The 130,985-nt window shown below is 41.9% G+C and overlaps 1 protein-coding gene and 2 long non-coding RNA genes across 7 annotated transcripts; 1 reads left to right on the top strand and 2 right to left on the bottom strand.

Annotated features, from left to right (window-relative positions):
- Nucleotides 1–1,410: 1,410 nt before the first annotated feature.
- LOC148338539 (uncharacterized) lies at nucleotides 1,411–12,823 on the top strand. Its single transcript, XR_015842872.1, has 3 exons — nucleotides 1,411–1,444; nucleotides 4,428–4,483; nucleotides 12,354–12,823. It is a non-coding gene; the product is annotated as an uncharacterized LOC148338539 (long non-coding RNA).
- A 12,368-nt stretch (nucleotides 12,824–25,191) lies between these two features.
- On the bottom strand, nucleotides 25,192–121,411 carry fat4 (FAT atypical cadherin 4). Of its 2 annotated transcripts, XM_088293840.1 has the most exons (17): nucleotides 116,008–121,411; nucleotides 73,362–73,493; nucleotides 66,545–66,806; nucleotides 65,299–65,649; nucleotides 60,487–61,409; nucleotides 58,241–58,415; nucleotides 45,210–45,390; nucleotides 43,476–43,726; nucleotides 38,877–43,226; nucleotides 37,367–37,471; nucleotides 36,926–37,233; nucleotides 33,954–34,039; nucleotides 32,523–32,702; nucleotides 32,079–32,203; nucleotides 30,177–30,394; nucleotides 28,847–29,108; nucleotides 25,192–27,662 (listed from the first exon to the last, which is right to left on the bottom strand). In XM_088293840.1, exons 1-17 carry the CDS (start codon nucleotides 121,087–121,089, stop codon nucleotides 25,756–25,758), a joined length of 14,898 nt encoding a protein of 4,965 aa, XP_088149966.1. In that variant the 5' UTR covers nucleotides 121,090–121,411; the 3' UTR covers nucleotides 25,192–25,755. The 2 variants fall into 2 exon arrangements, with proteins under 2 accessions (XP_088149966.1, XP_088149967.1); XM_088293841.1 differs by lacking the exon at nucleotides 37,367–37,471.
- A 512-nt stretch (nucleotides 121,412–121,923) lies between these two features.
- On the bottom strand, nucleotides 121,924–129,846 carry LOC148338537 (uncharacterized). 4 transcript variants are annotated; one of them, XR_015842765.1, is made up of 7 exons: nucleotides 129,771–129,846; nucleotides 129,262–129,528; nucleotides 129,049–129,140; nucleotides 126,676–126,998; nucleotides 123,310–123,939; nucleotides 122,939–123,039; nucleotides 121,924–122,840 (listed from the first exon to the last, which is right to left on the bottom strand). It is a non-coding gene; the product is annotated as an uncharacterized LOC148338537 (long non-coding RNA). The 4 variants fall into 4 exon arrangements; XR_015842768.1 differs by having other exon boundaries at nucleotides 122,939–123,078; nucleotides 123,755–123,939; XR_015842767.1 differs by having other exon boundaries at nucleotides 123,755–123,939.
- Nucleotides 129,847–130,985: the final 1,139 nt, after the last annotated feature.

Genomic DNA, 130,985 nt, shown 5'->3' with positions numbered 1-130,985 from the left:
AAATTGCACATCTGAAGTGTTTCTTTCTATAGTGTTGGAACGCTTGCATTTCTCTCCAACCTTTCAATTTTCTTTATCAGACTAATTTTTGAGCAACCTTAGCGGTGGACTAAGTACCATAGGGGGAAAAAAAAAAAAAAACAGCGCTTGGAAGCTTGGCAAACGTTAATCAAAAAACGTTATTTCCATAATTTCTCAAGAATTGTGACACTGCTCCTTTGCTTTCATATTTTTATCAGCTTGAAATAGCTGCTTGAATATGACACATCGGAAACAGGATGGGGCCATATTTGTCCTCATTTGAACAGGTGGAAACATTAACCATTGCTGGCAGGTTGTCCTTGATAGGCTGAGAAATGTTCCTTGTGTGTGTGTGTGTGTGTGTTTGGGGGGGGGACGGTGCGCACGCGCGCTGGCCGACTTCACGCTCCCAGAGTGCAAATGCGGCAAATGAATCTCTGTGTACTTGCTAATTGATTCCTTATTTTCACCGACTTCAAACAAAAGCGGCAGTTTTAATCACATTACCATTGGGGGATGATTCCAAATAGATCCGTGGATTTATGAAAAGTTATATTGGTGCCCTGAAGGGGAAGCTGATTAATCTCCTGGTAAAAACACAATGACCGTAAGATAACGACAAAATAGCTTTGATAAAGATTCCAAATATGTTTTCACAGCCTTCTGCGCCATCCCCATTCAACTGTGTAGTACAAGAAAATATGGAAACTGCAATGTGGGTCAAAATAGACAAAAGTCCATTCACAAAAAAACAAAATAACGAAAGTGCATTTTTTTTCTTTTTTTTCTTTTTTTTTTCTTTTTTTTTTACATAAGCTGTAATGACACTAACGTTCCAAAAATGTTTGACTGAAATTCAGTCACCAATAATTTTAGGTAGTGTAATTTAATTAATTAATGTAATTTAATTAATTAATTAAATAATTAATTTCAAAGTCATCCCAGAAAAAAAATCTAATAAAATCTCTTGGTCGGCAGGTATTAATCCAATTTTGTGCGCAGAATTTCCATCCAGAAATTCTTGCCAGCAACTTTTGACGTGTCATTGGCGTAAAATTGCCGTCAATCATGACGCAGTACTCATTAGTTGGATTTCACTCAGTGTGTGACAAGTGGCAACAGTACGTAACATTTTTGGACAGAACTTGCCTTCCACTTATAAATGGTTGCCTTGTCAAACATCTATTTGAACTTTTTTTTGATGAATTAGCTGTGAGCTTTAAAGAGCAAACAGCTGTTTTGCAGAGAATCTTTTTGCACCAGAAAAAAAAAAATCATCTCACTTTTTTAATATCCTACCGCTTTGTTTATTGTCTAATCCTCCTAACTGTAATCCTTGTCTTTTATTTATTTTTTTTAAATCCCAGCAGGCGTCTGGCCTACATGAGTCGACATCCCCGCACTATTTCTGCATTTCGTTAAAGTAAGTTCGCCGCTTCAAGGGCATGATTAATGATTAAGCAGGCAGAACTTTTCATCAAAGCTGCGTGGCATATTGTTAAACTTAGCAGTGCTTCAGGTTAGAAACATCAGACTAGCATTAAATGTAACGTCTGTGCTGTAATATGTTAAGAATGCATTTTATCCGAACATTTTACGCTGTATAAATATCCTGTTGGGCTTTAATGGAGTACAATATTGATTTATTGTCACGACTGTCTACGGTTATATAAGCAATATTTCCAGCATTTTACCGTGTTTACTTTTACTCTGGAATGTAGGTTGGAATCTCTGTGGTACAAGCTAGATTGAAGATGAGATTGTTTTCAACATGCTTATAATGGTCCCCAAGAATCAACGAAGGTTTTATGTTAGATGGAAAAAAAAAAGTAAGAGGACTCAAGCCAAGTAAGTTAAATTTATTATTCTCAATAACAATCAAAATCTTCCCGTTTTGGACTTTTTTTAATTTTTTTATTATTTTTTTTTTTTTTTTATCTGCTCATTATAAGCTCATTCGGTTGGTTATCTTTGATTCCAAGATTCAGTTTAGGGTAAAATGATGGCAGGTTTGAGTTTACATTTTGGTTCATTTAGGGTTCCTGTTCGCTTGTTTAGATCAGTGGTCCCCAACCTTTTTTTTATTTTTATTTTATTTTTTTTTTCCCTGTGGTGGACCTGTTCATACAAGTCCATAGATTTTGCAGACTTTTTTTATTTTTATTTTTTTTTTACAATTCATTTAATATCAGCCTCATGCAATTCTTCCCTGCTGCCAGAAACACTTGCAACATATTTGGTGTGAACCCAGATTAGGATTTGGATGCAATACACAGGTTCTCCCATCATCAACTTGAGTTTGATTAAAACAGACAAAATGCTTGTGTAAAAGCATCTTTTCAAACCAACTTTTTTATGGCTTGTTTGTGGTTTGGTCGTGACAACGTTCATATTCTCCCTATATAAAACATCTGCTTTATGCGTTCACTGTATCCTGCCAAACGCAGCCATGTTTGGGTGAAACTGTCACCCAGCCATCAAGAAGTAGTTTCCAGAAAGAAAAAAAAAACGTCTAATAATAGTCTGACTTGATCACTTCCACTTCTAATGTAAAAAAAAAAAAAAAACATGGCGGCGGTCCCAGTTCTGATCGTATCTTCACGTTTTTTTCCACTACGTGTTGAATCGGTCCCAACGTTGCCGTCCATAGTCCGTCTATGAAATGAACAAAGGACAACCTGTGCAATGACCCCAAACAAATGGGAAGAGCAAAACCTTTGGCAAGTGAACCGCAGCAGCATTTTATGCACGTTTAACAACACTTGTGTTTACGTCCTGTGGGATGCAGTCTCGGATGAATGAACGCCTTGGTCATTTCCTGGCATGTGATTCGAACACACCGCAGCCGAGGTCGTCCAGCGACATGACAACTCAGGTCTTGTTTAGTCTCCGATATTCCGAGTTTCCTAATGAAATAATCCAAATAGGATTAGTGCGAAGCCTTTGAAGTGCCGGGCGCTCTGCTTCTGGCAACGTTGACCCACGGTGATTCGTTTGATCAGCGCAATCAAATTCAACTTTGGTGGAGCGGGTGGGGTGAGGGGGGGGGGGGTCCCGTGGCGTCCGAGCCATTCCAGGAACAGAGACTTCTGGGTCGCTTCAGTTTTTGCAATGAGAGCAGCGGTTCCATCATTTGCCTCAAAACATGTTTCGGAAGGAAAAGTCGCTATGATGTAATTGGAAAGATCAAACTTTTTGGGTCCCGTGAATCTTTTTTTTTTTTTTTAAGGACCCCCTCGTAATCCTAATGCTGACTGATCATCACTACCGTGATGATTGTCAGAATAAAAAGTCATGAGCTTGAATTTTCTCAAGATAAAGTTGCGATAGGGTATGCAAGTCAAAGTTTAAGAATTTCAATAAAATTCTCAAAGTAGGATGACTTTTTTTTTTTTAATTAATATTTTAATTATACCTGAGCTTTTAAACTGTCATGATTCTGTTTTTATTTTGTTTAGGTTGGTTTTGGAATTTCCTCCTGTGGCTTTTTTTTGTCTTTCTCGTTAGGTTTTGTTTCCATCCTGGTCTCTTTGTTTGGATCGTGAATCTGTCACGTTTTTTTTTTTCTCTTTTAATGGTGTGTTTTGTTGTTTCAAGACTTTGTTAGTGCGCTCGATGTGTTTTTTCCAACGTACATCTTGGATCGTTTTTCATAATACATTTTGTTCAGTACACCCTGCTTCTCCTGCCTTGCTTTTGGGTCGTCTACCAACGTAACCTTGACATCAACCACATAATTATTTTGCGGACCGCAGGCTGCAGACCTCCGTTTATGAATCACTGATGTAATCCACTTTTTAATAAGGAGATGCGAGGTCATTTAGTTGAACAGAGCTTATTGAAAATGAAACCTATTCTCCGAGTCTCTTGGCGAGCATCCGACTGTGCATTTCTACGGACATTTGAGCTAATTGCCGTGTTCTTCCGGGCCAAATGTTCATGCGAGAGGGAATTTGGGCTCTCAATCTATACATCAATTCACAAATGTCACCTCCGGGGGCCGCCGTGTGTGTGAGAACCGTGGCTTGAAGCGTGTTTTTGTGTTCCCGATTGGACGTTATTGAGCTGGGATGGCGCTTTGTGTCGCCTTTCATGGCGGCGGGCCGATTGAAGCCAGTGAAAAGCGTCACCATGACAAGCTCAGTCATCTGTGAAAATAAGTGCCGGTATACTTTCGCAATAATTAACTGGCAGCCGCGCGCTGCGATGCTGTAATGCGACGTGATGACGCCTTTACTTTGCCGGTGGGAGTTGTTGATTTTAGGGCAGGAAAATAAAAGTTTGAGTTTGCTTTTTGAATAGCAGCGTTTTATTGACAATGAAGGAACTGTCTTGCTATTGTACAAAAAAAATACGTTAGTCTGAGCATTATTTACTTTTTAATAATGTTTTTTTTTTACTTGCAGCTATGTCAGCGATGTAGAGTGACTGCCAGAACAATGAAATGCTCTTCCATCCGAAGGCAAGTGTCCATACATTGGCACCTTGACTAACGAGCACCTCAACTTAGGATGTTTTCAAATGATGAGCCGTAACTTGATTCTTTGCTTAAATGAAATGTTTTATTCCTTATCCTTTGCCCGATTGAGATCCAAGTGATGCACTTTCAGCTGTTTCATGAATGGGACGAACATTTAAAGACAAAAACAAAATGAAAGCACTCTCAAGTAGCATGCAGCAAATGCTGAGACTGACATCACCCGCTAGGTCGTAGCACACACAGATTTAATTCCTGACATTCTTTTTTCGGTTTTTATTGTTATATTTCATAATAATATGCAATTCTTTATCAGAAACATAAAAAAAAACAAGTCGTTTTAGGCTGTGCAAATTAATTTTGAAGGGGAATATGATTTGATAGACGAATATTTTTATTGAGTACTAAACTTGGTCATGGGACGAGTTCAACTCGAAAGCTACTCCTGTAAGTGAGCCATGTAGCCACGTTTTGTGAGTTGTTTTTGGTGGTGCGCAGTTAGATTTTTTTTTTGTAATGTGAAAAAAAAAAAGTTTGCAAAAGTAAGTTAATTTTCAGCGTTGGCATTCTGTAGTGTGTCAGAATCCCAACAACAACATGAAGGCGGACCACATTGCTTCTAACACTTCTCCGGCTAATTTACTTCACCGCGACTGAGATGATTGCAATACTAACCGACAACTTCTAAGCCGACATGTACGCTGACGCAAGATATTCAAAGTTGACTTTTGGAAAATTCCCTGAGAGTGACAGTATAATATGCATCGAGTTGCGTTAGGGTTGAAGGGTTCGGTTTATTGTTCAACTGCGTTAGGGTTGGCGGCACGGTTCAGAGGTGCAGAATTTGATTCCGGCTGTTGCTGGTTTAGCAGCTTCTTCTTCGTTGGTTCTTTGTGTTTGGAGGCGACTGCGCATTACCTGCAACGCACATCGCCGCAGTTGTTTTTTTTCCCCTTTTGAACATTTTATCCGAGGCATTTTTTTTATCGATATGGATCAGGTGACTATCGCGATACATATTCATAATTGTTGTTTAACTGTCAAAAAGGTTGTATTTGATGTGTTTTATCTGGTCTTATCAGCCCCACTCACCTCTCGTTCTCATATTCAATCAACGGCCTTTTTTTTTTTTTTTCCTTTTTCTCTTCGCCCACCCGTATCTTATTGTTCATCCGTCTGAGCGTGCATTTCTAACACACAGCGGGACGAATTAGCTTCTCACAAGCTGAATAAACAAAAGGTTGTCAAAGCCCATGAAAGCTATTCCGTCGAGTAGCAGTGATTAAAGCAATGACTCTTGAGTGGATCGTCCATCCTCTCAAAACTCAAGTGAGCCGTTTTGTCTTCAATTAGATCCCAAAAGTTTGAATGGTCGCCGCGGTATGGAGCTCATTTAGCATAGCGAGTGCGAACTTTGGAAAGGCTAGAAAATTCTCCCAAGATGTGTGTTTATCCAGATGGACCTGTTTAATGGCTGCGATCTATTCCTTCCACAGTGCCGCGTTCAAACATTTATGAATTAGCCTTTAACACGCAAACAGGTGTACGTGGCCAAAAAAGCGAATGATTACCCAGAGTGAGTCACACCATAATGATAACAATTAGCATTCCAAGCCGCGTGTAGATTTCACACACTCCGTTTGTATCATGCCACAAAATAGGTCCCAAAATAGACAAAAGATAATTTGACCATTTTTGTTTATACGCTTAAAGCAATGCCCAAGCATGCTTCTTAATCAAAAACAGTTTCACTCAATAAAACGACATTCCAGATTGTGTGTGCGCATTGTGTTAAAATTAAACTTCTAAACTGTGCTAGAGTGAAAATCGAAGATTCCTTTTGCCAAAACTACTTTTTTTTTTTTTTTTTAATCCTAAAGCTGCACGACGCTCGACTTTATTAAACTAAAAATGCCAGCTCATTCTATTGGCAATTCCTTCGCTTTGTCATTTATCTTAATCTAGTCAAAGTGGACTTGCACTAAGCAGACGGCTCTCATTTAAAGTACTTCAAAGAGGCCGTCGCGTATTTGCTCACGAAAACCCGTCTGAGTGGTGGATTGGCTTATATTTAACAGATGACGTTAACATGTTACCGTTAGCGACTCATCAACCACTCATGCATGGCCGGCGGTGGCCGTTTCCGTCCTAAATAAAGTCCATCTTTGGTCTTCAAATATAATTACGGATGAGGTCTGCTAGGTTTTGGAACGCTACGCAAACATTGGCTTTGTCCAAAGTCTCCAGTTATTTTAAATGTGCGCAGCAACTGCGGCTATGAGCACCACTCGGACAGCTGCCCCTTTATTTTAGTGTTTGAACGTCCCAATCACCACCCTCGCCGACCTCCCAACGTGGACTTAACTTTCTATTTTTACATCATTGCAAAAATGTGTGCATACGGTGGAACCATAAAGATTGAACTCAGTAATAGTCATCGGTGCAAATAATGAATAAAACACACAAAAAAAATCTTTTCAGTGAACGTGAGTGAGCAGATCACTTCCTCAAGTGATTTGTTCTTTTCCCAGTTGAGTCACGCGCATGTCGAACGACCAATCAGCAGCCTGCGTCAGATGGATGTGAGATTTTTCTGAACGTACTGCCACGCTATTTGTGTTCACGAAGGAATGAGTGAGGTAACTTCACGCTCGCCGATTCAGTGAGTAAACGTGATATCATTTCCCGTTCATGAACGATTCAGTGAGGAAACGTACTGAATGTTTTTTTTGTTTTTTTTTAACGTACTGAACTGTTCTCATTTGTACGTTACAGCTCCAACGTTTAGAAATAATAACAATAATAATGCAACATTGATTTTTTTTTTTTTTCTTTTTCCCACTTCCTCCGTGCGCCTGGGAGGGGCATGTTGGACGGTGGGCATGATTTGGTGAACGAATCTTTTGAACGATTCTTTTTGATGAACTCATTCTAGTGATTCAGTTCACTTAAAAACTGTCATGCCCATCACTTTTTTTTTTTTTTTAATTCAGTGGCGACTAACTTCAATTTATTTTAATTAATAGTAGCCTACTGCACATTCACATGAAAATACATCGGCGCCGTAGGAACATATCATTGGAACTAAGGTGAAGACCTTTGGAACAATTAAATGGTGAAATCAGCCACAGAAAGCCAAAAAAAAAAAGTCTTGCTGGATTTTGTGCAGCTTTCCAGGCTGAATTCTCCTTAAAGTTTTCCTCAAATTCCATTGTATTATTGTTTATTCCACTCAAACGCAAACCTCAGACTGATGTCCAATAGATGCACATCTGCACATCTCGTCCCAAGGGTTAATTCTTATCAAACAACTGCGCTTTTAAAAACATGACCAAGGAAACATCAAAAGCTTTGCGTTTGCGGCCAGCGCAGTTGCGCACGTTCCAAACATAACGCCTGAATCTTTTCTATTGGAAGTCAAAGATAGAGGCGGCCATGTGGCGTATTTATTTTTGACCTTATCTGTCACATCAACGGCTTCCTCCACCTCAGCACAGCTGCTGCACAATGTTTTTATTGCACATTATATCTGCTCAAATATCACTTGTATATTCTAAGGGCAGTTTATATATATTTCACTATTCTGGAACTTTTCTTTTTTTTTTTTTTTTTTTTTTTTTTTTTTAAGATTTTGAAATCAGACTTTTTATTACACCGATTAGACAAAAGAAGAAAGTTCAGATGCAACTCATTTCACCAATTTGAATGTTATAAAAAGAAATTCTAAGTATCATTTATGTCCTGCTGACAGTATAATTACTCTTCTCAGCAGGTAAATTAATATGGTGCTGGAAGTGGGCCGTTTTTTTTTTCTCCATTTGTTTACCTTCTGCTTTTCACAGCTCTCAGTATTTTTCAATCAGTGGAACAAGTTTTGAAATATGAGATTGTTTGGATTTGTTTTGAAAAGAGTCGGTTTTGGTGCTGGCCCTGCATATTCGTGATTGAATACAATATGTTTCAATTCAAATTCATATTTAGGATTTTTATCCTGTATTATTTAAGCTAAACACAAGTTTTGCGCGTCCGTCAATAATTGAGCTGTTTCTGTGTTTGTTCAAACAACATACCCGTCTGCTATTTGCATCTGCGATTGGTTGAATGTCGGAGTCGTAAGTTCACCAAACCTTCGCTGACTGATCAAAGCTAATTTGAATTAAGATTAAATAACTAACACACATACTTTAGCTCGTTCTTTTGACCAAAAGAAAACGTTTTTTGCACTTTTTAAAAGTCCAAAAAAAAAAAAAAAAAATCACAAATGCTATTAATTTGTGATTGGATGGTTTCAGGGCGCAAAAGTGGAATTTCCGCCTCCCAGCAATAACACGACATGCAACAAAGCTAAAAATAGATTAGCATGCTTGGCATCCTGGGTTTTTTTGTCAATTGGAGTTTAAAAAAAAAAAAAATCTATCTAATAATAGGATAAGGAAATAGATGTGTGATTTGCCGCTTAATTTTTAAACTCTAATCCAGCGTTTGCTTGTTTTCATTTCAAACATTTTGTGAGTAGATGAAGCCCGAGGCTCGAGTTGACATTTTTTTGTAGCAAGCTTGTTTTATGCCAGCAGTGATAGACAAGCAAGGTCACTACGAGGTTAATGATCTGAAGACTTTTCCAGAAGTTGTGCCTATTGAACTGTAAAAGCAGAGCTTGCAAAAAGTAAAACTAATGGTGTGAGTTGTGGCATCATCATCATCAGGGCTGTCTTTTATCTTTTGAATTTGTGGTGTTCTACAAAGACGATGACCCAGTTTCCCCCCTCTGAGATAATTAAAGTTGCGTGCATACCGGGAAAAGAATGTTGAATATTCATATATTCCAAGGCGAAAACATTGAGTACACTAACCGAGTCCAATTATTCTTTTTTGGGCATAATCATTTGCTGAGGTGAAAATTTGGATGGTGATGTGTGGAGGGTAAATTTGTCTGGAAGTAGGAGCAACAATAAAGGTTTGGAGTAACAGTTTTGGTTTGAGTTAGGTCAGGCAGCTAAAGCGAGTCATTTAAAAATAAACACAAAATGGAAAATATTACCCATATATATTTTTCACAATGATTTTTTTTTTAAATGCAGGGGTGGTACGTTGTTGTTGGTTATGAAGAAAGGATACAAATTAAAATAATGAAAAAAATAAATTAAAGAAAAAAATGGCCTGGTTAAAGTTATTTTACCTATTAACAAAGACATCACAAATTTTAAAATCCAGTATTTATAATTTTAAAACTAAGACAAAACCAAAAGAAGAAAATAGGACCATAACCCTAGTGTGCAAAGTTGCCTTGTTGTTTTTTTTTTTTTTTAATCAAAATGTTTTAATCTACCTGAATTTGACAAAAAAATAAATAAAAAAGAATACAGGACGCAAGGAAGGAGGGGAGGAACAAAACCATTTGAGTATGGGGAACACGAGAAGGGGGGAAGCAAAGAAAAACAAATTTAAAATGGAAAATAGATTAGGATCGAGTCGGAATGAGGTTAGAGTCAGGAAGTCCAAATTTCGATTCCATGATTCTAAATTTGCTGGAGGTTTGGATGGGAAGGGTCTCCTTCCAAGATTTTTACCTGCTCTTCCCCAGCGAGGGATTCTGGGCCCTTGCCGATGCTGGAGGCTCCGGGTCGGACTTAAATTTTCCCTATCTGATTTTTTTTTTTTTTGGGCCAGCGGGTCCCCACCTCCACAGGACTCAAGGGGTTGCACTGATCATATTTATAGCGGGCTTAGTCACCCTCAAGATCAGGAATGGGCAAACTACGGCCCGGGGGCCACATGCGGCCCAGTAATGTTTTAATCCGGCCCGCCAAACTTTAAAAAAAAATAAATGAATAAACCTTGTTCATGTTTTAGTTTCTAAATACTGTGGTTTTTCAAAGACAGATATTTTATTGTAATGTTTTTGTTCACTTTCATTTAAAATTAAATGTATTTTTTTTTCTCCGATGAGGTGAGGTTACCAAAACAATCTCCTCCTGGTCCGGCCCCTCTGTCAAATTTTAGAACCCATTGTGGCCCGCCAATCAAAAGGTTTGCCCACCCCAATGGACCTTGGTGCTGATATGTTTCATTTTTTTTTTTAATGTCCATTATTCTCGTTCGAAACTTGTCCTTGCTCCTTGCAGAGTTTCGCCACTATTCCAGCTTCCATCTATAGTGCGGCGGCACTTCCTGCCATTGTGTGCCAGGAAAACCCAGGCCTTCTTGGCTGCTCTCTAATAACCCACTTTATGCAGGCCTGAAACTTCACACACTCCAAAAAAAAAAAAAAAAAGAAAGAAATGGAGCAAGCCAACCGCAAACACATTGAGTTTCTGGTGACGTGCCTCAAACCGCTGACCAGGTTGGCAAAACGGCTCTTGATCTGACACAACTCTCTCAAAAAGCTGCTCAACCACCAACTTGACCAAAGCACTAGTCACTTTGGAGTATAATTAAAAGGTTTGCACCTGGGAAACACTCAAGAACTGAATTAAAAAAAAAAAATGGACACTCCACGAAGGAAACATTTCATCACGTCAACGGGTCAATGCTGACTGCGTTCACCTTTTTTTTTTTCACACATGTGACCCATGCGAGCAAATGAGGGCGCAGACTTCCTTCCTTGCCCGCCGCCAATGCTTCGGGATTTGTGGGGAAACCGCCCTTAAATCATCTCGGTGGCGGGGGTGCCGGCCAAGGTATTTTCATGTAGCGGACCGCGTCTTTGCGGACAAGCGTGGTGGTTGACCTCGAACTGTTACATGTCTTTTAACATGTCGGAAGGTGGAGCCTCTCTCAATTTAAAAATTCACTTTCAAACAAGATCTCATGACTTTCTCTCATCGTCCCGAGAACGTGCGACACGCATGACTGGCATTCTTTTCAACACACGAAAGGCTCCCCAAATTGAGGCTTCTCGGATGCTCCAGTGTTGACAATTGAGTCAGGTGTCGCAAGAGACTTGACCACCCTTCATATTTTACTGGACGAGTGTTGTTTACATGTGTACACAAAATGTTCGTACCCTTCAGTTAGAGAATGGAAAAACCCACAGCGGTCACTGAAATAACTTGACAGCGACGAGACAGGAATTTGCCAAAATGCATATTGACGAGCCACAAAGCTTGCGGAAGAATGACCATTTGACAATGCTGGAATTTTTTGTATGTCACATTAACTGTGAGCTTGCACAAAGAACTCCGTACCAACTCGGAAACTGCCGCTTTGACAGTGTGCATAGGCTACAATGAAAACTCAACACTGTCCAGGCATTCTGAAGCCAAACGTGCTGCTCAGTGTCAGACCGATTGGTCTCATGTGTCCTCCAACGATAAAGGCCCAAAAATGCAAAGACGTGGCACGGATGAGTCCGGAGCCAAATCCGTTGAGATGTTGAGCATGATCTGAAACATGCAGTCCAATGCAATTCCACAGTTGAACATTTCCAGAATTTTGCAAAGCTAAATTTCAAGTTTGGATGTAAAGGACGAGTAATTGGCATGTCAGCATTGCCCACGGCGCTCATGAATGATGTCGTTTTTTGCCATTGACAAAAAAACACATCCGGCTTAATTTTATGCGCCCTGGCTCAAAATAATCAACTTGACGGCGAACCTCGAAGCCACCTCTGTTTGCTAAGTCGTAAAAACTAAACGCAGCCTGCGATGGGAGCGTGCACCCGTGTTCAGACGACGTGTTCGTTCGACACTGTTTGGTAAAGACGGGGCGAGAACGTGGCGCTCCTTTGAAGAAAGCTCATAAAAATACTTGAAAGTCATCCAAGATTGACTTGTTGAAGTGGTGGCTACAACAAATGCATTAATAGGTCCCATAATTGCTTCTTTATAGACTCGGCTTTCCTTTTCCTTCACAGCTGCGGAACTTCTTCTTGACGGGACAAAACTTGCTGCCAAATGCCAATAAATCTCTTTTCCAAATGGACTGGAGGTTCACCTCGTCACCTCCCCTCTCAAAAGGCCAGTCGCTCCCCCAAATATCAGAGCGTATTCGAGATCTCGGGAAGGTGAAACCCAAGAAGAGGAAGATGCGGCGTCCAAAGCAAGCAGATTGTGAGGTTGGAATATGAACCAGGTGCAGCGTTTGGAGAGTCTTCACAAGACTTTCCGAGACCACTGGATTTTATCGTGCGGAAATATTCAGGAGAAACCGACGTCTCTGACCTGCGAGCTCTCAGATGTTCTCAGATAACCTCGATAGCACGCGTTGAAGAACCAATAATTGACATTTTGCTTTGGCGCTGCTTGTTTTTCCAAAATTTCCAACATTTTCTGCGGTCAAACTTCAAACTCCTCCTCAGAAATTCTTCTGATCGCCACCAAATTTGAGCCGGCTACAGCGGGTTCTCAATCCCCGGCTCCGGCCTTCCTGTGTGGAGTTCTCCCCGTGCCCGCGTGGGTTTTCTTTGTGTATTCCCACATTCCCAAAACAGAAATCGTAGCTTGATTAAACACTCTAAATTGTCCCTCGGTATGAGTGTGAGCGTGGATGGTCGTTCATCTTTGTGTGCCCTACGATTGGCCAGCAACCAGTTTAGGGTGTACCCCCGCCGACTGCCGGAAAACAGCTGGGATAGGCCCCAGCACCCCCCGTGACCCTAGTGAGGAGAAACGGCTCAGAAAATGGACGGACCGATTTTAGTGAATACGTTCAAATAAGCAACACCCAATTGAAAAAAATCTCAAGACCACCATACGAAAAATTCCCAAAAAGGATATACTGAAATAATGATGATGATCGCAAGTAAATCCGATCTGCTGATATCTGATTTCATTCGGGGTTTTTTTTTTTTTTTTTTACCCCCCCTTTATGCGACCATGACGCATATTCAAAATGAGCCACTCGGGAGCAAAATAATCGATTTCTGAGGTCTACGAGCACCGTGGCCTTCCTCTAAGAATGTCCTTGTCGACTTTTTCCCACACTTGGAGATCCAGGACTCAAGGCGTCTTTTGTTCTGTTGAGGTTTTAAAAACCGATTCATCCCGTTCCAGCGTATTGTTGTCAGTCTCGGGCGAAGGTTACAATAATAAGAACGCCTGTTTTAGTTGGTCACCGTCGATGTCACTCGCTCGCCAACGTGTCCAGAAATGACTTCATTGACATCTCCACCTACGAGTGGACGTCACTGAGGCGTGCATGCGGTGAGACCTCCGAGTTTCAGATGCTTTTGTTGGCAATTCTTTGTGACGAGGTTGTCAATTAACGCCACGGGAAAGTCGTGTGTGTCATTTTGCAAGTGCAGTTCAGGATTTTCTTTTCACCACAACCACGTTCAATTGTGAAAAGCCAGACTTTTTGTGACTGATACATTAAAATACATTTTATGGAATTTTATCCTTTTTTTTTGTTTCTGGAAAAACATGCATTGCACATTGTGAATGCGTTGCCTTACACAAAGGTTCAAGGAACAATCATTTATCTCCAGTGCTGGCGCCAGTTTTGTGAATGTTTTTAATTTAACTTGCTTCCAAAACCTGGAAGAAAAGTCATTTGCGGTGTTTTGTTTTTGTACAAAATCCGTTCCGATTTGGGTGGAAGTAGTAGTTACATGAAGCAGTTGGTCAGTCCTCACATGAAATGTTTTTGCGAATCACTCTAGTGTAAACAGAAAACGAAGCGCTATCAAACGGAAAAAACACTGAATCACATACTCTCACCTCCAGTTTTGAAACATTATGTCAATTGCATTCAACTTTTGGGTTTGTTCTAAAAACGTGAATGAGACTAATAAGAGATTACTAGTTCCTCTTTTACCTGGGTATGTGCATAGTTAAACATTTTTTAAAGAGGAAAATGGCAAAATATATATATATATATATATATATATTTTTTATATTTGATATTTTTATATTTTTGCTCAGCGTCGTGATGAGGTCAGACAGTGCTCCTCACAATAGGAGCGATAGATTCATTCGGGCACATGCAAGGACCTGAATTCCCCAAGAATCTCTCGTGCCTTTATAATGGGATAAACCCCATTTGTTTTTTCTTGCTGCCACTCGTCTCCTGATTCGACATTTTGTTTTAAAGGTGACAAATGCACGTTGCTGAACTGCAACCCTAAGAAGGGCAAAGGCAGTGGGCTACTTGCTGTTCAGTTGCTTAGCAACCCGCAATGAATATGGCAAGCTTGATCTGGCCCGCCATCGTCCTTGCACCCTACCCAGTGAATACCGTTCAAAATAAGAGTGATTTGAAAATGTTGCTTTAAAAAAAAAAAAAACATGGAGGTCCGCGCTTTTTATTGGCCAGCGACTATATTTTGATCCTCTACTGATGTTGAACCTGCGATCTCCTAGTACGTAACTCAAGTCTATACTGTAAGGAAGGCATCAAGCTGTCATCAGGTCATATCTAAAAATGGGTTTGTGAAAATAAAACGTTGAGGTTCCGATTTGAGTTAGGGTTAGATTCCGCAGAGTGTCCAAATTTTATGAGTCAGGGTTCGGGTTGTTTTGGAGAGCAAACGATAAAGATGCATGTTTTTCATTGGACAATGATTATATTTTGATCTGCTGCTAATGTTGAACCCGCAACCCCCCGGTCCGTAACTCAAGTCTTTACTGCATGGAAGGCATCAAACTGTCGTTGTGTAATATCTAAAAAGACGTCAAGGAAGATCTAAAGCTTTTTTATTTTTTGGGGTCCAACAGTCCTCCTTAGACCACTTGATCTTGCTTGTGTCGCAGTGATGGAGTCTGTTTGCAGGCAAGTCAAGGTCATTATCACGCCGAGCACCTTGCTTAAGTCGCACAAAAAACACCAAACAAGGCCTCTCCCTTCACCGCGGCCACGCGGCAACGATGACATGGAAGGAGGCGTGGGGAAAAGCTGAAGCTTCTTTTTCCAAAGCTCCCATCAGCAGCTGACCCTCCGCTGAACTTGGAGAATTCACACTGGCGGCCAACGTAAGCAGATGCCTCGCTGTCAGTCTCTTATTTATGCGCGAGACCATATTGCAAGGCCGCATGTGATACTGAAGAGTCAACACCAAATGGAATTTGCGCTAAACAATCGGGGCTCTCCTCCCCATTGAGGGAAAAAACACCCAGGTTTTTGCGAGGTAGCGTATTAAACCCACACACTTTTTTTGCCGCAGCTTTGGCCCAATTAACGCAGGCCCTCGTGGGTTTCGGGGCGTCCTATCACCAGCTGGGAATGCTCAACAGGCTAAACTCTGAAAGTGGGAAGAGCTTTCAAATGACATCCTCCCCAAATTATTCTCAATAATACAATTTTATAGTTGCCGTCAGAGTCCTCGGGTAAACAACCAACATACTGTACATTGTCAGAACACTAACGTCACTGCTTCATGTTGCTTTAGTAAGAAGTGTTGGGAGTGCTCAGTAAGCCTTGGACAAGGTTGGAGTGGGTTCTGAACTCTTCAAAATAGTTAGTACAAATCCTTCAAGCTTCTGCTTAAAAGCATAAAAAATGTCAGGAAAAGCCTACTAGAACAACTGAACATTATTTGGGGGAAATCAAAGGCATGTTGAATGGTTAAGATGCGTGATGACTTTCGGATTGGTTCCTTCGTAACATAGCCACATCCCCAGTTAAATGAGGGTGTGCACACTTGTGCAACCTCATGATTTCAGTTGCCTGCTTAAAGAAAAATATTTCAATGGAGTGGTACAGGTTAGAGGTCACAGTGACTTACTCTTATTTTGTTATTTCACAGAAACATTTCAACAGGGGTGTGTAGACTTTTTATATCTACCGCCTGTTATATTATTTTAGATTTTAGAAAAGTCTTTGTTTGAGGGCAACACGTTATATAGTTTTTGTACAACTTAATTAGATTTTTTTTTAAGAGAGGGAAAAAATTTTTGTGGTGAGAAAGTCTCACTTTTTAAATTCAATATTTTATTTTTATTGGATTAAAATAGTATCGCTGGAAGAAAAAGTCATAATTCGCAAAAGATTAGAGCATGATTTTTCCCTGGCGGAAAAAAACGTTTTAATGCATTATTGTATGCTGACTATTTTTTTAAGACGAAAAGCACGATTAGCGTTTGACTTTTTCTGAGAATATTGTGAAAATAAAAATGATCAGCATTGTTAGGAGACTTCCGCAGAACTTACTGTTTTTTTAATGGTGAGAAAGTCTCACTTTTTAAATTCATTATTGCATTTTTATTGGATTAAAATTGTATTGTTGGAAGAAAAAGTCATAATTCACAACAAAGTTTTAGTTTTCTAAGTCAAAACATTCTATACAAAAAAAAATACAAGTTTTTTTGATGGGAGAAAAAGTCTTGAATAGCACGAAAACTGTTGGAAAAAAAATTCTGTCAATCACTGTCTTTTCAAACCAACCACTAAGTCTGACTATGTAAGAATTTCATTTTCCCAAAACGTCGATATTGCTCGTGAGGTCAAAGCAGTGTTTTATCGTCACTTTTTATGACGAATAATCCAAAATCAACTGATCTGCAATTTAATTTCAATTCAAACAAAACATACAAAGTCGATCTGAATAAAAGCCGAAATACTGTCAGGTTATTAATGAGGTGGACATGACATCTGCGATGTCTCCGATAAAGATCGGACATGCGTGGGACGAAAAGCAAATATTTACCCTCCTCTTTTTTTGGAGGGGTTGGGGGAGTAGCGTAGCGATTTAGCGCTGAAATGAAGCGTCGGCGTCATTGCTCAGAGGAAGTAAAAATAGCTGCAACGTGGAAGCAATTTCTGCTCATTAGGCTTCTATTTGCGCTCCAATTTGAATTGCTGTTTCAGTATTTTCCGCCAGAAACGATGAAAGCGTCGCCTTGATGTTGATGGCGCGCGGCCGCTGTTGTCTCAGCGCTTGAGGGTTTGAACTGCACACAAGAAAAGCGCAACATTTTCCTGCCCGAAAAACAATGGAAGCACAATGAACACATTTCTGCGGGCAAACTTGTAACTGCTAGTTTGATGTCCATGTTGTCAAAGATGTCAATTTTTGTGCGCTTCACATGCGTCCAAATCAAAATGCGTGATCCAGAAAATGCTGCGAGACGACAAAGGCGCCAAACCAAAAAGAGGATGGCCAAAGAAATCCAAACAACCTGCCACAGTGGTGAACCTCAATTGAACAGACACAACATCAGACAAAAAGTACAAGATTAAGATTTTATTTATTTTTTTTTTTTTTAAGGAAAAAGTCATTATATTATTAGATATTTTTTGGGGGGGATAGAAACATTGAAAATATTTTTTACGCTTCCGTGGCATTTACAATTTCATAAAGATAATATTCCCCTCCATAAGATTATTATTTTTTAAACGCTAATTTTAATCTCATATTTTTCTTTACATTTTTCTTAGCCAAAATCAACATTTTTGTCTCACAAATTTATTTTTTGAAAGAAAAAATTAAATAAAATATTCACATAGCTACATTTTTCCTTTGTTTTTAAGATTTATAAAACAGTCTAACTCTGAAAACAAAATTTTTCCTCAACAAAAATTCATAACGTTCCAAGAGAATTATTTTTTCCCCTCTGAAAAAAATAAGCTACTTCAATCTTGCAATATTGAGAATCTAACTTTTGTCTGATGAGAATTATTGTCTCATATGAATTATTTGTGAAAGCAAACTAGAAAATATTTTTACCACAAAATTGCTTTAAAAAAATGTGAGATTACGCTTCAAAACTAATTCTTATTGTCTAAATCGGTCAGTGTTTGTCTGTCTGTCACGTAATTAAAATCAAAAATTGAAAGAATGATGTCTTAAAAATACTATTGCAATATGATGACATTTTTTTCCTAAAAAGAATTTTTAAAAAATCCTTAAATGACTTTCTTCCCCTAAAGAACTTTTTGTCACAATAGTAAACTCTTTTTGTTTTTGTTTTTTTGTTTTTTTGAGAAAATGCAACTACAAAGCTGGACTGAAGTTGAAGTCCATCATTCATGTTGATGGAGAGGCTCCCAGTTCACATTCTGATTGAAAAGCTTCCTCTTTGATTTCACTTTACTTTGTGCGGCCGTCGCCCGAGGCGTTTACAGTCCCGCTTTGCCCCTCCGTTGAATGCGAATGAGGCCGAGAAGGAAACAAGGTGCATTATGTCGGTGGGAGGTAACCGGGCCATTGAGGGACAATCAGCATGAAGCCCACAGCCTTTTGGAAGAACGCAGTGAAAAGATTAAGACTCGAGAACAGATAGCGGGGCATGGGAAAATCCACCACGCCAGCGGACCAATGAGCAAAATGAAGCACAATGAAGTCACGAAGCTTGTTTTTTTTTTTAAACATATTTGATCTGTTTCATCCTCCGAAAAAAAAGTTTTTTATTCAATGAAATGGAGTGTGTGCGACCCGGCCACTGTGAGGCAGGACAATGCAGTAAGATGAGTTTTTTTTTAATAATGCCTTTATTAGTCCCACAATGGGGAAATTCGAGATTCGCACCCAGGCCTCCTGGGGAGACTGGGTCCTGAACGCGGCGCCTTAGACCACTCAGCCATCCTGGCAGCCACGAGATTCGAACCCAGGCCTCCTGGGGAGACTGCGTCCGGAACGCGGCGCCTTAGACCACTCGGCCATCCTGAAGGGGATAAAGAATATATGCCCGTGGGTGTTGTCATATTGTCGGTCTAATTTGTTGCTGCTCCATTTGTGTTCAATCGTGTGTTGCTTGAAGTGTTACAGCAAAATAGATGCTCATGGCTAGCCCATGCTTATTGTGTTAGCATTAGCATTAAGCGAGTAGACTAAAGGCAACATTTTGTGGATGTTTTAAATACACGTGTAATTCACTTTTCTGTTTAGTTTGGCAGGACATATGAACTGAGAAAAAAGTTTAAAAAATCTATTAAAAAAAAAAAAATCCTAAACTACAAATTTTTGTGAGATGAGTTCACTTCCGCCGTAGAGCGGTCGCATATCATGTTTATAAATAAGACCAGAACATTGCCTTTTCTTCACCGCGTGTGACAAAAGGACAATCGCGACCAACAGAGGGCGCTACCATTGCAAAACGCCGTCCTATTGGTCAACGTCAAGGCACTCTTTTGCAGAGCTCTCAGTGATTTGTGACAATACACGGATGATAGCCGGCAAATCAAACGTACTAAACTTCGCATTTTTGCACTGTAGGGCTTCTTCGTTGATTGTAGACTTGTGGAATTTTTTTTTTTTTTTTTTTTTGGGAGGAGTTTTGTCATGCATATCGGGTCTGATCTGAAAAATAATTCACTATAGCCAATAATGGGGCTAAAACGTGTATTGTGATCCAGGCTTAAGTTGAGCCACTTGTATCGGAAGGACCATTAGATTTTAAGTTACAAGTTGACTCGCATTGTGTGCCCTCGATTTTCCGCTTTCGCCCCCAAATCTTCAAGTGTCGTGTCAATGGCGACACAAGCATGTATTCACCCCTGAAGGAGTCCAAGTGGAAAGGCACTTAATGCTCCGCACATGATCAGCAGCCGCTTTCTTTGATAACATGTGTGTGGAAGCTGTGTCGCTTTGCGTGTGTGCGTGTGTGTTGCGTTATGTGTGTAGTGCGGCCAGCGCGAAGCCTTTCAACACACATGAAAGCGATCTTCCGGAGCTGTCGGAAGAGAGTCGCGTCTCGACCGTCCCGTCTTATTTGGCCTTTCTTCCAATCGTAACTTTCAATCTCTTTGAGAGGCTTGAGATGGCGAGGCCAGAAAGGCGCGAACGTTGCCGTCACGAGCTCGCGCCGCAGACTAGCCGCGCCGCGCCGTGTGTTCGTGATGCCCTGTCACACTTTGCTACTTCAGCGAGATTTTGCGCTCTAATTAGAAGCTGCTGATTTAGTGTTCGCGCCGGTCGGCCCGGCGCGCCCGTTTGCTGCCGAGTCTCATTTTTTGAAAAAGTGCGCCGCTGCCACGGTTTGGCGTCGCTGACGTCGGCAGCGCCGCTTTTAGCCCGCGCCGGACCGCATGTCCGACAAGCAATCAGTCATCATCTGCGGCCGCTCGCTCGCACACCAAAACATTTGTTAATGATGTTCGACAAGTGTGGCGAAAACTGCTGCGCCAGCATGCAATTTAGCGCCCAAACTTAACTCCGTCGCAAAGATGAACTCTTGCTGAATCGCAGTTCATCGTTTGCAGATAGTGAACAATTCTTCTTAAAAAAAAAAAAAAGGCTTTTTATTGCAATTCCCCGGTCAACTTTGACCTTGTAAAACTAAACAGAAAACGTTGCACAGCTAAAACAACCACATCATTTTAGCTTAAAGGCCGTTAGCTTAATGCTAACAAATAATTGGAATCTCCATTGAAAAGCTAACGAATAGCATCTACATGGCGGTGCTTTTCAGAAATGGATATTTGAACAAAAATGGTGCAACAACACATTAGACAGACAATATATCAATATTCTCAGGCAAATTTTCGTTATCTTCTGAGAAATAGAAATTATACTACTGTAGTTGACCTGTTGAAAAAGTTGCGAAAGTCGTCAGAATTCTTTGTTTGTCTTTGTGACTGGCTTGTCCTGCCTCACAGTGGCCAAGTCGCACACACCAACAGTCATAATGAATACATTTTGAGGCACAAATCATTTCATTTTTTCCATGATGATTTTATAAAGAGCAATATTATTGAGAGTATTTAAAAAAAAAATACATGACATTTTTGTCGTTTTTCTTGATCAGTTTTTATGAAGTACAATTTTATGGATTGCCACTTTCCTGGAAACGATATTACCAAACCCAGAAAAGTGAGCCGTAACTTTCGTAATGCGTACCCCGGGGGCACTTTGATGTCAATTTCACTTGACAGTAGAGGGCAGTATCGGACAGAATGGTAGCACCCAGAGACAGAAGAAAACAGATGCTTTAATTCTGCTTAATTCCACAAACGCAATATTTATCAGGGACACAAGATATAGATTATTGCAAAGAATATTTTAATCCCTATGGGAAAAATAAAACTAGCATAACATTTTCTTTTTCTGTTCAGGAATGCAAAGAAGTAGATATAATTTGACGTTTTTTAAAAAAAAAAAAAATCTTTTACTATAAACTGTGTTTTGGACAGCTGTGACAACTAAAAATAAAGGCCTCACATGCTAGTAAATTGTCCACTTTGTCGTCTCAACAGCCATTGTCACGGCGGCCGTCTAGTCTGCAAACAGTCGTATTTCCCCAGTCCGCATGTGTCTACAGGTTGACTTATTAGCGGTGACAAGCAGGCTTGATTTAAAGGCTCACAAGTCAAGCAGTGCATGGGTGGGGTGCAACATTGACACAAGAGTTTGGTTGCAGCAGCTGCTTTTGGAGCTCAGTGCATCCTGAGCGGACGCGAAGCGGGTTTACACCGGCATGCGCCATGTCTCGCGCTGACGTTCAAGGGCGCCGCCTTGATGTCACACAATGAGAATGAGTTATTTTTTTGGATTAGAGATTGTTTGGAGCTGTTCAACACACTCATATAAATCTTCAACCAAGTATGCTCATATTGGTTGGCTAATACCTTCGGTCAATTTTTAAAATTATTTTTATTTTTTTTAAATTCCTTTTTATTTTAAAATTTTTGTGACATTTTTCAAGATGGAAATCTTGAAAAAAATATGTTTTTACAGCATCTTTTCATATGATTTTATTTCTTGGCAGCAATTAATCGGCAACTGATCAATTATCAAATTCATGATGATTATTTGGATAATCGAATAATCGTTTGGACACGAAAACAATTGAATAAAAATTGTTTCGTTTTGTCCGTGTTTCTGTCCTGTCATTTAAAAAGCATGGGATTTTTTATTATTTTTTTAAATTCCAATTCATCGATTAATCGACAAAATAATCTACTGAGCAAGCAGTGTGTGAGAAGTTCAAGGAAGCTAATCTGTGTTGTTGTTTACATGTTGACCCACATAAAAAGAAGTAAGACGCATGAAAGATACATGACCAGCATGAGTAATATTATGCGTCCATTGGGGTGGTGCTGGGCTCCTCCGGGGTCCCAATTAGCAGAGTGTTTCACGGCCGTGACCTAATTTGATTTAGTCCAATAATTCGAACATTAAGCAACCTTCAAGGACGTATTAGTCGTCATCGTTTTGCTATTTCTTTCCACAACTCTTCAGAAAGTGCAAAGCTCGTAGCAGATGTTGCTCATTCGGGTCGCAGTCGCTTGTGATGCGTTCACATGGGAAATGACAATGGCCTTGACGTGATTTCAATGAAATTCAGCATTCCAATTCTGTTATTAAAAATCCAGTGAAAGACTTTTTGTGTGCCTTTTTAAAAATGGTATAATGAGAATTCTTTAAAGTGTAAATTTCGCATTTCCACAAATAATTGGCTCCTCTTTAAAATACACTATGCCCCAATTAATTGCGAGAGTGCTGTTAATTCTTTTGCGATGCTTAATAGTGTTATCTTGTTAATTTGTTGACAGTCTTACCACAATACACAAAATCTGCGGCATCTGTTAAACTGTCGTTTCAAACTTTTCAAGCGGAAGTGTCTTTTAACACAGAATGACAGACTAGTCACAAAATATGCATTAATATGCACAGTTATTGTAATATATAATAGGTATTATGACTTAATAATAACAGTGAATAGTTTTTGTTATTGGTATTATTGTGTTTTTAATATAATATTCTTATATATTTTTAAATACATACTATAAGATACATTAATTAACAATAAATGAGTGAGAGAATAAATAAATAGTTACAAATAATTAATTAAATTAAAAATATTTATACTTACTGTTAAAAATATACTTCCAATTAAATATTGGCAAAACTGGTTGTCAATGTTGATCAGAGTTATCAACATCAGTTGAATATAACTAATAATGTAACTTCAATCTTTGTTGCCTTCAAAATGGAGTAATCAGTAATAAATAAGTTACTTTTTCAAGGGGACAATGTTAATTAGTGGAAATTAATTTAGTAGTTTTTGTTTTTTTCTCACATTCACTGGACAGCTGGAGTATGTCGGCTGCAAATACAGTAGCTATACGTTATATACTGAGCAGGATGAAGCGACTTCCATCCAACACATAAAGCGGACGTTTTTCAGAGCTGCATCCAAGCTTTGATTCCAGACAATTAGATTGTAAATCCGTACAACGGCAGACAAACTCCTGACTGCTTTTGATTTACTCGACATTCCTCTGGAGAGTTGAAGTCAACGTTTGTTTACGCACTTTTATAGTCAAATGCGGCACATTGCTTCTCAGGCACAGCAACATTAAAGGATGGATGAATGAACGCAAACGAAAGGAGGCGCTATGGCTGGAGCTCATGATCATCAATCTTCATGAGCATTTTTCTGGAGAGGGGGAGGTGATGGTGGAACTATTTATTCTGAGGGGCCAATATCAGCAGATCCGTGCCACATCCTTTCATAAATACTCCTAAAGGCAACATGGAAATCATTTGAACGCGGATTAGATGTTTGATGACATTTTGCGGCTTTGTGAGGGAACACCGCACGAGCTCCGTGGGAAGTTGAAGGGTGTCGAGACTCACACCTTCAATCGCAGGTTGACGGCATCGTCAGATTTGGCTGTCGCAAAAGATTTTTGTGCGCAAAAGACAGATCGCATTGCTTTTCGGATCAGACTCAAATTTGGTGTGTTGAGAAATGAGCTGGATAATTCGACATCGGCCAAAAATGGTAGCTCGAACTTGAGTTTTGATCACGTTAGCCAGTTGTGTCGACTCAATGTCATATATAGAACGTTTTGGCATAATATCACTTTTCTAAATTACTTTTTTCCATTTACCATGAGATCATCATACTTTTCTTCAAATAATACAACTTTGTCAAATTGATTGATGACATCAGATTAATTACCACTAATTATTTTTTCTTTTAATGTTGCACTACAAATATGGTCTTGTAACTTTTCTTTTTTTGTTGTTGTGTTGGTTTGTTGTCTTCTCTTAAATTCAGATTTTTGTTTTGTTTTAAATAAAACTGTTTTCTAACTATTTCCACAAAATTAAAACTTAATTGTTCTTATTTTAATAAATAAACTCATTTAATATAATTACCAAAAAATAAGAAATCTTGAAATATTTCAGTGTTGCTAACAAAATTACATTTCCTTGGAATTTTTTTTTTTTCTAATTAAATGAAAAAAAAAACAAAAAAAATGGAAATATTATTTCATTGTCAAATTTGGGAAAAGAAAAATCACTCAAAAACTACTAACAGGAAAACTTTGCAATTGTCATATTGATTTGCAACAAGATTGACAAGCAGCTTTAAATAAATATTTTTTTATTCTGTTATTGGCTTTTTACAAGTACAAAGCATACAGCATGTTATAGTTTTATAAAAAAGTGGAAAATAGTGACGTTACATATGTAACAGATGTAAAAAATAGGTCTTTAACCCTTACTTTCCCCGAAAGTAAGAACATACATTTCGGCTTATGAAAAAATATCCATAAAAACACAGCTTAAGTAAATTTAAGTTAATAAACCGTACAAAAAGGAAGCGACCTTAAAACATAATGTCAACATAATGGACGAAGACACCAATGGCAAATGACTCCACGTGTGAATTGTGTCAACATATACAGTACACTGTCTTTGTTTGAGTCATTTAAGGAAAAAAAACAGATCCATAAGTTGTCATCATGTTGATTGAAAAACAAAATGGCAAAAGCATTTGAAATGCTAACGATACCACCCAAAACCAGAAATACCCCAACCCCCCTTCAAAAACAAAAACACCCCCCCCCCCCCACATGCTGCAATCCTCAAATGTGTGTAAGGCAGGGGACTTGATTCATCGTCACTCTTGGAGCAATTAACCAGCCTTCTGTGAGAAAACAAAACCCGAAGCGGAGACTGAGAGTGATTTACATCAGAGTGCTTACTTTCACGCTGCGTCTGCAGGTGCGGTCTCTTCAAAACGCACATGCTTCCTTTGCCGTGGAATTAAAACTCGACCGGCGACGTAAAAACAGGAGTTTTGTTTCGTTCTACACCTGGGAGTGTTAATTTCGTCTGCCGTCTTATCTTTCGGGCTGCGAGGGAGAGGCATTATCGGTAATAAGGAACAGAAACGTTTGACCGAGATAACACGTATGGAGGTCAATTTAATTCAGACGCGGGCTTCTTCAAAGGGTGCAAACGACGCATGATGGGACAGCTGGACGGAGACTGGTAAAACCTTTCCAAGGTGGATTCAGGTGCCGTTGCTTCTGCCTTACTGCATTGAAAGTCGTCATTATTTTTCGATTAAAAAAACACTCACACAGTCCGACGTTCTTTTGGGAGAACATCACCATAATCTACAACAAGACAATAAATAGTCTCATACATATTGTTCGGCTTCGCCTTCATTTAGAATGGTGACCGAGCCATCCCCACTGTTCATCTCAATGTCCTTTGCAGATGCATTTTCAGGAAGCATTGCTAAGTCCTTGAACACATCAACGTAATGTCCAAAACCGGGGCCCCAGCTCAAAAGATTGTCCCAGTTGAACGCCCCAGCTGGCGGGCCCAGTTTGTGAGGCAGGGTGTTGTGCTGCTCAGTCGGAGGAAACTGGGCCATGCCAGGACCACCTTCCGCCCGGCGGCTCGAGTACCGCCTCTGCTTCAACCTCCCGCCGTAATCCTCGTCGTCCGCGTCGGACTCGTTGACTTGCGAGAGCTTGGGGACCCGGGAGCTGTAAGAAACGGGTTTTTCCCGGTCATACTCCATCTCCGAGCAGGTGAAGGAGTCATGCGAGTCACTCTCCGAAGAGGATTCTGGGGCAGGGATGCCGTCAGCGGGGTTGCGGACTCGTGAGAGAGGCCGACGGCAGTCCTCTTCGGAGCTGGAGCGCCCGTGGTCGGCACTGCATATGCTGGGGTTGCGAGGACGCGGATTGTTCAGACGCTCCACTTCCTCGATGGAGAGCCCCACGGGGGGCCCCGTCTCCAGAGGGATCTGCTCAATGGGCTGCTTGAGGCGACTCCCCGGGCGGGACGTGTGGCCGTGGCTGGCCATGGTCTGCGGACTCTTGCTGCGCCTCCCCAGCCGGGTGGCGTAGTTGAACATGGGCGGTGGCTGGCACATGTCATTGTGCAGGTCCAGGGGGCTGCCCTCGCGGCGAGCAAGGTTAAGCTCCCTGGTAGGGGTGTTTCTGTAAAAGGACGAGGGCTTGGTGAACGGGGCCGGGGATTGTCTGGAAAGATGGTTCGGCGTGGGGCAAGCGGAGTGGGCGTGGCTGAGCGGGGTGGATCGTAGTGCTTGAGTGTACTGAGGTTGGTAGGAGTAACTGGTGGCACCCAGCGGCAAGGGGGACTGCCGTGCAAAGCCCAGCGGGCTGTGCCTCTGGATGGAGAATTTGGGAGTGTGGCTTCGGAATTGCTTGTAGTGCTGGATGATGTCCGCGTCAGACGGTGCAATGCTGCTGGCGTTATCAATGTCGTAGTGCTCGATATCAGCCTCCGGGCCATTACAAGGGGCGCAGGGGGCACTTGGGACAGCCTCATTGTTGTGAGGGATGTCAGATTCATCGTAGATCAGGTAAGGATTTTCCCTCTCGATGATATCTGGTTTAGGATTCCCTTCTGGTTGTTTGCGGACCGTCATATCATCTCCGTACGGCGGGATGTTGTCTGGGTCATCGAATGCCACATTCTCACTCCCCTTCTTCTTCTTTTTCTTCTTTTCCTTGGGTTTCTTCTCCTTGGAATCTTTTGGCACTTTGGTTTTATTGCGGTCCTTGCAATGATTGCACAGGATGAGACTGAGCACAACCAAGGCGAGCACCGTAGCACAGCTGCCGACGATAGCGGGGACTGCCCAAATCGGGAGAACCATGGCTTCCGTTGCGGGATTGGGACTGCAGACAAAACCGCCGTTGTTGCCCGTCTTGCACGTGGTCCCTTGAGGGCACTGAACACCCAGGCAGGCCACTTGGGTCTCGCACGTCTTTCCGGTGTAGAACTCGGAGCAGACACAGGTGAACCCAAAACGGGAATCTGGGACGCATCTTCCGTGGTTCTGACAGGGACTTGAGGCACAGTCGCCAGGTGGGACGCATTGGTAGGTGTACCACTGGTTGATGCACATCAGGCCATCCCAGCATGGGCTGCTCTCGCACAAGTTTGGACCTCTGCAACCAATCTTGACAGATGGACTGGTCTTCGTTAACACAACGAGGCCGTGTTCTCCGGTGAAAGGCAAGTTCTCACCTTTGTATTTCACATAGGCAAGGCAGCCATCAAAACCTGCGGCCGAAAAAATGGGAGAAAACAAAGAGCCATTAGGGTCTAGGAGGACACAACAGTTTCCTGGACAGAGATCAGTGCTGAGTGAGTGATTTTCTTGGGCTTGTGCTTGTTCACTTCCTCTCAAACAAACAGGAACCGGGAGCTCTAATCACAACAAAATGAATACTGTTTGGACAGCTAATTGGTAGAAAACAAATGTATGCTTAACTTGCAGATTTACATAAAGAAAAATGGAAAGCGTTGTATCCAAAACAGAGAGTCTATCGTCGAAGCTGTTGTAGCTTCCAGACATACATCTGTGTTTGATGAGCGTGTCTGTATGTAATTTAATCTCTGGCTTTGTGTATTGTCAAACAACAGTGATGTTAATACAGCTTTTTGTTTTATTCTTAAATTCAGTGCAGTGCGCATTCAGTCCATTTGGCGTTTGATCGTTCACCACTGAAGATTCTTTGCACTGCTGAGGTCAGAGTTGGTTGACAGGGAGTGTGCATGCTCGGAAATGTGCCCTCCCTCAACAAATCAGGATTTTGACCAAATCAGTCTGTGGCATTCGATTTGTTTTCCGTCCCCTGAAAAAGTGAATATTCCGTCTGTCTGGAAACACTCTGTTTCACCTTTTCCTCACGTCCTCAACACAACCTCGAGTATATCTGATCCATGATTTAGGTCAAAAACACACGAAACAAAGACAAAAACACTCAAATGTCTTCGAAGGCAAAGCACTCCAAGGAGAAGTCAGATTAAATCATTATTTGTTCTTTTTTCCAGTCTCTGTGATTGATATTTAATAAAGCAACATTTGTAAAGCAACTACTGTAAATTCAAAGCAGGTAAATCTCAGCAGTGTCAAACTGAAATAAACTTGTTTGAGGGCCACCAAATACGGTCGGCAATCGGAACAACGGATGATTAATTAATTTATTTGGGGTTGACAAAAGTGCTGCCAAACATGCAAGAACTGGATGTTCTTACGTGTACTCAACATAACGGGCTTCAAGTTCCACTGTAGTGCCGCATCAATAATCCAAAAACACCACAATAAGGCGAGATTTACACTGCAGTTCCAAGTGCACAATTTTTTTGGATAGCCCTAATGTAGCATTTTCAGAACATGTTTAACCGCACCCTCACTTTAGTTCACGTCAACAGCAGCAGTCAATCAAACGGTAAAACCTCACCTGCCGCAGTTTTCTGATGTGCAGGACCGGGTGGGATCCCTCCGAGGGAAATGGAGAGGACGCCAAGACCTCCAAAGTCCTGGGTGGGAAGCTGGATTACGCGGGAGTGGCTGTTGTCCACTTGCATTAAGGTGGTGGAGCCATTCTTAACCAGCATGAGGGTGTGCCACAGACCATCAGACAGCACCACGTCCCCTATGGTTCGCTCCACTTTGCCGCCCACGCCCGCGTCCGAGATGTAGTGGATGTTGCCGTTCCTCAGCTGAGGGAGGGAGACAGAATTTTGGTCATGTATTACTTAATCAAGTACTTCCCAAACTCACAGCGCCCTTCAACATCCTGACAGAGTTGACCACCCACACCTCACAAAATGGCGATCCATGTTTTGCCTTGGTTTGACTGGGTATTAACTTATTAACTAGGTCGAGTTGTTTAAACTACTCAGGGTCTTGGTCACGGTGTCAGTTCCTCACAAAACTCCTCGAAGTCTTGGTCTTAACTGCTGTAGTCTTGGTCTTGACTTTGTTATAATTTTTTAAGTCTTGCTTTTGACTTGGTCTGAAAGTCTTGGTCACGGGTTAGGTTTAAGTCCTCAAGTATTGGTCTTGACTTAGCCCTAGGTCTTGGTCTGGTTGTAGTCCAGACCAAGTCTTAGTCTGGTTGTAGTCTTAATTGATGATTTAAGGATAGGTTTTGGTCTAAACTCCTCATAGATACGTTCAAAAATCCTCAAGTCTTACTCTCTTCTCCTCAAAGTCTATTTCACAAAAAACTGGAGTGTCGTTTAGCCCTCAACTCCCCAACTCCCTTTGTCTTGCCGTAGTTTTAACTCCTTAATGCAATGGGCTTAACTTGTTTTTTACCCTGAAAAAAAGTCTGAACATCTCAAAGTATTGGTCTTTATTGAGTCTTCGCACTTCGAGGGGAAGAGTGGCTTTTTTACTTGTCTTTTGACTTCACAATGCAGCTGAAAAACAGCAATCTAGTATTGAATATGTGTATGTTCACATCCTGCTGACTACGCAGTGCTTCTTAATAATAGCTTTTGTTCCCTGACGCTGAGAATTTAAAATCCAGACTTCCTCTGTGATCATTTTCAATACTTCAGGGGCATTAACTTCCCTTGGAAAACATTTGATTCCAGACCTGCTGCGTTTCATTATTTATAAGTCGGATCAATTTGATGCCGTTTAACTGAAGCAACAGCCTGTTTGCTGTTCCCACGGAAGTCATGCGTGGAAATGGCTGCTGATACATTAACAGTACTGCACAATGTGCGAGGAAGGAGGAGAGTTCATCTGCTGAAATGACAAAAGGTTTGCGCTTCTACCTTAACAGTGGTATAGTTGCTGCTCTCCTGCACGTGCAGCAACGTGCCACTCTTGCCACGCGTCCTGAACTTGACCTCCAGACGGCTGGGAACGACGGGGTCGGGGATCCCGCCCTGCAGTGAGCGCCTCAGCAGGACGTCACGCTTGGGGCCCTCCTTCAAGGCGTAGTCCAGGCGACCGGTGCCACCCAGGGACAGTGCGGTGTCAGCCGTGATATCTGCGCAACAGACGACGACAAAGACAATGAATCTTCACCATCGGTTTTAGTCTTCAAAGTTCTCCAGTGGCTTTGAATCGTCGCTCGCTCTGCAGCTGCTGCGCACTTATGTGTCAGTTATTTTCCTTATTCAACAGCCAGAACCGCAAATTGGGCCTTCATTTCACTCTCGTAATTACAGATAGCAAAGCCAAAGTGAAGTATGCAGGCCAATAAGGGGGTCTCATGTGTCAATGAGACGAATATTAGTCGAGCACACTTGTAACCAAAGGGCCTGAAAGTGGTGCATGTCTACAAGTCCAACATGGAATGTTGGAATATTTGGAATTCAAACGCAATTTTAATTCCTCAACGTTGAATCATTTTATAGTCTTAGCAAGTTTTTTTCTTACAAACCAGAACAACAAATTCAACCCTTCATTTCTTCAACTTGTGGGATGTGAAAGCAACGTGTAAGAAATGGCCCTTTCCTAACTACTTCGTACAATATGCTTAAAGCATCAACAAGGCGACAACAACGCGAGAAGTGCAGGAAGTTGGGTTGTGTATGTTTGTCAATGACATCAAAAACAATCCTCAATCGCGCTCTCGTTGGTTGAGGCGAAACGTGCCATCGTTTTCCAACAACAGTCACATCGATCTCCACGAATGTGATAACGCTGTCTACACAGCAATGCCAGGCGGGCGAGCTCCCACCAGCTGTGTCAACACCATCATGCTGTCTCCACCTTCCGAGGTGCTGAGAGATGCACAGCTGCAACACATATTTTCTTCGGGGTATTTTTACGAAGAAGGAAGACAAAGACAAGCAGCTGTCAAACACTTCTCCTTTGTCCTTGAAATTTGGGCAGCCTATCCGTTAAAATGTATTCAGCTCAAGTTTATCAAGAAATGCATTGTCGTAGGCGATCCTGACAGGCATCTTCCAAATGTTTATCCAAGCTACCATGAGAATCATTGATGAGCTGCAGCACATCCTTGCTGACTTTGGGAGCCAGGTGGGCGGCAGCCTGAAATGATAGCCAGCCAATCGCAGCCACAGTTGTTTATTTGATTTCTTTTAAAAATGTCAAAACTTCTTGGTTCAGGTGCAGAAGGTTTATTGGTCGCATAGTGCACTTTGCTCGAGACGACATACATATGGGTTGATAGTTTGTAAGATGCCGGATTATTGGATGGACTATTTTTGGAATCGACAATAAGTTAGTCGCCCACAGTGTTGGCCTTTAAGTGTCCAGAAACAGTCACTGAAAGTTTGAAGAATTGTCTTCAATGATTCTTGCAAGCTAGGACATTTACAAGGAATTAAGTTCTTCTTGCTTTCACATGAAGATATAATCCCTAGCCTCGTTTACTCCATCATCCTGCAAAATAGACTTTTCTTCCATTTGATAGCGTGAAATACAGAAGTACGTTTCCAGTGTGCGATATCACAGCCCAGTCCTGCTACTACAGCCCAAGGCGGAAAATTGCCAGGTTGACACAGAACAGCGACACAGGAAAAAGTCAGCGGCATTACAATTGTAAGTCATCACTCTGGATATTATCATAATTAAAGACACAAAGCTGAGACAGAGGCAGTTGGCGTCACGGCCAACACGATGACTCATACGACGGGGAATCATTAATCTTGAAAGCAAAATTAAGTGCGCTCTGAAGACACCTCAAAGGCGCATTGACTTACATTTCTCACAATATTTGCCAGTGAAGCCGTCCACACACTGGCACTGCTGCCAAGACCAGTGGTCCAAACAGGTGCCCCCGTGTCTGCAGGGGCTGGCGGTGCAAGCTGCCTCCAGTCTTGGGCATCTAAAAAAAAAAGGAAGGACAATCGCATCAGTCAGTTTGACAGGCCGAAAAGAATCTCCAGGAAGAGAGGCAGATGGGCTCGCTCGAAAAGAAATTCTGGATGATTAGCATATTAAAAGATCTGCCTTCGCGTTAACAAAAAAATATCTGCAAACGGTTTCTGGTATCTCTCAGCTTTTGAGAATGTCTGAAAAAGCCGAGCAGATGTCCCACAGCGAGAGGGAAGACGGACAGATGGAAGCGAGCGAGACAAGATGGCGAAAGGATGAAATTAGGACTGAAGGGCATTTGGGTGGTGGGTCTGGCGGGGGTTGTCGACCTGTCAAGGATGCCGTGCGATGCCAGCGCCTGACTGGGCTCCAGCGGGCGGCCATTGACGGCTAACTCCATGATGCAGCCCACAAAGTCATGAGTGGCGACCTGACCGCGTCGGTGGAGGACCGACTCCATTGACCTGACGCCCCCCACTGACAGCCGGTTGGGCTCCACGTCCAGGATCCTGCACACACAAAGGAAACCCTCCGTCAAATGGCGGAACACCAAAATCGGTATCCACCGAACTGCCCTTCAAACATTCAGCGCAGCTCTTCCCCATTTGATTTGTTTTGGAGACGAGCAACGAAGGAAAAGCCGACGACCCGTGCTTTGTTTTAGTAAGCCTGGTGTCGACAACCTTGGATCAATATGAGGTCGTCAGCATTTTAAACACTCATTTTAATAATTAAAATGATGTCCAACGACGCCTCAAAGTTTTAGTCTGAACTCATTTAAATTTTTCTTGATGTAGTCTAACATCTCAAAGTGGTCTGAAAGTGGTCTTTAACCCTGAAGGTCGTCTGAGTGGTCTTGACTGAACCTTAACTCCTCCAGGTCTTTGTCTTCCTCAAAGGGCAAAGTGTGTCTCCTACTTGTTTGCAATTTTATCGTGATACAGCCAATGTGCACGCTACTCAGGTCTAATACAACATTCGTATCAAAAATCTGCATTGAATCACAACTTGTATAAAAAAATATTTAAAAAAGGGGGAAAAAAAGGCATGCGTGATTCTAATCACGAACTTGCCATCACCAAAAAAGTTTCTACCCAAATTTCTCAGGAGTTCGGTTCCTTCAGAATGACAAATGATCTCACTTTCAAGCTGGAACAAACATATCATCAAGAAGAAGAAAAAAAAAACCGTTTTCTTAATTTTACTTGAGGACAACTTGGCCATGGTCAGCCGCAGTGAACTCGGCCAAGCGAGCTTCTACAGTTACCTCACTTGTTCCCGACGTGGCGCTCGGCACGGTGACTAGGAGCTGTTGCAAGACAACAGCCGGGCCAGGATGAAGGAAAACTCATTAACACCAAACAAAAATTAAACTGCAAAGTCTTTCCTTGAGTACTCTGCAATTTTCCCGCCGCTGTTATTGGCGGGAGAATTTTACGCCCCTCTAATAAAGGCCAAAAACGTTTTTGGTTAAACGGTCACGACCGGCAGACACGCAGCTCCTGACAAAACTTTGGCAAATGCTCGGCTAGCATTTGCTGGTGGGAAATGTGCGTTGAATTATTATTTTTTTTAATGCTACACAGCAGAAGAAACATCATAGCAGGTGGAAGCAAACATTTGGATCCCGCCATAATTACTTGTGGAGTTTTCCAGGCCTTAGGAATTGGATGTGTCAACCCAATTTTAGTGTATACAGTTGAACTGAAGAGAGGATGGGAAAAAAAAAATGTTTGCATGTGTGTGCGATTTTGTCTTACCAGTCGGTGTGAACGGCCACATTGCTCACGGCACAGTAGCCTGGTTCCTGGTCATCGCCGCACAGGTCCACCGTCAACGAGGCAGCCTGCGAGACAGAGCATCGACAGTCACATGATGCGGTGGGTGATCCTTCCCAGACAAATCCAATAAACCAAAGTGTCCGCTTTGTACGCATGCCAACAGTCTTGGAAGTTGCAAAGAATCCAAATCGCACAATCTGCCCTTGTGCGCAGCAGTTGTTGCTCCGTCAAAAGTACAAACAGCCTGTCAGCAAGTTTTTCACTGGCGATAATTAGGGTCAGGCGGCGCTTTCGACGCATTCCACATGCAACTCAGTCGAACTTGATTTTGGATCGATGAATATTTATGCAACTCTGGCGTACAAGTTGACTAATGAAGGCGACAATCTTGAGAAGTTCATTTGCTTTGGAGACTTTTGAGGTGGAAATAATTTAGGGACGTCAACTTATGTTTCAAAGTATACACTGAATATAAAGCACAAACTATGATCGAAAAACCCTTCAAGGCCATTCTAAACTTTCTCCATCCTGTACATCCAGTTCAGGGTCACAAGGAGCTGGATGCTTTCCCATCTGATGGTCCAAAGGCAGACTACACCCTGGACTGGTAGCCACTCAATCACAGGATGGAAGACTCTCCATGACTTCCACTAATAACCCAGGCTAAACTTAGCTCCCCCGCGACACGCAAAAATGGGTCAAAATCTATCACTTGAACATTTTTCCTTGACATCAATTGCTACTTTTCCATTTGACGGGTCTTGGGCGTTTTCTTGTGGCATTTTAGAGCATTACAGAGGAAGCACAAAATCCACTATTTCACAGCAAATAGTTGAGGATAGGTTCCATGGGAAAAAAAACACAAAAGGGTGAATTTATAAATTTATATTTCAATTTTCAGTACGGTACAGACGAGTACCTAGTTCCCACGTGCTCAGTCTCTCGCTAAAGGACGTTAAGGTCAGTGACAACCTTTTGGCAGTATGTCAAACTTGTTAACCCCTTCAAAACGGAAAGAAACCAACAAGAAAATAAGTGTGACACTGAAAAAAAGAGTGCAGTGCAATCACAACTTTTTTCAAAGCATTCAAACAAGAGAAAAGCGGAAGCTGTGGAGGAGCAAATATTGAGAGAGCATATAGAACAATGTACACAGAAAAAAAGCATCTTGGGTGGACGTTTTAATTTTGTTAATGGCTAGCCATGCTATGTATGCTACTTGCTAAGTGTATTTACGACTGACACGGAAAAAAATATTACAAATACAAGCCGGTCAACTTAAAAGCAAAATATTCTGATTCTGGCGCCACCTATTGAGGATCAATTTTTTTTACAGAGATGTTAAGTGATTGGCCAGCAAATACATGTAGGAGTGTGCCAGTAAAATGCTATCCATTTACAGTAAACCTTTCTTCGGCTGTCTAAAAGATACGGTTCTGTGCATCAGTGACAAAATCACTTGATGATTGCTAAAAATTGAGCTCCCAAGACTGTGTGAATGTGCGGCAAAAACGGAAAATTGAGAGGGACCGCACGGAGCTCCTGGTGGATCTAGAGTAAACATGGACCACACGCTCCTGGGATCTCAGAACACAAATCATCCATAGCCCCGATGTGTTTCTCTCCCCGTCGCACATGAAGCGCGCATACAACAACATAACCCTTTTGAAGCGCCATAAAAAGTGTCCGAGCCAGATGAACATTTTTACGAACCTCGAGCAATCAAAAGCCGTAAAGCCTTATAAACGCTGCTCACTATCCTGTGTCTTGCTGCGGTGTTTTTTCACTTTCCGCAAAGCCTTTGGAAGATTGTCCTCAGTGCTTTTGTGTGCGGCTGAGGGAACATGAGTAGAGCACCAATGCGGCCCATTGTTTTTGGAAGAACCCGTGGAGTCGGTCTCGACTGTGGCGGAGGTACAGTACGTGCTGGTTCCTATTTGCTTTAACCTGGTTCTAATAGTCCAACCAATCAAGAGTTCAGTGATGAGTTGTTGTTCCTAATCAACCACACTGAGAGCTAATTTGTCAAACTCTATTTTTAAGCTACTTGCTCACTTTTGGGGGGGGGGGGGGGGGGGGGGTGTTGTTGGTACTGATTTATTGGACCATTTTTACCGGCCTTCATTCAACAGTTGCCTGATTTTTGGACCTGTTTGTTATATTGTTCCTTCAAACAGGATTGTGATTGCACTTTCAGTTGTGACTAGAAGAGGAATCGGGAAATGCGAGCCCAAGTAAATCAAACATTGGAGTTCGGCCCTCTGTTCAATTTATGGCAGCTGAACCTTGTGGTGTATTTAAGTCTGGTAGTGGCGTTTGATGGGGCGGAGCCCTGAGCAAGGATATAGAGTGGTACGTTAGCTTCTCATGCTAATCTCCGACTGGCTCACTGCCATACACTTGTCACTTGTGATGTGAAGACGGAAGGATCCATTTCTTTCCGTCCACTTCCACAGCCCCCATATTAATTTACAAGCTATCACTCAGCATTACCTGCAAAACAACAAATTAAATGTTCTACCAGGTCGCCCTGTGAAATTTCCAATTCTCTGTGTGAGAGATTTGAAGTCCATTGCGACGCCTGTTTTATAAAAGCTTTGACAGGGCTTGGATGCATTCTTCTTCCAGTTTCCGTGCCGCCACATATCTGGCAGGGTGAAGCCTTTCATTCAAGAGACACAATTTCAATCTTGTAGGCTGTTTTAGATCCTTGTATGGTAAATCACAAACGAGCAGAAGAATTGTAATTACAAACCGTGGATGCTGTAAGCCGAGCTACCAGTGGTCTGGGAGACTGCAATTATCTGATGGTGCAAACAACAAGCTGGCTGCTGTTTAGCTAGGAAACCTCAGGACATAAACTGTGTTCTATTCTACGTTCCTCTTCCTTTTACGCAATTAAGCTGTTGCTTTAAACCTCAAACATCTCCCATAAAAGCGGCCACTCTTACCATCCCAGCCCGCCTGGCGATGACTGTGTGGAACTGCCCGTCGGACACTTTTATCATGGTCATCAGTTTGTATGTTCCGCTTCCCAAGTTGAAGGAGAAGCGCATCCGTCCCTCGAAGATCTCCAGGGCCAAGAATTCGGCCTTGTCTCCGGTCTGGTTATCGTGGTTGTACATGAGCAAGGCGTTGCTCTTCAGGGTGGCAAACTTCATGTAAATGTAGTTGTTATTAGGGTCCAGAGACGGGAACTCCATATAGGAAAGCTCCTCAAAGCCATAGCTGTTCAATTCGCAGTGTTTACCAAAAACCCCTGAGCACAGAAAAAAGATAATGAGGGATGACTTCAAGTAATGTTGTCAGAACACAATATTTGAGCTGTGAAAAATGATACGAATGGAATGGAGTTTCTATTCTACATGCAAGTTGCCTCCACTGTTACTCACCAAATGGACAATGACAGTAATATCCATCCACTCGGTTCTGACAGGAGCCGCCATTGAAACATGGGTTACACTCACAGTGATTGATGATGGAATCACATGTTTTGCCTGGGTTCACAAGACAACACGCATTAACGTGGATGGAGTGGTGGAAAACAACGCAGGGGAACACATTCCCCACAAGCTGACTTACGCAAAGCTTTCATTGCCTGATTCCGAGTCAAACAAATCTTGCCTTTCTGAAAACTCTCTTTACATACGCAACGTGACAGAAAAGTGAAATCCAATCGGCTCCAGTGTATTTTTTCTCCCTTTAAGTAATTAATTTTAGGTTCAATTTGGTCCCAAGCATCTTGAAATATTCATCGGAGAAAAAGTCCACACAATTGGCAGACTCTTCTCGCCAAACATATCATAAGGCCCAATGTGAGATCAAATTACTCTTGGACAATGTGAATTTGTTGCAGTGCTGAAAGACGCACACCTAATATGAACACAAGTTGCTGAAATGAAACGGGCCGGGAAAGCGAAATGAACATCAAAATATGAGGAATGTGACATTGATAATAAGAATGGGACTCGGAAATGTGACATTTATAATCACTGTAATGGACAAGGCACATGCAGGAATGGTGCATGGCAGACGACAGAAGATCAAGTGTTGCGAGTGCGCTGGCGGCGATAAATCCTGTCGAAAACTTGTTTAATGGAGAGTGACTCGGCTGCCAAAAACCAGCCGGGGAAAACAGGAAGACAAAAGTTCATGGCGCGGGCATGCAAACTACTGTAAGTCAATAGGTGCATTTCCTCATGAGGGTCATTTATCTTGCATGCTCATTTTTTATTGTCATAATAAAAATGGACAGTAATGACTAGACTGGGGGGAAAATTGCCTTGCTTTGAAAATGTCTTTCAGATGTGTCGACTGGAGAATGAGCCCCTATCAAAATGAGTGTCCTAAGTAACGCCAATTAAAATCAGCTCCTAGTTTTAGCCAAGCTAACAAGTCTGAGTGGTCATTAATTTCCCAACATAAAGGCCTGATTGGATCTTTTATAAAGCTGCCAATTTGTCAAGCGCCCGGATCTGTGATTAGTAGATCATACAGTACACAGTTGGATTACAATTGGATAATTGCGTCGGTGTGTGTGTGTGTGTGTGGTCAGCTCTGTGTAGGCACATGATGCAATGTGATACAGCCTCCGCTCTGGAACAGGGTCAGCTACACAGCATCCATTTTATTAAAACAAACATAGCTGCCTTACATTCAGGTGATACTCACACCCCCAATGAGCAATCTAAAAGTGTTTCTGGCAAGTATGACTGCGACACCTCCGACTCAAAACCAAATATTGTCTTTGGAGTTTGTGTTGTCAGCTGATAAAATTGTATGAGAGTGTATCCTATGTCCCGGCTGTCGTTTTATTAGCCTTAGTGACTGAGTGGTCAGACATGAAAGGTGATTGCTGTGCCTGTGGGGGTGTGTGTGCGCGTGTGTGTGTGCATGTAGTACCTGCAAATCCGGATTTGCAGAGGCAGTTGAAGCCGCCGGGGAAGTTCTGGCACAGTGCCCCATTCTTGCAGGGATTGGAATGGCATTCATTTATGTCCCTCTCACACGCCATGCCAGTGAAACCTTCAGGACATGTGCAGGAGAAACCCCCCACCAGATTGTGGCAAGTGCCCCCATTGTGACAAGGTGAAGGCTGGCACTCATCAACGTCAGTCTCGCAGACAGCTCCAGTGTATCCCGGCCTGCAGCTGCAAGCGTAAGGATGCAGGGGGTGGTTGGATACGAGGATCACTGGTACACTTTCCTCTGTTTTCATATCAGGTCCAACAGTGAGACGCCTCTTGCAGCTGCCCCCGTTCTGGCATGGGTTACGCGTGCATGGATCGTGGTCCACTGCATCTATTTGCACACCACTCTGTCTATTCAAAATGTCTTTGATACTCTGGAAGAATGTGGCAACACCACTGGGGTTCACATATTGCCCATGTCCTCGTTTGATAGCTGCCATCACAAAAGTCTGGTTGTTGAGCTCAAACACACCATAAAGCAGGACCCCGGTGCCTAGTCCCGCAAGCTGAGAGTTGGCAATGCGTAAAAAGCTGAGGTAATGGTCAGTGAGGAAATTTCTGACACCGTGAGACTGGAGACGGATCAGAATGCTATTATCTACTGTGGCATTTGTGAAGCCCATGAAAAGGACCCGGGCTGTGTTGCTGACAGGACCGTGAACACCATCACTACTTCGGATGGTTAATTCAAAGTTTCCATCTGTTGAACGTGCTTTTGAGTTCAGGTTGCATGTTCCAGTAGGAATATTAAACAACGCAGAGGAAGGTGGAATGAGGGAGCAGTGGAACCTGTCTTGAATGTCAGGGTCTTGGGGTTTAACATCTCCCAAAGAACCTCCAGGAAATATATTTCCGTAGTAGTGAACAAAGATTTCCATTGACCTCGGCTCTGAAGGGTTGTCATTTTGATCATTTATTTTGACATGTATCGTTCCTGTGGAGGACATTTGAGGCACACCAGAGTCCTTGATCACGATGGAGAGATAGAAGTCGCTAATCTGTTCTCTGTCAATCTCCCGACTTGTGGTGAGCATTCCAGCTGGATTTAGATTGAAATAGCTGTTGGCAGAGCCAGAGCTGAGAAGGCTGTATATGTAAGGTCCTTGATTGGGTGGTAAGTCTGGGTCAGAAGCTGTTAACGTAGTGACCACAGTGCCAGATTTCTGGTTCTCCATTGCTTTAGCGTACGTGGTTGTCAGACTTGGACCATTATCATTGATATCTTCCAGGTTCACAATCAGTGTGGCGCTTCCAGTAGAAGGAGGTGTGCCAGTATCCACAGCAAGAATTGTTAGATTATACACAGGCGTTGTTTCTCTGTCTAGCGCGGCTGAAACAGACACTTGGCCAGTTTTGGGGTTCATAGTGAAAACCTTTTTATCAAACTCTGGTGCAATGGAGTATGAAAATCGGCTCCAGCTTGGGACAGAGTCTGAGTCTTCGGCACTCACAAACATAACCAGACCACCAGACGAGAGACCTTCACTAACATGCACGTCATATAACTCCTGAGAAAAGACTGGCGGATCATTGGCATCGAGTATTGTGATGTTCACAAAAACCTCATCAATATCTGCACCACGAATGGCCCCAGCATTCTTGGCCAACACTCTAAGTGAAACTTTTTCCTCTTTCTCTCGGTCCAGAACACCTGTGACATAAATCTGTCCAGTTCTCTTGTTGATGCCAAAGCCCTTCCTCCTGCTTTTCCCAAAAATGAGGTAGTACACAACTCCGTCGTCACCTTGGTCACGATCACTTGCAAAAACTTCCCCAACGACTGAGCCCTTTGGAGCAGCTTCAGATATTTCAAAGTAGTACTCTTTGGAGACGAAGCGGGGTACATATTCATTGGCTCCCTTTAGCTGAATGTTGACATTGGCAAAGCTGCAGCGCTCCTCGTCTGGGACGTTGAATGCTTTCACTGTCAAATGGTAGACCTGTTTAGCTTCATAATCTAAGAAGCCCTGAGTGGTGATGGTTCCCGTGTTGGGGTCAATAACAAAGAGGTCACTGTCTGATGATTGTATGACATAGGCCATGACCGCGTTCGCTCCTGAATCACGGTCGATGGCATTCATTTTCACCACAGTGGTGCCACTTGGAACATTCTCCTGCACAATGGGGTAGTACTCGTCTGGATCAAATAGCGGAGGATTATCATTGACATCCGTCACGTGAATTGTGACAGTGACATAGCTGGATTTTGCAATCCAACCGCCATCTGTGGCTGAGACTCTCAGCTCGTGTAGTTGGTTTTCTTCGAAATCCAGAGGCTGCGCTAGGGATAACACCCCCGTTTTACTATTAAGTGCAAACAACCCTTTGCTATTGCCTGAGGTAATATTATACTTGATGAGGCCATTCATTTCTTTGTCTTTGTCTCTGGCTGACAAGGTCCTTATTGCTGTTCCCACAACAAGGCTTTCAGGCACTGTAGCTGAGATTTGGCTTTGCGAGAACTCAGGTGTGTGGTGGTTTTCTTCCGTGACAGCGATTCGCACTGTGGTTTGTGTGGACAAAGGCGGATTTCCTCTGTCACTGGCTGTGACGTCCATGAGGAAAAGCTTATTCATGTCAGCTGTGAGGGGTGACCCAACAGTGACCCACCCGCTCATTTTATCTAATTTGAATTTATTGGAGCTGTTGCCTCCTGTAACTAAGTATTCGACTTCAGAGTTGAGGCCAAAGTCTTTTTTGTCATGAGCTGTGATTTTTATTAGTCTAGTACCAACTTTGACACTCTTTGTGACAGGAGTAAAGTAGCTCGGTGAATCCAACTCGGGAGGATTATCGTTACTGTCAACAATGTTCACGATAACTGTCGTCTCACTCATGAGAGGTTTGAGTCCACGATCGGAGGCTGTGACAATGAAACTGTGGCGATTGATATTCATACTGCTGGCGCCTGTCGAATTCAGATATCTCAACTGTTGCTTAACAAATATCTCACCAGAGCTGGCATTAATTCTGAAATACTCAGACTGAGACCGAATGAAGTAAAATATTTTGCCATTGAAGCCTTCATCGGAATCGGTGGCTGACACCTGTGTCACCAAGGAGCCCACCTCAGTCAGTTCGGGGTAGTCAAGATAATATGATGGACGACTAAATCTGGGGGCGTTGTCGTTGATATCGGTTATGAATATGGTGACATCCGTGCTAACCGTCCAGCCAGAGTCGTGGGCAGACACTTTGACAATGTAATGGTCTGTGTCCTCCCTGTTGAGTGGCCTATTAATTGTTATGTCCCCTGTGTTTGGATTTATACTAAATGGAAGGCTGGTGTCTGTGATTGAGTATCGGCTGATAGCGTTAGCTCCGGCATCCTCATCGGTGGTGGTGACTCGAGTGACCGTGTAACCGACGGGCGCGTTCTCGGCCACAGTAGCGCTAAAGATCTTTGAAAACCGTGGGGCGTTGTCATTTACATCCAGTACACTGATTTTCACTTTGACTGCAGAGTTTTTAGGTGGCAACCCTCGGTCCGTGGCTTTGACTTTCAATATGTATTGGGCCACCTTCTCACGGTCAAGTGGCCTGGTGGTCCGTATCTCACCGCTGGCTCGATTGATGCTGAAGCTGTTCTCCTTGTTTCCGTCAGTGATGGCATATTCTAGCTGCCCGTTAGGTCCATTATCCAGATCGACAGCAGAGACTATTAGCACCCGCTGAGGTGACAGATTCTCCAGCATCTCTGCATGGAAGGGGTCCTTATCAAACACCGGGTGATTGTCATTCACATCCAGCACTGTAATATCCACTCTTTCATACGACGAATACGGCGGAAAGCCTTGATCTCTGGCCTCAATCCAGAGAACGTATTTCTGAATGTGTTCATAATCCAACGGATGCCTGATGATTATGTCGCCGGAGAGCTGGTCAATGTGAAAGGCGTTGTCCAGGTTACCACTGGCGATGTAGTACGACAATGGACCGCCCCTTCTGGAAGACCCCGTCACGGTTGTGACGAGGTGATTGGTCGGCTGGCTCTCAGGGAAGGTGAAGGCATGCTCCTTCAGCTTCATGACGGGGAAATTGCCTCCGTTGACGAATCGTACTGTCACGGTGGTCGTGTCAGTTTTGGGGTTGGCTCCGCCATCTTTAACCCGAACTGTGAGGGTAACCTCCGAGGTCCCCGTCAGCTTCTCGTTGGCGGTGATGGCACCTCGGACAGGATCGATCTTGAATTTGTCAGCGTTACGTCCCATTAGAGAGTAGTGCAACTGGCCGTTGGATCCAGAGTCTTCATCGGTGACAGTAACAGCAAAGACCAAGGACCCTGGACACACAGAGCAAGTGCTTATTACAAGATAGGAAATTATGTATTCACTTGAAGTTTGTAAAATTAGGATATTTTGTGGTTAGTATGAATTGGGTCTGGATTGGAGTCCCAGATTCTTTCCTATTAGCATTAACTCTTTAAACAGTTGAATAGTAATTTGTAGCATCAAATACTTTGCCATCATTTTGCGCTCCCTGCAAATCCATAATTACTATATCACAAAACTGAAGCATTCTAAGTATTTACCTGCCGCTGTGGAGGCGGGGATGTGAGTGACGTAAGGGTGGTGGTGGAAATGCGGCGGATTGTCGTTGATGTCGGCCACCGTCACAGACACGGTGGCCGAGCTGGACAGGCCCTGCGGCTGCCCTCCATCTGTCGCCACCACGAGCAGCTGGTAATTGGCTCGCTCCTCTCGGTCCAGCAGGGAGCTGGTGATAATCTGTCCGGTCGCCGGGTTGATGGAGAACTGTCCGTGGCCTCCAGTTAAACTGTAGCTGTTTGGAACGAGTGGAAAAAGGAAGAAATTTACACTGAGCACAAAATAATGAACATGATAAGAGCATGAATAAAAGTGTGTAAAATCCCCGAATTGAAGAAATTATTAAAGGCCCACACTTCTCTACACATGCAGGCATACCTTTTACTGCATTGTGTTTCAGTTGTTGCTGTTCAAAATAAAAATACTTTTTCAAATTAACAGACCAAACTCTAATTTCCATTAAGTGTTTTTGATTTATTAGTATACAAATATATAAATATACTACGCTTTTTTTGTAAACTGGTTCCAAAAGCCCATCCAACTGTTGTCGCATCAAAATTAGTGTGTTTGATTCTTTGACTAAATAAATACATAAATGAATGAAATCATGAATAATTAATTAATACACATGAATAAATTAAAACGACTAAATTAATTATGAATGTTTGATTGAAAATATACATTATAATAACCCCATTTACACACCTCCCTTCCAAATAAACAAATACATGAATAATTAATTTTAAAAAGTAAATTAAACCATAGTTATGTAAAATACACGACCGATCTCTTCCCACAAATATTACCTTTTTTAGTCACTATTTTAAATTTAAATGTAAAAGGGCAAATCTACAGGAAATTTTGATATAAATCAGATGTGTTATGTCTGTTTCACACTGTAAAGTATAAAATATAGTAGTAGAAACACATGCAGATGCATCTTCTTTTTCTAAAAACTCATCAGCAAGTCGGAAAGGCTCAAATAGTTCCGTCTCAAACCCAGACCGGACCCAGACACAAACATAAACCGGCGCATAAATGTACATGACGTCGCATACTCTGAAATGTTTCTTGAGAAAGCAACCCCCGCACTTCTGTCCAAAAAGACTACATGAAAGTATGAAGGCGGCAACACGGAAGCTCAAAGGACCTTTAAAAGTCCCAAACCTTAACTCCATCTTAGGGACTGTGAGAATGGCAACTAATAACTGACGGTAACCGGTTCTGGTCTCCATTAAAGGCCCCTGGAACCCCCTGATGGGTACTCCTCGTACTGTCATAGACAATTAACATCCTCATTACAATGTTTTGGGAAACAGGAGCACACTGCGGTACCCCCCAGCGCGTACCCAATAGGGTTCGCCGAGATAAAGGAGGGGACGGACTTGAGTCAACGTCCGGCTTGAGGGGCAGGGGGGTTGGGGTGTGTCGGGGGGCTGTGAATGTGAAAAAACTGAGAATCAAAAAATACTAACAAGGATTTGGACTGACTAGAAGTCCATGTTGGTGTTTTAGACTCATGAAACACTGGTGTGGAGGAACAAACGCCAGCAAAGCTGAAAAGGCAGCACGTCGATGAAGTGGTTTGCACATCTGGCTTACAGTTCTAAAGTTCTGGGTTAGAAACTCAGCTCAGCTCGCCTTTGTATTGGCTGTCAACCAACGCCTGACGATTTTTCACGCAGCACTTCGATGTCGTTTGAAATCTAGTGAAGTACCTTATGACGCCATTGAGGCCCACGTCTGCGTCGGAACTGTTCACCAGCAGCACGTCGGTCCCAGTGGGGGCGTCCTCCGTGATGGTGGTGTGGAAGGCGGACGAGGAGAAAACCGGCATGTTGTCATTGACGTCGTCCACCAGAACTGTCACCGTCCCCGTTCCGCTCAGCGAAGGCGAACCTGAGGATGGAGGAAGAGAAAGCCATTCGTTTGAGATCAATGTCCCAAAAAAAAAAAGGCTTCAAACTTGAAATTAGATCGTTCAGATGTCTTTTATGTGAAACTGCGTGGCAAGGAGTAAGTCGTCTGTGGAATTTGAGTGGGGGAAAAGGCTACTTTAGGTGAAAAAAAAACATCGTGGGTGACGAAAGCAGTGCCCGTCTGGATTCTGAGAGGACAGATTTTAAATAAAAAGCAGCTGAAAATCAACTTAAAAATGCAGTAACAACTTGGGGAGGGAAAAAAATTCAGACGTCTGCATTGCTTGAACTGTCTAATCCTTCCTGAAATGGAACACTCAGTAGATCTGTTTCAAAAAGCTTTGAAAGGAGCAACGGTTGGGCGCAATAACAGGAGCTTGCGGTAAGGTATCGTGTAAAAGCAAAGACGTGCACCGTTCGCTACAGGCTACACAAAGAAAAAAAAATATGGAGGATCTGGATCAAGATGCTAATACGTTAATTCTTTATTTCAATGGCTTAACTTTGGTGGAGGACTGCATTATGCTGATATATCAGAATCAGAAATCCCTTTATTGTCATTGTACAACGAGATTAGAGAGCATATAATACTTCTAATGGTGCCACGTTGTATTACTCATTTGTCTCCTAAAAAAAAAAAAAAAAGACGAGATCATAAAGCATCATTACAAACTTTAAAGCCGACAATTTTCAAGGTTTTTAAAGGGAATGGGCAATTTCATTATCTTTGCTGCAAGCAATATTCAACGACTGGTGGGTTGGAGTTTAAAAAGTAAAAGGTGGCTTACTGCGGCTTATTTGGCAAGGACGTTGGCAGTTCTCTGGTAAAATAAATCATTCAAAACCATCCGTTGCATTCATTCCCTTTATTTTGATTTTGAAAAAGTGCCAGTTTTTCATTCTCAAACGCTACGCTGATTCTCTTGAGATTATCAACAGAATGACCCAACCTTGCTCTTGCTTCATTGCTTTTCTTGGACACAGCTTTCAAAGCGCACACTCAAGCTATTCATTTAGGTCAGTCTGTATTTCCTCAAATAAAGACCTCCCTCGAGAAAATAACGCAATTCGGCGGTCATTAAACATCATTTACACAAATGAATGACAAATGAAATAGCCAAGCCAGTTGAAGGATTTGCTAACCAAAACAGCAACACCGGAGCACCAAAGCAGATTCTCCGATGACTTATAATGTGTGATATTTTGTATTCAAAAATGACCCTGCGTCATTTGTAGAAGATGCCTAGCGTTCTCTTAGACCAGCGGTTCTCAAATGGGGCTTCTAGTACCCCTTGAGGTACTTGAAGGAACTCCAGGGGATTTGAAATAAAACAATCATGCAAAAATCCTTTAAAAATAATTATTGAATGAATTAAAGTTTCAGGAAAATAACAGTTCAGAAAACAAATTTTATATTCAGTAAGTTATTCAATTTTATTATTTTAAAAACCCAGGTTCTCCCCCATACTAGAATGGTTCGAGCCAATTTATCACATCCCATCTCTCGTTACCTGTCAATCACTTGAAGTCGCAAACAATGCAATCGTGGTTGAAGCGTAAGCCTTCTGAAAAGAAACTCAGGCACGAGTGTAATAGAAGGCCAAACCAGAGTCTGCAAAATTCCAGTTGTATGTTGAAGATTATGTTTTTTCTGGATTTACCCCCACAAGTTGCAGATCTCTTCTATGATTCACAAGAGTACACTTTTTTTTTGTGGACCAATACAAATGGAATTTGAAAGGTTCTAAAGTTTAATACATCAGACACTTGCATGTTTTAAGTCTTATTATTTATTAATTTTTACCCCAAAATGCTTTGCGCTGGTTATGGGGTACTTGGTTGAAAAAAAAAAACATTTCACTGTGGGTATATCACTGAAAAAAGGTTGAGAACAACTTTAGACAATGACACTTGTTTCTTGACACTTCTGCATAGCAGTCGTTTGGATTTTATTGTCACTTGGGTTTGTAACAGTAGCAGTTTGCGATTGAATAACCGCCCCCAGGCACTATTTAGAATTTACGGCTAAAAGGTAAATTAGAAGTTCATTATGTTCAGTATAACACAATTAGCTGACGACTGGCAGTAGGATAACAGATATTGGCTCATAAAACCAAGCAAGCTATCAATAGTTACACGAAGGCTATTCGGTTGCACATGCTCAAGTCTAAAAGCCAATTAAAGTCATCAAATGCAACATTATTGGGCATTACTGGGCTTTGCTTTACTAAAAACATCACGGCACCGCAGGGCTTGAGATCATAAACAGATATTTATCCTTAAATCTACCTGGCTTTTCTGCTCAGAACATGAGTGGTAATTACGATATACAGAACTGAGTCCCGGAGGGGAAAATACGAGGTAACGGTAAACATTTTGATCCGCTTCCTCAAAAAGGCCCTGAAACCATACAAGACATCTTTTATTGACTTGTTACCAAAAAAATGAGTCACGTCGCTCGCAGATCCACTTCAGGATCTTAGTTTCCGACTAAATATGGACAATGTTGACTTTTAGGTGATGGCTTGTTGCCACCTTTACAAATATTTAGAAGAATACGGAAAGACGTGTAATTCCAAAATGATTGCAGATTTATGCAGGGAAGTCCGCTGACAAATGTGGTACGAAAAATTTAAAAAAAAAAAACATTTGGAATGGTCATGACGTTATTCGATGATTGCAGCCCAAACAGTCAATCGGCCCTATTTTGTGTTTTACGTTCAAGTTTTCGTGTGGTTGTCCTGGCAACAGATTAGAGCTGATCCTCTTTAATTGATCTCAGTGTGTGTGTGTATCACTTTAGCGCTGCGACCGGCAGCCAACGTGTTTAGCAGTCAGGCTGTTGTTGATCAAAGATGAGCTGCTTAGTGCTCACGAGGGCTTAGCGGCGAGCAAGACAACAGCAACGTCTACCAAAAGACTCAGAGCGCAGAAATAGTTTTTTTTATTTTATTTTTTTTTTTGGAAAAGGTGAGATCACGTTGGAAAAAGCACTCAGAAAAGATTGCTTTGTACAAAAAAAAACTCAAAAGTTACACAGTTGCCGCATTTTTGCTTTGTGCTACGTGACAAAATTTGAGTCCTAACAATGGCAAAAACGTAAATACAAAATGAAAACACACACAAGGAGCTGCTGTAGGTCACAACTCACACCCTGACGCTCACAGGTATACGAGCCAACTCCAGCTCCTGATGTCACTCATATAGCCACGCCCCTTAAATGCACATGTCCAACTCATAAATTCGACAGTATGCACAGTGAATAAAAGAAGTTTACTTCTTTGCAGTCACCTTTTTTCCATATTTCTAGTCATTAAAATATATTGTGGAAAGGGTAAAATGTTAAAATAAAATGCTCAGATGCACATACCTTTTTTTTGCAATTAATGTAAAACATATGTGGTTTTATATTTAACCATCGGACCACCTATGATCTTGTTTTCAACTACATCTGTACTGTCTATGCAAATGTGATTGATGCAATGTGTTGTAATCTTTTATTATTTTTTTATGCGTGTTTTTATAATAGGTTACTGCACTGTAAAGCTAATGGTAGAAGTGGCCATAGTCAATGTAGATCCTAATAATTGAAATGAAATGACAAATTGCATCATCTAGTTGAAAAGCATTTAATTGTGCTGCCAGTCACTATATGTATGACAGTGCCTTAAAGGGGAAGTCAACCCCAAAAAATTATTTGCAATAATGGGTTCTGTGCACCTTCACTAGTCTAATCATGGCGTTCTGATTAATATCACATTTGTGGAATATGAGTTACGCAGCAAAATCCACCAGTTTTAAGCCATTTCAGGGGGCGGCCATTTTGTCACTTTTGTCGACTGAAAATGAGATCACAGATGCTCAGGGCTCAGGTAACGACCGATCACAGCTCACCTGTTTTCTGAAAGTAACCCAAGATTCGTTAGCTGAGCCCTCAGCAACAGTGATGTCATTTTCTGTCGACAAAAATGGACGCATCATGAGATGGCTGAAAACAGGTGGATTTTTACTGCTTAATTCATATTCCACAAACGCAATATTAATCAGAATAACGTGTTTCGACAAGTGGGGCTGCATAGAACATATTCTTGCAAATCATTTTTAGGGGTTGACTTCCATTTTAAAAATCTACTTTAGTACAGTACCAAAGTGTTTGTATTTTGTTACTTCCCCGCACTGCTCAAACTAAATCTCCTCATGTCCCAAAATTGGATCAGCAATGGGGTACAAAATGGATGAATGGATATGAAATCCTGCAGGTCTCGAAATACCTTTGATAGCATTGTTTCCCTATTTAGATCGGAAACACACACAAGCTGTGTGTGTTTGCGTCCACGCTCAATACTTTCGACTCCCCCGAGAGTAGGATGTGATGTCACAACCTGTTTACCGTCTGGGGAGAACACAGTCAGCCTCTCCGCCAAGCACTTGCATCACCTTTGACCCTCAAATGCCTCGTCCGCCGCAAGCATGGGGACGTCGCTGAAGCTAATCCTCCGTAAGCGCAGCACACACTCGGCCCCCGCATTTAAACACTCCCCCCGAGCGGCCCTGACCCCGCGTCGACCCCGACATTGTCGACAGGCGCGAGGATCAGACGGGAAGCGTTTCTCACATCTCTCTCGGCCGTATCGCTTCTCGTCGCTCGGCCAAAGCCTCGAGACGTGCCGTCTTAGCCCCTCGGAGCCCTCCGATATCACATAACGCCCCTGGCAGCTGTCTCCGCCGGGCCTGCTGGCCAACAAACGAATAGTTCACATCGCTCCTGTTACATGGCGTGGGCCGACAGAATTAGCCGTCTTGGAATTGGATACCTTGGCACGAATGCAAATGCGTGTTAATGGACATTATGATTGTTATGTTCAAGGTGAGACGCTCTAAACATGGTCGGGAAATCAACATCAACACCGCAGCCGCAGTACATGATCCGTTTCCGATTCTATCAATTACTCCCCACCATCAAGCATGTTGAAATACATGGTGGGTGGACACATTTTTGTCTTTCAGGGCCATGTTTGAGTTTTATTAACAGATGGACAACCCTTCACACTCACATTCGCTGCTATGGACAATTTTGCGTCGTCAACGTAACATGCATGATTTTAGGATGTGAGTCAAATATGGCCAGCGCCGTTTTTTTTTTTTTTTTTTAAATCCCACCCACCAAGCATTAACATGATCAAGAGTCTTACAAAACATTATTAATTACTTAATTTAGCCTTTTTTTTCCCTGAATAAAATCACTCAAAAAATTTTTTTTTATTCATTTATCTCATTCAATAATTGGTTGAATCGTTTAATGTACATTTTACATAAATATTTTTTTTAAAAAGTATTTTATTGAAAAATTACTTACTTATGACAACATTAATTCTCATTAACTCATTCACAACCAGCCCAGTAAAAAAAAATGGATTTTGACGTCAATGGTATTGAATGAGTTAATGAATATACAAATGAGAATGAATTATCCGCACACCCATTTTCTAAGGTGTTTGCCCTCAGAAGGGTCACGGCTGTGCCATGTGACTGGTTGTGATGCGATGTGATATGTGCCTTGCGATGAGTTAGCGACCTGTCCGGTGGGGTCTGTTGCCAAGTCAATTCTCCCTGGGCCGTAATAAAGAACGGAGAACGGCATGTGTGTGGCCCGCGAGCCGTACTTTGCCCATCCCTGTTCTTATAAGTGAAACAATCCCGGTTGCTTTTGAAAGCCGCAATCACCTTCTCTTATTCCACAACGGAATGACTGCACAGGAGTGGAATGAGCCAGCGCCACATCCAGTCTTTGCTTGGAATCTGCACAAGACCGTCAGGGTCATTGATCGTTAGACTGCAGTCCATGCAGGTGCCAGTTCGGCGGCAAATGACATCATTTTTTTTTCTGTCACGGAAAGAGCGCTGTTGGAAATTTTGTAGCAGGAATGCCAGCTGTCTCTGTGGTTACAAAACTATTTTTCCGTCGGCAATTCCCCCGCCACCCCACCCCCAAGCCCTTTGTTCTTCTTCTTTGTGCAGTAGTTGTGTTAAATCGACACTTTAATGTGGCCTCTGTGCACTAATTCAAGCCTGTCACTAAGCAAAATCATATTCTGAAAAAAGTTAACGGCATTCCGGACACAAAGCAGGTTATTTTGTCAATTTTATCACCAATTAGGTTCATTTGAAGCGTCTTTGAAAGGACACAATGATTGACATCTTTTGGGTACGTCAACGCTTTGGCTTAGGCACAAGCCAGGCGGATATAGGTTGAGGCGAAGAACATGTTTCACGTTAAAACAGTTATTACTGTTGTGGTCTTGAAATGACACTTTCTCTCGCTGTTTGAAAATGAAAAATGGCGGTTGCGAGCGCCTAACAACAAACAGAAGGGTTTGGACTCATGTCTGGAAACAGGCATCCAGCGTTTGCTCATGTTGCACGATCTGCCCTTTTTATTTCGATCCAACCATCCCTTCAATTCTCTCCTCATTCCTTGGAGCCTCACTAACTATTGACATCATCATCAGAGTATCAAATGACCTCTGAATTGAATCCCGGTATAAAACAAAGCCAGACAAAACATCACAGGATTATATACCGTACGGTCAGAAATGCGTGACAAACTCAAATGTTTCCATTTCCGTCATCCTTCCACTAATTTGTAGATTGCCCATCGGACAAGAGATAAGGCAATCAACACAATACCTCAACTCTCTTGGTCCAAAAGCATAATCTTATTTCAGGGGGGACTCATCAAAGAAAGCAACGCGCCATGACCTGACACTCTTTTGTCCATCATACATCGCACGTTTGAATGGATTTTTACTTGGTTAACGTCCAAAAGGCTCATTCACTTCTGATTTTAAGCATGAAAGTAACCAACAAGTCCAGTTCCTTTAGTTTGAGACACATTTCCATGAGTAGGTTCACTTGCATGTATTGTCAGAGGCAAGGACATCCAAACACCGACCAATTAAACAGTTTGTTTAACATCTGGCGGTCCGTTAATTGCTGAACCATATCCGAGCAGCCTCATACGGAGAAACCCGGAGCACCTCCAAGCACTCGGTGTCTAAAATAACAAGCTTTCAGTGCTATGAGACCAAGCGAGACCATGTGACCATCTGTTGCTTAATTTTTTTTTTTCCCCCCTAAAGACCAACAGACAGTACCCCCCCCCCCCAACTTCAGTCCCCCGTGTAAGCCTCTCAGCTCAAAATGCATTGTCTTGTGTAAACATATGGCAGTCTAAGCACCTTATTAGTGTACATTTCCACTAGAAAAAAATCACATTAGCCACCAGGAAGGTGCCATGGCCATACTTTATTAACAGGAGGGGGTACAAATACATGTGTTAATGGTGATTAAACGATCTGTTTTCTGATGCTGCAGCTGCGAGGGGGGTGGGGAGTTGGCGTTAGGATGGTGTTGATTCGAAAGAAACAGAGGCTCAGCGGCTCCCACCTCCTGGGAAAGGCTGTGAGTTGCCCTGAGTTGGCCAGCGTAATCTGCGCTAAAACTGAGGTTTGGGTGTCTCTGCTGGCACAAGAGATAATCTGTGTATGCGGGCGACTGATGTTTTTGGCGGAAAAAAGTTAAGCCGAGACGCACACAGGAAGTTCAAACAACCGGATTCATTAAACGGACAACGGGCTGACTGAGAAGCGATGGATGCATGTGCAGATTTTCGGAGATGGGCCATCCGTGGATTGACGTTTAAGGCTAAACGGTTAATTACGCTTTATGGACTGCGGCTCGATTGTGCTCTTAAGGGCCGGCGTAAATAAAATGTCTTGAGAGGAGAACATTGGCCTCAGACTAGGCAAAATTGACATTTTTCCGCCAATGAGAACATGTTGCCTTGCGACAAAGCTTCTTTTAATGTGATCCTGTCCACAACAACCCCCGGTGAATGGCCTCAGCTGGGTTCAGGCTGAGAGATGTCCCCAGTGCCAAACACCACAAACGGAGTAAACGCATGCTTTCTCACAAGCTCAGCAAAGGGGAAAAAAAAAAGAAATCTGCAAAGTATGAGAGATAATATTTCTCATACGCAACATCAATCAAATTAAATCTACTAAGTCAGAATTAGACCTGTTATTTAATTATGGAGTTATTTCTTTTGCCTTAACTTCTTCTCCATATGCTCAGAAGATTTTGTGGTTTGGGTGCAAGCAAGGAAATAGTATAAAAGATCCAAAGATTTTAAGGCATGCGGTAAAGTTTAATGAAGTGATTTTACTTTTGTGTTCTTCTGACGTGTTGTTGACTAGAAAGTAGATGTAGTGGCTAATAATGTAGGTTTTTTTTCAGCATTTAATGTACAGTGGCACTACACGATCCCTTACACGAGTGCTAAACTGCTGAAAATTACCATATGACTAAACATGTCTTGTAACTTTTGGATAGCCATCAAAAGTCGTTCGTGGATAGGCGTAAGTACTAGCTGTGATAAAATTAGCATAGCAAGAACGTGATGTGCTGGCCAGGAGAGAAAACATCGTAAAAGGTGCACCAAGCCAAGGCCGATGCACACAAACCACCTTTTAAACCTTTTATTTTGTACACTGCCCAAAGCTATTTCCATAAAAACAACACATACCGACGAGCAACTGATTTGAAAAGACTTGGAAAAGTGCCCATTAGCACTAGCTAGCTTCTTGCTAGCAAACTGTTAGAAAGAGGCAAGAATTGTTTGTGACCCAAAAAAATGGCATTACAATTGAATAAATCAAAACAAGGTTCAATGACTGTTCTAATGCTTATTAGGTTGTTGGATGCGTTTGTGAAAGCTGTAATTCGTGGTTTCCAATTGAGACATTATTGACTAATACTGTCGCCTGTTTATTAAGCATAATAATGGGTGATGAGACAATTTATGCTAGTGTGCATTTGGTTTGCGAGCTAATGAGTTTGCGGTAGTGTGTTTTCTTGTTCTCATTTACCACGGACGTAAAACATGGACTTGTTTCTCAAAAGACAACTGATTAAACAATAAAGATCAAATAAAGTCTTAAAAATGTGCCCTCTGTTTCTGTTTAACGCATCTTTCTTCACTCCAGAGAGATGCCCAAATATTTCAGCCACCACTAAAAAAACGCACTGCATATATACAAACTGAGAATATAAAAACATGGGCTTTGTGTGTGACCATATTCACCATAATGGGCATGGGTTTAAAGATTTACTCCCGCTTCTCTTTAATAAATGTGCCCGAATGCGGTCAGGGCATGTCAGTGTGCCCTGAGGATGTTCTCACCACCACACACAGACTAACAAAAACTCTCTCAATAAACTCAGAAACAAAATCATTTCACGCCTTTCGATACATTTCTTATCCCGCAGTTAATGAATACTGTTATGTTGTTTTGGTAGCAGTAGGATTCAGGTATATATATCGTCAATTTTCTGGTATTTTTGCATTTTGCCTGCAGATGATGCCAGATTTTGGCAATAAAATGTAGTCGTTTGCTTAGGAATGCTGTAAACAGCTTTTCCCATAAACAAAGGCGGTGAAATGTTCCACTTGTGATTTCGCTACAGTCCAGTGGTTCTCAAACTGACGTCCAGTGCTATCCAGGGATCCGTGAGACGTAGCTGAGGGGCTCCACAAAGTAAATCGCTTGAAAAATGTCGCTGGACCCAAAATAATTAAGAACCCCTGTTCACAGGACTCTTGTTAAAATAGCCTGAGTGAAAGCTACTTTTCACAAGCTCAGTGATGACATGACGTGATGCCTCGTTTACGCAGAGATCCTGCAAAATTGGCGCATCCAACAATCAGACAACCTCATTTGTCTAGTGTTAAATTTCACACACCTGCGGATTGCCATCACAGACAGGTGGCGGGAGGCAATTTCCTACAATTGCAGCTCCGATACAACCTCCCTCCAAAAGCAGAATACTGCCGTGACGACTTTGTTTCACCGTACAACAGCACAGAGTACGGAAAAAAGCTACTCTCATTGAGGACCAACAGTCTGGCCATGTGAGAATGAAATCTGATTAGTTGGAGAAACATTTACAAGACAGTAGTACTCATTCAGAAGGCCCTATGGATGTTAGATTAGACTGACTTAGCAATACACAGGCGGAATATATCCGTGATGACTTGAGGTGACACGGAAAAAACGCTGAAACATAAAGCAGGAGACACTATAGCGCAACTCTGGCCTGAAACTGCCATCTAATCGTAGTCTCGTCGCTGATATCTTGTCCGACAAGCTCATTTGTCTTTCCGCCGTATGTCTTTGGGCGCAGATCTGGCACCACGGGGCAAGATAACGATGGCCTTCGAAATGACAGATGCGGTCAGGAACGAGCGGCCCAAGACCGCAGACGCAGAGACATGTCTGCAGAGTCCACCTTTTCAGCCCGGCGCGCCAAATCGTGCCTGGGAGAAGCATTTGCCTCTGTCGTCTCAGGGCCCAGGCCTCAAAAATGTGAGAAAAACACTGCTGGATAATTTAGACTGGTCTCTTGATTATGGGTTTTTTTGAAATTTTGATATTCTAGCCCAAATCCTTTCTCTCTCTCTGTCGCACTCGCTGCCTCTCACCAACATTGTACTGAAAATGTCTTGTCAAAATATTTTGGAAGCGCTGTCAAGGGCTCTAAATATGGACTGCATGTGAACAGTGCAAAAAAAAAAAAAAAATTCGTCCAGCACTAAATTAGTATGTTCACTCGTCGGGCAGCTCTGTCCATGTGGCACAAACTTCTAAACACACACTTTCAAGCGAGGAAACCTTTAAATATAACATGAAGAAGCCATCGGGGCACAGATGTCCACCTAAGTTCGTACAACGGGAGAAAAATCGATTGAACTGTGCGGAAACAATATTAATTATGGATAGATAAAGGTATAAATCACACTGCACCAGGGCGAAGCCCGTCGCACTGCTGCTTTGTTGAGATGTAGTTTTGTTCAGGAATTTCTGTCAATGTCTACAACAGCCACAAAAAAAAGAAAAAACTATCAAATTGCGGGTCACTGAACGGAGATTTGTTTGATAAATTACCAAATATCCTCTGATGTTGTACAATACAAAATTGGACCAAGACGCTTCAGTTCAATAAAGAATTAAATAGTGACTTGCTTTTTTTTTTTTGCATTTTTTTTCGGGGGGGAGGCGGGGAATGAAACCCAGACCGAACAAAAGAAAAAGTTATGTCACACAAGTGTGGTTAATTTACATAATTCGGCCCACCCTACAATTTTCTTTATTCTTAACTTGGAAGCTAGGCGGAGGGAAGATTTGCCTTTTTCATGCACAGAAACAATCAAGTCAAAGCCAAAATATTTAGAAACTCTTATAAGTGACACATGTTTGACAAAGTTGTTGACATTGAAGCAGGAAATAATTATTTGGTGACGTGTCCGCTGCATGAGCAGCATTCAACAATTCGCTACACTAATTGAGAAACTTTACTTCAATGGTAAAAATTGAGTGAAAATGATAAATGCCGCTTTTAGTGGGGGGCTCCATTTTCTCTTCAGACTCTGTTTAACAACAAGTGGCCGCTCGCCAATTTGCATCGCCATAGCGCCTCCCGTGGCCAATCATGGCAACAAACGTCTTACTCATAATTAGTAAATTTAATACTGTGACTCTTCAGCATTTGTGTATTTTGACCTCGAAATGCCAGAGAACTTTTATTCCACCAAGGAACTCTTTCAAAATCTGAAAAAAATGCACAATATTTCTTCTTTCAAGATAACGGAACCATTTTAATGTTTTCACATCTTAATATTAACAGTTGTTACTCTTGTATGGCCATTAATAATCTTCAAATGGGAATTTAAAGCATTGCTTGTACTTTTTATGAGGGTTTTATGATAGTGACAGTTGGACCCTGGAACAGGTTTTTTTGCATTTCCTCCCTTCGACTGATATCGTCTATTTATGGGCTGTCACCAATTTGAAGCAGCGAACGGAGCGAATCAATGTAATAAAACGAGTTTGACAAACAGAAAGACATGATTGAAAACAGCCATTTCGAAGGAGTAAAAATACAATTCCATCTTTTGTTCTTTGAAATTTATGGTGTCATAGAAAGGTCGTTCAAATTTAGACCCCAGGACCTGTCCATCAACAGCCATACCAAAGACTTTGATCACAAGCTAAACACCGAGGACTCCCCTCCAGTCCTTCATTGAACTCTCCGGGGACCATTCAATGCAAATCTTTGAAACAATTCTCACCGACGCCTCTGCACGGTCCAAAATACAGCACATGTGCAGGAATGATGCAGAACCACCCATAGATCATGACAACTATGCCGGAGCGGCTTTTGGGAAGGGGGGGGCGAAACATATACTTAGCCGGGACACCATGTGATTTGGCTGCAACAAGGCAACGCATGTACTCATTTAACAGCACATTAACTGACCTCCGAGCAATAACAAGTTAAGCTTTTATCTGACTAAAACAAGCCCTACCGCCATATCCAAATAAAACCGAGACACTATTCAGTCAAAGCCGCTCAATGAATTTCGAAGGGACCAGATCGTAAAAAAACACCCGCTAGTTTGCAGGCTAAAAACTCTCCAATGTTTAGTTTATCGGGCCACACAAAAACGAGCGCTGCACACACCATGAAATCAAAATATTTGTTGACTGCACACAAGTTCATTATATTCTTTCTTGGGTGATGTGGAAGTATGTTACTCACGGCAACGGTGACCATTTCGATACAGTGCTAACCAGATAAACCCGATCACGCGTAAAAAAAAGTGAAATTGCAGAAAAGAGTAATCTATTCTGGAACTGAAATAAGATCCTGCAAAACCAAAAGAAATACACCCTTGACGCCGGCCCTCGAAGAACCTCGGAATTCCGCCTTACCCGAATCGGTGGCCGTGATCAGCAGCACGTATTTCCCTTGAGCCTCGCGGTCCAGAGTGTGAGTCAGACTCAGTTGACCACTGGACGACAAGCTAAAGGCGCCTCCGTCGTTGCCGCCACTCAGCATGTAGCTGAGCTGACCATTGGCGCCTTGGTCGTCGTCCCTGGCGACAACCTGAAACAAACGGAAAAGGACGTTTCTTCTGCATCTGTATACCTATTTATGCCAGAACAGTTTTTCTCTGCAACCGGGAAGTTTGATAAACACCCAATTTGTTTGTAATGTGGTGAATATTTAATTGGGTTAGGGCCAAGTCAGACAGAACAAGGTTTGAGAAGCAAGAACAGGGCATAGAAATCAGCAGCAGATAACTGCAGCATTATAAAACAGTATTTGGAAACTACAATGTTACATTGCAGTCAGATAGGTGGGAGGAAGTGACGCAATGAGTAGGAAAAAAAAGAAAAAGACGGGGTAGTGAGCCAGGCAGTGGGAGTGGCTAAACCATCCGGAAGGCAGTGTTGTTTTCGTCAACGATGACGAATGTATTTCGTTAACGCCCCCTTTTTTCAGGACGACAACGAGACGATGACGATGTAAACGAGGTGTTTTGATAACGAAAACATGACGTGGCGTGCATGAATTTTTATTGACGAGACGAGACGAAATTGTTAGAGTGTGGTCCGTCAGATGTTAAAAATTTATGACATCCCTCTCTATTGTACGTGCTGGTGCAACCTATCCTTTGTTTGCATGCGCCGCACACGCACTGTCGCGCACACACCGGCACAACAAAACACGTCAGCGGTCATTCGTCTCGGCTCACTCGCTGACACGCTTTCCTTTGACGGAGCACGCCGACAGTGACACTCGGTAGGCTACTTCGTTCTGATAACAGCAAGCTGTTACAAGTAAACAAGACATGTTTGACAGAGTTTAGACTTGTGCTACTGTATTATAGAACAAGTCTACTACAAGTCTATTTTGTTAAAACGTTTTTATTTTGTTAATTAATGTTGTTTTAAAGCCACAACAGTTGCCAAATAAACCGTTTTGGTTATCGGTTTATTTTGTAGCAGTCAGCATTGATTCCACCGTTACCGCTTTTATCTGTTTGTAATGCATAATCCTTAGTAGTCAATCAAAAAGTCTTTGCTTTTGTATGCCTGTTTTAAATTAAAACGGACTAAAACCTTTTTTTGCGTTTCCCTTGACTAAAACTCGACTAAAACCTTTTTGAGTTGTCGTCGACTAAAACTATCACGAATAGGAATGACTAAATGTGACGAAAACTAATCAGCATTTTCGTCCAAATGACTAAGACTAAATCTAAAATGCCTGCCAAAAACAACACTGCTGGAAGGAAATTTGCATTTTCTACAATCAGGGCCACGACTGGAGACTGTACCAGGTTATCAAGGCTCCACTGCTCTGAAAACTGTTTTACCCCCTCAGCATGTTGTGTTTGTTGTGGATGGATGTTCTCCAATATGAGAGATGATTTGTTGAATTTTCCTGTCATCCATTTTCGTTACCACCATACTTCATTCGGTGGTGATGTGATTGTGATGATCTGTATCTGTCACATTGACATGATCGAGTTAGCTGTGAACAACAATGTGTCATGTTGACGACTTGAGAGGAACAATGTTGCACCACAGGTTTAATTTCATCACAGGGGTACCATGAAGATAATTGTTGAGGGCAGGAAGTTCATTACTCATTCAATTCGCTCAATTGGATTTTCTCTGGGAATCAGCAAAGAGGTGGGAAAAAAAACATCCCCTACTGACTCGAGTGAAGGCGGACTCTGGAAATTAGTCGTTTGCCTCCATTTTTATATGCGGCTCATTTAAATCACCATGGTGGTCATGAGCGTAATGACTTCTGTGGCGCTTTTAAGCAAGCCACATATTTCGACAAAATCCCGCAGAGTTTAAATTGCCCGGCACAAATTGTAGTCTTCCATCATTAAATCATCGGTTCACTCATGTTTTTCTCATGACATGTGGTTAGAAGAGACACCACCACGCCAGTGGCAGATATACCACTCACATACCTGCACTTATTGAATTAGGTACAAGAAATCACTTTACGGCGTGATCTCATTTGAGGTCTCAGGACTGTCATTCAAAAATCTGTCATTCAGCAATCTGCTCACTCAGACTGTCTGTGAATGTTATTCGCGTTCTAACATCTTAAAGAAGTCAACCACTTGACAAGAGACTAAAGTAAACCTAATCACCTGCAGGATGTTTTTCGGTAGCTCCTGAAGGTTTTCCTGAAGGTTGACTGAGTAAGGAGAGAGCTCAAACACCGGCGAGCAGTCGTTGACGTCCAGCAACACGATGTTGACAGTCGCGCGGTCGACCCTTGGACTGCTTCCACGGTCAGACGCTTGGACAACCAGCGAGTAGGAAGACTGGACTTCACGGTCCAGCTGCTTGGCCACCGAGACCATCCCTGTGACCGAATCCATTCTGAAGTCTGCGTTGGTATTTCCCCCTGAGATAGAGAAGCGGATTTGCCCGTTTGTGCCTTCGTCTGCGTCGGTGGCAAACACCTGGATGATGTCTGCCCCGGTCAAGGTGTTCTCCTCGATCTCAATGTCGTAGATATTTTGGGAGAAGCTTGGTGTGTTGTCATTGACATCCAGAACTAACATGGTCACATCCATGGTGGAGGACCTCGGCGGCTCGCCTTTATCAGTGGCGACCACTGTCAAAGTGTAGTTAGCAAGCTCCTCTCTGTCCAGTTCTCCAATCAATCTAACATCCCCGTCTATGGTACCAATGCTGAACTTGTTACCGAAGGGTCCCTTGAGAGAATACTCGACGTAGCTGTTGGGCCCGCTGTCGGCATCCGTGGCCTGGGCGCTGAACACTGATGTGTCCACTGGCGTGTTCTCCTGGATGTACGTCATCTTTTGAGAGATAAACGTCGGTGGGCAGTCATTGACGTCCAAGAGGATGATGGACACTTGTGCGGTGCTGGTGAAGCGGGTCATTGGAGGTGGAGCCAGGTCGTTGACCGTGATCACCAAGTTGTAGAAGGACTGCGTCTCCCTGTCCAAGGCCTTATTGGTTCGGAGGACACCATCTTTGGTTATAACAAAGTGCTCCTGTGGATCGCCTGATGCAATTTTGTAAATAAGCTGTGCATTGGGACCTGCAAGACATATCAGGGGTAGATCAATTAGAAAAAAAGATGTGACAAAATATTAATTGCAAGGGTCCAATATCAATCATCGCAGTCCGATTTAAGTACGCACACTTTATCTGCTCGTCTTGACAGGGATACTTTGACGATGCAGCACAGACTAGAAAATTTACTTAGTCTCTCAGTTGCCTGCCCAACCACCAAGTGTGAAATTTGACAACCAAATAAATCTTTTGTTCACTGTCCATTCCCCAAAACGTGAGTCAGCCCTTCTGAATTTGCATTTCTCTACTATTACTTTGATTTACTAGTTGACATAAAACTGCCCTCATACCAGAATTTGTCAGCCATGACTTAACCACTCAGATGGGCAAAGATCCATCTCTTTTTTTCCAAGTGCTGGCTGGACTACGCAGTCTAAAACACATTGGTCATTGGTGATGGTCAATATTGACCACTTGGTGCCGCCTTCATGAGTGAAAATAGAAAATGATTTGTTTATTTCTTCATGGGAGCTTGCGTTTTTTCCAGAATCAGGGATAATTTTAGTAGTTAGCTTGTTCACAATCTTTAGCTTAGCCCACCGTGTTCATTAATGCAATGAAAGACATACTCGGTGTTGGCCAAGAATTGGTGGGGTGGCAGAAGACAGGACGAACAGTAATAATAATAATTACTATAGTAATAAGGTTAAAATTATTCATCCTTGGGTATTTTGATTAAAAGTATGTCACATACATGTAACATGACATAGGGAAAGCATATGAAATTCAAAATGCCAATATGAGTTTGAATGACTGTTTTGGCCGTTATTATCTTTTCAATTGTTTATAGTTAAGTGATTGTTGCATGCCATTCCCCTTTAAGTCCCAGTTTGGTGGTGCACTGTCCCTTTAAGAGTCAGCGCGAGAACAAGCGCTTCCTGCTCACACAAAGTCTGTTATACACGAAGCCAAGTAGCAGTTAGGTTGTGTCTGATGCTTAAGTCCATAAAACGGCATTCCCTGTAAGTGTTTTCCAAATATTTAACCATTGATTGATGCTAATTAGTAGAGTCTGTAAATCGCAAATTAGGATGTGAACTATTTGCATTGCCGAATGTGCCGCCATTTTATTTATTGTTGTGATGTATTTGTTACAGTTTCACACCTGCCATATAAAGAGAAGGTCTAAACCCATCCTGGCGTCAGTGACTGATTGTGTGGAGGTGTTTAACTAACTGGTTAGCAGAAAGGTTCTGTGAGGCCAGTACAATGACAGAAAGCTCAAACTATCATAAACAATTCAATAATGTACATAAAAACAGTCTTGGGGCATTTTTTAGGCAGTTGTGTTGAAATGGCAACTTCCAAATCTTACACAAAGAACATACGTGACAAAAAATAGCTCGTGAGGTTGGAATGGGATGTGGATGTCTGCATCCCGAAAAAATAGAGGAAACCAGGAAACCGCTGATTGTTTTCGGTGTCCAGTCGTGAGACAAGTTTGTTTTGGACATGCTGTTTTTTCCTGTTTGCAAACAAAAAGTTTCACTTTTTCAACAGCGTGTCCAAACAGTTCAAGCTTTTGTCTTTCAGCTGTTTCTTAATGAGCCAAGCTCAGTAATACGACACTTCAGGAAAATATAACTTGTGCCTGTAAAACCACCTGTTGAACTGTAACCACACACGACCTACAGTAAAGTACCGAATGGTACAATGTAAAAGATATGCTACCAAAGAATACCCGACACGGACATGTAACATCTGGTCATAAGTGCTTACTGCCTGTAATGTTTAATCGAGTTTGTACTTAGCTCCCAGGCCTGAATTTGGAGAATTAACTAAACCTGGTTGCTAAATTTCATTTGAAGGAAAGCAAAGTAACTGCAAATAGATTAGATCGTGCATACTTCTTATTTCACATTCAGTTTTAATAGACCAACTCTTTGAGTGAATTTAGAGCTAAAAAAAAATCTATTGGCAGTTGCCATAAACAAAAATAAAACTGCAAGTCGTGCACTAATAAGACCTTGGATTACAAATGAGCTTGATAAATACTTTTTTGCAGGGTTGTTGAAGGTCGAACATTTTCCCCGGCATCCATTGTTCTAGATGACATTGCTAGATATGCTAAACATGCTTAAATGCATTATCTGGCATCCATTTCCACAAATTGTGGGCGCGCAACAGCTGGAAGTCCCCCGTTCTTGTCTTTGCAAAGTGGAAGATGCAATCTTGGGAACATGGTAGGCAGCTATCGAAAGCACAAACATGTCAAAGTGCTTCTGAATGCACTTTACACAATAGACACATTAGTTGAGGCGCACAACTCCTCAATGAATTTGATATAAATACATATTTGTGTTGATTTTTTTTTTTAATAATTGCTTAACAACACATGAGTGGCGCGCCATTTGAAACGACCTTAATAAAGGATTAATTACTCATCCCTATGCAGTACGAAGGTCTAAGGATCCAAACAGTTTGAGAACCCCTGATCTAAACTTAACATTCGGTTCAATCCAAAAGCGTCAGTAGAACTCAAGGGGTTGAAATGATCTGAAATTGAGCATCGATAATTCAACTCAACAGGGTAGTCATGTGGAAAGCATCTGCACCTTCCCACACCCGGGGAGAGCGTATTTACAGTACACAAGTAATCCCTTATCAAAGGCATGAGTGCCACTTCCATCTGAGTTCAGGCTGCGCTGTCCACAGACAAAGGGGGGCCGGGTCAAAGGTCAGGGCTTAGGAAGTGCTAACAATGGCGCTGTTTTATTTGGACAGTGGGAACGAGCAGCTATATGTTTATGAGATTGCGGCGAGGAGGACGGCAGGAGGACTGGACGCCGTATTTCCCTGGGAATGTCGGTCGCAACCAGCACATTACGGCCCGTATGTAGCGGTAATTACAGCGGGCTTGGCAAAAGCCACTACCTGATCTCACTCTTAATCACATAGTGAGCGTGTTGTATTTAAGAAATTATTTGATGCGTGACGTGAGGTGAGACTGCCATGATATATGATGCATTGCTTGAGATGAAATATGAGCTTTCATACGGCCAGAAGATTATGGAGAGAAATCTTAGTTGGTGATCTTATTTGGACACATTCATATTTGTCATTGCAGTCATATTCCCAATTGCCCCTTGGAACATTAGTTGAGAATTCCACGTCTGCCATTACCAAAGAGTGTCTGGATGTGCTGCGGTGTTTGCTTGGGCACCGAGTAGGCATTTAAAAGAAAAAAGGAAAAAATACCGCAAACATTGAAATTCCTGGAACCCGTCATCCCTCCATAAGACGGATGGTCCAAACCGCGGGTCAACTTTGAACAGGCCAGATAAAGAAATTGAGGAAAGCAGGCAAAGCCAAATAGTAACCAGACATTCCAAATGGTAAAAAAAACAACTACTTAAAAAATCCACCACTAAACATGTTACAGTTCATGTTTTTTTTATGTTTATTTATTTTTTCCCATCCACGTATTTTCTATAGCCTTTCTTTAGGGTCGCAGTTTTACGGGTCCATGTCCCAGCTGCCATCCTGGAGGGGTCGCCACATGTACATTCACAACCGTCACCGAGTGGCAATTGAACAAAGTGCGGAGAATGTGCCACGACACCATTAGTGACTTTTATTTTATCATACATTTTTTTAATGATTGTATTTCATGTCGTTATTTTAGATGCTTTTTAATTGTTGCCCATTGGTTGTCAAATATTAAACCCTTTTCAATATAAGGCATTATGCATCAGTATGCAAGCAGTGCTGTTAATCAAGTACAAGAGTAAGTGTACCTAATGTTGTGATCAAAAAGTGTAAAAATGTAAATGTGAAAAAAGTGATTTATTGTGGAAAAATGTCTTAGGTGAGTGCTGAGCTACTTGATTGTTCATTGTCTACCATGTACATACCATCATCTGCATCACTGGCACCGACAACAACGATGCTGGATCCAGGCGGCACGCTCTCCAAAACCGACGTGCTGTACACGGTGGCGTTAAACGTTGGCGCGTTGTCGTTCACGTCCAAGATGTTGAAGTAGACCCTAACTGTGCTGGCCTGCCCGCCGCCGTCCAGCGCCTTGGCAGTCAGAATGTAGTACTGCTGATTCTCGTAGTCCAGAGGCTGCGTCACGTTGAAAACACCGGTGACCGGGTTGAGCAAGAAGGTCTCATCCTCATCGATGTCCTCCAGTGAGTATGTGACCTCGCCGTTCACCCCTGAGTCTGAGTCGCTGGCGAGGATCGCCGCCACAATGGAGCCTGCCAGACATTTGATGACACAAAAAAAAATCCTTCAAGGATTCGCTTTTCACTGCCAATACGATTAAATGAAAACTCAGCGGGGGCTTATCATTGCAAGGTTTTTTTGTTTTTTTTTATGAATACCGATGATTCACTCGTTCAATCATAAATGGACAGTTTTTCAAATTAAAAAAAAAGCCCTAGCAGACTGCCAGTCATTCATGACATTGATAAATACAATGTAGCATTGTACCACCACCGTCTTACTAGGCTGGCTGCTGAATACTTTGATGATTTGAAATGACGTTCACTTTCTGTACACTATTCATTTTCTGTACACTTTGTCATCAAAGGCCAGGATGGCCGAGTGGTCTAAGGCGCCGCGTTCAGGACCCAGTCTCCCCAGGAGGCCTGGGTTCGAATCTCGAATTTCCCCATTGTGGGACTAATAAAGGGAATATTATTATTATTATTATTATTATCACAGTGTCGCATCTGAGATGGAGCCCATCCCAGCCTTACTCCGGAATGGTCGCCAGTCAATTGCAGGGCACATGTAGAAAAACAACCATCCACTAGGAGGAGTCTTCAAAGAATCTAACGTGCATGTTTTTGGGGATATGGGCGGAAGTCAGAGTCCTTAAAGCAAAATATTTTTAGAGCATACATACATCAGTAGTTGACATTCGAACCACTGACCTCAGAACTAAACTTACTGAGTGCTAGGTCACCGTGCTGCTATATCAAGGATACTTGATCAGGGTACTCGAAATCAAGCCTGCTACCTTCAGTTGCGAGACAATGCAAGATCAGGAGCAACTGAGGTTCAATATCTCGCTCAAGAATATTTAGTCTAAAACATAAGAAAGAACAACCCTTCAACCATCAGTTGAGAGACAGAAAAGGTCCCTACCCGACGCCATATCTTCAGGGATGTCGAACGAGTACGTCGGCCGCGAGAACTTGGGCGTGTGGTCGTTGACGTCCTCGACGGTGATGTTCAGCCTCATGTCGGACGACTGCTTCCCGTCGTCAGCTCGCACCAGTAGTGAGTAACTGGAACGCCGTTCCCGGTCCAGCTTCTTTGTAGCGGTCAGGTCACCGGATTCGGGGTCAATCCGGAAACTGTCGTCGGCACCGCTGATGATGGTGTACGTCACCAGAGCATTTGGCCCCTTGAGGTAGAGAGAAAAATAGGTGATGAGTATAGAGTTGTCGATTTTTAGCGATTATGCAGATCACAGTTGCAGGGAACCTATTAATGTTGACGTTATCCGGCAAAGTGAACATTTTGGTGCAGTTTTCCGAATCAGGAGGAAGACCCAAATGAAAAAAAAAATGGTAATCCTGTCTTTCGCGGCATTGGACTTTTTACGTTTAACTGGGTCTCAAAGTGTGACTGCAAAGGCCAACTCGAGGTTAAACATTTCTACTGATTGACTGATTGGAGATGAAAGTCACTCTATCTCACAGGAAATCCGATTATTTTGCCACTCATCTTAGCATGGGGCTGCTCCGGATCAAACTGTGACCGTTGAGTGACTTGTGTCATCTCATAGGAAAAAAAACAGACTGTGAGCAAAATCCAGCCTTTCAAAATGGACTTTCCGTGTTTTACGGTTTGCAGGGTTGCTCTTATAAAGCAGCTAATAGATCCGCTGCTACACGCCGCACAACACGTGACAGTCACTATTGTCGCCATGGCGTGGGGCTTTGGAACCGGAGAGCAAGCCCTGAATGCGATATGATGCATGAAAGAGCCCGATGACAGAGTCCTGACGTTCAGGTTTGTGCTGGCGACAAAAGGAGCTCAGACAACTGTCTCGGCTTGTGGCTTTTTTATTTTACGTGTTAAATTAAAAAAAAAAGCGACATCAAAAAGCGGCTGTCATTCTGCGGGATGAGGCGAGGGGTCTGGTTACGGCTGCTTAAAAGCCGAGCGAGAACAGACTCTTTCAGTTGTAGCTGGGGAGGTTTCGGGCTTCTTTTTGATCCTACCCGAACAATAAGAAGTTTAGATGAACGTATTAGCATATTTACTGGCTGTTGCCTGATGACAATTGTATTCACATGACATGGTGGCCTCCAATGTAGCGAAGCGACCCTGTTCTGTTAGTACGTATACTCGTACTCAGTGCAGTGTAGGAGAGCAAGAGTAGAGGGCGATAAGTGCTTTGAAAATTTAGCACAGGATTAGTTGGCTGTGATACAGAAACTGATTTTATACGAGGAGGTGCTGACGGCAGCAAGAAAACGGAGCGCCAACTAAGTGGCGACTTAATTAGGCTAGCCTTTGACCTCTCAATAAACCGTAAAAGACAACCTAGGCCAAGTTCTAACATGCCAACCAGTCTTCCGAGTAACTACGGTCACAATTTAAGATGAGTTCTTCTTTGGATTTTTTTCTTGAATGCTTGACCTTGTCTCATTGCAATACCAGAGACCCCCTTCTGTAGTCCAGGCGCAATAAAAACAAAAAGTAAGAAGGCAGCCGGCGCGAGGCTGTAGTCATCTAAAAACCCCGCTGTCATCAATCAGTGTCTCTCGCTCTGGCAATCCCATCAGCCACCTAGGCTGCAGGTCGGAACCTAACGCTCGTGCCTTTGCCAATTAATATTCGTGGCGGGTGGGCCACGGCGTTTTGCAAGAAAGACCAGAGAAAAAAAAACGGCATCAATTCTAAGTAATCTTTGTAGCAAAGTATGTGATTAAGATCTTACACACTAACAGCACTCTTATTCTTGACCTTGACTCAAGACTACTTTACAGCCCTCGATAGACACATCATTGGGAAGGGGAGGCGAGAGGGAGTCGGGGGGCTAACCAATTAAACAGCAGCTTTCCAGTAGGAGCAGACGGAAACTAATTTAGCAAACCGAAGGCTTCAGGACAAACTGGGCAATGCAGACGTTTGAAAAACTACGTGCTGACACCCGTCACCTGTTTCTATTTGACGCGGTGGCTATCCAGGAAAAAAGAGGTAGCCGCAGCTTCGACTTGAATTGGTTTCCAGGCCTTTCGTAATCCAGCCAAGCCTGGCAGTGATGTTGACATGTCAGGAAGGTCAAAATGAACCGTGCAGACAGGAAAACTAAGAAGAAGGATACAGTACACGAAACCACTAACCACTCGAAAAATATTCAAAATTCCCGATTTTAATAGTTTCAACCGCAACATACAATGATTCCAAAACACTTCAAGGGCATTTTACAACATTAGCCTTAAAAAGAAATTTCTTACAAAATATTTCATTTTGAAAAGAATGCAATGGAATTGCGCATTTACATGTACATGTGGTGAAAACTCTTCAGAACTTCTTCTAACGTCCCAGGCTACACTTATCTCCTTCCCAACATGCCAAGGTGTTAATCTTTTCATTGTGAGTAGATATAGCAGGCATGGGCAAACTACGGCCCGGGGGCCACATGCGGCCCAGTAATGTTTTAATCCGGCCCGCCAAACTTGAAAAAAATTAAATGAATAAACCTTGTTAATGTTTTATTTTCTAAATACTCTGGTTTTTCAAAGACATATATATTGTTGTAATGCTTTTGTTCATCTTCAGTTAAAATTAAATGTATTTTTTTTTCTACGATGAGGTGAGGTTACCAAAAACTCCATCCAACTGCTCCTGGTCCGGCCCCTCTGTCCAATTTTAGAACCCATTGTGGCCCACCAATCAAAAAGTGAAGTTTTGGGTTCTGGGTATGTTTATAGGAATCCTCCAAATTAAGTGTTAATGTGGACCATAATTGAATGTAAGTGTTTTGTTTTTTTAAGTGAACTCTGTGAAGTTGGGTTACAGTACATCAATTTGGATGGGAATTATGAATTTCAGTGCCCTTAGTCGAAAATCAGATGTTTCCGAGTCTTGGTTTGCGCATAACCGAATCGCTCGACTGCACATCTGCACTGAGCTGGCATTTGCATAATAGTCGTGGCACACTTCCTTGGGCAGGGAGTCAAGGAAAACCTTGAAAAGTATCAATGGACAAACCAGCTGTGGCTCTTTTTAAGGCTTTCACGTCAGTTCAGAGAGGGTTTCATAAGCTCCCAGTTGGTGATGTTCATTTCAACACTCAGATGCCGAAAACCCTCCCGGAGCACCTGCTGTTGCAATTTGTCCTCATTAAAAATGCACATGTGAAATTTTCCACGGGAGTACAGAAATCTAATAAAAAGTGTCAGTCAAATGAGGTGACAAAGGTTTTCAAAAGAGTTTTAACCTGTATTGGTCCAAGAGTTTAAACACTGATTTAAATTCAACCTTTCTGGGGTGAAAACGGGCCCAGCCAGACCACATTTTATGACATTGTTCGGTCTGGGATTTGATGTCTGCATTCAGCCTGTCAGCTGGTCAACAGCTTGGCCTCAAAGGGGAATCTTCCAATCTGTTCCCGGTGTCAGTGCAACTTTGGTTTCCTGTGCAAAGATGTGGGCAACGAACTTGGCTCGACTCTAACTCTTACTTCTTAGCAACCTTTGTTTTTATTTCAATTTTAATTTAATTGTTTTACAAAACATCTCCAGGATATGTCCCATTTTTTTCCCCCTCAATTCAGCTCTTTCGTTAATGGGATTTTTTTTTCACTAATGACGAAAATAGCTCATGGGCCACAACTCAGACTGCCTTCACTTTAAATCCACGTGAGGAATAAGTGAGCATAATTTCAATTCCATATGCGTTTCGAGATGAAAGGCCAAATAATGTCCCTAAAATCCAGCATTCCAACCAAACTCTCAAACCTGCCTTGGGCTCTCAGATTTACAGTTGATACATATGGACTCAAAAAAAAAAAAAAAAAAAAAAAGCCCATAAGTGCCACTTTATGACTTTCCTCACACGACGCGGGGGCGAGGCCAACAGCTGCACGTTCAAAGTTGTGTGGCCTCCTCATTTAAACTCGAGACCATTCTCGGTCTTTGTGATCTCAATGGCCCGGCTTTTGCCCCTGGATTTAATGTTCATATTGTGACAAAGCAGCTAACGACGGGATGGGAAACCTGTCGCTCATTGAAGGGGAAGACCGCTGATGTCATCCAAAACCAATGAATTCAGACTGAAAGGTCAGCTCTGAGGACTTCCCTTCAGGGGAGGCAGGGCATATTGAGAAAAAAATTAAGAATTAATTAATTATGCTACGCTAACATCGAGGCGTCGATTTGCTAATGAAGGTTGTTGAATTATCTTGGTGTAAAAAAAAACACCTCACAATCGCAGTGAATTTTTGTAACTTTGATGGCAAAACTTTGTTGTTTCAGTAGTGCAAGTAGTAAATTTTGCGATTAATGGCTAGTTCGCCCAAAAAAAACAAAAAACGAAAAAAAAAAAACAACAAGGATAGTTTAATTCAGTTTGAGAAATACAGCGAAAAATATTTTAAAAGATGCTAGGACAACTTTGAAGCTTCAACTGAGCTTGCTGACAAAAGCTAAATCATTATTTGGTCTCAGAATCAAATCATCTGATTTATTTGAGTTCAAAGGTCCCTGAAATTTGTGTATTAGTTAAATGTATTAAAAAAAATGTTTCTTTTATTGCATATAAATTAGAGATTAAATACATTTTGCAGAGAGATTGCGACAATTATCGAGATCGACTTTAATACTGACCAATTTAGTTTAGTTCAGATCAGCATCTTAGAGACGTTCAGCTTTGAAACCTGCTAAAATAGCGTCAAGGCTGTGGAAAAAAGGCTAATGAATTCAACTCATCCTGAAATTATCTGACATAAAATTTAAAATAAAAATGACAATTATGTTATTTTAGTAGGGTTGTTAAAATGTCTTTTAAACATGACTAAAAGGGGCTAGAAGTCAGCAACAGTTTATAAATATAGTGTTTTTTCAAAGGCTATGTCAGTGATGTCATGCAGTGTGGGGGATTAGCGGTAGGGCAGGACCTTTGCCCGTGGGACCTCTCAGATAACGTTAAAAAACGTGCGAGACATCGGAACAATTTCCAAGTGCTCATGTCAGCGCTGTGTCTCAGGGGATTATGCACGAGTAGGTCAATGCGTTGGTATGCTAGAGCAAACGAGAGTTGGTAATCTGCCTCGGTCAGGTGCTACAAAGGTCAGAGGCTAATTTTAGCTGTGCCGAGCAAGCGTCTGTCACGGTTGGTAATCCCGCTTTGTTGCTTGAGTGGGTCGCGGTGGTGTGAAGAAGCCACTCATGTCGATACGCTAAGGCTGGATTTGCACCGCGTGGGTCGGGTGACACAATTCTGATTGCTCTCATGTTATTACATTTGTTTAACGAGCGCAACGTTATTTCACAGGATGGTTCATGTACATGGCGAAACATTGACAGGAAATTCAATTCAACATTTTAACCCATTAAAACCACAAATGTAAACGTGTGCAATGAAAAGGTTTTTATACATTTCTGATGTTTTTCATTCAAATGAGCCACTGCTGAGGTGACGCCCTCCAAGTCTTAAAAACGATTGCAGTCAAGTTGTCAATTTTATTGACTTGTGTATTCACATTTTTTGAGCAACTATTTTTCCAAAAAGTAGTGATCGACCGATATGCTTTTTTCAGGGCCGATAACAATATTGATGATTATTAGAAGTCATGGGGGCCGCTAAACAATATTTAAAGCCGATATTCAATTGTTGAAAAAGAAAGGGGGTAAATTGGTGCCCAAATTTTGAAAAATAAAAACTCCCATACTTGACTTAGTTCAGTGCTTCTCAATTATTTTATGTTACGCTCCCCCTAGCAAAAACAAAACAATTTGTGCCCTCACCCCAGCACCCACTCTCCGCCACAACTATAAATATAATTTTCACTGCAAAACAAAGCTACACCGTAGAGTTAATACTAACTGAGCACAAGGGGCAATGAGAGCCTCCCGTAGTGCGTGTAACTTGAGTTGAAAGAGCAAACTACTTGGTTGGTATCCACTGTACAAGGAACCAATCAGATGGTGCTGTGGGCGGGCCAATCTGCTTCTGCAGGCAGGGACATCAGCACAGCAGAGAGAGAGAGAGAAATAGAGAGAGAGAGAGAGAGGAAAAACAGCCCGGCCGATAATCGGTCTATCACGACCAAAAAGCAACTAGCGGCATATCTACCGACTTTTATGTAATTTATCTGCAGCACTTGAGCTGCAATCACAGCAGAATCTACGCAACCCTTCAAGCAGAAGCTCAGAGAAACTCGGTATCATGTAAATGAACTATCAGAAAGTTTGTAGTAATTGGATTCTAACAAGAGTGACTTGTTTGGGTAAAAGTTAATTATACATAATATGTCCATTTTTCCCGATAACCCAACAACCCTTTTGTTACTAATGTAGAAATAAAAATGTAGTCAGTATTCAGAACCCTCTCACGACTCATAACAAATCTAGAGACTTTGGGAGGTTTATTGGACAGGAGATTCCCTTCCAGCTGGAGTCAGAGCAGATGTGATTCCAACCTGAGAATAGGGATCAAATTGATTTAATTGGTCGTTTCATTTCATATTTGATGAGCGCAAGAAACACACGATCTGACTTTTCACAGTCAATTTTGTACGATTTCTCATTCTTGACAGTCTCATACTGGGCAGAATTTCATTGAAAGTTTGCAGCATCCCATCTACTGGTGTTTCTACAGAGCGAAACTTAAATCCAGGACTCATTCCGAATCCAAATCACTCCCACAGTGGCTCGTCGGGGCGCAGTGCAAAACAGGTGCAAAAATACTGCGAGGGCCTAACCGAAACTTGGGGAGCCGTTACCTCGTCTGCATCCGTGGCTGTTAGCTGCATTATCCTGAAGCCGTCCCCCACGTTCTCCTCGATGGTTACGTCCAGGATATCGTTGGGGAAAACAGGCGGGTTGTCGTTGACGTCCTGCAGCGTGATCTCCACCTGCGAGAAGAGGGGGGGGACCACCAAAGGTTTCAGTTCGAGCCAAGCCAAAATGGACATGAAGGCGATACGAGTAAACGCAAAGCACAATGTTTTTTTTTGTGGTGACTGAAAATAAAGCCGTAGCTGCGGATCATTTGCGAACATTGCGATGTTTCCTTTGGGTTCTGAAATTCAACCGCTGATACCACATGAATAGCGACGCTTTCTGTCTCTGTAAGCGATATTAGAGTGTGTACTATTCCTGATACAATACCCCAGTCGGCTTGTCTCAAAGTGGTGCTTAGGGAACCACAACGCGGGTTCCAGCTCGACCTCACGCGCCCCGCAGGGCTGCATAGAAAACATGCATTACGCTATTACCAAAGGAAAGACCTGCTTCGCTTGAGCGTCTGAGAGAGAGCAAAATAAACACACATCACAGGTTGACCGCAGACCCCCCGGCTGGATAAACTTCGGGTCATGTGTTTCGCTAATCGACATTTAATGCACGCTTTGCTCATTGTTTATGGAAATGATGCAATTCGGAGCAACGTACGCCTCATTTCATGCGAGGCCACGTTTGGTAAACCCGCCATTGTGTCCCCCACCAAACATAATGAAGATTCCCCTTTGTACACTTTCATCACGTACAATGACTACTGACTATCGCTGATGCTTGAAACATTTGCATAAATCATATTTTTCCGTCACATATGCAATGATAAATATACACTTTGTCACATTCTCTGCTGCAAACGCAGTATGTACATAAATATTTATTTATTTTTACATTCTATGATGTCACTTTACCGCTACAAAACTTCCCCATTTCGAGACTAACCAAGGCATATTCTAATGTGCTGTTTATTAATTTGCATTTTTGATCTAAGCAAAGTCGTTAGATTGTCAAGGACAAGTTTTGCAAGGACGAATTGTTACCGCGCTCGAGACCAGCAGACGCGTGAGAACTCTCGGAGACGGCGAGTGAGACGTTTGCGGTTTCAGATGTTCCCTGTCTGTTTGTGGCCGTATTACATTTCCACAACTCAAACTGCGATCCCCCTGCCGCCTCGTCCACTAACCCCGTCAGTAAACACGCTTGTCAACCATAACCGACATTTTTGCTTGCCGTTGCCTCGATGAATATGGAGGAGAATGATAATTAGAGAGGATTCTTTCATTTCACCCCCCCCCAAAAAAAAAACAAAATGCACACATGTGTGAGTGGGAATACAAATAGGAAATAGGGGGAATAGAGAGGTCGTCAAATGTCAACAATGGGTTTGTTTTTTCTGAACAGTTTCCTGATGTATGCGGCGAACACACAATGAGTCTCAAGGACATAACCGTCTATTGCCAGGAATTCATCGTGCGTTCAACGACACAAGTATGCAACAACAATAGAGGGAACCATTTCCAAAATCTGCCTTTTGGGAAAGCGCAATAACGATTACACAGAAGTATAAACTGTAGCTGACGACACAGTGATTTTTAAAGTGACATCCTCATTTTAGGCGGCACAGCAAGCTTATGATTTGCACGTCTGCTTCGCAATTCCAAAGTTCTCAGTTTGCATCTTCGCCCTGAGCTTTTTCCTGCCACTTTGCCCACGCAAGTTATGTACAATGAAGACAAAATTTTCCATTGGTGTGAACGAGGGCACTGCAGTTGACGAGCGACCAGTCCACGGGATACTCCGCCCGTGTGTGGCTCAGGCTTCCGTCCACGTTTAAGTGTTGTGATAATTGCAGAAGAATGAGAGGCCGCTTGGCTCACAAGTCAGGCAAACGTGCCGCAATGACAGTGACTCACTTGACTCGGGCCGAGGGGACGGGGCTAAGTCAACAAACAATGAATATTTATTTAGCACCCCGTGTGTGTGCGTGCGTGCGTGCGTGTGTGTGTGTCCCCTTGATGTGTAAATAATGCAAGGCCCACTTTTGAGGACTAGCCTAATTAGGTTGGAAGCGCGCTTTTGGGAAATAATTACGCCTTAATTTTTTTCTGCGGTTTGCATTACCCACGCCGTGCCCCGTCGGGAACTGGCGAACGTTTCAAAGCGCTTTAGGGGGGGGGGGGCTTTTGTTGATTTAGAGAGAAAGTAGCAATAAGAGTTAGGAGTTATATTTTAGCTTGCAGAGCATTGGGCAGGTAAAAGCCATTAGTGTATGCGCTAAATGATTATGTTTCACGCAACCCCTGTTTCAAATTGCATGCCGCCGCCACACTTGGATTATTGATGAGCTAGTATGAATGATTCACGGGTCAAGTGGTCCCCTTACATGCTCCATTATGTGTTATGTATTTTCCAAAAGGTGATAAAGTTGGCATTTAGCACGCACAGGAATAAAAAGTGGAATGTCGCGTTTACAGTTTGTACACATTTGGAAGTGCTTTTCAACAGTAAAAAATATGGAAATAGGACTGCGGCCATTTAAAGATCATCAATGATCATGATCCCCCTGTTATTATGATCATTATGAATTTTGTTCTTTGGCGTTCAACACAGCACAAGACTTGAGCCCCTATTTTAATTTTTAAATTATGTCAAGACTCTCATGTTTTGTCTTTCTTATAGTATTTTTACACAGCACGTATTCAAGTGCTTTGTAAATAAAATTTAATTGAGTTGCGTACACTAATAACAAATTCACCATTTTTTTTTTCGGTAGAACCTATCATCAGCATTTGCTCTTTCTGAAGATCTCTCAAATTTCTGGCAAAATTGAATTGAAGATGTCTGCTGAACTCCTACATCGCAACTGAGGGACTAACATCTTTTTTAGGTTTAGCCTGGATTGTTAGCGGGAAGTAACAATAAGTCGCATGTTCGTAAACAGTGCATGCTTTTTGATTTTGTTTTAACAAATTATCTAAGCTATTTTGGGTTTTTTTTTCAGCATAATGTAGCCAGATGAACATGAAATTATATTTCATGTGTGTTGGAATCAATATGTAAGTGTAAAAAGAAGTTCAGCACCATGTTTAGCTTAAATGTTAGCTTACGGTATGTCGGCTGCTAAATTCACGTCCTTTTCTGAACACGCATTTCTCGTACATTTAATGTTCACTGACTTGAAGTCTAGGAAGTTTTGTGTGACTTCAAAGATGTATTTTCCCGCAAAACTGTGCGTTCCATTGAGATTTAAAGGTAAATAAAATGGGCCTTTGTTGCTTACATTAGTCTCCAAGACTAAATTGAATCTATAAAGATTGAGATTGTTCTTGCTTTGACAAGTAGTTATCCCAGAAAGTCTGGTAATAAATTCTAATAATAATGTAATATAGTAAGTTTTGACCTCCTCTACCTCAATAAATCAAAGTTTCTTTTGGTTGCCAATGTGTTGGGAGTTTCCAATGCTGACATTCAACATTCCGCCAAGCTTAAAACGACAGAACACGGAATATACCAAAATTAATGTTCCGTCTTACCACTGCCACGCGAGAGGAACATTTGGGGAATCTTGGCTCCAGCCGGAGGCAAAAAAAAAAAAAAAAAAAATGTCGCTTGGAGTCATTTTCCTTCTCAAAGCTACAAAACGGTGAAGGCTTTCATATGAGTCCCAGTTTGAATGGGGCCTCTTCGAAACGTGGCTAAAAATCGGATCCGTGTCGGATAAATTTCCCATTAACCAAGCCGGAGCTGTATTATTTGAGAGCCAGCAAACCAACGGCTTTTAATATTGTATCGAGGTTGGGATTCCAATGCTTCAGCGGCACGTATCGCCACGTGACAAGTTTGGAAATTCCAGTTCCACAAAAAAACACATCGTTCAAAGGAAATCTTTGATGGGAATAATCTCCTCTGATAAAGCAGGGATGATTTCAGGATGATTAAACGTCTTGTAAGAAGCCGTTGACAAGTCAAGGTCAAGACTTGAAAAGTTCTCATTACACTTTGCCTCCGAACATTGAAGGGCTGACTTTGTAAACAGAAATTTGCATTGGAGGAACCTCATCGTTCAAATGCAGATTGAACTCCAAATATAACACTTCATCATCAGGCAGGAAACTGGAATTGTACGCTCTTAAATCTTCTCCTCCACCAGTTTCTGGGAATCCCGCACATCCTGCTGTCTTATTTCATCACTCACAACTTCCGACACTGTCAGACTCCCTTTCCGTCACAATTTCAATGTTAGTGTCCGTTGAGGGTAATTGATTTAGTACCACTCCAGTCCTGGAACGATCGGGAGCTCTAAGTATGGATGAACGCCTCAAAAGTAGAACAATGTGGCGACGTGTGCACAAGCAGTAGCAACAAGTTTGAAGAAAAAAAAAAGCAAGCCTCGGTGAATTCATCGTATTTTCACTCATGGGAGCAGCACTTCATTACACTTGTCGGTTTGGTTGCAGAGTGGTGTCAAACTCTCCTGCCAATGTGCAGAACTTTTTGCTCGTGCATCAAACGGCTCAGCGTTCTGCTTTCACATGATGGACTTTGAAAGTGATAGTGTGAAAGAAAATGGACGTGAACTCTGTGAGAGGGTGTCAAATTATTTTAAAAATCAAAACGGCTCACTTACTGACACATGGAATCGGCAGCTCACAAAACATTTACTTGGTTGTGTGTAATTTCACACTTGATGGGTGGGCAGGCACTCCAGAGAGCCAACTTTTTGTATACAACCTATTAAAAAGTCAATTTTATGTTCCCTTTAAACAAACTAACAAAACGCAAACCACCAGAAAGAAGTCTGGTGCTCACATTGGAAGTTTCTTTGAGGCGCGACCCAAGTTCTCTTTCTGCTCCATTTAGAAGCAAAGTATATTAAAACAAGTCCAGGTCCCTTAGCTTGAGAATCAAGCCGATTTTGTCATCTAAAAAAATAAAAAGAGGATCCAAGAAGACATATCACAAAGCCTTCTCAAATTCCACTTACATCTAATCCTCACCACTTTCTGCAAACCATCAACCGTTTAAGAACCGCACCCAGACATCATCAGTAAAGACTGTAAAACGTGATTCCCACAACTTCTTTACCAATGCATCAGACCTGCCAAGGCAAAAAAAAAAACAATTTAGTTTGGAACTATTCCTTCCTCAAAAAGTCCCGACTGTCTGATACAATATGTCACGCACAACTTTGGAACAAGACGAGCGGCCGTCTCGACAAAGCCCAGGCCTTGTGCCTGCGTTCCTAAATCCGAATGCCGTATGGAGAAGAACCCGCAGAGTACCACGCTGCGTAATAGAAATTAAATCGCTAGAAGACTGCGTTTACCATCATTGACGTTATTTATCTGGTTCATCATTGGCTCCAGAAAGGGCCAACGCTAAGAGTGCCATCTTGACGAATTGTCCAAGACAGGTCAAAAGGATCTCTTCCGTAAAGCGTCTTTGGCGCATTTAATTGCAAACCGGCTCGCTCTGTTAAACAAAAGCTTGCGGTGTAATTCATCTTCCGACCGCAGTCATCAGAACTTCGGGCTAAAGTGCACAAGCGCCGGAGAGAAGGAGGGAATTTGAGCACGCCGGAGATGAGAACGCGCACGCAGACGAAAAGCTGGACACCGGCCAAACCTCAACTCTCAAAAAGTCAGGATATACGATTGCGTTCCCCTCAAGTACCCCCCCCCCACCACCACCACCACCCCCGAACTTTTCAGCAGAAAACTGGAGAGTGACAAACAAAACAAGAGAGTCTGCTCGGGATCACAAAGCACCTTGGCCTTATGTAACCAACGAGGAGGAAGAAGAGTGGGGGGGAAAGGGGGGAGGGGTCGCGAAGGGAGTCCAGACAATGTCAGACAAGTGGTTCTAATAAAGGGGATCACTGTCCTCTCAGCGGACCACTTCACCACCTGTTGAAAGATTGTTTATCTACGGCAAGACCCCCTCCGAGGCCTCTGAAAAGGTGTGCCAAGCTGAGCATTGTGGGACCGATCCATAATCCGACATCACAAATCAACCACTAGTTTATGCAGACCGCCGTTGATTCATAGAGGTTCGGAATTCAAATCCTGACGGATTACATGGAGAAAATAAATTGTGCTAACAGGGGTCCTCAAGATGTGGACCCAGGCCCTGAGCTGGACTCAGAAAACCTAGTAGAAATTCAATTTGGAATTATTACACATGTGGTGCGCAGGCCCTCTACAAATTGTCTCAACAGGTTGAGAACGCACCCCGAGGAAAATTTCTTTGCTGATCAACACAAAATTCGTCGGACATTTCTATCATGAGCACAAAAAAAAAAAAAAGTCTCAAGAACAAAAATGCCAAAACTGAACAGGAATTCGGACATTTTGTGGTTTAAAGGAGCAGCAATTTCTAATATTGAAGATGACAAAATAATTGGAACTGAATTGCACGGCATTCTAGACCCAGCGCCACTTAAAAATTTTTTTTTGATCTTTCAACTGAGCACCCTCGCTATAAACAGCCACATAAGTCCTTCTCAATTATCGCTACCTTTGTGGGCGAAGTGGAAAGTGTAATTAACCCAAAGTTGGAGTGGCACTAATGGAAGCAGGAGACGATTTAGAGCTCCTTGAAACTGGAGCACGAGTCAAAATTAGCACTGGCATCACCCAAAATGTGCAACATTCTGAATCTTTGCATTGCGAGGTCAAAGAGACGTGAAAACAAGCACTTTCTCCATCCTGTGAGATGAAAGGCACAAAAACAATCAAAATGATTCGCCAATTTGGGCTTGAATATGCTTTGGAGACGTGAGGAAAACACTAACGGGTCTTTTTCAGTCTTTGTTGCCTGAAGTCAGACATCTTTTTAGAGGGCAATATCGCTGCACTTTAGAAGCAATTACTTCCAGTTACCGCCCGTCCAAATAAAGGTGCAAAAATGTCTTCAAAAGATTTTCTCTACTCTTGTCTACTTTCAGACTTTTGGACAATAGTTAGTTTGCGTTTGTATGATTCATTCATGTTTCCCCAAACTTTATCAAGTCGACGCATGTAATGTTACATTAATAACATTCCCACGACACACCACCAAAATGAAAAACAAAATGGCCATAAAAATAAAAGACTAAGCTTAAATGATAATGACAAGTGCAAAATAAAGTGACTCAACAAAACAAGGACGCAAAATGCTGTGAAGAGTTTCGGGATGACATTGGAAGAATCTGATGCAACGCTAAGTGCGCAATGCCATGACATCATCGATTTTGTTCTCTTAGTAAAAAAAAAAATACACGGGAAACAAAACATGTTTGGAAAGAGAAACGTGATAGCCCAAAACTATTTGCATAATTTGCAAAGTTTGGATCCGTCGAGCATGGACCCGCTGTAAAATTCAACACTGCTGCACAAACAAATTCAAAGCGTGAGATTTGTAACCTCAAAAATCACATGCGGTCGAATTATCATAAAGCTATCATTTGTTATTCGCTGAAAAACTGACCACTGGGAAAAATACAGTCTCCTAATTTAAAAAAAAAAAAAGCCACCTTTTGGGGTTTAAGATGCGGTGTGAAACCACTTAACAGATCTGAAATGAAGTCAATGAAAGAAAAGACAAGGAAATGTGGAATTTCAACATGATAACAAAAAAAAAAAAAAAGAGCACCCTCTGTCAAACGTCTTTCCATTGAATTTCCGCCTCTTTTTGTTCTCAAATCAATCAAAAGTGGTGCGCCAATCACTCATTGCTCATTCATATGAAGGCGACAAACAAGCCAAACCAACCCCTGCCCTCCTTCAATCTCATGCATCCTTTTCATACAAACTTCCTTCAACGCGACAAGGACGCCTTACAAGGCCTTTGGGCATTATCATGAAGATGGACCTTTTTGGAAGGACCATCCATCTTAATTAACGGGCCATTTGTATGCCCTTCAAGGCCGCATGGGAAGGAGCGTCGCCGCCAAAGACACGATCTCAGGCCTCCGAGACTTCATTAGCGGATTAAAAAAAGAAAAGGAAAAAAACCAGAACTTGAATGGACTCCCCGTGTCGCCTACACATTTCATTATCTCCCAGTGTCCAATTTCCAGTTTTGCGTTTTAAGGGTCCAAAATAGAGCAAGCGCTTACTTGCTTTACATTCCTTTGGGGTTCCACATAATTCGGGGCAGCCTCTTGGAGATTTACAGCAGAGCCGTGACAGCGGCTACTGAAATGAGTCGATTATGATTCCTGACTGAGATGTCAACTGTCAGGCGTGGTATCGTCTCTTCAGAATTGAGGCGGAAAGGTTAAGTAATAGTCCACTACAACTGGAAAACATGTCAAGTTTTTGACTTCACTCCCTGCAGTAAGGGAATAAAACAAGAACAAAAAAAGTGGACCAAAAAAAAGATGTTTAACGCACTCAATAAAAAATGTTAACGGAGGTATGCTGAGAAAAGGTTTGAAAAGTCTTTTTAAATGTGTTAATGATTCAAGTTCGAGGCACAAAACCTTTTTTTTTTTTCATTTGAGGAGCAATCAATGCCTTCATTTGAGTCGCAATTTTCAAATTTTGTGGAGAATTTTTTCTTCCTCCGGATCCAAAACAAGGATTTTATTTAACAATCAAATTATGACAATATAAAAATCACAGTAATAGAATTTGAGTATGCTACTGAAAATTCTACTGAATGATTGACTGCTCCGTTGCAATATATTTTTGCTTGCTTAATGAGCTATTATTAGAACGGAAGACAAAAACTCATTAACAAACCTTGCATTAACCATACATATGTTTATAAACAGTTTCGACTTAACTAACGACTTGCTGACTCGTTAATAAACTTTGTATTAACCATTCATGAACCATCAAATGTATGCTTTGAAATGTTCATACACAGTTTATAACTGTGTTACTAATGACTTGTTGCAGTTTATCAAGTCTATAAACAAAGTGTTACTTAATGACAATGTTTAAAAAAAACTTGTTAAGCCTGAATCAAGGTGGTTTCAATAATTCGGTTTCACTAAAAGGTCATGAGCTTCTCAAACAAACTATATATTTAAAAAAAACAAAAAAAAAACCATGCATGTGCAGTATTACTTTTTGTGCTGAAATCCATGATTTGAGCTTCAATCCGGCTGGGAAAACAGACGGCGAACACCTCCTCCTCAATAAATAACACTGAGGCACCCCGGTTTAAAGCACTTAAGCTCCCGGTCTGACCGCTGCTGAAATAAAGCACCTGCAGACGGCCTCGGAGTACTAGCGGCAGTAGTATTGAAAACAAAATAAAAACGTGGAGGCAGAAAGGAGAGCGAGTTCCTAAAACTTTAGGCGCTCACGCTTAGAGGCCAATCAACAAGAAGGAGTGCCGGTGCTCTTTCGAAGGTCACGGGACGACTGATTACTTCCTCAATGGGATGAATTTCCTGTTCAAACAGGAAGTGGGAGCAGGAACGCGACGCAATGAGGCCTCGCTCGGACACTTGAAAGATAACTAGCAAGTCGTCGATGCGTTTTTAGTGCACGGTTTGAAAGTCTTTAATTACTTTGCAGAATCGCTATCTGTGCCAATACTAAACGTCTCGATTTGTACTCGTAAAAATGCTCCGATACTACAATGTCAATACCATACAGTACAATACAACTTTATTTATACAGCGCATTTCACTCCAAGTTACCAGCCTGACATATGCAATATTTTGTTGCCCTCACAGAGTGTACAGATTGTTTCTTAGCACTCCCAGTTGAAGTTTAGTGGAAAACACACACGAAAAAGAGAACAAAACCCATAGCTTTATTTACATTACATGTTAGCTAAAAGCTAACACTGATATGAAAATCCCATAGAAGGGCTAGACAGAATTAGAACAAATACAGTAAGAGGATATGACAATACTCAAAGGCAAATATCTGGTCAACATTTTTTTTTTTTTAAATCAGAGACGCGAGTAAAATTCTCTACATTCATTTTTTTTGTGCTGATTCCTTGATTTTTCAAGTTTTTTTATGATACTAATAATTTGATTAAACATATAATATGTAATTTGGTCATTATATTTCGTAATATTCATGAATTAAGGGTTAGGTTTGGCAACAGGTGAAAGTTTTTTCTGAAACGTTACTGTTGTAAATGATAATACATGGTCAAGTTTGTATTGGGCAAGCTTTTATAGGTCAAACTTGAAAAAAATAAATAATATTTTAAAGGATACATAAAATCGTTGCTGATTAAAATTTGGAAAAGTTACATCAGTGCAGTTTCGCTACCACCACATGCATGCCCCACATCGCCCCCTGGAGGAGCCCACAACAAAAGCATCACATATAACATCTGGGCAGGTTGAGTTGATACCCGAAGGTAAAATTTTTAAGTTCAATTAAAATTTTTGTCAGTGTGTTTGAGTGAAACTTGTGCAATGTGCACTAAAAGTTGGTGCTTTGTGGTTTTGGTCTGGCGGGAATTGAACTATTTTATTGATGGTTGCAAGTGTACCTAATGTTTTGGCCAAACGGTTTATTTGTGATTTCTTGGTATAACAGATTCAAATCGGACTCGCTTTGAGCTTGAGTTGCTCTTTTAATTGTTTTTCTCTAGAATGAACAATAATTTCTAATTCTTGAATACCCACAAGCCCCTCAATAGTAATGAAGAGCAGCAAAATTCATTCCTCTCTCCCGAACCATAAAATATATGTCAGAGCCCCAGCAGAGATCAGCGAACAAACGACGCCCTCTTGCTAAACCTGGCTTTACACCCCCGGGCGTCCCACAATGCGAAACCTTTGACCTGACAAGATGACCCTCCAAACACTGGAGGGAGGAAAGCTTCAAGGTGTTATGGATGAGCGTTGAGACAGACACAAAGCACGCTCGGAAGAAAAAAGGGAGGTCGGCGGGAAAGTGGGAAGCCCGAGAGCTGCTACCGCTCGTTCACGGAAGCCTCTGTGGAGCCTTCGTGAGTTCACAATTAATCGGCTTCCTCAATGGAAAATGAAGACAAATTGTCTCTCGGCCAGTCGACCGTGTCGGAGCGCTACTTTTTCTTTCGCAGACTCGAAGCCTTTATGGGAGAAAAACAAATAAGATACCGAGGAACTGTTCCGAATCATTTCAACCGCAAATACTCGTCATATACAGCGCATTGGAAATGATTGCTGTCAGGTGAAAACCTTGTTTGTCCAAATATGGTCAATTTCAAATTTTTTCCACAAATCAATACTATTGGTCTTTCTGTTATTACGTATTATTAGCCAATTCAAAGTGTTGAAACGCCCAAATAATCTATTAAAACTCAACACTTGACCTTTCTGTGAAGTCGCCCTATTCCCCCACTCTGTGGGAGACGTGCGCCATTATGTCGCCTCAAGATTGAAAATCTGGATTGTTTTTAATACAAAAGTAACATTTTTGACATTCGAGACATATTTCGTTACAACTGTATCGCACGGATTAATTTCCACCAAATGACATGATTTTATCTATTACATCACTCGTGGCTCTAAAATCTTTGAAAATGAAAAATGATTACATAACCACAATCATTTGCTTTTGTGCCCCATTGACGTCAAATTAAAGTTATTTACCTGGCATTCTCAGACCAAAAAAAAAAAAACACATCAGTATTGGTGGAATGCAATACCTAATTCTCAAATTTGTCAATAGTCAATTCAGTGTTCATTTATGTTGGAAAACAACATCGTGAGCTCAACTGAAAACGAGACTCTTCATGAAAGCGCTTTGTGATGCTGAACGCACTCGTTCGGTTTTGATAAAAGGACATCATAAATTATACTGAAGATGAATTCAGTTTGAAATTGTTACGCAAAATATAATGATTGGTCCTTTTTTTGCACGATGCATTTTCATCCATTGATTTTCAAAAACTTTTATTAAAAAAAAAACAAAAAAACTAAACAAAATGGGTCTTGAGGCCTCAGTTCCCACGGAGAAAACATTAAAGTTGTCTGGTTTCTTTTTTTTTTGGTAACACTAGAGCTATTCAAACCAATTGCTCTGCTTGATGTTTAATTGAATCTCTTAATCCAGGGATGGAAAAAAAATAAACTAATCCAGATTAGGGTCAGACAGACGCAGAATGGGGTGGTCAAACGCACAGCATCATGCCTGGCGAACACTTTTTTTTTTTTTTTGAGTACCGATTTTTTTGCCATAATCACGTGCCTGTGACTGTTTGTTTGTGTGGGAAACGGCAGCTCTGATCCATGGGGGGAATTTTAACGAGAAAGGTAATGATTAGCAAGCTGCCAAAAACGCCATCCTATTCACAATCTGTACATAGGTTGCCGTGGTGACAATCCTGCCCAAGAAAAGATTTTGTCGTTTACGTTCAAGGCATCAATGCAACAGCGGGACATTTTTTTTTTTTTGGTGCGTCTCACGGCAGCTGAATGCCGATAAAATGCATAAAAACTTTGAATGCGCCGAAAGGGAATAAATACCGAATACTAATTTTTTCATCCTATAACACAAAATCATACAGGATGTTATGAATTTATTGTATATGGAGCTTAATTATCGCATCCGACTCACTTAAAGCATTTCCACATGAATAACTCTGGGTTTATTGTAGTTCAGCTCATAAATCACGCACGGGTTTGCGAGGATTCCAACGCGAGGAGCTTTTTGGTGTGGATTAGTCTCGCAAACAAATGGCATCAAAAGCTGTGGCAAATTCCTCTCGCTATTAGCGCATACCACAGATAAGTATAAAGCTCGAGTATATGAGGAGGTGACTACAAAGAACACTCATAAGACATGTTCAGGGTACACTTCACGACGTTGGAGGGTTTCATACATCATGAGGATGACACTGAATTTTTTTCTAAAACTGCTCACTTTTTTCAACAAAGTATGATGTCAGATGTCCTCAACTGAAATCGAATGAGTCTGCATTAAAGCATTTCATGAAGCTGCTTGGTTGCTGTCTTGATTTTTTATTTTTTTTTTAAATTCTGAAATCGCTCACTTTGTTCAACAAGGTTTGATGTCGGAAGCGCTCAACTGAAATTGAAAGAGTCTGCATTAAAGCATTTCATGATGCCCGATGATCGGCCTGATTTTCTCAATGAGATTTTTCCTTTCAAATTCCTCATTCTTGTTCCAAATAGAAAGAGCCCACATTGAGGCGCTTCATAATGCTGAATGGTTTCTTTCTTGATTTTTTTTTTTATGACAGGTGTTGCAAAGCCACATTGTTAAAGGTGAATTCGGTTTGAAAAGGGTTTTTCCTTTTTAGAAATGTTATAAAAACTGCATTTAAGTATGTAATGATGATGGATGGGATAGTCTATTTTTTTATTTTTGATGACATGCGGACTTTTGTCATATGGTTGAAGGTAAATTTGAAATTCCTCATTCCTGTTCAAGATGGAATAACGTCCACGGACTTCAAAAGAGTCTGCTTTAAAGCATTTCATTCATTTCATTCTTGAGATTTTCAGGCTTTTTTTTTTTTTTTTTATTTATGACAGGTGGTCAATCATATCTATTCCCTGGAGTTGTAATTGAGCGCCAGGCCAAATAAGGAAATTCCACTTTTACCAGAACAGCTGTGTTTGGGAAGAGAACCCATTCGTCACAAAACAAGGTTGATCTGTTTCTTTCAAACCTCTAATCTATGAGCATCCAATGCTTCAATGAAACAAGCGCCGTGCCTCCGCAATTAATGCATCAACAGCTGAAGAGACCATCCGGACACTCCTGAGTATTGTTGCTACAGCTGACAAATATTGGAAGTTAATGAAGGGGGGCTGTCAGTGAGAAGTGGAACATATGGAAGGGTGCAATGTAGATTTTGGGCCAGCAAAAATAGCAGAGGAAGAGATGACGTGATGAGAAATTTGGTGTTCAAATGGGCTCTGCAGTTACTTCGATAGCATCTACGAACCAGACAAGACCGTACGCTTTCTTGGAGGGGTCAAATGAGCCCCTGTTTTGTCTTTATGGGCAAAGACTCGCCTCCCAAGCTCACACAGTAATCTCCACTGTTGAACCAGAGGTACCTCGGTTTACATAAGGCATATAACTGATCCTGTTTTTACGATATTTGCTGAATGCACGCAGTGTTGAGATTCGAATGAGAGACACAATTAAACCTCCGCTGACACTAATTAAAACCAACCGTGTCCAAATTTAGAAGTGAGTGACAGCAGCCATCAGCTTTTATGACCACGCACTGATGGGATTTACCGGCTGGCTGACATTTCACAACACTGGGAGTTATATTCTGTTATACAGGTTGTGTGCTGAATGTATCAATGCTTCTGTACTTGGCTAAGAAAGCTAACGAAGAAGCTAATGCATACGGACCCGAAGTGACCTCTCTCTGGTTATTGTCAGTCAATCAAAAGAAGAAAAAAAGCAATAGACAAACAATAATAACTAAACTAAAACTAAACAAATGTAACCGGGAGCTAGCCTTGTTAGCTTAGCCTGGCTAAGAAGCAACTTTTAAAAGCGCTACTATTTCAGTCATTCAAAAGAAGAACAGAACTAAGCTAATGTAGCAGAGAGTGAGTCTCGATAGGCGCGCTAGCTAAGTAGGAACTTTTAAAAGCGCAATAATATATCAAAGACCTTTTGGGAAGGACGGGGGGTATTGTAGCACCGCCAGGAAAATGGATGAATGATGAACTGAACTGTTATTCTTGAGAAAAAGATTTTTTTTTCTCTCCAAAGGACTGTTTTTAACTTGACAAATTAAGCCACTCACTCATCAGCGCAGCATGATGTCAAAAGGCTGAGGGGGGCCAACAAAGATTTTAAATTTCTCCATTTCCAAACTAGATTCGCTCAAAGAACGCAGAGCGGCTTTTAGCGGAAAGCACTTGGAAGAGAAAGAGAAAACACATGACGTGTGTAAGTGAGGAGCCTCTGAGATGGCACCGTATGAAAGCTCTCCGCGGTAAGAATAAACAGCGCAACAGGCCAAAGACAAAGACCAGCTGAGGCTAAAACACGGAGCAGAGATTCATTTAAAGCACAAGTGCTCAGGTCCAATGCCTCCGTGTTTGTACAATTAAAACCTTCAGCCAAAATCGGCCTCAAAATGCAGAAAAAACGTTGGCAGGACCGCCCCCTCAAAACGGGATGATTTCAGCAAGGATCTAAAAATTACATCTTTTGTTTGCTTATTTTTTTTAAAAATGCATTTATGCGTAAGTCATTCTGAATTTTGCTGAATTCTAATGTCACAATTGGGCTAATTTATATTGTCACACCACCACGTCAAAGTTCTCCACATTTGACTTGGAAATCAGGCTGCTCGAAGGTTTGCCACTTTCAAGCAATGGCCGTACTGCGTTTTTGTCGGAAACTTTGTGATGTGCAAAGCTAAAAGGTTAAGCAGAGCTGCAATTTCTTTTGTTAGCTGCATAGATCAGTCTTTTCTAACAGCACCTCTCTGAATGGACGAGTCTCATGAAGTGCTGCATCCATGAGTGACGATGCATTCATATTTTTGCTTTTTTTTTTTTAACTGCCACTCCAAGTCGAATCCGCTCGTCTTGTTACAATCCGCTAGCTGCGCTCATCGTGGTAATCAAAGCCACATTTGGCATTTGCACGAGACAGGACTTTGGATAATTTTCTGAAAAAAGATGGCATTGACTTGTTATGCAGTCACACAGGAATTGTGAGAATTTGTGTGGGGAAAACATGTTATATTAAAACTGTTTATTGTTTTATGTTTGAATATTTAAAGTATTTTAAAAGTTAACTTGCCAGGACAGTTCCAGTTCCATTGCTTCCTCTGGGAAAATTATTTTTTATTTGAGTGGTAAATGGTGATTTATTTCCGTGATTTATGATAGAATGAGGTAAAAACGACTGACTAACGTGTTAAAAGCATAAGTTCTGGTGTGTATGGGTTTAAAGACCGTTCCTACTGTAGTTCCTTGCGTCTTTTTGGAAAAAGAGAGCTCAAATGGTCACGCCAAACATTAAAATGAATCTTTATCACTTGAAATTCTTTCTTTGTGTTGTTGCCGCAGAGACAAATGTTCTTTCTGTGGCCATATAGAAACTATTTGCTGAATCTCAGACATCATCTGGAATCCAAATGTCCGGGGAGCAAAACCAAGTGGTAGAAAATGCGCTTAAACGCCAACTCTCCATCCACACGCATTGTTGTTTTCTCTTTGTTTCTTGTGTCGGCAACAGATTGACTTTTCCGGCGAAACTGTTTGACTCAAGCGGCTCCAAAAACAACAAGTGTGCAATTGCGCTCTAATGGCCCTCGACCTTTTCTCCTTCTTCTCCTTATTATCTGCTTCTGCAGTTAAGTGGCTGAAATCGAAAAAAAAAATCGAAAGCGAGAAAACACATTGCCACTGGCAGGACCCGATATTATTCCTCCTCCATCTACTTTTGCTATTAATACTCTGAACAGTTGACAATCTACTTTGCGGCAGCGTCTCATTTTCTGTCACGTCTAATTCCGATTGATGCCCTCTTCACAGTTTCCGCTGTGCGACTCAAATTGAAGCGAGCAAAGTCCGTTCTGCGCGGTGGAAAATCTGAATCAGCATTTTTTTAACACAAAAGTTGCCAAAGGAAAATAAAAAAGCATATAGGACCGTGTTTGTGTCACATTGGAAAATAAAATGAAGGAGAAACGGCGAAAAACAGTTAAAACAATGAACAAGAATCGCCCGAGGACAAAGTGGCAAGGGCAGGCCGAGGGGGAGCGAGCAGACTGTGCGGCGTGAGTTTTATTGTCTAACTAGTTAATAGTGACTAACAGGCCTCGGCCATGTGAAGCGGCCATTCATTCGGCCAGACGCCGTGATTAATCCATGCTGGGCTTCGGGAGCGCGGGCAGTGTGCGGCTGTGTGGAAAACAGGAGGGGAAAAAAAGAGAAGGCCCTTTCTTGTCTATATCTCACAAGCCTGGCAGCCCTAATTGCTTAATTTCATAAAGGGGCGCTAGTGTTGGCCCTCCCTCAAGCCCCCCTGCATCTCCGAGCGACCCGCTTTAGTGGCATCGCTACCTGCAGATTCCCACGTCTTTGTTCCGGATAATAGCATCGGTTGTTAGAAATGGTCATTTCAGTTCTGTCGACATCGGGTCAGTCTCTGCATTACCAGTTGTTCTATTTTGAGGAGGCTAAGGCGATGTCATGACAGTAACTTTTTATTTGATAACTTAAAAGTTGGCATTAAAAGGCGTGCTGCTACAAGCATAAAGGAAAGGTGAAAAGTGTCGATACCACATTTCGATATCACTCTGAGAAGATGAGTTGAAATCCAACATCTGAATTCAATTTCAGTTCTTCACGTTTTTCCTTCTTCAATTTCATACCAATGCATTTTGTCAATATCACGATATTGTGATACCTTATCGCAATCTCCACCCTTAAGAGTGACCTGTCAGAACAAAGTCAGGTCTTTAGTAATTGGATCGAACTATTACCTAATTCCCTCAATTTTCCAACAACGTTTTAAGGAACGTTTACAATAACATTCGTTCATTTGGAATGGCTGGACAAAATATCCATAATGTGGTATGAGATACAGTTTTGATGTGTGAACATCAGAAATTGATACTGTCAATCTCCAAGCCAGTTTAAACAATTTTTTTCGTTTTTCTTTCTTCCAATATTATATAACCGACAGATGATTATCTCTCGTAGCATGCTTTGGTAGGAAACAAGAGAACGCACCGTAGCCCTAAAAGGAACAACTAACGGTTTAATCTGCCTAAAGACTGCTTAAGTATTGTTGCCGGTGGTTTAGCGGAAGCAGCCGACGCCGTCGCCCCAGGTTGATCCTATCGCATGGTCGTAGCAGGTCCACTTTTCAGTGGAAGAGTAGTAAGCACGGTACCACTGTGAGTGGAAAATACAAGAAAAGCTCTGATCTTCAGCTGATAGCGAAGTTTCCATATTACAATGGAACATTTTGTGTGGCGACTCCTTTGGTCCTCACTAACTGATGGAGACATTTTTTTTTTTATGTCTGGCTGCACCAATTTAAAATCAGCCATGTAATACAGATGATGATCGAGTGATTGCATTTGACTTTTGTGCGCTGGAACCTCCAAAGTGGGACACAATCTGCTCTGAGACGGTTGACTTCTCGTATGTAACATGGTAACCCCCAGCGATATCACAATGATATAACTATGGAATGTGTGAAGACGCCCCTGTGGTGGTATTGCAAATGTTAATGTCTTCTGAAATGTGCTTCTCGACTTTCGGGGTTCTATTGAGTACAAGCAACCTTGGCCAGAAAAGTTAGAGCTGGTAACGAACAGCCCACAATTGGCATGGGAATGTTAATGGGATATGGATGACGACATACTGTACATCCACTTTCCACTTAAAGAAAAACAGATCTTTTTTTTCATACTCAATTTGTAGGCGATTGTCATCCTACGCCCTCTCCAGAAGGAAGAAGAAGCGCTCCGCCCAAGTGGAGCTCCATATGGGAAAAATCTCTCATGGAAACTTGGGAAGGACACATTCTGGATTGAGTATTTTATTGTGAATGTTATTCCAAGCGAGCTTCCATTTCATATTGAAGAAATATGAATTATGGTCCACTGGCATAGAAAGCACAAAGCTGATGAAAGATTTTCTGGTGGAGGCTTCATCTGTACCAATAGGGAGAGTTTGTTTTCAAAGCTCGCTTTAAGGAATTACATGCATGAAAGCTAATAAAAGATAAACACAAACAGTGCCCAGTCACTCACATTCTTGGGGACCTAGGCAGTCCTAAAGGGACAAAAAAATATAAATAATCACGGTTGTCAGCACAGACTATTTTCCGAGCAGAACACACCCCAAACCCACGGATAATCCATCTGTGTAATATTTTAGAGCCATCCAACAATCGGGTCTTTGGTCACTATAATATGAAGGAGAAAATCGGGCTAGAAGATAAGGACTGTTAGGATTAGAACAAGGTTTCGGTACAAATTGTTCTTCTTTAGAGACAGATGATCGATGGTCTTAGAGAGAGAGAGCCAAAAATCGATAGTCTTCATTCCATTTTCCGTTGATCTTTGGCGACGGTAAACGCATTGGGTGAATCAAGCTTTAAATTACATATACGTATGTAAATGTAATCTGTTTCAGGGTTTGATTTAGGGTTTGTTCGGGTTAATAGTAGAGGTTTTTATACGTATAGTATATGCTCCAATGATTGGAAGGAAGCAAATTGACTTAAACCAGGCTCGATTATGCATAAACTTCTGGATGGAATTTGTTAGTTGTAAAGCTAGGTTTATTGTTAGAATTGTAGTTTGTTGGGTTAGGTTTAGAGAAAGGTTCCAGTTTCAAATTAGAGTGGATGGCTAGCAAATTACGATCAGCAATGGAAGGCTGGAATCGGACTCAGGTGAAGCCCAATTATCGGTATGTCTGCGATTTACTTTAGAGTTCAGGCTAAAATTTGCTGGGAATAGGGTTAGGTTTAGTGTTCAAATTTGGAGGTAGTTCGGGTTTGGAGTAGAGAAAGGGTTCAGGTTTAAATTAGGGGTAACATTTGGAGAGATACAATCATCGGGTGGTTGCTGATTATAATTGGAAAATTTGCCCGTATTATCAATATGTGTAACTCGCTTTACTCAGACCGATCCCAACTCTTGTACTTTTCTCAACCAATTTTACGTGAAGTATAAACACGCTACCATTTGGGAATTTCACCACAAAAGCCAAGTGTGCGTTATCTGCAAAGCGGCCGCAACTGAGTGATTGACGACGGGTGTGAGGAGGGAGGCTGCGCAAGGCTTTGAGACGCGCCAGGTCTAGGTGAGGCCCCCCTTGCCTAAAGGCTAATCCGTCTCCATAAAAATGACGTAGTTGCCCCGAAATGAAAGCAGGAGTGTCAGCATGCTCGGATCCTATGAGAATCTTCTCACAAGGGGGGGCGGCGGGGAATCTACAAGTATGAGCATTAAATCAACAAGTATGGGTCCAATGCGGCCTTTAAGGGAATGGGTCTCAAACTGCGGTCCCTGGTTTGCAAGCTGAATGAATTGCAATTATTGCATCATATTATTTATAAGACATAATTAAACCTTCGCTTTGCAACAGTGAACGCTCTGGTATGACTGCGGCATACAGTATCACATTATTTTAACATGCCAGCATGAATACATATATTTTTTTAAACAAATAGTGTGTCATTACAATGGTCCCATTTATTTCATGCAAAAAGACATCATTACATTTTAGAGGCTAAATGTGTCTTTTCAAAATAAACTAAAGAATATTATGAGAACAAAGTTGTTTTTTTGAGCTTCACGTTTTCAAAAATTACTTTCCCTGTCATCAAACTTTGACATTCATGTCAAAATGTAAAAAAAATGACTTAATTCCCCTAAAATGATGAAATATTATCCAGATAAAATTAGTTGATTTTTTTTTTTTGCTTACCTATCTACCACACTAGCTAGCTACCTGTGTGTCTGTCGGTCTGTATCGTACTAGCAAGATCTCTATCTATCTATCTATCTGTCTGTGTGTCTGTCTGTCTGTCTATCTATCTATCTACCTACCTATTAGCTCCCTAACTATTTACCTATCTAACTACCTACCTGCCTGCCTGCCAACATAGCTAGCTAGCTACAGATATAGCTAGCTACCTTTCGACCTACCTAGCTAGCTAATTAAATACATTACATTTGTTCATGCAAAAAAATGGTGTCTCATAACATTAGAACACCTCTATATAAGTTAAAAAATATATTGTTATTGTCATCTTATATTTTTTCCCCTGTAAATTAAGCAACCTTTTCATTTCTATGCCATTTTATTGGCATTGGGATTATAGGGGGTCCTTGGAACGTGTAAGGGGTCTCAAAATGTTTCTGGAAACTCGCTTTAAGAGTCCAACACACTTGCTTAAAATTTTTTTTTAAAAAAGCAAGCAAGACAACATTTTTTAAAGTTCACCCGAGGGAGGATAAACTCCCTGGCTGATGAAGGGTCCGGGTTTGACCCCCAGCGTGCAACGCCAGACGTAAGGCGCTCCCACTGCCATCCATCAGCATCACTGCGCCGCTTTACACTTCTATAAAAGTGTTAGCGCGTCTTCCACCCGCGTCTTTAAATCAGCGGCACGCAGAGAGACAAGACGTCGTAAGTAATGTAAAACTAATAAGACGGCCGCTAAATCTGAGAAGCTTTCATAAATATGAAGAGGCAGTAAAAATGGAGCCTGGTGCACTGTGGGGGGACGCCGTCCTGCTGCTCAGGCAGTTTTGTCGACTCAAACAAAATGAAAAAAATATATTTAAAAACAAGGATATATATAATGAAACATGAGACAATGGTGGCTTTTCTGAGAAAAATAATGTAGGTTGCTTTAATATCCGCTTCCTTTTTGTCCATTAAACAAAAAAAGCAGAATCTTATGTACACGATGCTAAAGCTAGAGCTGCTAAAATTGAAATTTCAATATACTTCCTTGACACCAATTACCACTGTGCTATGCAGCCTGGACCTCGATGTCATTTTGTGGCAAACAGAAACAGCACAAAAATATGCAAATTGTTTTTTTTTTGTTTTTTTTGTTTTTTTTGGGCGAAAAACTGAGGATCGGTTAAAAAACAACACAAGTACTTTGGTGCTTTGGCTAACAAGTTCTGTGATCACGCTCATAATTCAAAACACTTATATCTCATATAATCCTTTCTTTTGGTGTGCATGCCTTGGCCACAAGGGGCAGTTTAATTCAGACAAAGAAACACACAACCCGTATATAAGAATCATGAAGATGGTGTAATATTAGTCCTTTTTTTTTTACAGAGGATAAAGAATATATGCCTTGAGTATTGTTATGTTTATCTACAGGTGTTGCTTCATTGTCTGTGTTCAAGCGTCCATTTGTAAAAGGATTATGAAACTGCGACTATTGATAGCTATTTGTTAGCATCATGCTATTTTGCATTGCGTGCTAGCATAAATTAAGCGCTATGTCCAATGGCCAAGTTGTGTGACTATTTTAAATACACAATTTTGTAATTCACATTGTTATATATTTATTTGAATAAACTTTCACTGGCAGCAGCATTAAACAACTCAAAGCCTCTTTTTGGAAGAATTTGCTCACTGTCTGCCAATTGCCTACAGATGCCACCGGGTGGTGGTAATACACTACATGAAGCTCCTGAGCTCACTTCAACAAAGTTCCCCGGCACTAATATGGAACAAAAGCAACACTTTTATTACTTTGGCAAGCGAACTGATGAATTCACAAATGGCGATACTTAAATAACTCACAGTATGCTGAGCTTTCGTTGATTTTTATTCTTCGAATGTGGCCTGAGCTGATAAAAGCGGCGCCCATACCGCACTTTGGAAGGGGAACACAAACATTCCGACGCACTTTCATCTCCATTTTCAGTGATTGCTGCTGCCATTTACATATCCCACTTTCTTTCTCTCACCATTCAGGCCGTTTATCAGTCGCTGTTCCCTACTCGGCAGAAATCCCAAGGATTAAAGAACTTTTTGGGGGGTTTGGGCGACTGGCGGGATTGAAGGCTAGCGAGGAGGAGGGAGGGGTCGTGGGGACAGGATAAAAAGAAGTTTGGGGGAGGCCTTAGAAATGCAAAGGAAGTCGCCGACTATTTATTTATTTTTTTTAAGGAAGTTCCCAGCTCGGCCACTTCATTAATTCACGCTATTTAACAAGTTGCGGTGGGCCTTCTTCGGTTCGGTCCGCCCGCACCCCCCCACCCTTCGTGCCGCAAACAACAACAGCGCCATCAGTAACTGACAACCCCCCGGGCGGAGGGGCTGTGGCCTCCGGGGTCGGCGCTGCAAACAGAGCCGCGGGAAGCAGAACCTCGCCATTCACAAGTTCGGCCTTTATTTGTCAGCCCTGGTTGCTGCCCACCATACACATTCCCCATCATGGGCGCCCGTTTCCTATTGGGGATGAACAGAATAGAAAGGGAAGGAGGGGTGCTCATCACATGCATCAGTATGCACATCCTAAACTTTTCTTTTTTTTTTTTACCCCAAGTCGGCAAGATTCATTAGATGGTGAGAGAAGGTGGGAAAATCAGGACCTATTTCAGGGTACTGCCCCCCAAATTGTTTTAATTTAGTTATTTGCAGGCATCAAGGATTACATTATTGTCAAATGGATTAGGCACATCCAATAAAAAAAAAGAATCAAATGATTATTTTAACTATTTTTAAATGAATATGTATAATGTAAATGTACTGATCTATTTAAAAATATGATTTATTCATTTACATTTAAAATATTGTTTTCACTGATTTAAAAATATATTAATTTAACATGATGTCATGTCAAAATTAAGGCATTATTTTTCATTGATTTTAGCAGATTAGGAATGAATTTATTTGAGGCAATTCCAATTGATTTTATCTCTATATATAATTCAATATTTTTCAATGTACTTTTTTAACTGATTGTAACTATTTAGACATTCAAAAATTACACATCTGTTTAGGATTCATTATTGGTATAATACAGCCTAAAATAATCAATACATCATGGCGTAACAGGATAGAACATATTAAATGTAAGTCACTTCAATAATATTTCCATTTTTTCTTCAAGGGTCTTAAATTCAGAATGAAATACTTTTAGTATTAATCATCATTCATTTTTTTGTATTGAACAGCTATAGTGCAGGGCACAAAAAGTTCCATGTTTGGTTCAATAGTTATCTTCACACATTTACTATATATTAAATAATGAGATACCTTTCTGGTTTTAATCAACCACCCCTCAAAAAAAAAAAAAAAAAAACGCCAAAAATACACCCCAAATAAGCAAAAGGTAAACTATTATTTATCTGCTCCCTAATATTAAGTCTTGCAATATTTGCTATCACGCAGGTTCAACGTCTGGATTTCTATCCAACCCTTTAATATTATATTGCTAAAGTTGCTCGAAAAAAAAAAAAAAAAAAAAAAATTAATAAAAACTGAGATTTTGTTAGTGGAAGGAGTTCCAAAAAACACAGATTGAAAAAAAGAAACGCAGCGTCCAACTATGGTCCTGCAGACAATGTTGAACAAATATGCATTTTGTTCAATAACGGCTTTAAGCCAGACGTGCAAAGGAGCCCGCCGGGGGAGCCTAATAAGGACGTAAACTGACAGATCAGCGAGGCTCCGAGACGCGTGCACGTGCGACGCTTTGCTATGATTGAGGAAGCCAATCCGTGTTAACCTCTCGGCGAATTGCTCTAAATTAAAATGGCATTAATGCCCCGTCCGAGCACAGGCAACACGGAATCCCACGGCAGATTCCGAGGGCCTCACACATCACTCAGCGTGTCCGGAGGGTGTTGAAATGTAAATTGCCGTATCTGAAAACTTCAACCTCCAGCTGCAAATCTCGAAACTCCAGCTGCAGGTTTATTATCTTGCACAAATGGAAAATAAACATGCAGTGTTATATTGTCCAAGTGACATTATCTCGACACAGTGATCTGCTTCAGTGCAGGGGTTCTCAAACTTTTTGAGCCCAGGGACCCCTTATACTGTTTTTTTTTTTTCCCCTCTCACAATCCTCACACCAATTAAAAAAAACTAATTTTTTTAGAAGGAGGGAATTTGCTTTTTTTTTTTTTTTTTTTTTAAATCTCAACTAAAAGAGACATTTTCTTGAGATAAGTCAGGATCTTACAAGAATGTTAACAAGTGATGATATATATATATATTATGTGAGGATAGTTAATATAAAAATATCTATTTCTTACCAGAATAACATCAGAAAATCACATTAGGATACTGAAGTCAAAGTTAAATAAAAATTTAATAAGTGAATTTCAAAAATGCAATAATGACCCCTTTTATTTTTATTCCGTAAATAGGACTACCTCCCTCATTTAAATAATAACATTTGAGTTCTTGAAAAAAAAATTAATTCTTGTGGTAAAATGACTTTTTTTTTTTTTTTTTTTTAAATAATGACTTCATTCATGGCGGTTGAACTGCAGCTGTCTGATATTTTCCATCGCCACATTCAACGTCAGTATCGGCGATTTTGAGTGCGGTGGGGCCTGGCCTGGTGAGTGAATGCAAGATTGGCTGACTGTTAACTGGCCAATCTGTTAGCCAGTTAGCCAAAACAAAATCTGCGAGAAGTCTAATTAAAATTGCTTTGTTATTTTTATTTAATTGGCACGCCGATGCCCATGTGCAATTAAGTACTTGTTAAAACGATGACATAATCACTTATTGTAAATTGTGTTACGCCCCCAAGCTAGGTTTGGCGAACCTCAGTTTGAGAACCACGCCTTTAATCAATGCATCTTTAACAAATGTCTTCTCACAGCCCATTCGGAGCGACAGCGTCTTCTTGTTGATTGAAGCGGGTACAATTTGAGTGTTAATTACCAAGTTATTTCAAGACGCCAATGGGAGAGACCACCGGGGTAGCCTCGTCCTCCTGAATTATCACAGTTGCCTTTCAGGGTCTCGTGAAATCCTCAAAAGGCCTGGACTCAGTGTCACACAAGGCTTTAAAGAGGATCCCTACTAAGTCTCTCAAAGGACAAAGCTCTCTCAAACGCGCGCACACACTCACACACACTTATATAGAATCCATACGAAGTAAGGCTGTAATGGCACACGTATTCAGATTCAGATTTATCAGAAGTGAACTTTCGGTAAGGCGGAGGGGCGGACAGAGTTCCCACAAGAAAGATATTCTGTAAAGTACAAGAGATATTCATCAACACCGCAAACAAACATCGTGCAGCTCTGCCTCCGGCTAGTGCGCATCATTTGTTAGCAGTGGCAGGAAGATATCAAAGAATATTTTCAGTATATATCATTTTGGTGAGATTTTTGTTTGGTGGTGTGCTGTGGCTCAATACCGCGTCTATCTTAAAGCTTAATGTACCGCGTCACTGATCACGAGACGTCGACGGGAAGACTTGATCGGACCAGAGATAAAGCATGAAATTGCTGGAAGTGAAGGTAAACTGCCAGTCATGGTCACGGTGTCATGTGACTACCACTCCAGCTGAAAGCGACACACCGTGCAAACCAACATATAGACAATCCAAGCTTGCACTTGTCTGTAGCAGACAACCACCTCCATTTTTTTCCCAACTGCCTGATGACTTTAACATACGCTGATGGGTGGGCTCTACTTCTTCGCCTTTAGCCAAACAAGGGGAAAAGCTTGGGAATTACCTGACTGGGCCCAAGAGATCTTGGCAAGGCCCGTGCCAGGCCAAAAGGGCTCCAGTGGAAACACTCCCGTCAGCAAACAAAGAGGGGAAGAGCGCCCCCCGGGGGTAAGAATTTGCTCATTAATTTGACTTAGTTCAATTTTGCACACTTTTGTTTCAGGAAGCTCTGACTGACAGAGCGTCCATACAAAGGCAGCATTGAGATGTCTTTGCATGTGTGGTGAAAAGTTGTTTGGGTTCGATAAGGCCATAACGCACCGCGACCGCCACTTTAGGGCGAGGGAAGTTTCTGCTCCAACGTTAATTAGGCTCTTTGACAGACTTTTTCTCTCCATTGAACGCAATTTACACTGAAATGTTTTTTTCTCCTATAGGTGCTGCTGTTTTGGTTAGCAGCACGACATTATGGATTGACTGCCGTTCAAGAGTCTACTGGAAGGCTAAATGTCATCAAAGACAGTGTCCGTGCAAAAATACATCAGGATCATCAAAATTCACATAGTCTGCTGGAAGCTCTGAAACCAAAGACGGTATTTCCAGATCATCTTTGGGAACTTGGTAAGACATTTGGTACGACTCCACACAATTACAGTATGCTTCTTTTTTGGTTAGCAATATAGTTCAAATTGACCCAGCATTTTTGTGATGTCTCACTGCCCTTTTTTTTATTTTCCTTTTGGGAAAAGGTAGACGTTTATTTGGCGGTAATGTAAGGAAGTACATTAAATCAACCAAACACTAACTTACAACTGATCCCTCCCCTAATCGTTGCGAGGCAACTGTTGAGTTTTTCATCAAGCGCCTACGAAAACAGCGCTTTGGCTCACAAGACAGGTCCGGAGACAAGCGTGAGGTCATGCGTGATGAATGGAACTTGATAAAAAGTTAAGTGTCTTTACTCCAGTCAGCCCGGGTGACAATTGAGAGGAGGTTCCCTTTAATAGGGTTATCTTGACTTTCTCAGGGCGTACATTTTCCTTGGCAGGAGCGGCTGAGCTTGATCCTCAACCTGGCTTTCTGGGAACTTTCTCTTCGCAAAGTTATATTCCGAAACGTTTATGTGACCCATTTTGCCAAATTTCATTTGGATTTTTACCCGAGCTCCCTTGCTCTCTCTTTCTCCCTCTCTCTCTCAGTTGGGGTTTAACCTCAGGTCACCACCAACTTCTTAATCAGTTCAGCACATGACCATGGCTTTCAATCCCCACATACCAGGAGGGAAGCACTCCCTGATACAGTATATTACGATAAAGAGCTCACGCCCCAAAATCGAGGGTCCGCATCCCCCCTCAGTATGAAAGCGAAGGGTCTTGATACATCAATGGGAAGATTTTGGTGTGGGCCGCCGGGGAGGGGCAAAGGAGCACTTCTTCTTTGGAAAATCCACACTTCAAAAGAAGGCGGCATTAGACTAAAAGGCAGGATGGGGGGGTGGGTTTGCGGGATGAGGATGGAGTCGCTCTGCAAAGTAAGCCAACTTACCGCGGTCACCAAGAGAAAGAATGCGAGGGGGAACGAAGACGCTAACCAAACCTCTTTGAAGAAAGTTAAATGGTAACCAGTGCCTTGAAAATCCCAAATTCATCTAAAAGGGATTCACAACCTTGATTTAAGAGCATTTGACTCTCATTGTGTTGTCATTACGAGACTCTCAGCCAAACGCCGGGAAGACGCGAGTTGAGGCGGCAATTTCCTGGGTTAAAGCGAAGAGCCCGAAGGTTAAGGGTCAAAAAAGTGCTCTCCGAAGGTTAGACGGCAAGTCGGTCGAGGTTAAAGTGCAGCCCCTGATGTTGTAATTCTTCTTGCCGGTCGTAAAACTGACAAAGTTTGAAGCCCCCCTGCGTCTTCTGAGTGAGTTTGAAACAAAACACAAAAAGGGCAAGAAGTGAGCAAGACTGGATAGAAGAGAAAACTTGTATACGTCCAAAATTGTCTATGGCAATGGGAGTCTACGTTTTCCCGAAAGAATCCCACACCAGTTTACGAATTGGGGCACAGCATCGACTTGAGGGATTATTTGAGAAAAACAAACTTGGGTAAAACCGACTGTGTTTGACCCCCTCTGAAAGGACTGCGTTTCAACACAATTTGCAACTAAATCATTTCTATTTCGAGTTCATCTGTCCTCAAGACCATAGATTGACTTTATACTCGGAGATTATTCGCTTGACTGACTGCCTGTTCTGCACTTTTGCTTTTCGGGGCACTGAATCATGGTTTTGATGTGTTTTTGGCAATGGCTATCAATGTATAAGTCACTATTTATGGCACACGACCAGAAACAGCCCGCTTGAACATCCTGGAAGTCAACCCACATATGGCCCACGTCCAACATTTATCAAGAGACAAACAGAACCAGGACCGCCCCATCAAAGAAAGGGCCTCGATAAGAGCGGCTCGATAACATTTTGAGAAAGACGACATGTCGGATAGAACTGATAACAAAAAGCATGACTATAGTGTTTAGTTCACTGGATACATGCACAGTGGATTTTATCTTTCCCACGAGATTACTTTTTCCATCCATCCATTTCCATAAAGGATTGTCCCAATTGCTGGAGCCTGTGCTAGTTGACTTTCGGGCGAGAGTCAGCATGAACCTATAAAACTATAATCTTCAGTGTAGTGAATAAGGGTATACCGTCGCGACTAAAAGTGGATTAACCAACTGACGTCATTGCAAGTTGACCGCAGCAGGACAGTCAATAGCCACCAGCAGTCACAAGCAAGTGTCTTTATGTTGACACACAAGTGAAGAGCACTCATCTCCAAATGAAGACCACAAACACAAGCCCCGCACTCAGAGGTGATGGGACACAGAGACTTGTGGGTGGGGGTTGGGGGTCAGAGAACGAAACGGCAACACCTCCGCTGCCACTTGACAGAATGAAAAAGCAGCAAGAGAATTGTGGGGAGGTTGTGGAGGGGCTATTTGAAAGAGGGTGGGAACTGCACTTGAGTCCCCAATGGAGGACGCAAGCCTCCCAGCAGCAGCAGCAGTCAGTGGGCAGGGTAGTTGTAAAATGGGGGGGGGGGGGGGGGACACATAGAGGCTACTGTTCCCATTCACGTCTTTGTCTCCCAGGAGCGCTCTTGTTTTTCCACCACAGGGCACAATGAAGGCGGCGTGCAACCCCCCCCCCCAAGCCGACCCTTCCTCCCCTCCTGTCAATACACCTATCAAGACCCTGAATGGCCCAATCAGCCTTCCCAGGAACATCAAATCAGTGAACATGGAAAGAAGGTGACAGCTAAAACTCAAAATGTTGTTTTGTCACATCCGCAAATATATGTCAACGCATTTATTCCATCACTGGTTGTGATCATAGCGTTTAGGAATAGAGGAGGGGAGAAATTTGGAGAGTAAACCGGCAAGTAGAATCAAGGCGACCGGCCTTGTCATGGTTGTTGAAGACAAGCTTTCAAGGAGGACTGCGCACCTCGAATTTAGAAGGAAGGAAGCCATTTGGATTCAAGATGAAACGTCTGACAAAAACAAAAAAAGAAGATTCTGGTTGTCTCAATTCATCTGCGGATTAGCATGACCTCAATGACAATGAAGGAAAATGCAAGGTGTGCAACTCACGGACAAGAGAAACGACAATTTACGACATCTATCTTAGCAGCAAAGCCAGATAAGCCACATTAACTTCACAGTGTAGCTTAGCGATAGTTTGTCCAACATTTAATAAGCTTTCTGTTGTTCATGCGGAAAAATTAATTCATGGACTACATAGAGAATGGTTTCGGACCGTAAAAACAATCTAATTGGAAAAAGTTGTACTGTGACTGAATGCAAATAAATTGGTCAATATGAAAATATATTTTAGGGCTGAGACTTGATTTACCGTATCTGACGTGTAAACCAAGTAATGACTTGACTTGAAATTTATCAGGGCCGAGGCCTGCGCCTGTTACCGTTTTCAAGGTATCATCATGGTTTTATAATTTCGCAAGCCGACTTGACTTGCTTAATGTCTGCCACAGTAACTTGAGACTCGTTGGAAAGACTCTCTTAACTCTTTCAAAGAAAATGACTAAAACCACAAAGGATTGTTTTCAAAACGCCAAATGTGACGCTGTCTTGTCATGGCATAACAATTCTATCGATAGTGCGAAATTGATTGAAATAATTTGCACGGCTCGGTTGCAGCCAGCCGAGGCTTTGTTTCAGTTTGCCGTCAAGAGAAGCCCAACATGACATCAGCTATGGGAAGGAAAAGGTAATGGAGAAGTCGTTTCGCCACATCCTCGTCTAAAATTCCATCGCCAATGAATCGATTGTGGTCAATTTGACATAGCTTTTCCGGGATTTTTCTGAACGGCACGAAGAGGAGGGAGCATGAGTGGGGTGACGCTGGGAATGCTGGGACGAAACATTTAACTCCAGCCTTCTGACCCAATCAAGTGGAAGAGAAGACAGGCTTTGTCCATCTTGGCCCATCGAAAGAAAAAAGTCCGGGAAAGGGAAAGGCAATGTAAAGATTTTGCCAAGCTTTTGTCACGCCTTGAGGACCGCCTCAGTCAATTGCTGTCAGATCAAGACGGCAAGAAAAGAAAAACAGCCGCGCTCGGCTTTTATATTTAAAAAGGAAAACACTCCGTCTCCACGCCAAGTCAGGAGAGTCCCCCCCATAGACGGAATTACACAGTTACTTTTAAAGCATTTGCATTTAAAAGATGGCGCGCAGGCCTGAATGCGGGTCGTTTCCCCCGTGTCCATAGAAACACTCGAAAAGGTAGAAAATTCACTCGACTGAACTTTAAACGACTTTATTAAAGTGTCACTAATCAGAAGTGAAAGACACAAGGTCTTAGTGTTTGGGCAAAATGCACAGTGAAGGGAAAAAAAAAAAAAAAAAAACGACATGACCTGCTAAGAGCATTACTTTGAAAAATCTTGTTGATGTCCACCGTTGCACAAACGAGAAAGGAGAGAGACGTCGGGGAAGAAATTAATACCAGAAATATTCCAAGAATCTTGCATTGTGCTGAGTTCTTGTGGAAAGGTGTCGTAACACGGTAATTCCTTAAGTCCGGCTGCATATTTGAAAATCCAACAATTGGAAAACTGTTCATTTTCCTTTGTTTCTATAAGAACTTTTTGGGGTGAAAATGCACCAGGAAATTTTTGTCTTCTCGACATTCAGATTTTCTTGGATGCATTTGTTAAAGTTGTAGTTTTTTAATTTTTTTATTTATTTATTTTTAAATATACGTTTTTCTACTTAGATTCCGAGATTTTTTATCATAAAAATATATTTTATTTCTCAAAAATAGCCAATCTTTTCTAGAAAAAATACTTTGTACAATTTTAAGATATATCGCATGAATGTTTTATACTATTTTTATACTGTTATATGACTCCCATGAAACAATTCCACAAAAATATATGCCATTGACAAAAATATACATTATTCATGAAAATATGTGACTTTATGATGCAAGATTTATGATTTTTATAACTTTTTGTTTAAAAAAATAAATACATTTTTCCTTGAACAAAAATATTTACAACCTTTTATCTTAAAATATATCAAGAAAATTTAAAGTGCAAAACTTTTTTATCTAATGAAAAAAATTCTCCAAAATTTGTTACGTTATACTGGCAGAGTTTTGATTATTTACTTTATTTTTTACTTTATTTACAAAAATATAAAACTTATTTCAAAAATACACAGTTGTACTCTTAAATATAAGTATGTTCTGGCAGACTTATCTCATTTTTACAAAATATACAACTGCATATTTTCTTGAGAAGATACAACTTTTTTTGGGGGGGGGGACTGCAGTGAGACCAACGCAGGCCTCTGGACAGCTTTTCCCTGGCTTTGCATATCCTCCTGCTCTAGGTATTCGGTTGTGTGGTTTGTCAAGAACAGACCCTTTTCCGAGAAACTTGCCGCAGACAGCGTAAATTGAATTACACGTTGGAGCAGTGCAATGGCCAATACGCTTTTCAAACTGGTGCTGAAAAGGAAGTGTGGATGCTGTCATAACTTTTTTCTTGAAAAGCCTGAGTCGGTATTGACCACGGACTGACGTGGAGATTCTGTCACGGTTTTTGTGCATTGGAGTCATCAACTTCCGTTTGCGTTGTTTGACAAGAAGGCGTATCAATTGCTATGTTAGCATGCCGCTAACTAACTAGCCTTTCAAATCATCCTGGCACGCAGTTCCCCAGCATAAAATCACCACTATTCCGGCGTAATGGGATAACAACCCAAAGAATAATCCCTGACACACAATGGCAAGGTTTCAAAAGACCCCTTTTGAATCCGCTGCGGCGAATTTTACAGCCGCCAACCCACAGACGATGTAATCTCCGCTAAATAGAGTCCTGGGGAAGGGGTGTCTCTGACACCTCCCTCTGCTCCATCCGTCCCCAAAGACAGGGAGAGACCTCATTTCCACAAAGTCCACGAGGGGGGTCGGTATTCCGATCGGAAATAATAACAGTCAAAAAAAAAGATAGGACGGGCTGAGAGAAGGAGGGCAAATGAGGTTGGGTGGGGGTGTGGGGGGGTGGGGTCTACACTGCCTCTGATCTTCCAAGCGAGTACTAATCATATACATCCCAAATGAAGCATCACGGGAATTATCCAATCCGCTAATTTGGCTGCGAGAATGAATCAAAGACAACTCCGAGGGAGGAATGCAAAGCAACAACAACAAACAAACAACAAAATCGACAATGGCCTAATGAATGATATGAATCTGATTTAGCTAAATAAGCAACTTTAATGAGGGGAGGCAAATATATGATTACGAAGAAGGAAGCTCGTTTATTTTTATTATTATTAAGTGGCACCCAAGGAACTCATTTCATTTCAGCACGTTGATTTACGGGATTTTCTCATTATAATGTTTTAGACTCGCTTTGAAATAAAACAAACTAAAGGAATTTAAAATTCGGAACACACATATATATATATATATATATATATATATAAATTATTATCTATCTGTAATTTGTGTAAAAATATAGAATTTCCGAAAAGATACAAACATTTAATTAAAAATGACATGTTATTTCAATATTTTTTCATATTTACACTTCATTTTTCTCAAAAACACAACTTTTTATTTTACACCTTTTATTGAGAAAGTACTCGATTCATAAAGGAGTTGAACTTCCATCCATCATTTTTTTTCTTGAAACAAATTTTTTTTTCATCTGGGAAAAGAATATATGACAACAATAGTCGTGTAACTCTTCTTTTTTAAATTGTAAAAATATCTGACAGGCAGCGTGAAAGGCAGATTACCTTTCCCTCCTGTCTTGAGAAGAAGAGCACATTGCAAGCATTTCCAACAAAGTGTCAACAATTGCGTGAAAATTCTTGAGATTGTTGCACCGAAGCCACCAAACATTTGCAGATGTGCACTGTGCTTGAGGAGCGTCAGCCTCACTTCATATTTCAACGCTTGCCCCCTTAATCACCCGCGCCTCAAGGGGGCAACGAGCAGGGAGATCGCCGATCCCGAGTGTTCCGCAAGACCGCAAGATAGCACAGAGCCGGGGGCCGGACAGGACGTTTTGACAGACGTGGGGTCGAGGGTGGGTGTGGGCTGAGGGGGAAAGCAAACAGGTTCCATATGAGCACAGCGGGCACGGCTGAAGCCCGAGGCCCATTGCGGCCGCCTCCTCGCGCAAAGTGGACGGCGGGTGTCGCGTGGAAAACTTCAAGGTGGGGAATCTTAAGTTTCACACATGTCTGATTGGACTGATTGATCTCAATATGGCTGGCTAGCAAGCCACTTTTTTTTTTTTTTTTTTTTTTTTAAAAAGAAGCTTCCTTCATCGAGCTTCATTTCTGCTTAAATACTTCTACAGTTTCCAAATGTACCGCTGCATCGTTACCAATCAAACAACGTAATGACAGATTGTGACATTTGGGAAGCTTTTCACAGATTCTCTTTGCAGTGTGACAAATATGCTTTACATCTCATTTTATTATGAATGAAAGATTGTCTATCTTGCCAGTTAGCTCGCCCTCCAGACAGAGAGAGCGAGAGAGAGAGAAAGAGAAAGGGAGAGAGTTAGGTGGATAGAACAGATCTTGCTTGTCAGCGTGTGAAATAGAAAGAGACAATAGCTAGCTAGCTTTGTAGGCAGATAGGTAGGTAGAGATGTGGTAGTTGGATAGCAGCAATTTGGGGCAGAACGGTCTGGCCCGGTTGGGGTGGGGGCTGACAATTTTTATGAATATGGGGTCAAGTGCCCAGCTCCTGTGGATAGAATAGATCTTGCTAGCAAGCAAATGAAATAGACAGACAGGAGCTAGCTAGCTAAGTGGGCAGGTAGAATACATGTTGCTAGCTAACTTGTAAAATAGACAGATAACTAGGTTGGTAGGTGAAGAGATAAGACTATGTAGATTGATAAAGTACATCTTGTTAGCTCGCTAGCAAGCAATAGATAGAGAGAAAGACAGAGAGAGAGAGAGAGAGAGATGTGTATTTTTATGGTGATAAGCAGTCAAATTACATCACGTTAGTTTCATCAGACCATAACAAAATCTCCCATACACGTGTGGAAAAATGTCTCTTGTAGTTTGATAATGTACTATATTCCCACTGTATATTATCTATATCTCTGGTTGTGGTAAGTGTCCCAATACTTTAGCCTATTATGTGTAGTCACCATTTTTCAATTGAAAACAGCTGGAAGAAGCAGGAAAAAAAGGTAAAACCATGACAACAACACGGGAGAAAACAAAGCACAAGTTACGTGTGCATGCTAAATCATAAGAAAACAAGTAGTACTAGGAAGGGGGGGGGAGCTGCTTCTGGAAAACTCATAAAATAAGAGCAAGGGAGGGAGAAATGGTGATACAATAACATGGACTCTTACTCTTGTGGTGCCAGTCGATCTTCTCTAGTGCTATGTGGCCTTCCAGCTCCCAACTGGCTCTTAAATAATACCCCCCCCCCCCCCCCCCCATCATCATTTCACCGCCTGAGGAGACGAGCTTATTCGAGTGTTAAAAATGGATCAAAAATATTGTAAAATAGTTGAACATTTACCTTTCTAGTGTTACTGCAACGCAAGAAGACTAAGCTGCCTGGTAGGCTAAAATAACAACAAACAAAAAATGGAAAACAAATTTTCTTCATCATTAACCCAAAAAATTTATTAAAATAAATTTCAATAAATAATATCAAAGTTATAAAATGTTTAATTATCTTTATTAATTTAAACATTTTGTAAATACATAAATGGACACATAGAAATTGAATACAATATGGTAAATGAAATGAATTCAATTAATTTATTAATAATTATCATTATGTTTGAAATGCTTTGAGGCGATTTTCTGATTGCACCAGCATTGCCGTGCTGCTTCGTCTTCTTTTTTTTTTTTTTTTTTTTAAATCTTGCACTACATTTTTCCAAATGTCACAATGGCATCAATCATCTATCTGTTGTCTCGCGTGGGTTGTTTGCAGCCAATGAAAGCAAGTCAGTTATTGAACATGCAGGGGGTGATGAGTTTGTGGATAACTTCTTTTTACGACCTCCAAGATCGACTGTTTGACCTCTCTCTCGTTGGAAAGTGCTGATGGCAAACTAAGTGGAGCGTTTTTGTTTTTTTTTTGTTTTTTTGTGTAATGGGAGTGCAGTTGAAATTTAAACACGAAGTCCCTCTGAAGGCTCGTATAAGACAAACTGGAGGAGGAGTGATGCAGAACAAACTGCGCAGGCCTCTGCTGTAATTCACGGTCTAATTGCAGTATTGGGAGAGCGTTTTCTGCATGTGTGTGTGCGCACAGCATAATTCACGCGTTAATCTGGATGAGGATGTCGCCACAGTCAAGGCGAGGCATGTGGCGTCCCGCTAGGTGGTCGTGTTGGATGAACGCGGTAAAGGGGAGTGGCGCTGGTCGTCTATTTTATGAGACAATGACTGTAAAATGTGAATAAACACGCGTGCTCGTCCGCTGCCAGAAAGACACTCACGTTTGACCATCGGATGAACTCAAAAAGCGACGACATGACATAGTTATTAAAGGGGATGGATTTTGCAAAAGTGACTTTTTAATGGCTTGTGTACAAATAGTTGGCTGCACACTTATTAAATGTGAAATTAAACATCCCTGCATTTTTTTTTATAGCGGTCACAGGTGAGCACTAGCCAGTCGCCGCGCACTAACTGACAAAGAAGCAATCATATTTTGGCATGCACACCTACAGTGCATAGAAAAAGTCTCCCCAAATGTCAGGCTTTTGTGAATTTTTTTTTTTTAATTGGACAAAAAAAATGTCTTGTATGCAATTATCTACTTTCATAAACGAAAATCAAACATTTAGTAAAAAAATAAAATCAAATAAATAAATAATTTGATCATTTTATCCAAACAAATTATTTTCCTTTATTTATTTTATTCATTTTTTTTTTTTATATATTTATTAAAAAAATAAATTTTCTGTTAGACAGCAATATTACACAACTGTTAATTTTGGCAGCACTAATTTATGCTGAACCAATGCCCCCCGATGGCTTGCAATTCCCGAGGTGACATTGAATTTGTTGCCTTTCTGCTCTTCAAGTAAAGTCAACACGAGGTAAACCGCGGTTAAAATAACACACACGCATGCTCGGCACTGCATTTTTCTCTCTGTGTGACTTTTGATTGTCACGCGTCATTTAGTGGCTGTAAGAGTCTGCAAGTTCCCGCCTCTTTCAAGCAAAATTCATCTCTGCTGGGAGTTCCTTGTTTTTCTTTTTAGTTTTTTTTCCCCCTTTTCTCTTGTGGTCTGCACTCTAGATCAAAAACCAAGCGGGGAGATTTTTCTCTTTTTTGTGCAATCAGAACAAGAAGAGTGATCTAAAGTTTCCGTGCTTCGCTTTCACTCGAGCGCGGCCGGCTTGATTAAGAGAAGTTGGGAATGGGAACGTGCAGGTCGGATTTGAGATAAATCATCGCTGGACTATGACGACACCCTTTTTTATAAAGTCAGCTAATATAGTCAAATATTGATGTTATGTTTCAGTATCATTTGTTCGCCTCAAAGCATGATTGTCTATGTCAGTCATTTTCAATACGAATACCACGAGTGCTGCATGGGCTTCCGCGAGTGTACGCCATTGGATTTTAAATCCAGCCCCAGTGTATTTGTTCATTACAGTTCCATTGTATCCAACTTTTACAGATGTTTTAAAGTCAACTCAGAGATTTGTATCTGAATACATTTTATATGTTTAGAAATAATTATTCAAACCATGTGAAAAGACTAAAAACAATGTAGTTCTCAGATGTGAAGATAAAAGGCTGTATTTTCGTAATGGCCTTAAATCCGGTGCGACACTTGGCATAAATCTGCACGGAGGCTGGTTAGACCTAATGTTGGTAATTTCACCACCGGCTGGTTGCTCTACGAGAGGGAGGGCTGCGCCGGGGTGAGTGGTCACAGCCAACGTAAGTCATGGCTAATCAAAGCGCCTTCTTTCATTCCCTTTTTATACAGTACACTATCGCCTGAACCTGGTGTTCACATAGTTATAAAAAAAAATGTTGCGTTAGACGCCTGAGCATCTGTAAGATTTCTCTAAGACACTATCTGTTTGCACCAGTCCACCAATCTTTGATAGAAAACGATCTGGCAAATTGGCAAATACGTAATGAGCCTTGCCATTTAACAGTTTTTTACCATTTCAGTTTTCCAGATCACTTTTTGGAGCGCGTGGCTAAAACAGTGCCTCACTTCAAGTCCCCTCCATCCCACTATGAGTACGGTACTTGAGCACTCTGCTCACATTAGTGGCTATCCAGCACAATGCGAGGTGCTTAGGTACTAGGCCCAAGCCTGTTAGCTTGTTAGCTTGTTAGCTAGCTGGTGGGGAGCGCTGCAAGACCTGCGACAAACTTGATAAGAGATAGTCCACACACCGGCGCTTTAAGATGTTTTTTCACGACTCAACCATGTCAGGATGTGTTGGCCATATTTTTCAGGTTGTACTATTGGTATTTGATTGACAGTTGACAGTTGAGTAGGGCGTACTTTGAGCGCATTCAGTGGACTCATCCACAGCAATTTTTCCACCATTATGAACCCTCATTTCATTCTTGGCAATTTTTAGAATCATTTAATTTTGGAAAGGATTGGTTACAACAGTTTTCTCTGTGGTGGGTCAAATTACAGACAATTATTTTCACTTTGCAAGGACGTTAAGCATCAAAGCGAGAGGCATTAAAATGACCATAATGTAACAAAAAGAGCAGGCTACCTTCGTCTTTTCTTCCCATAATCCCTTGCAACATAGCCTGCATCTGCCACTAAAATCTTTCCATGCCCCGCTCTCCCCCCCTCGCACACACACACACACACACACTTTCCCCTTTCGATCCACAACTCCAACAGTCATTTCCTTGCCTCTTCAATCTAACAGCTCCAGCCCAGGCCCGTGCGTCCATCCAAAAGGTCCACGTCCATCTATGTTCTTTTTACTCATAAATCTGCCAAGTCAAGACGCTGCTGGCACCGACCAAAACATAACAAACGGAAAAGAAAAAAAAAGCCGCCGCTGCTGCTGCTGCTGCTGCTGCTGCTGGATTGTTTATCTACAGAGGCAGCACACAAAAAAAGGAAGGCCTGGCTGTGTTTACTTTGGAGGCGAACAATGACTTACAGAGCAGGAGGGACACGAGCTGGTGTGCCACTTGATTGGGATTCAGTTTTGGGAAAAAGAAAAAAGGCAGCAGTGCAGTGAGCAAGGCCTTGAACGCAATATTTAAGTACATAGAACACAGGAAAATGCTTCAGAATCATCAAAATAGTCAAAGTGTCACCATTTTTTAAGGTCATTTTTAACACTTGTCCACCAATCAAATTTTCTTTGGCTGTTTGCAAGACTTTAAATTGAAGTTACAAAATGTTTGTATGTCATTTTATATTTGCTTTCTTCTTTTATAGTTAAAATGGAAAGCAGAAGGAGAAAGTCGATTAACCCTAATTCCGATTTATGCTCTGCAGTCACTGAACTGAGTTCATGCACATTTGTGCAAAATTTTTCATGCGACCTTTGAAGCATGTTTTTCCCAAAATTTGGGCTAGGATTTCATGTTCGGGTTATTCTATTTGTTTCTGTTTACAACCCGAATTCCAAATTCAACCCAACATTATTTCTCTCTCTGTGTTTTGATCTTTTGGGTCTTTTTGCAACGCAGAGTAGAATTCGACCCGACTTAAAATTAAAAATAAACTCACAGGCTTAAAATTCGAAATGCAACTGAAATGTTGGGGATTCATTCGCATGGGAAGTTGCGCAAAAAAACATTTTTGAGATTGTGCGAGTGATTTTCATGTCAAGTTGAATGATTAAAAAAGAAATAGGTTGGAGATTCCGAATTTCAAAGTGTCACAAAACTCATGCATGACAACACACGAAAGCAAACTTCAGTGAGCTTGAAAGGATTCATTTAGCTTTTTATGTGGCTTTTTTTTAACACTTCAGCATTTTTTGCTTAACAATTATATCCAACAATTTGTTATAAAACCCAACATTCTGGGGAGAAATATACCTCAAACGTGGCACAACAGGTCATACATGACTTCACGTAAAATCTCAATTCAGCAAGCATCAAAGAATTAACTGTTTGTTATTTAGCATATTTGCAAAATGGAGATTTCCCCAAAGTAGGACAAGTTCATCGCTCCATATCCAAACTTCAAATTTTCAGATATTGGCATTCTTCAACAAAAGATTTATTTGGTTAAGTTTCGCACTTGATGGGTGGAAAGGCCCCCCCAGAGACACAGCTATGTGTATACAAGCCATTAAAAAGTCCATTCAGCACAATTCTGTATGTCCCCCAGTTAATTGATGGTTTTGAAGATGTCGCGTGGCACAGATGATTAGCATTCATTCTTAAGGGGAATTGTCTTTCAAAATCCAAACAATCAAAAAGGACAAGATTCATTTCAGGATACGATGAATATCCACTTGGATCGAAATGGAGGGGGGGCATCCTCCGTAACACTATGACAATGCATTCCACAACAATGGCAAAGTGTACAGCCAAGAAGGTATCAGCCCTGCCAGGAAGCAGCACAAAGACTCGGATTCAACATGGAATTCCATTCTTCGGAAAAACGGGCCTGAGTAAATCAAGTCCGAATTACATCCAACTTTCTTTCAATCTATTGAGTATGTCATATACGGACCTCCAAGGACAAATCCAAACAAACGTACACACAATAAGAAAAGAAAGCTTCGACAGCAGGATTCCACAAAGCAGCCAACTTCCCCTTGTGTGACCAATCAATGGAGGGAAATGCGACGGGGTCGTGACCCCTCGACTCGTCTCACAAGCACTACTCTCTCTAGTTGCTACCTGGTATCTGCCCGGAAAAACATTAGTCTAAGTCCAACGATTTACTCTGCGAAAAAAACAGCGATTGAAAAAAAAAAAAAAAAAAAAAGAAATCTCGAGCGCATTTCCACATGTGAACTCCTCTGACTTTTTATTGGATCTCACGCTTCTCGTAATGCGGCCAGATGAGCCGGGGCAAGGTAAAGTCATCTCGGCGTGGCGGGCGGGGGTGACGAAATTCAAGCATCTCCAATATGAAAGTCTCTGAATGACGTCTCATTAAGAGAGCCGAAGTGTGCTAAGTGGGAAGGCCTGAGGGCGAAGGGAAGGAAGGAACACTTGATATTCTGAAAAGGCCAAGGCAAAAATATTCAGCAAACCAAGGCTGGATTTGCAGCGATATGAATTCCTCTATCTGATCTTTTTGTACATTTCAAGTGACACACAAACCGCCTTCAAATGAGGCTAATCAATACTACTAGCTAGCTAGCTTGCTCGCCTAAATAACATGGTACATGATACATAAGCGAATAAATACACGCCATGCACTTTACGAATGCTGCCCCTCTATGAGGCAACTATGGACAGGCAACTTTAGGATGTGAAGTGAATGAAGAGATTATCACGCCTGTAAATTTTGGTCACAATCGGTGAAGGTTTTCGAACGTCGCGTAGTCAAAGAAGCGAAATACAGGCTCGCATTGTCACTATTAATGTCTATTTGATACTTACACACCGCTTGTACTTTTGATATGGAATATTTTATTTAACACAATCACAAATAATTGTGAACCACATCATAGCACAAACTACTGCAGAGGAGGATGGACTGGATTTCAATTTTTTATCTTTTACCTTGACTATCGACCTATAATAATAATAATAATAATAATAATAATAATAATAAAAATTATAATAATAAATTATATATATATATATATATATATATATATATATATGGGGTACATTGGGGTCGTCGACCATCGAGGTGTTCTCGTTTGACAATAAGTCTGCATCATACCAGCAGCTGTTTCTCATATTTTGACCACCCTCATATTGCTAAATACAGTAAATATTAGAACCAGCTGTCACACTACAACCACAATAATAAACACATTGTTAGATTGATCGCCAATGATTCAAAACACAGTATTACAACAACAGGAAAGTGAGAAGTCTCATAGCGTCTCTCATTCGATCACACAGGTGTCCCTCGTTTTGTGCACACATTTGCGTTTCATTGGAGGGGGGGATAAACAATCGCCTCAAAAAGGTGCGTCACGAACACAAACATCAGGCCAAAGCTTCGGTTTCACCCTCTCTGCCCTCAGCAACGTCTCAGCCCGGCTTAAGAGGTCGGCCAATTTTAATGGTCACTTATTGCATGTGGAGAACTTTTCAGTCATATCATGGAACCAGCTGGGACCACCCCCGTGCCAAAACCGCCCCCGGGCTCAAAAGTAGAACTGGCACACACACACAACACACACGCACGCACACACACACACACACATATGTGCGCAAAGTATGGGCCAACGGCCAAATCACGCCCGCTGAATATTTGCAGTATCTAATGTATCTGTATCTATGTATGTATGTATGCATTATTCATTTATTTAATGAAATACATTAATTTATTTCTTATAAATATGGAAAGAAAATTTACAAACACAAAAGTAAGCAAATGGATTAAAATATACTGTACATTTACGTTTAATATTTTAGTGTTAAGTAATTGGTTATTACAGTTCATTATCATGATAATTAGTATTACAAACATATTTTAATTTTTTACCTCATCTATGAATGAGTTGGCCCATCTGTTCCTTTAAAAAAAATCAAATGTGGCCCTTGAGCAAAAGTTTGCCCACCCTTCTTCTGAATCTGTTTTTAATCAATTGTATTTGGAGATAAGACGATACTGCAAGTAATAATGGCACAGAACGAGGCCTTCTTACAAAGCGTCCAAAAAAATTAATGTTTAACAAACCGCAGAGCTGTGCGTAAAAAGTGAATTAATGAGCGGACAAATGCATTAAGTGGCTCTATTGTGTGTGTGACTTGGACTGTGTGTCACCCTCCTCCAATTGCAGTGTGGATCTTGATCTCATTAATATCTCTGACAAATGCCAGCACATGAGTTCATGAACTCCCAAAACAAACAGAGACAATAAAAAAAATTGCCTGTGATGTACTCACCTCAGCACGCTGCGTCCTGGGCTGGCTGGCGTCCGTCTCGATGGCGTACACGTCCACCAGGTAGAGGTCGGAGCCCTTTTCCCTATCGAGCTCCGCCGCCGTCTGTATGACTCCGGTGTGGCGTCCGATGGTGAAGAGGCGTCCGGCGGCTTTCCCGCCGCTGCGCACGGCCACAATGAAGTACTCCACTTTCCCAACGGAGCCTCGCGGACTGGAAGCATCCAGAGAGATGACGTTGGTGCCCGGCGGCTGGCCCTCCTTGAGGATGGTGATGTACTTCGGCTGCGTGAACACGGGGCCGTCCAGGCCCTGAAGGATGATGGTCATGTCAGTCCTGGAGGTCTTTCGCTCGCTGCCGTGGTCGGTGGCAGACACGGTGAGCGTGTACACGAGGCGAGAGGGCACCAACTGCGAGGCGAGGCGGATGTCGCCGCTGTAACGGTCCATGATGAACGTGTCCGAGTCGCCCTCCACCAGCTCGTACTCCACTTCCCCATTTTCTCCCTCGTCGGGGTCAAAGGCCACAACCGTTGTCAGGATGGATCCGATGACAATGTTGGGCTCGGCCACGAGGGCATTCTGGGACACAAAAGTGGGGATGTTGTCATTGATGTCTGTGACCCATAATGTGATGTTTTTAAGGGCGAAACGTCGGAATTCAAACGGCACAGCCTGGTCGGTGGCCTTCACAGTCAACTCAAACAGGTTGGAAAACTCCCTGTCCACCTCCTTGGTAGTGAAGATGAGACCGGAGCTCGGGTCGATGCTGAAGTGGCTTCCTCTGGGGACCTGCTGAACAATCGAGTACTCCAACTGCCCGTTGATGTCCGCGTCCGTGTCATGAGCCGTGATTATCATGACGGAGGCCGAGATGGGCAGATTCTCTGGGATAGATTTGAAGATGTCCCCGGGGGTGAAGATGGGAGGGTTGTCGTTGAAATCCCGCACGTGTATGATCACAGGAATCGAAGAGGAGCGCTGGGGTCGGCCGTTGTCCCTCGCCGTGACGTTGAGCTTGTAAAACGACTGCGTTTCGTAATCCATTTTTTTAAACAAAAAGATGCTGCCCGTGTTGGGACTGATGCTGAACGTGCCGTGATTGTTTGTGGCAGTGATGCTGTACATTATGTCGGCGTTCAGGCCAGAGTCGGCATCGCTCGCCGTCACGGAGGCCACCAGCTCGCCTATTCTCATGTTTTCCTGCACGTCCACAGACAGTGAGGATTTGGGAAAGGTCGGGGAGTTGTCATTCTCATCTAGTACACGAATGCTCAGCATACAGGAGGAGGATAAGGGCACAACGCCAGCATCAACAGCGATTATTTTCAGAGAATAGGAGGCAGTCAATTCATAATCCATCTTTCCGACTAACGTGACTTGTCCTGAGCTGTCATTAATGGTGAACTGTCCCTCCTCATTGCCTTCTGCAATGTGATAATGAACCAGTCCATTGCTGTTTTCGTCGACATCAGAGGCGGAGACGCGCAGCAGCTGGGTCATGTTCTGCGCCGATTCAGAAATGGAGGCCTGGTAAATGTCTTTGGCGAACTTGGGTGCGTTGTCATTGATGTCTCGTATGTAAACCTGCACTTTGGCCTGGTCTCTGAGGGGTTTAGGGAGACCCTGGTCCGCCGAGATGACGACGAAGCTGAAGACAGCGGCGCCTCTTTGTCTCACGAGCGCCTCGCGGTCCAATCGCAGCATGCTCGTCAACTCCCCCGTGATGACGTTCAGCTCAAAGTTGGGCTGCGGAGACTCAAACGAGTATCTGACGTCGCTATTTGGCCCAAAGTCCTTATCTTCGGCGTGGACCAAGCCGACCAGCGAACCTCTCGTCTGCTCTTCCTCAAAGTGAAAGACGTAATTGGTGCTGTTAAACAGGGGGCGGTTGTCGTTGACGTCGTCTAAGATCACGCTGACATTGACGGTAGCGCTGAGCGGTTCCACAGCGGAGTCTGTAGCCACTACCACTAAGTCATATCTGTCCTGCAGCTCCCGATCCAGCTCTGCTTTGATGTACAGTTGCCCATCTGGGAAAATTCCAAAGAGGTCTCTTGTGTTGCCGCCGATGATGTCATACATGATCTCGCCGTTGAGGCCCGAGTCTTTGTCGGTGGCCTCCACCCTGAAGAAGCGGCTGTTGACGGGTTCTGACTCCAGGATGGCGACCTCGTAGGAGAACTGGCTGAACACAGGCGAGTTGTCGTTGACGTCGTATACACTGACAAAAAGCACCAAGCTGGATGTCTGACGGGGGACCCCCATGTCTGACGCCAAGACCTCTATCTCGTAGGACGTGGTGGTGACCTCCAGAGGCCCGGTTAGCGTGATGAGGCCGTGCTTCTCGTGAATGTGAAACAGACCTCTAGGGTTTTGCTTGAGGCTGTAGACCACCACACCATTGGCGCCCTCGTCGGGATCAGATGCCTTAGCTTGGAAGATCACATGACCCGTGCTCCAGTTCTCCACGGCGCTCACATGCTCCACAGAGTGAATAAAATGGGGGGCATTATCGTTCAAGTCTTTCACTGTGATGTTGACAAAGGCCTCTCCGGTTATTTCGCCTGCTCTGGCTACAACCTTCAGGTGATAAAAGCCCTGCTCTTCTCGATCTATCTGACTAGACACTGTGATTTGACCATCGGCGTTGACAGCAAAAAGCCCCCTGTGGTCCCCGGAGGTAATCAGATAGGAAATATTGGAGTTCAGATCTACAGTGGTGGCCGACACCGTCCCTATCACCATTCCCAAGCCCACATTCTCAAACATGACAAAGCTGTAAACTCTCTGGCTAAAGATGGGTGGATTATCTTGTGTGTCTATTACAGTCACAGTGACAATGGCGTGGGTGAGCGAGCGCAGCCCACCGCCATCTGCAGCTGTCACCTGCAGCTGATAAGTGGTTTTCACTTCTCTGTCCAACGCCGCCAGCGTGGTGATTTTACCTGTGTTGCTGTTAATGTGAAATTTGGAGGTGTCGCCCACTGTAATGATGTATTTCACTGTGCCGTTGCGACCCAAGTCAGGATCCGTGGCGGAAACAGTAGTGGCGTAAGTGCCATGGGGCTCATTCTCTTTCACGTTTGCAAAATATTGCACGGGGTAAAAAACGGGCCTGTTGTCATTGATATCCCTCAGGGTGATGTTGACTTTTCCAGCAGAGTGCAACGGGGGCATGCCTGTGTCTGATGCCTGGATGTGGAGCAAGTAGGAGGCCTGATCCTCCCTGTCCAGCTCCCCAGCGGTGCTCAAACGCCCCGACGCAGCATCCAGGCGAAACAGCTCGCGAACACCGGGCGCCATCTCTGCATCGAACGAGAAACGGACTGTCCCGTTCTCGCCCAGGTCATCGTCAGAGGCCGAAAGCACAAGCAGCTCGGTGCCAGCGGGAGCGTGCTCCATCAAGGAAACGTGATACATATTCTGTGTGAATGTGGGCACTTGGTCGTTCACATCAGTAATGCTGACGATGAGTTTAGTGTAAGAAATCTTGGGCTGCAGCCCCTGGTCTTTGGCGCTAATGTTGAGCACAACTTGGGACGCGACCTCCCTATCCAACAAAGCGGCGCTAGTAACCAGGCCGCTGTTTTCGCTGATGGAGAACCAGCCCAAAGTGTTTCCAGACACCAGCGAGTAGCGGAGGTTGGCATTCTGCCCGGAGTCGCCATCTGTTGCAGAGACCCCTTTTATGTAGCTGCCTTTGGGGATGTCTTCGCTGATATCAACCCTGTACAGTGCCTCCTGGAATATCGGCGGGTGGTCATTGATGTCATTGACGAATATTACAAGACTAGCAAAAGACGAGCGCGCCACTGGCTTGCCATTGTCTGACACCGACACCGTTAGGTTGTATGAAGAAATTCGCTCCCTGTCCAACACGCTGGCAACTTTGATCAAACTCAAATTGGGCACGGCGGACGTGTGCACCTCAAAGTGTCTTTGCTCATTACCTCCTAAAATTGACACTGAGATGTTACCATTAGCAGTGGGGGAGTCGGAATCAGACACAGTGAGCAGTGCTACTACTGTGCCAATTTGCGCATTTTCATCGACAGACGCAAACTTGGACGTGGTGGGGAAGTACCTGAACTTCACCACAGGGTCGTTGTCGTTCACATCCAACAATTTGACGGTCGCCTCCGTCCTACCGGACAACGACGGAGCCCCGCTGTCCACCGCGTGGATAGTCAACGAATACTCCTTCTTACTTTCATAATCCAAACTTTGTTTTATGATAACAGTACCGTCTTTAGGGTCGATTTGGAAGGGGGTGCCCTCGTCCAGGAAGTACCTGATCTCTGCGTTGGTCCCATCATCCTGATCGGATGCCGTGATCTGCAGGATGCTGGAGCCCACCGCAGCATCCTCAAACACGCTCGCCTGGTACTGTTCACGCTCAAACGCGGGCGGGTTGTCGTTGATGTCCTGGATGGTGACATTCACCTGCAGGTAGCCAAACTTCTTAGGGTCCCCCTTGTCCTCCACTTCGACCAGAAGCTGGTAGAACGGCGTGAGCTCCCGGTCCAGGCCCCCTGTCGAAACCAGGTGCAGGAATGCACCCTCACCACTGGGATTGACTGTAATATCCAACCGGAATTTCCTCTGCTGGTTGCCCTTGACTATTCTGTAGGTGGTGTGGTCCACGCCGTTACTCCCGATGTCAGAGTCGGTGGCGGTGTCCAGGATGACCTGCCGGCCGCTGCTGGCATCCTCTTTAAAAGACACCACTATGGATGCGTCCGGGAACACAGGCGCGTTGTCGTTAATATCCAACACGACGATCCTCACCTCTGTGGGGTAGGTAGGCTGGCTGGAAAGCACCACCACGTTGATGACATCGCTCTGCAGCAGCTCCCTGTCCACCACAGACGAAGTGGCGATCACCCCCGTGCTGCCGTTGATGGCGAAAAGTCTGTGGCTCTCGCTGAAGCGGTACGTGAAGCCGGCGCGGGTCTCTATCTGACCCACGTAGGTGCCCGCGGGCTGCTCCTCCAGCATGCGAAACTCTTGGCGGACTTGCGTGGACGCCGAGTAGCGCGACAGAGTCCACAGCAGCAGCAGGAGCGAGTGAAGCCGCGCCATGGTCAGGTCAGCCAGCCCGGTGCAGCTTGATGCATCCACGCTAGAGCATTATAATCCAAACTCGGGGAAAGTGGAAACTTAAATTGCAATCTTCTTTTGAGCACTTAACTCCAGCAGTGACGTGCGCTCCTCATCAATGCAGCATCCGCGGGATGGTGAAAAGCAATCCTGTAGCATACAAGAAACTTTTTCTCCCTCTCCCTCACGTTAATTCCCCCCTCAAAAAACGCTTCTGAATGTCACTCAAAGTTCCCGTGCATAAAAGTACATCCAGGGAACGGCGCGCATCCGTGGAGGGAATAACGGTCCACTCACGCTTGCACTCAACATTGCGCCGCTACTCGGCAAAGTCTCACTAGAAAAAGTTAGAACAAAGCTGGAGTGGGGGCAAGCTCCCTCCCAGCGGCGATCCCATTGGACAGGGCTGAGCGCGCTCGCACCGCCTCCGTCACTTTCCATTGTTACACGCACACGCGCATCACACTCGCGCGCAAACACACAAACTCGCGGTTCCTGCTACTCCAGGAGCTGTCGATCATGTTGTACGCAGGTAATTATAAACCTCATACAAGTCATAACTAGCCCTGTAAATCAGAGAAAGTTTAAAGTGTTTTGAAACGCCCAAAACACTAAAGCAATACATTTTCAAACGATTACATGAAAACAACCTCCAAAAGTTAATGAATCACGACATCATTACAATAATAATCACATATTCAATCCTATATAACGTGAAACGAAGTTGCATTTTATAAATAATGCACTTTAGGACATGATTCATTGGCTAATTTAATGTAGCAGTTAGAAGATAATTCACTGAAAAACAAGAAGATAATTCACTGGAAAACAAAACAATTTTATTAAAAAACATCTATTTTTTTACATTTATTTTACGCAAATATAAAAGGCATTTCCATACTAAGTTTATATAAATAGCCACAGTTTCAGTTTACACGGCGATGGGACACTTTTAAAGATGGGTAAGTAGCAGCATCTAGCGGCCAAAAAGTGCTACAGCAACAGTCAAATTTCATGGAGAGCCTGTTTCAAGTGTAAAATACTGAAGCTCTAGGTTAATACGTGTTTTGTTATTAGTGACCAAAATGTAAAAATAGTATTTTTCAAAAACTAAAACGTTTAATTAATCATTTAATTCAAATTAATGTCACATTGCTCCTCCTAAAGTTGAGCTAAAAATGTAAATGCAATCATCCAAAAAACAGGAACAGATAAATGGATGGCAAAGGAACAAGAAAAAGGGTAACAATGGATGCTCTTGGAACAAGATGAACAATTCAAAATGAACAATGATTAACAATGCTATGTAATTGTAGTAAAATTGAGTAAAATATACAATGTTATAATATTGCAACTATTATCAATGTTATGAGTTACCGCTGTAACTAACGTTACCAACGCTGGAAGTTTTACTGTTACTAATGTTAGTAATGTTGTAAATGCCATGATGAGACAGCTTGATGTCTGGATGCAAAGTAGGACATGGGTAAACTCCAGTGATTTAATTAAGGATGGACTGACAGGGGCGAGAAGACAGACAAGAGAGAGCGCCAAAGCAGATTATGTCCTGCAGGAGACGTGATTAGCATTAGCGGGACGCTAAGGCGGCCAGTTTGCAGGCAGGCAGGACACTGTTGATGGAGTAACTTGAATTGTCGTTTTGTTGGGGACAAGCATCATTTCAGGACTATTGCACAAGTAAATAGCTTTCCTCCATCTACAGTATGCAGGAACTGGAACACAGACCAAAATGAACAGTTTAGGAACAGGACCATGAACAAAGATTAATATGGATAGATAGAACTAATATTCTATACAGATCTCAAAATACTTATAATAATGGACTTGATGGTACCGGAACAGGAAGAATGGACCAGAGATCCAAATGGCAGCTCCAGGGACAGGAATGGCGATACAAAGCTGGTCCATGAACTGGAACAGTGATCAAAATGTAAGCATCAGACAAAGATCCTAAATGGACAAAACGGGAAGATGGATATAACTCGACAGACAAGACACAGCAACAAAGATTCAAATGGACACACCAGGAACAGGAACATAAGACCAAAAATGAATGAATCGGCAACAAATATGCAATTAGATGGAGCAAAACGAGAAAGAAGAAAAATATCCAAATGAACATCCAAAGCAGAAACAATGTTTTAAATGGATAGCCCAGGAACAAGACCCAAATTGACTGACCTGGAAAAAAGTTCCAATTGGGAATAGGAAGAAATATTCAAATGGATGAAAAAGGAAAAAAAAATGATTGGGCGGCGAAGGGACAGGAAAAAGAGCAACACTACAGAAGAAAATCCAGGAAAGCTGAAGAAATAAAGGACATAAATATAAGATAATAACATTAAAAACGTTGGAAAGACCAGGAACAAGGACAAATATCCAAATAGACTGGCAAGTAAGACTGAAAACGGATGGAACAAGAACTGAGTCCAGTTGGACTGAACAGGATCAGCAGCAGCAGCAGAGATTGAAGTTTGTTTGCCCAGTTTGTGCTAGCGCATCCGCTAAGCCAATTGACGAGCCTCATACGCAGAATAATTTACCTTCTGAATACAGTTTTTGTAACATGGGTTTATTATTGTGTACATACGAAATGCATGGGGTTGACGTTTTATGGTCCTCTCACTTTTAAGTGATTTGCCGCCATGTATGTGCAATTCCAAATTATTTGCAGATTTTTGCTATTCATGGCAGGCGGTTCGTTGCATTTCGACACATTGGGAGCCATTCGGGACTTTGCTGAAGGACATCGGCTGTGGGGCCTCGTGCATCGTTTTAATCCGCAGCGGGCCTCACTTCCTTCCCTTCTGTCTGCAAAAAACAAAAATGACTTTAGCACACAGGCAAAGTGTACTCTCAATAATGTTTTTTTAAGCACGAAACAGGAAGTTAGGCGAGGTCTGTAAATAAAGTCTGCAAAGTTATTTTCCAGACGTTAGTGGAGACCTTTTTTATTCGGTTTTCCCTTCAAAGCTGCAACTTTGGTTGGCAGTCACTCTGTCTTTACACACGCAGACGGACAATTATGGAGACCAATTCATCAATCATTGATATTCATCACTGATCAGCAGTTCTATTGAAACATGTTCATGTGACTCTTAGCAATGTATTCAGCCCGCTTCTATTTTTACATATTTTAGTTTTATTTTTTTTAAATGAGTACATTTTTGTATTAATCAGTTGTTGTTTTTTTGTGATTGTTACAAAGATCCTTGACTTCTGTAGTCGCTGAGCATGGGTGTGCAAGATGTTTTTGACCTGATGTTTCCATTTTATTAGGACATTTGCAAACAATTTTCTTTCATAATTTAAAGAACTTCAGCTGTGATTTTGTTGTTTGGGATTCAGTCTGCAAACGAGTCTCGTGCGAGAATATAGGATGCTAGCGAGAGAAAAAAAAAAAACGCATGACCTGACACCTATACAAATAATCACCTACACCTGTGCTTATAAGGATGATGAGGAGCACCTCCACTCCCACCCGTGGTGAGACCATCTGCAGCAAATGCAAGGTATAATAAACATGATTCCAACAGCGATAGAGAGAGAGAGAGAGAGAGAGCGTGAACGATAGAGAGAGAGAGAGAGAGAGAGAGAGAGAGAGAGAGAGAATTATTCACATTCAGTTCATATTATAGCCCAGTGTTATATTTTTAGGTGAGAGTTAGCTAGTGTTGCCAGGCAGTAATATTCGCCCAAAGTCTTCAGAATGAACCGTGCCTGCGTCAGTGCTGTGTGAGTGAGCGGGCTCTTAGAATTAGACAGTTCCGATGGCCAATCAGATCACGAGTTGGTTACAGTGAGCCTTCTCGCAGAGCTCACAGAGTGAAGGTGTGAACGTGTTCAGTGACTCGATATTCACTTGTGAGTGAGCAGTGGCGACCGTTCAAAAAACTAAAATATATTGTTGCTCTTTTTTAAGCCACAATGGATTAAAGAGGGAAAAGTGTGGATTTGATTGCTGATATACTTGCAAGGCCATTTTCAAGACTGACCTTTCAAGAGAAGCTCTCTCTCATGAGCTGAGGTGGTCCAACACTCAGTAGTGCGTACAAGTGGTTCTGTATTATTTCGCCATGCTGCTTAGGCATGAAATAATAAGTGACATGTTTTATGCATGTCTGCTAACATTAAGACGAAATAAGATGATATGAGTTTTTTTATTTATTTATTTATTTTTTTACAAGCAACTAATCTGACTCACGCAGATAGATTTAAGTGACTTTAGACTTTAAGGGAAAGAAGCTAAAAAAAGGCAATTGTTGGAGAACAACAGTGGTCTTGTATTTACCATGCTTCTGCTTCTCTTAAATGGTTGTCTGGTTTGTGGACGCTAAAGACAAAGGTATGCCGGAAGACGTCATAAAACAGAATTACTACATCGCAAAGATGACGGCAAGCATTAATACCACCACCCTGCAGAAATGATTAAATATAATGAAATACATTTTAACCAGAGTGAAACAACATTAAAGTGAAGTAAAAAAATACAAACGCATAGTACAAGTAATGAAAATGGGTTGACTAACAAAATTAAATTTAACAAATCACAACACCAGCAAAATTACATTCAAAATTATTTATTTTTTAACCAATGACGATAAGGTTAACAGAAAATGCATGTTCATTAAAAAATAATGAACATATGTATTAAAAAAAATATCTAATGAGAATAAGCATAGTTCATTTATTACACCCACATTATAAAGAATGAGCAAAAACAATTGGGAAAATTGACTTCATTTATTTTATTTTTATTAATTGCCATTAAATGTACAATTCACTTTAAAGGCTAACTAAATCAGTTTAGAAAGTTGTTCCATTTCTGATTTCTATCATTTTTTTGCAATATGAATGACCTTATAATCAGAATTAGTAGTTAAATAATAATAATAATAAATACAATAATGAGACCAATGCTGACTTGTTAGCAATAGAAAAACGGAATCATGTATTCAATAAATGTATTGTCTTTAAAATGAATGAATGAAAAAGTAGTAAATTCACTATTTTACAACTTTACCTCAGAATTTTTTTAAGTAGTTTAAGCATTATTTAATATAACTTTTGGTAGATTAATTACAAATAAATGTAAAATTCATTTTAAAGGGTATGGAAATAAGTTAATCTAAATGTTTTATACTGCACATAACACGTTTGTACTGCAATACGTTTTCGTTTGCAGACGTGATTAGAATGAAGTGGGTGTAATACCAACAATGGTCAACAGAGGTCACGGTTGCCTTGTCTTACAGATCCTTGCTCACAGTGTCGTCATTCATGTGATTGTTAGCAAGGTCTTTGCACAGGTCAGGGGTCCGTAGCATGTTGAATATAAATAAAATATAATTTAAAAAAAACAAGGTAGTGGTGGGGTGGTATTGGAAGTGTCTTTAAAAATCACCGTTTTCCCTGAACGTGTTCAGGTCGCATTATGGTAAGCGAATGTCCTCCCCTGAGGACAGTTACTGTCATCTCAAAGCAAAATCAATGCACCTAGTCTGCTTTAGAGATAATGTAGTGTTTTCCTCCAGGGGTTGTACTCACAAGACAATGTGTGCTTGACTGTTAGCAAAGAATTAATCTTCTCCAAAAGGCCCAAAAAGCAATTTTGGCGCATTAGGATTTTAGGAGCGGACTTGAATACCTGTGGCACAAAAGCGGGAGTTTACAGAGGGGATTATGTTAACGGCTCAGGTGAGTCAATAAACGCTGACTTTGTGGAGGTGACGGCGGATAGGCACTTTATTGTCGTCCATCTGCACTAGATTCGATTGTGTATTGTTTTATTTCATTGAGAACACTTATACTTGCCTGCATTCGATGGGTGGACAGGACAGACTGATGGACAGGTGGAAGGAAAGGTGGGCCTAAAGAGGATGAGAACACAGATGGTGGTCTTATCCTTAGTCAGACATGTTAACAGAAAAATGGCCAGAGAGGTAAATGGATGGATGGACAGACCTGTTGACAAGACAGATGGATGAACAGAAAGAACAAATGTTGACAAGACAGATGGATGAACAGAAAGAACAAACAGCTGGCTTATTAGTTTGGATGGTTTTATTTTGTTTTGACTCGTTTTTTAAAATGTTTGTTCTAAATATTTTTTTTGCAGTTTTATATTTTAGAACATTTTTCATTTTTGTGTTTTTTATTAGTTTTAGTTTTTTGTAAAGTACATACAAATCTCAACCAACTCACCTTTTTCTATAGCTACGCATTTACAGCAATAAAGTGAAATAAACATATTGATAATAAACTCCAAAAGCTCATATCTGACATTGATTGACATGAGCGAAGACAAATGAAATTTTTGCAATAACTATACTTAGTTTTTGTAGTTTTTATAGACAGACAGACAGTTACATTGATGAAAGGACAAACAAAGGAAAAACTGAAAATATTAAAAGCCTTGCCAATGAACAGACGTATAAAGATTGGAAATCTGACAGGCAGAAAGATCAAGGAACAAACATTCAGAGACGAAATATAGAGGACAGGATATAGAGGATGGGTAGACGGCTGCAAATAAAACAGCAGGGTGTTTGCATTAAAATAGGACAATAATCCCCAAAGGTTTGAAGGAGAGCCTAGTCAAGAAGCCTCTGAGGACACTTGAGAGAAATACAAACATACATCAGTGAGAATAAAACCCGATGGCTTGTCAGCGTGTAAATCATTTCTTTACATTGAGCCGTCTCTTTTAAACACCTCCTCCGCTGCCGCAATTACCTGGGGATCCATGTCATGTTTGTCAAGATAATCACTGTGAAAAAGAAACTGCCGTGCCATCAAATGTAAGCGTAAAAGAAAATATCTGACTTGGGGCCAAAAGAAGCTTTCAACCTCACGACTGGACTCGCTCAATCCAGCGATCACGTGTCACAAATGGTAAGCAGAGGTGCCGGCGGATCCCCGAGGCACGCATTAAGTCAAACTCAACATCAGATGCGTTTACGGTATCGAATCTCTCATTGACTGTGAAGCGCCGAAAGGAAGCATAAATCAGAAGCTGCACTCAGACTCAGGCCTCAAGCTATGTTTTGAAAAAGCCTTCTACCGGTGACACCTGCTTTGAAGAACAACGTCCATCTCCTTATAAGCTCTGACAGAACCTCCAAACTCAACTCCATTTGGGTAGAATAGAATGGAAGTTGTTGAGGAGAAAAAAAAAAGTCATTCCACTGAGGTCGCTAGTTGTGCAGTTTCCGACTCAGCTAATCTGTGCTGTGCGGTGTAATTTCCACATTGGAGTGTTGTAGCTCATGTCTTCATTGTGAGTCTTTAATTTGACATGGAATCCTGAGGAGACCGTGCGCTGCTGCCTTGCTTGTTCCACTTTGTGTTTTCCGGCTTGGTGACTAATCCCCAAGAACACTTAACACGGAATTTTGAAGTCTTCAGAGTTCATCTCTCTATCATCCAAAGAACATGTGTCGGAATTCTCTTGAGTGACCTGGTCTAATCTTCACTGAAAGATCTACATTCAGATAAGCAGACGGATGGATGCAAAGACAGACGGAGCAAGCCAATAACAGATATGTTAATGGCCGAGCTGGGAAGTCCGTACCGGAGGCGGAACGGCCAGACGCCCTATTTTGAGGCGGGGGGTGACACATTTTAAAAAAAGGACTCGATTAACAAGGCCGGAGGTGGATTTTAGTCTGACCCTTGTGCGTGTGATGTGGTCGCAAAGCGGCCAAAAGTAACAGTAGCAACAATTTTTAGGAATAAGGCCGGAGGGTCAATGCCTAGGTCACGGCCGGAGGGCGGGTGGGACAAATTGACAGACCAGAGATGGATGCATGAATGGACAGAAAGAGAGGAGGACAGACCAATTTACCGACTTAAATGAATGACAGAAAATGCAAAAATATAAAAATAAACTAATATTTCAAAGTGAGAAGGGGGCTGTACCATATTCATTACGGCTCTGTCATGAACTTCCAGTCGTCAAACTTCACTTGAAAAAAGATCAGTCTCATGAAACTTCACTGATGTCAGCTCCACTGCGGCTGAACAACTTTTGGCATGAGACACAGATTTTTGCATCACAAATCAGAATACAGAGATAAGCGATCATGACACGTCATTTAATTTCAGTCTACTTCAAGGTAATATGGTGGTTGCCTGTGACGAAGGCGCACCCATGGACAGGGATTAAAAAAGAAGTTGTATCTGTCATTTTAAAGAGAGACAAGAGGAATGTTAGTGATTCTATAGACATATTTTAGTTGATGCCAGAAATAGTTTAGAAATTTGTTGAAAACTCTCTTATGTAGATGACACGTGTTCTGCCCTCGCCACGTCACCGCTACAGCTACGCTGACAGACAACTCCTTCAATGACCACACCTGTCGACTGTTATTCATCGTGGAGGCGAGTCAAAGCGTAACACTGTAACAACAAACACATAAACACACTTAAATGATGATGCAAAATAAAATACGTCAAAACAACATGCCCCACTTGTCTGCTAGATAAACAGTGGAATAAACTAGCATGCTAACGTTCGCAAGCTAATGCGCTAATCGTTAGCTTAAATGCTAATTGTAAGCAAATGAATGTTCATTCACTATGAACAAATTCCACTAATTAATACTGACTTATACATCCCCGAATTTTGACAACATACATACACCCATACGGAATGTGCATGGCTCAGAAAGCAAAGCCGCAATCGATCTGTCACAGATGTACTAAGCAGGAAGTACCTCACGCTACAACATCCGGTTTGCTTTTTCAAAATAATATAAATTTACTTTTACAAAATAAAACAGATCTCTCACTATAGAATCAGAAAGCAAACACTATAAAGCTCTTCAGGACCCAGAATAACACGCAAACATATATCCTCTGCCAAAAATGTAATATCAAGTTTTGCAACCATCATTAGTTGCACATAATTGTTGGACTACAGGTTAAGTTACTTCCCTGCACAAAATTAGAGTGGGTAAAAGTAAAAAAAAGCACAAGACAGCCACGTATTAACAGTGAAAGGCTAATAAGGATGAATTCACTTTTATCACTTCTGCATTCCCAGGGATGATTGTCCCCCTACGCAAAGCAGTACAAGGTATTAAGTATCCCTCACCAGCACTACACCATCAAGACAACATGATCGCGTTTCATCTTTTGTTTTCCACTGTTTTGTGATTGGAGCGGCACGCTTGGCTGACACAGAAAGCGCGCTGTCAGCACTTTCACACGCTCGTAATAACCTGGTGTTGCCGCTTCATAAACGTGATGTGCATCTCCAGGACATGCTACAGAGACTTTTACAATCCGGGATCAGGTGATCCGTGGTTGGTGCTTTTAGAAAAATTGGTTCTTTGTGTCATACAGCTGTAAAAGAAAGTCAGACGTGGCAAAAGTACTAAGAACTGTCCGAAAGGAGAAGGAGAATCAGCGGCTGTGGCCGTAATTATGCTCGGTGCACTAAATTGGGGAATACCACTTCAGACTAAAACTCATGTATAAAAAGCTCTAGATGTTGAAGGATGTTGGCTTCTCAAGTAAGAACCAACAATCTTTGGCAATAATGAGTCATACAATTTTCATTAAATCAAGCCTTTCCACTCCCACTCACAAAGGACATATACACCGCAAACTATTTAGCCCCTCCAATAAAATAACGACCTTGGCGGATGTTTGATTGCGTGTTCTCGCCCGCCAACGTGATTCCTCTGTCAGTCCAGTTCAGGGCCGCCGTGGAGGGAAGCCTTTAGGCCGGCAGCCAAACCAGTCGGCAGACGCTCTTTGAAATGACTCACGAGAAAGCTGTGCTGCGGTAACTGTCAGCGTGTTTTTGGATAATTAAAGGCGAGCCTTTGGGGGGGTGTTCAGGCCAAAAT

Source organism: Idiotropiscis lumnitzeri, chromosome 4 (genome assembly GCF_059441095.1).
Source record: "Idiotropiscis lumnitzeri isolate Australia: NSW breed Sydney's pygmy pipehorse chromosome 4, RoL_Ilum_1.0, whole genome shotgun sequence".
Lineage (NCBI taxonomy): Eukaryota > Metazoa > Chordata > Actinopteri > Syngnathiformes > Syngnathidae > Idiotropiscis > Idiotropiscis lumnitzeri.
This window is presented reverse-complemented; position numbering and strand designations above follow the sequence as displayed.

What these genes read in the sequence shown, in the direction of transcription:
- fat4 (XM_088293840.1), bottom strand. Translation starts at nt 121,089, where the DNA reads ATGGCGCGGCTTCACTCGCTCCTGCTGCTGCTGTGGACTCTGTCGCGC. An exon ending in TACCGAAAAACATCCTGCAG is followed by an intron (nt 58,416 to 60,486) that starts GTGATTAGGTTT and finishes CGTTTGTTTCAG; the next exon opens with GTTGTCGCCAGGGACGACGA. An exon ending in CCCCGCCTCCACAGCGGCAG is followed by an intron (nt 43,227 to 43,475) that starts GTAAATACTTAG and finishes CTGTGTGTCCAG; the next exon opens with GGTCCTTGGTCTTTGCTGTT.